Raw genomic sequence first — 116,787 nt, 5'->3', positions numbered from 1 at the left:
GCCGTCGCCTGAGCCGGGCGTGCGAACGTGGCACATAGAGAGTTAAAGGGAGCGCTGAAGTCAAGACAGTGTCATCAGCTGTGTATGAAGACAGGATTCAAAGCTATCAAGAGTTGGGAAAAATTTGAAGATTGTTACACAGTCATGATTCTCAAGGCAGTGGTGGAGCTGATTTTTTTTCTAAATTGTTACACAGACATGGTTCTTCAGACAGTAGTGGAACTCTGTATGAAGTTTGTTACACAGACATGGTTCTTCAGACATTAGTGGAACTCTGTATGAAGTTTGTTACACAGACATGGTTCCTCTTTCTGGACACACCTGTCACTCTACGATCTCTTTTACTTTAGCCTTGGCATTTCTTCTTCTTTTTTCAAAAAATTACGCTGTAATGCCTGAATGGTGAAGTTCATGATCAGACTTCAGGAAGTTGCAAAATTTATTTTCAAACCAAGCTGTGCATTGCCTCAAAAGTGATATACAATGGCTAGCTACTATAGGTTGTTAACCTTTTTAGCACATACAAATGAAGAAGTAAAATTATAACAGTTATGAGATTTCGATATGTTAGTGGATAAGGGCATTAGAAAAAAAAAGTGTCAATACCGTCAACTAGCCGTATACTTACAAAATCAGGGTAACCAAAGGTATTTCATATTAATTATCTATCTTACCATACAAAATTCTGTCATACAAGGGGAGAAAAAAAGATTTTTTTCTTTCGCCTGAAGGGAATGCTATCGAAGTTTGCACTACAAGTTTGTAGTAATATTTTGTTGTGTGGTGTAGATGAGATATAAAACTTACATCATAACTCAAACAAATTTTGAGTTATGCTGTCCACAAAATTGATTATGGACAGATGGAAAGACAGTCCATCAACTACATGTACCGTCAGCGTGGTCAAGAGTGTTTGGTTGTAACAACAATTTCCTTGAAATCTGATATTGGTCTACAAAGTAGATGACATAAAACTCTGAAATAGACAAGTGTTTTTCTTCTGTTACTTTTTGTAGGATGGAGAATTTTTGTCAGTATGCTTTGTGTGGCAAGGGAGGCTGATGATAATAACATGTTATTTTTGTAAAGGAATTGATGAGCCTAAATGCACAAGTCTTTCATCCTGCTTTATACTTGCCAACATTCTAAAATGAGTTATGCAATTGTTCAGAGTCATGAATCATGATGCTTGTATTCATGCACATTGCTATGACATTCCTAGCACTCCATTGATACATGTTGTGTAGAGATGTTGATTATCACATTAGAACGATGTCAGTATATGGCCCTACCTCAGGAACTCACTACTGTACACACACGTACATCTTGCTGGATTTGGTACACACATATTAGACTGCATTGCTTTCATGGTAGAAAATGTCAGACCCAGTCCTGGTTAATTTCTTTGATCTACTCTTCATGTGAGTTGTAGTTAGGGAGGAGTGGGACATTTGTATAATTTGCAACAAATCTTGGACATCTCACACTGATGTTTAGTCTCTAAACCATGATTGTAAATATGACTGATCTTAACCACTATCATCTTAGCCAACTTATCTACAAACTCAGTATAAACTCATTACCTCCCATTTTTACTAGAATGTTTGTGACACACCACTCCTTCCATGAATACCCACCTTGTCTCTCTAATGAACTTCATTTACCTTTAACTAGGACTATTTTCACACAATGTATATTTACATTTTGCTGGAATGAAATATTTGGATAATCTCTATGATAACCCGAAAACAGCCAGGGGTAGGGGATTAAATCAATCCCCCTCGACATTTGGCATGACCATTTCGCCACACATTGTATTTTTTTATCACGCCACTCACTGACTTTTTATTTTCAAGTCTTGACATCTTGTAAAAAGATATATATATATATTTTCAAAAAAGTAAAGGGTTGAAAAAAAAATCATTAACGAATAAAAACAAACCAAAAATTCATTTTTATACCAATTTTTTTCCAAGTTCATTATTAGGAATGCTACAAAAGAACATTTACATAAAAGTTAAGATTCAAGGAGCTTTATTTTCTGATTTACCATTTTGCTGATTGTTTGCTGATAGTTGCAAAAGAACATCAAACTTTAAAAAAAAAATCAAGCAATTGCTCAGCAGCTCCAACTATAAATTCTTATCTTGTTAAAGTCCTGTATCTTTTTATCTCACACCACATGATTAATTTCTCTCACTCTCTCTCTCTCTTCTCAACTGCATGACAGCAGCTTAGGGTAGAGATTTGTCCAGGGTGTTTGCTTAGGGTTAGGTTTCCATGTCTTAGTTTGTTTTGTACTCTGCTTTTTATGTCAAACAGTATAGTATCAATCATGTGATTTGCTGTACACAGTGTATTACACTTGGAGTTAATGCACCCTACAAGCACTGCTTTTTAGCATTCCTCCCCATTTCCAGCATTTCCATATACTTTTGATATTTTGAAAATTTCTTTTATGCACATTGTAATATAATTTAAGCATTCAACTTATGTAAAATAACTACATGTATTATACTGTTCAATCTGCTGAAAATTGAAACAAAAAAAATGAATGAATGAATAATAATCACTGCGAAAAGACAGGCTAAAATTTGAACTCAATATTCTAGACAGTGTTTGAAGTGAAGTAGCAACATCATACAGATGGCTCAAACTGAAATAAGATATGCCTTAGAATAATGTGTATAGTCAGAATTGTTAATGACTAATGTGTTTATTCAAGATTTGCTAATTACTAATGCAGTGTATGTAATCAGAATTGTTGACAAATAATGTGTATAATCAGGATTTTATTGCAAGAAATGTATTCAGATTTGCTGAACTCAGATTATGCCAAGATTGCCAGTGTAACTCAGCTCAAGAGGAATTAACTTTTATATCATTTTGTATTTGACAATAAATATTTGTTGTGATGCAATGATGCTTCAAGGATATTTATTACAACTTTTCTTGGTAACTAGTATCAGAAAGTGAAGTGTGTTGTGACATGATATTCAAAGTGATGAAATGTATCGCAGTTGCGTGTGAGTTGCACTATAGAGATCTGGACATTTTGTTTGTGCAGAGATGCAGAGTTCAAGGTTGCTAGGCATTATATTTTGCTCATTAGCGCCATCCAAATGACAAAAACGAGATAATGGGGGGGGGGGGGGGAGTATTTGGGAGCTGTGAGAAAAAGCTTGACATGCATGCCAACACGAGAAAGACCTCTGTGGACATAAACAATAAACAGTAAACAAATATCCCATGCACTGAGAAACTCTAATTGAAATTATGGATTCCTGGGAGGCAGGAGTAATGTTCTTTTCTTAGGGGCGCAGCCTCAATAAGAACCGTGCAATTTCTGTCGCAGAGGAATCCATAATTTCACGATTCGTATTGGCATGAAACAGTGAATGATATATATTTTTTTCATATCCTTTGAAAAAATTAATAAAATTGTTCGAATATATTAATGGTTTACATACAGCAGGGTCATGTTTTGGCAAAAAGGTGTATGTCTGCCATTTTACAGCGACTACAACGCCGAGAAAATCGACTTTAAAGTTTTGGCAGTTTCCTTGACCGTTGAAGCCATCTAAACTGTGCAGCGCTCAGGGATTTAATTCCAGGATTTAGTATACACTTCAAATTTCATTTCCTGATAATTTTCTTGCATCAAACTTTTAAAAATACTTCAGAATTAGCACTTTTAGAGACATACACGCTTTTGCCAAACCATGTTTACAGGGACTGCAACCCACGTTATTTTGGCAAAAAGGTGTATCTTCACACACACCGTGAGAAATCATACATTGAAGTTGGTAAAAAGGTGTATGTATAGAGATACACCTTTTTGCCAAATCAAAAGCAGGAAAACTGATAAAATGATACAAAGATAGCCCCAAATATCTCGGAAACAAAGGCTCAATGACTTACGAAAGTTGGTCACATGAGAATTTCGGCATCGAAAATCCCCCAAATGGTAAAAATCATAAACATGATATTTTTCAGACATACATACACCTTTTTGCCAAATCACGACCGAGCACAGCACAGACAATCAGTGTACTGCAGTGTATGTAATGGTACACATACACAGTGGTCTATGAGGCCGATACCATTAGCAATTTCATTCACTATCAATGACAAATAATTGATGAATTGCACATCTATGATATAATATTTGTGGTATAGTTTATGATATAACACCCAAGTAGATCCTCGTCACTGGATTGGTTGTTTGACACTGATCATTTGTCCCATTTTACTACAAGTATTACATCATTATTCGTGCAATTGTGGCTCCATTTACTGTGCAATCTCGGATCGATGCGATTTGCTCCATTGCATGCATGCCGAGAGTCTGGTGTTGTGTAATGATACACAAAGTTATCACTACCCCCTCCCATTTACCAGTTCACCTCCACCAGTCAATGACCCCTACCAATACTCTCCACCTCATCCAGTGAGTCATCGACCTTCATCATCCCTTGAGTACTTCTAGCCCCATCTAATTTACGATCAGGCTAAGCCAAACCTAAACATCCTGCCCTTCCCACATTGATTACTTAGAATTGTTGTTAAATCCAAATCCAAGAATACTACCTCCTCTGGAAAACTAGTCCCGCCTTTGTTCCTATAACAACCAAAGTTTTGCCCAATTAAAATCCCTCTTTAACACGAAGACTCCAGCCCCATTCACCCATTCATAACGTGTCACAACAGTATAACCAATAACCAATAGTGTAATACTCATGATTGAATGTATGAAGAGATTGACAAGTTGTATAACATGCAGAGAACAGGACTTGGATTCTGACGTTCTAAGAGAGAGGATCGCCTCCAAAACGCCTCTCAAATAAAGTGCACATGGAATCTTAACTGAACTGTGTCGCCACTCATTTTTACTGTGATGTGTACCTCTCAAAAATATAACGATCCCAAGTAGCGAAACATCCGCTACACAACACTGGCACACTACCTACGTAAAATGCTTGCGTTTGCAGTGTGCGTTGTGCTAGCATTTAGCGCTCAGTATGAGTGAGGACTCTCGCATCCTGCACATTCTCTCTTGTTTCTAAATCCAAAGAACATCAAATGACAAGGATCTATTTTTAGGTGTTACATAAAGCAAATAATGTTTTTCATTCATGCAATGGATGGAATATTTCCTTCAGTGAGAGATGAAATTATTGATCCATTCATAACTTGGCTGTGCCTCGTTGAATGGATCATTTCATCTTTCACCTCATGAAATATTCTGTCTATTGCATTCATTAAAATTGAATATTTTTGTATACTATACCATGAATGCTACATCATGGTACAGTGTACTTTTCTCCATCAGCATTTTATCTTTAACTTCATAGCAACTTAGCGAGTTTAGTCACATGATGATGTGTAGACGAATCAATGAACCAGGAACAGGATTTCATTAATGGACATAATACCCAATGCATTGTACATTTGATGGAAGCCAATGATTAATAATGATTAATGTGTGTGTGTGTGTGTGTGTGTGTGTGTGTGTGTGTGTGTGTGATATCAAAACAATTTGCATGTACATGCATTTTGCACTTCATTTCTTTTTCAATTTCTGTATTTTTAAAATTAAGTGAAATATGAATGAAACATGGAGATAACAGAAAATGCTGTCAGTGGAACTTTTTAATTTTCTTCCACAATCAACAGTAAAAGAAAACATGATATCTTTAGATGGAGTAACTGTACACAAGAAAAACTTTTTTAAGTACAGTCCATAAAGATTAACAAAATTAATAACTTCCATCAGCACATAATCATGATCATTCAATGTTGTTCAAGCACATACAGTTTTCATGAAGTTTTGTTACACTGTTTTCATTTACAAGTACACTGTACATAGTGTACTAATAATAAGTGTCACTGGCAAATCTGCCTGTTTCAAGAAACATTAAAGATAAAGTGGAATTCCGCAACACGTTCAGGTTTTGATCATCTAGACTGATGGTGGTTTCATTGAAACATAACCGTCAAAGGAGAAAATGATTAAATATCAAAGTTTCTTTATTTTCATAACACAATAATGACGTGAGCAAACAATAAACATTTATTGAAAAGAGATTATTTCGTCACCTAGAACTCTCTCACTGACCGGCAGATATCTTCACCAAATTCTCTTTTCTGATGGGATATCAATTCAAAGTTTGTTCTTAACGTAACATCAAATTATTGTAGTCATGTAATTATGACTTTTAGGGGAAGAGATGTTGCTGATTTATCCACCTAAACCATAATTTGCACTGTATCTCCTACTTTGCATTTGTGGTTGTCGGCAAACTATTCTCTGAAAATGTGAAACTCTTTGAATTAATTTCTTCTTTTAAGTCCAAGTTTCATGAACTGCTGTTACGATGATCATTTATCTCGTTCTCATTTTTCTGACTATAACACTTTGCTACAGCAGAAACTCCTATTTCAAAAGTAAGAACTATTTATGTTTTCCACACATAAATGTTCTGAGCATCATTGTAACTTGTAGTCTCTGCTTTTGAAGGTTGTGGGTTTTTTTTCTGTGAGACTTAAAAGGCATACTACTATTGTACCATACATCTTGCTGTTTCTATATCTCTGTCCAATCTATATCTTTCTGCTTACCACTCTTTCAAACACTCTCTCTCTCTCTACCAATAAAACATAGCCTTCCTTCTGCCTCTAGCACCACGTTAGGATGAAATCAAGTTCTGATTACTGTTTAGAGAAGACATACGACTTGGAATTATCACACTGACAGTATATTATCCCTGTCTGGCATAGGACAATCTGTTTTCATATAAAAAGATAAATCATTTCACATGGAGTCATAAAAAACACATTCAAAAGGAAATATGAACATCACCACCTGTGGCATTCTAATTCTCTTGATACAAAATTAATATCTATCACGTATAAAACGTTTCCTAACTCTCATAATTAGCATCCCTTGGGAATATAAAAGTTTCATACAATGCAAACAGTATGTTTTTAAGTCATTTATGGTTCTCCCATCGCTTAGTCTTTCTGACTGAAAAGTTGCAAAACAACTACAGTACACTCCCATTATAACAAAATCCTGGTTACAAAAATAAAAATTTAGGCTGCAACATACATTGTAATCCGCTCTATGGTTGTTTGTTTTTATTGTTTATTTGCTTGGTTATAATGAATGAAAACTGCCAGTCCCAAGGACTTCGTTTTAGTGGGAGTCCACTGTATGGTAATATGAGTTCAAATGTGTTGCAGATGAATACTCATATATATATATATACACACCTAACATAGTGCAATACACAGTGTGAACTCTGCAGCACACTGTGTGAAGACTGCAGTGAACAATGTGCAAAGACTGCAGTGAACAATGTAAAGACTGCTGCACACAGTGTTCATACTGCAGCACAGTGTGTTCAGGATATCAAAGTGATCCAATCACATAGAACAGTCCCTGAGCTCTGTGGCTCCCATTCACTACTGTATCATTTTAACCAATCAAACAGGTTTCCATGGTGACAGGAAGAGAAGAATGAGTGACATTTGAGGAGAGCTGGTAGTAATGAAACATGGTAGGAGTGAAACATATGAAATATCTGCAGACTAAACTTTGCTCATACACAGTACAAGAAACATGACAATAAAAATGGGATAAAGAAATAATTTGGCAATTCAAGTATAAAGATACTACTTACAAGATGAGCATACTACTAAGAAATACGGGATTTATATTTAAAAAAATAATAATAATAATTAGCAAAAGCACTTGTTGAAGAACGACAAAGTCTTCATTCATTTTCATTTTCAAAATGTCAAACTGAGGAATGCATGATGTGAAAAATATTACTCTGATGTACATGTATATCATTTTCAATACACAGGCATTTTCAGTCTATGTAAGCACTCAAAACATTCATGATTTTCACATTTCAATCTTTAAACAAGTTGTCTATTTGGTATGCAGGTTTTATAAAAACTGCTGTTGTACATGCGAAACAAAGTGGTATACATAAAGCATAAGGTCATTCAAACAGTTCCACATCACTTATAACTAAATAAAGAACACTGCAAAAAATCTTCAGTTGCATTAAAATGAAACATGTCTGCATCACTTGTTTGCCAACATGAAAAATAACACAAGGAAAAATTATCTACTGGTGGGTATAAAATGATGCCATATATTCAACTTGGCAGAGGAGAAGGAAAAAACAAGAAAAGAAAAGAAAAGAAACAAATGAAAGACAATAGTTTACATTACATTCATGCATAATTCATGAGCTTGAACTACCACAGACCAAAACAGGAATAGCTGAACCTTTTCAGTATTCATTTTCTACTTTAGCCAAACAAAGGCAAATGGTATCTACAGAAAATGAAACAGATAATGAGACTTTTCATATTAAATATCACAATGCTGCTAACTGAAATGTAAATGAAGTTTCTGCCATCACAGTCTTTATATATGGTTTGACAACCATCAATCTGACTAGACTATATGACAAGATGAGCTGTAGCTAAACTCTGATACTCGTAATGTATACCTTGTACAATGTCGATTTTTAGCTGCAACAAGGCAGCTGCAACTAAGGCATTATAGACATTAGTGGCATGATAATATTATAAAAAACATTGCATTAACACAATTTGACTAATTTGTTTTCTTTCTACTCCAATACATCTTAGTCATGCTTCCCTTTGCCAAGATGAAAATCTTGGGGCTGCAAAACAAAATTCAACACAATAAAAACAAAGGTAATCAAAATGCAAAATAGGCAGAGCCTGGTCTGATTATTCTGTGATTTTCAAATATGAAGGAAAATGAGAAAATCACTCTAGGACTAATGAAAGTTTGAGGGCATTTCTGTAACATTCATCATTTATCAATGGCAAAAGTTTTCTGAGAGCTTCATGAAGTCTAGATTTTCAGTGCATTATCATTACAGCTCTCCTAACCAGTTTGCCCTGTTCACATTTTCATTTGTCCCCAAATTTCTCAGCTAAAAAGAAATGCATACACAGCTACATAATGTTATGAGGGATGTGTATATTTAGAGGTACTGTGCAAATAAGTTTTAACTGACTGAGCCACCCTCCTAACAACAGAGTAACAAATATTCAAAGGATTCTTTTGAGAGCAGTGCAGCTTAGTATTGATTTACCATTGACTGAATTTACTTCACATCATACACTACAACAAGCTGCAATGTTTGGACGATGTGTTCCTGAGTTCCTTAATATAAACTTATTTTTCCCTTGATCTTAGTATCTCTTGGAGGCAAACTGCGAGGGAGTTCATACAAGATTCCACCAGTGTAACAGGCCAACATCTGTGACCTTTTACTGACAACTTTAGCAACATTGTCAGTTGTATCATTCAGAATGTTGCTTCTTGCCTCTTGTTGACCAGTTCTCTTTGGTTCCATCTTAGATCTCTGTAACAATGTATCCATCACTTTACAGCAACCCATTCATTGCCAAATCATCGCAGGCAAGTTGCCAGAAATGCACAAGCACATCCTCCATTTTCACAACAAGATGCAGGAAGCCCCGTGGTGCCTGTGGATGAGCTACACTAAAGAGTCTAGATTCCCAAACTAGCAGCATTATCCCTTCATGCCACATCATCAGTGGTCTCTTCCACTGGAGGCTTGTCACTGTAGGTAGACTCGGAAGCATCCAGCGTTGGTTACACTGAACCTATCAACACAGAGGGAAGGAAAACAAGAAAAATGTAAACAATGATAGAGGACAAAAATATTGCAGTGTAAACAGTTGCCATTCTTTGCAAGTGTACAAAACTGATCTAGCTTCCATTCTATCTTGCAATGGAGCAACTGAAGGCATCCACTACAAGCCTGGAGTATATTTCTAGCACTCTAAGGAGCATATTTAGTCTGGGTGGAATGCTTTTCCAAGGTAAAAGTTTTATTCGCTGATGTGTCCTTAAACGTAATCAGTATACAACCAGAAGCGTATCCGGGCAATTACTGTAAAACACGATATATTTGCGGCATGAAATTTTCACGAATTGGAGCCAACAGCCATTTTTTCAGCATGAAATTTTCGCGAATTGCCACTGGCATTCAATGCATATTGTGTAGATGAGAACTTTCATGTGCATTTTAATTTTGCGAATCTTGGCACTCGCGAAATTCGTGAAATTAAAATGCACATGAACATTCCTCGTTTTACAGTATCCTAAGAGGGCAATTACCCCCCGGCTAAATACTGGTTAGTGGTAAGGTAAGAGTAAAGATTACGGTTAGGGTAAGGTTTAGGGTTACGAGTTTGGGTTAGGGTTAGGATTAGGTTCAGGATTAGGATTAGGATTAGGGCCAGGGGAAGGGTCCAGGGTAATTGCCAAGGGGGTAATTGCCTCAGACCCAGACATATCATGTTACAGTTTGTACTTGATACATCTATCCATCAGCCCTCTCAATGTGACAGGCGTAGGCAGCAGGTGGCTGGAATGTCTAAAATCCACTCTCCATGCAACTCTGTTCAGTGGGTCAATGTGAGTCAGATTGCATATTTACATGTCGGATGACTGACTCTTGATTACCCTTAGATTTAAGTCTGCCCCTTAACCCAAGGGTCAGGGGTCAGAGGGTCAGGGGTCACTGGTTGAAAAGAACTTACCTATAGCCTCTCTGCTGCAGAAATGTCTCCACAGCTGGTCTGAGTTTGGCCATCCCGCCATGGCTGTGTTTACCCCTCCCTGTCACCACCTCCAGGTACCTGTTCTGGGAGGGGGAGCCATGGTCCACCCGTCTCCGACCCCATTGCTGCTCCTTCTCCATCAAGACTTCCTGGAGAACCTGTAGTGCCTCCTCTAGATGGAGATTGTGAAGGTCCAGTTTGTCCTCCCCGGTCTCTTGCCTCCTAAAGACATGATGGGGAAAAAAAAACACATGGAGTTAGGCCTCTGAGATGGGGAAACTTTTCACCCTCACAGTCAGGATATGAAGTAATCATGGCAATGAAAGCTCAATGCAAACTTAACAATGACGTAATTGGTTACTCACTGCATTTTTAATATTTTTTTTACATGAGTGAATACTGTTTCAATGTGCACAAAGCTAATCATATCCCATTCATATTTCATCTGTGTGTTGGTATAAATGTGTTCACTTTCATGGTACACTATTTATAGTTGATTAGGTATGTGACCAACTTATGGGAACAGTACGCCCTTCTGCTTCATCATTCTTTTTCACTTTCATTATTTCTGCTTTGTGCATCATCTGTTAGGTGAATACCTTTGTCAGAGAAGGTGAATATTCAAAAGTGTGATAGACTTAGAAAGATGGGGTAGGGGTAGGGTGAAGGAAGTGATGAAGTTTAAAAAGTGGTACCAGTACAACACTGTACTTGTAGCATATGCACTTAACAGTCCGGTATACTCCAAAACTTTTTGTTGTAAAGTGTTTCTTTGTCATACAGTGTTCAATGTTAAACCTTGCACACAGTTTCTCCAACAAAGATTTGTATTCGAATTCATGAAATTCTTCCGTCAAGATGTTTTTCATTGCAAGTGATTGACAAATTGCCCTACATCGACGTAAATAAGCACTTAATTAATCAGTGTTTTAGTAGCAGCCATGATTAAAAAAATCATGTGCGTACATCCTCCAGCAGGATTCGAACCTACAACCTCCTGGGGGGTGTTTCATCAACGTTTGTCAGCGCTGACAACTGTCAGTGCTGACAATTTCAGCAAAATCCTTGGTTTTGATTGGCTGAGATGCTCTGGTCACTGACTGTTACTATGGTGATTCAAGTTGTCAGCGCTGACAAACGTTGATGAAACACCCCCCTGATCTCCAGACAGGCGTCATCTCCACAAGACCACCGATCTTCCACCTGACAGCAAGTGTTGGTTCTAATTCTTATAGCATGCAGCGGATACAGCGTAATAATTCAAATTTATGAAATTCTTCCGTCGAGATGTTTTTATTGCAACTGATTGACAAATTGCCCTACATCGACGTAGGGCAATTTGTCAATCAGTTGCAAAGATTTGTTATGTTTGAGGTAGCCACTGATATGAGTCAGTCTGTGACCCTGACCTTTGTTGGACGATGAGCTCTGCGGCTCTCCTGTTGGCTTCCTTCAGCTTCATGGAGTGCAGACGACCCTGAATCAAAGAGAGGAAAGAATCATCACATGGTAGTCATTCATTCCAAGGACAAACAAAGGAACACACTAAACTCACTTCCTCCTCCACCTCTTTATCCTCTTTTTCTTCTTCCTCTTCTCCCTTCTCTCTCTCCTCTCTCTCCTCTGTCTTCTTACATCCCCACACACCTTCCTCTCTTGCAAACATGTCCAATAGCAGCATTTACACACAGGATTTTATGGTTTTTGCTTTGCAATGCAATACTCGAGTTTGCCACCATTCAAACATGCTGCGCAGAACAAATTATCGCGATGTTAAAAAAAGAAAAAAAATCAGCAGTGACCAGAATGTGACTACGAGCAAACTGTGGTGAGTTGCATTGCGGGAGTAAAACACCCAAGTCTAGCAGACACAGCTCAGGGCAAAATATCACTTTGTTTTAAAAGAAAAATAAATAAATCCAAAAAAAAAAAATTAAGTGGGATCAATTTTTGCAGAACCATGCAGATCCAACAATGAACTATTTTTGGTGTCCACAAACACAAATTACTGTTTTTGGCATTGCATTGCTAAACATCAGTCTCAAAAAGCATTAATTTGGGTGCGTGTGAAAGGCACAGGCTGCCCACGATAGATATCTAAAAAACATAGTAAGTTAGGAGATATGGTACTGTAAAAGTAGAAATCTTTGCACAACCAGAAGCTAGCACAAAAATAAAAGCACACAGATATCTTTGCTTACCCTATGTTCCAGAAGTTAATGTCTTATTAATTCCACAGAATTAAAAATACATGAAACTCTTTTAACCCAGCTGAGTGTGAAAAATTAGTCACACGAAAAATATCCACTTTTACAGTAAGACAATATAACAATAGTTATAATATATACTCATGAATTTTATTACCAAGAGGAATATATATGCATCATGTATGTGACTGTATTTATGGGGGGGGGGGGGGGGAGGAGGCGTCGAACTTCACTGGGCTAAGACCTCCTTACTTATTTTTTTTTCCATTTCAATGTATAGTATCTTCTGTGTTTTATGTACAATTTCAAACAGTTTATTATTTTACTTCATTTAAAAATTATGTTCACTTCGTCATGTACATGTACATGCATTCTATTTATCATTGTAATCTGGGGGCTTTACGCCTTTTCAAGCAATCGCTTTTTGTAGTCCCTGTTCTCCTCATCAATACTTCTTCTTTTTGTTTGCTATGTTGATCTCACAATGTATTTGTTTTATGATGATTGAGATGAATAAACGAATTGAATTGAATTGAATTGAATTGAATTGACAAACCTGGGTTGAGTAGTGAAGGGCGAGTTCTTTCTGTCCGGAGTGGTAAGCCTTAGCAGCTTTCTTAAAACACTCATCTCTCTGCCTGTAGTGAAGGGAAGCCTCAGCTCGGTAATCATCATAGTCTGGCTGCTCTCTGGACTGGAACTGACCATCAGAACTGTCATCTCCATCAACCTGGCAAACAAAAAAATGTCAGTTTTCCTCTCTTGTTAGGATATATATCAGGATGCAAAGATTTGTTGAAACAAATCTGCTAGTTTTTACAACAGTATTCCAATCATTTAAATTGCTATGTAACTCTGTTAGTTCATTTTTTTCAATTAAAAAAAAAAATGAGCATTCATAAAGTTTTTGTAAAACACAGCATATCAGGGTCTCTTTTTGTCACTTTTCATTCACAAATTTGTATATAAAGTTTTGCGAATTGGTGATGGATGAGTAAAGCACTGCTGCATTTTATGCAAAATATATATTTTTTTTTACATTGATATCAGGATTACAATTTGCATATTTCATGGCTCAGAAGAAGATATTAGAGGCATTGTCTGCCTAATCATCTCTTTACTTTAGAGTGAGATGTCAAAATGTCTAACATTCCTTTCATTTTAGATCACTTTTCAGCTCTACTAACAAACATCATAATTCAATTCTCATAAAATTGAAATCAGAAAGGAACATGACTTCATATTTTTAGCAGCTCTGACAAACTTTATACCAGACAACACATTTCTCTTCAAATAACATGGTCTTGCCACGATAACTTGCACATCTGATTTATGCTTTTTCCTGATACATCATCTTTAAACTATTTTTCAATAAATAGCATTACTCTCAGACTGAGATATGTCACAAAGCACACTCAATTTACCAAGTCTGGCAAAGAAGCACTAGAGCAGTAGCAAGAGTTAAAATCAGGAAGAAATTTCCTACACCCTCAATGACCATGTGACCTGTGTGATCCAAACCCCAATGAGTGACAAAAATATGCCCCTGTAAGCGTGCTTGTTAAATGTTGAGAGCGCATGACTAATGTTTGTTTATTGTGACATCAGAGCCGTGTGATGGAACAAAAACTTGGGGACCAATCGTGAGTTTAACACAGGAGTCAATGGAAATGGGTGATATCAGCCATGTGCTAACCATTTTTGCTCAAACAAAATTGCACGGCTGACAGCCACAGTGTGCGATGGAACTTTTAACTAATGTCTCTTGATGGGCAATGTACAAATCAGATAGCTACATTCTAATCAGGTGTTGTATAATACTTCTCACTTATCAAAGCAAAGTTCCTTGTCAAACTACAATTACACATCCACACTATGCATGTCAATGACCCCAAGAACAATTCCAAGGAAGACAATAACCTGCACTGCCAAGCAAAATACAGCGTGTTTTATACCCTAGGCCTGCCTGCTGTAAGGAACAGCAACATCATCAACAAGAACATCAACAACAAAATATAAATTAATCCGTTGAGGACAAGTCCTAAGTGTACTCGGGCCAGTGCATGGGAAATGTGCATTGTAGCAAAATCATTCCATCCTCAACGGGTAATGTTTCTTGCTCATTGGTCAAAACTGAGTAGTGATGTTACCTTCTGCCTGGCAGGAGAATTCTGTCGTCTTCTTTGCATCCGTTCCAGAGCCCCCGGACTGTAGACATTCTTGACTGGTTCTGCTGGTTCCCGATAAACTGCATTCACTTCCCATTTTGTGTGTCGTAAGTCATAGCTGCAATCAGGAGATGGGGGAAAACAAAAAGGGAAGTTTGGATATATGGTGTAGGTTTGCTACATAAGTTTGGATAGTTTGAAATCGCATCGACAAAGTAAAGTCAAATGGTGACATTCAAACAAATAGGCTTTACTGTGAAGGATTGGTTAGCTCAAAGGTCTGAAGCATGGCAATACATCATGGTGATCTCAAGTCAGCTCTTAATTTCACTCATATCTCTTACACACATTGTACATTGCAAGCAGTAGAAGTAAATTCAAAGAAAAAAAACCCCTGCGTAGTTATAGACATGGGAATTGATTATGCAGCATTTGAATGGACAATTAACTTCATTGCAGACACCTATTTTTAATATCAAAACCAGTACTCATGGGAATCATTTATATCGACTTTAATTCCCTTCAGCAGTTACAAATGAAAATCATACACTAAGTGCATTGAAGGTATAAGTCCTCACTGTTGTTTCATACCAAACAATTCCAATCAAGTTTTGCTAGTAAGATGAGTGTCTTTATAGCCAACAACTGATATACTTGTAGATCATGATATCTCCTAATTGTTTCAGCAATGAGAATGAAACAGCTATTGTATGTCATATAATTAGCAAGTCTAATTTTTTCACGAATTGGGACAACAGGTGCTTAAATTTGAGATCGTGGAGAAATGTATATGTGCACTTTGCATTCATGTAGGGATCAGATGTGATATTTTTGTGTGTTGTTAAAATTGTGAATAGCACCCGACTCACCAAATTCATGAATATAAAAACTGCATGAAAATATTTGTTTTACACAGTACTTTCATTTCTTTCTTCTACCTAGGGTTCCTTTCCTCACATCACTGATAGTTTAAAGATTTTTAATTGTTAAAACAAAGCACAAGATAGATACATAGAGATTCAGATCTGTGAAAGAAATCCTCTACATGCCCAAAGAACCCTATAGTCACTCAGAAAGAACAGTAGGAGGAAGGCATGAACATGTCTGCAAGGGTCTAGGGTAATACCCCCCTGGGCAATTACCCTGGACCCTTCCCCTGCCCCTAATCTTAATCTAAACCCTAACACAAACTCTAACCCTAAACCTAACCCTAATCCTAGCCCTAATCTTTACTCTAACCTTACCACCAACCAGTATTTAGCCAGTGGAAATTGCCCTCAGGGGGTAATTGCCCTATATGGTCGGTAGGTGTGGACCTCAATTCCTCAAAATCAACTCTTTATGCAAACATCTCAATTTTACAACAAATCAGACAATAACACATATTTTGTTTGAGATGTCAGCCAGCAATAAATCTCTAGAGGGCGAGTGTTCTGTAATGATGTTACATTGATATGCATCATGTACTTTTATTTTTTCATACAGTATGATTGACAAACACTATGATTATAGATCCAAATACTCCTTTGCCATTTCTAACAAAAACCTGTTGCACATGATAAAGTACACATAGTTTATAGATTTTTATGACCAATCTAAATTAGAATGTATCCTGAAGAAGTTGCGACATAATTGGTAGAATATAATGCACCATAGGTGTAAAGCTCTTTTGTGTGCAAATAATACTACAATATGTAAAGGTTGGTGCCATCAAATGTCACATCTCTATACTTTTCCAACAGGGTGGTCAGAATAATTTCTGATTATTAATCATGCAGCTTTGATTGCTCATCAGCACAACATCATCTACTGCTCTACTTGTCTCTTAATGTCTTGAAATAACGAGTTGATGAGAGGAGTTTATACAATCGTATTTAATCCTTTTGCATCACAACAGCTCTAACATGACTGTGGTACAATACCATGTGACACTTCAAAGGTCCTTTTTACCTTTGGGAGCAGTGATTTAAAAAATGTTCAAGATATCACTTTTGATGCATATGTGTAGTTCATTTGTGTCACTTTGAATGTTTCTATAACATAACAGATATATGGCGCCATACAAATGCTGTGGATCATCATCATCACAAACCATCTTACCATATGAAATTATTGCAACAAAGTCTAAAATATATGGTATATCACTATTTTTCTCATTAAACCATAACTGTAGACGGTTTAGTATGGAAACATTTTTATTATAACTACTGTTCACATGTGATAATACTTAACCTTGACTACACTGGTTCTATTCTTTACATTAGTTGTTTCTAGCCTTAACCCGTTGAGGACGAGACCCGAGTATACTCGGGCAGGTGTCTATGGCAAATGCGTGTTGTAGCAAAATCAGTTTGTCCTCAACAGCTTAACTCACATTTTAGAACTATTTTGAAGCATCAACGCTAGGTTTTTGTTTCATTTTTGTTTTTGTTTTTGTAAAAGATGAATTTGTGTAAATGAATTCACAACAACAATTTATGTTTGCGGAATTACCAAAGGCCAATAAACTTGCATGATATCACACCCATGTGACTGAGACCATATGGTGATAAATCCCCTAAAATATACGGTGAGTGATTGCTGCCATTATCAAAGGACTTTAACCACTCACCTATTAGCTTTAAAGATCTCTTCCAGGACACTCTTGTCGACATCAGGGTAAGCCTCGTAGAGCTGTTCTCTCTTTAGCTTGGTGGCGATACTGCTTCCCCTCTCCTGATTACCATTAGTCCAAACCTTCAGGAATACAAGACAATTTAGAGAGATCAAAATATACTCCCTTTGCATTTTGCATCATCAAGGATCAAATTTCCATACAAACAAATCTCTGCTTTTAGTAACAGTCATACACTGCCATCCACATTAACAAGTAGACATGTGCTACATGCATAATATGCAGAAACAAAATTGTACCGGTACTAAAAAAAACGGCAGTTTTATAATTTCAACAAATTCATCACTGGATTAAACCTTCTTCCATTTGATTCATAAATTTCATCATTTTCAGAGTTTACAGTTCATAATAAGCCACAATGCCTAAACAATTTTACCAAGTACTGCAAAAGTGGAAATTTTTGCACATTTTGTACAACCAGAAACTAGCTTGAAATGAAAGCACACAAATATTTTGCTTGCTGTATGAAGCACTAATTAATGCGTTGATTCCGCGGGATTAAAAACACATGAAGTTCATTTTTACCTGGCTAGCGCAAAAATCACTCGTGCAAAAATATACACTTTTACATTAAAGGGATTGTATAGTTTTGGTTGAGGCCTAACATCAGGTTTCTAACATTTTTTGGTGAGATAATGAGAAACCTCTTATGAAATATGAAGGGGCATGTAATTCCATGAAGAATTCAACATTTATCTGAAGAAAATTGGTTTTAAAATGGCTGAGATATCCAAAACAGAGCAATTCTAATAAAAGGCGGGACCCACCTTTTATTACAATCGCTTTGTTTTACTTTGTTTTGGGATGTTTCAGCTATTCCAAAACTGATTTTCATCATATAAACTTTGAATTCCTCTTAGAATGGTATGCTCTGTACTATTATATAAGTGTGTTCTTGGTATCTCACAAAAAGTTAAAAGCCCAATTCTCATTTCCACCAATATTTTTCCATCAACACTACTAACTTGAACATGTATATTAAGATACTTGGTAATTTTCTGATCCTCCCTCTTTTTTACTCTGTCTGTCACATCCACATACACATACTTCATGTACACACAGATACACAAAGAGGACTAGTACAGATCACATGTGGACAAAGCGACTCTCCACAATTGCTCTAAAGTGATAGTAGAAGCTGATGATCTTGATATGACTATCATCACAAGGTCCTACTACTCCCACACATGAAATGTTTAGACTTTACAACCAGCAGAATCTACCCAAGATTGCCTAAAAGATAATCCTTCAAGGAAATCATATCATCTGTGATTATTTCACAGGATTTAACAGTTATCGTTTTTACATTTTAATGATGAATAATGGAGCTGTGCAGTCAAAATATGTCCTGATAAAGCAGTTTGTGGTACCATTAACCAATTAAGTGGTGGCAATACATAAAGCACACAAAGTTAGTTTTACTGACTTTAAATTTTGTTAAACTTTTAAAAAGCAGAGTTCCTGAAATAAAAGAGATTACTGCTTACCAGGTGAGCACTCTACTACTACTGCTACTACTACCATTGATACTGACAAAATGACAACAATAGTAGCAATAACAATAAAATGATAAAGAACATTTCTTAATCACCCAGCAGTTTCTCTAGTATCAACTTTGCTCATGTAGAGGGCACTGCAACTGATCACACCAAATTCAGTGTTGTCACCTTATCATCAAGGGAGATATTGTGGGCTAAACAACCTTTTCATGAATGTCGGCATTGGGATCTATCTTCAAGCTCTCTAAAGCCACCTCCACTCTACCAAAGTACTGTGGAGTCTCAGCTTACCTCTTGTTTCTCAGCTCGCTCTTTCTCCTCCTCCTCTGCCATGATCTTAGCTAGCTCTGGTACCACTGTTCTCTGAACAGGTGGTGGCTGTATCCGTCCTGTCAGCTCCCCCTCTCCCATCTGACCCATACCCCTACCGGTCACTCCCCCAATCCCAGCTACCTCCTTCTTCTTCCTGGTCTTGGGTGACCAGGGGGCACCAGCCTTGCCCGTCTTGTTCTTGTGAGACTTCACCAACTTCTTCAGATTCTCCTCCTGCTGCAGTCGACGAGCGAGTTCCTCATCTGCAAAACAGTGGCAGAGGTAAGCCATCTGAGCTTCTAAGATTTGCATGCGACTCATCATGGAAGTTTGCTGAACTTTCAACTTTGACAGGACCAGTTTGTGGTTTGTCATTCAGCTCAGAACTCAAAGAACGATTGAAGCAGAAAAAAGCAAAATCTGGACTGTTGTCATCAAACAAGCCACCACACTTTAATTCTGGTTCTCCACTATCAACACACCATGAAGAGGCTGTACTCTATTCCAAACAGACAATGCATGTATGTCCAACGTTACTTTATCCACATCCTATCTCTTTGGGAAGTTGTGAAATCAAAACATTCCACTGTCAATTCATTCAAGGTTAGATCCCATTCTATACCACAGTGTGTAGATGGACACCCACAAGTTTTCATCTCTGCTGCTACTAAATTTAAAACAAACACCACCCATCTACAATGTATATTTCTTCCTAGGTTCCTTTAAAGGATGCCACTTATCATCTATTTGTGAAATTTTGCTACAGAACTTCTCTCCTTGAAGTATACACTTTAAAAAACACAAATACTACGTCGTCACTCTATACATACAAAACAGTAGTCAGTGTCAGATACTACAGAGGTAGCTTATTGCACTGACTCATCATTCTTGTGTATTATTGTGTGTAGGCTGACAGTTTTTAGACGCGTCACTCTCGTGTGGAGCCAAATGTGGAGTTTCCTGTGGGTTTCCTGGCAACTTCACAAGATTAGTACTGAGTGACCGAAATCCTCCTACACAAACAAGGCCAGACAAGTATAGAAACCATTTTGTCTCCATAACTCAAATATTGACATACAGAGTGAAGAGTATTGTTCCAGTATGAATATCACATAAACAGTGTCGTGGAAGAGACTTAACTTATCATTGTTTGCGGTCACAGTGGAAAGTAGAAGGGTGTTCTTTTTCAAGAGGAGACATTATAGGTTTGTACAATACCGGTATTATAAAATACTGTCTCCTTGTGACATGTTTGAACTACTAGTTCTTGTACCGCAAAGAAGATCTTTTTAAATTTTATGTTTTCCAAATAATTTGTTAACCCATTGAGGACGAGTCCCGAGCAAAATACTCAGGCAGGGGTCTACAGAAAATGCGTGTTGTAGCAAAATCAGTCCGTCCTCAACAGGCTAATATAGTAAGGGAAAACATTTAGACAAATCTGTCAAAGAATATCATGTTAAATACAGCTATTCAGGGAACAGCATTAGAACAAGTAGAAAGCTGATTTCATGGTCTTACAGAAAAATAAACCCTTCCTTATAAAGCAAGGGCAGCTAAACCAGCCAATTCTCAACATGAAAAAATGTGCCCCTTTTTCTGACTTTAATGATGCCCTGTTTGGATTGTGCCGATAAAGCTGAAAGTGGCACTTTGTCTATCACTGAGCCATTATCACTATTTTTTGACCTCAGCAGAGCACATTTTATTGGGAAGACCCAAAGTTTTTGAATCATTCAAGGAAGGGGCACACTTACTGCCTAAACAGGGTATTTGGCCTCTCACTTGAGTGTCAAAGGGACAGAAAAACCCAGATTATGCCAAAATATTTTGTTCCGCTTTCATAGTATATAAAAGATTTCAGGCGACAAAAAAGTGCCAGTAATAATGAAAGTGTACAACAGCTTTTCTTTGTCAAAAAGATTCATAAAATAAAAATGAATAGAAGAGTTACCTCTCTCTCTTTCCAAAGCACACACACACACACACACACACACACACACACACACACAAGACTTTCTTTATTAGTATGCTGCCCAAAAAACTTATTGATACAACCTGGCTCATTATTTCCCAAAGGGGTATGGGGAACTGAAAAGGCCACACAGTGTGTTGACAATTTAGATAATGATTAGAGAGCACAGTAGACAGGAGTAAAGTGGGATTGGTTAATGATGAACTTTCCTTCCTCAATACTGCATATAATGCCTGAGGTACAAACTTGTATTAAAGAATATATCTTTTTCTCACAGAATATTTATTGATACCAATGACTCCCCATTCATATCACTGCCTACAGATCATATTATAAACTGGGCTATAAAATTTCTGCAATCTGATTGGTCAATTGTCACGCATTGATTTTTACTGATCTACACTGAGCCATGTGTCCGGTAAAATCTGAATGCATGGCTCAAGTCTTGTATAGTGTTGTATAGGTGTACCAGATGCATGATGGGGAAAATGGTTGTGTTTCATGAATATATGGGCCCATTTTATAAAACAGATGATGCATAGGCCTATTTTGTAGATCAGTGAGAATTGGATGCTTTCGTTTGACTTTGGAACAGTCTAAAACCCACTCGTTGCGATTGTGGGTTTAAACAGTTCCAAAGTTGAACTCGCGCATCCAATTCTGACCGATCCACTCTGTCCTATGCATCATTTGTATAATGTTCATGAGACAAAATGATGCAATGTTACAGACCACAATGTTACTCACTGGGACACGACATATCATGACAGAGCAAAACATGACATTAATTAATTTCACAAAACATAATATAATGACTCGTTCCTCATAGCTGCAATGTATCGAAGTACACCATTTGTAAAAGTTTCAGCTGGTTTACTACTCACCTCTCTTGAGCATATCCTCAAGGTGTGTTTCCTGAGACTGAAAGCGTTCCTTGAGGCCCTGGGACAAGGCAGCATGCAGCTTTTTGGCTGTAGTGTAATCTATGCTCACTTTCAGGTCATCATCTGACAGTGCATCTATAAGAGCCAAACAATTTAATGTAATCTTAAAGCTAAAAGTATTGACAATCTAAATATAGGGAAAATCATTTACGTAAATATGAAGTTATACACAGCCTGTAAACTGATGGTCCAGCACTGTTAACAGTGTAAGTATTGCTGTAACATGTCATCATCATATGTCACCCTCTATATTGTGAAGATGACAACTGCTGACCTTACATTTTGCAACAGACATGTTAAAAAAAATGAAACCAGTAGGATTCAAACCCATCTGGCTACTGCTCTCTGGAGAGACACACTACTACTGTAAATGTTCATATTTTCATGTGATTCATTTTTTGTGCTGAGCAGCTTAAAAACTTATTCGCGGGTTCTTGAATTCATACTGTGCAATTGTCAATCCGTTCAAAATGTGCCGAGAAAATTGTGAAGATATTTTTGTGGGTTTTAGAATGCATGCTTGCTGGAAGTAGCACAAAACATGTACTGCAAAAATCTCTGCCTTTACCGTATCACACTATCCCTGGTTGCTGGCAGTGACACAATGAACTTGGAGCAAATACCCAGGCTCTGAACTCCAACGTTATGCTTAATAGTCCAAGGCAACTTGGTTTTCTTACACGAAAGAAAATTTTTGACAAGCCCTGCTCATCTTAGACAATTTAACCTAACAATATTGGAATTCAGAGCCTGGGTATTAACAGTTGTTCCAAGTTCATCTTGTAACTGCTAGCAACCAGAGATAGCCTGGTGGTAGTGTCACTGCCTGGAGAGTTGGAGATGACAGGTTTGAATCCAAGTGGTTTTGTTTTTCTGACATTTGTTTAATTGAAGATCATTAGTTGCGATCTTAAAAATGTTGAGGGTGACACTTGGTTAAAATATCTAACAGCATTTTTTTCCTCTGCATGAACACTCTTTCTAGCTATTTTTCATTTTTTTTCTTTCGTTCCCTCATTTTCTGTGTATATGATTCTAGAGTGTATTGATGTTAATATGTTAGAGCTACAGTCCAAAAATGGATCAGATGCCTTGTAATTTTACTGTCATTGAATTCTGTTAAAAATGTTTGTTTTTATGATGTCAAAACTTCATATGCCATATGACTTATGAAAAAGGACAGCATTTTGTTCTGATAATTAAATCAAGAAATACCAAAAATAGTCTTTCTTTCAGTGAAACTATTGTTTCCATTTGCCATACATGAAGAAATGAGGCAAACTTACCAGGTTGCATGTGGAAGCCTACAGGTCCAAACAGCTCCTGAAGCTGAAGAGCAAAAGCTGCATCCATCTGAAGAACCATTCCACCAAAATAGTCATAGACACTACGTCCACTCTCCTCCTGGGGGTCCTGGAGGGTATCTTTTCCCTTCCCATCATCCTTGGGGGTTTTCTCTGGTGATATGTACTCCTCCTTCCATGGAATGTCACTGTCACTTACTTCCCGTACCATGGACTCTATGCCTGACACTGTAGAAAACAGTCCACTGCACACATCCGAGGTGTTACTCTGACCCTCTCGGAGTTCACTAGCATTGATGCCACCAGCGCTATCAAAGTCAGGCGTGCAAAGACTATCCGAAAGATCCCTTCTGTTCTCCACAACAACAGGTAATGTGTCTCCTTGTCTTGTCACTTTCTCTATCTCATCAAAAGGTCTTACACAAGAGCTTAAATGTGCATCTGTTGTCCTTGTGAGTGACTCTGAGGTGGCCCCATTATGTACAGCATCTTTCTCACCTCTTCTTGGTGGTGTTGAGCTACTTTCTCTACTTCTGTCACTAATCACAATCTCTCCAGGAATCCCTTCATGTGTTGTTTTGGGTGCCTCATTCTTGTCATTCCCCTCTGGCAAGTCCTGGCAAGTTTGTTCATTAGATGTTCCTACTTCATCTCTTCTAGTGTTGCTGTCTTCTTTCTCATCTGTTCTTGAAACACCATCCTCACAAACAACCACTGCATTTGATGATTGTGAAACTACACTCCCTGTGCCGAGGCTAGCCTGGTTGCAGGTGTCCGCAATCTTCACTAAATATCCCACTCCCCCTATCCCACTCTTGTCACTGAGAGCTGCTAATTTATTCCGCATCATCTGAGCATCTACAGATGACTCCAGCTCAGGCATGTCATCCTCAGCGGTTTCAGAGTTACTAGCAATTTTACTACAAATGGTTTCAGTGACAAAGCTACTGGGAGTTTCACTACAAATAACTTCAGCATTGCAGGCAGTCAGAGTTTTACTATGAATGGCTTCATTGTCACAGCTAGTAGAAGTTTGACTACTTATGGTTCCAGTGTCATGGCTTGTGGAAGTTTCACTACAAATGACTTCACTGTCACATCTAGTGGAAGTTTTACTACAACTTGTTTCAGTAACACCTGTAGCAAAGTTGTTGGAAAACTCTTCAGAAGAGCTACTCTCTCCCTCATCATCCTCATTCTGCTCTTCGCTTTCCTTTGCATTTTCTGTTCTTGTGACTTCACCACTCTGTTCTTCTTTGCCCAAAGTGAGCTCTGTATGTTCTTCAGCTGAAGCAGTTAAAATCTTTGGTGCAGTAAGGTCATGCCCACTCCTATGTTGGCTGCACTCTTTGTCCCCTGAACCTTTACCTCCTCCTACACGATCATCATCACTAAATCTGTTGTTTGTTTCAATCCCAAGATTGTCTCCAGCAACTTGTTCAACTTCTTCCCTATTGCCGTCACTATTGTCCACTCTCCCATGTGCACTGCTTGGAAGAGACTCACTGTTACTCTTGTTAGACTGTTCCACTTTATCAGTTCTAGTCTCCTCAACCTCTGAGCCCTCTCCTTCATTTACCTGACCCAGCCTTTTGTCATTTTCTGAAATATCATGCTGAGCAGCGCTTTTTGTCCGATCACTAGAAATGTCTTGTGAAGTTAATGGTATGTTTGTGCAGACAGATTCACTGCCAACATCGCTGGCAGCTTCTACTACCAGACCTCCCATTGCTGGACTAATATTCGCTGACCCATATGAGTCCAGGAGTATATTTGTGGCCCACTGGACATCACCTTTACATGTGTCTAGGATGCTTTCCAAGTCACTGGGAGAGGTGTCTGGGAAGCAAACTTTCATCATGGCAACTTTATCCTCCTCGCTGGTATCTACATCCTCATTCTCTTCTGTCATGCAGCTCTTGTGGAGCTTCAGAGTGTGTGGAATAGGAGAAGAACTTGGACTAGATGGAGGAGCAGAGGCACTCCCATCATTTCCTTCAAGCAAGAATTCAGTGTCTGGTTTATCCTGTGGAGTTATTGTGACAGACTTGAAGCTATAACCTGTAGGTAAGTCAGAAACGCTTGATGAACCACTGACTATATTATGAAGAATCACAAAGTCTCTTGCGTCAGTCATTGTACCTGCAGTTTTGACGTCTTTTTCTTGGTCTAAAGATTTCTGTCTGCTTACTGGGAATGTTGGCTTGGGAATGGACTTTGAAGGGTCGTTAATGGACCAGTCAACTTTAGGAACTTCAGCAGGTGAGGTAAAGACAGCTGCAATTCGCCTGGAAGACTTCCCTCCACTGCTGGACCTCCTGAATGGCCTGCTCTGGCTGGGAGTTGTGCACCTGGCAGACTGGTGAACCTGAGAACTGGTTGCTTTGTCTGATGACTCACCACTTGGAGCTCCTAAGTCTGCAGGACAATCGTTCAATGCCTTCTGGGCACCAAACTGGTTTGTTCGTTCTTCCTGTAGACTCGCATCACAAGTTCCTATTTCAGAGGAGAATTCCTCCTCTGCTAACCTGTCTGGTGGCTGGTTAATGTCATCAAGCTTAGTGGTCTCTATTGGACTTGTATCCTGATGTACGCTGTTTGAATCAGTCTTTCGCTGTTTGTTTCTCTGATCCACCTTTCTTGCCGGTCTGGGCTTGCTATGGTCGATTTCCCATTCATTTAAGTAAAAGTCCCCATTAATTTCACCATCGCTCCAATCTGTAAGGGGCAAAGTCTTCTCCTCCACACCACCTGTCTTTCCTGACTTGATTTCTTCACTCACATTCTGCTGGGATCTTCCAGTCTGAGTCTCTGATACCCTGTCACATGACTCCTGTTCTATGTCCTCCACATTCATTGGTGGATTTGCCTCAGCTGGCTGAGAGGAGTGAGTTATATTGCTGCTTGTTTTCGTTATGGCCGTTTCCCGTCTTCGCCCTTGTGATCTTTTAGAATATTGCACAGACTTCTGAGAAGGGTGGGAAGGAAAAATCTGCCAAGGATTATCGTCAGTCCAAGCTGCTTCTCTGGCTGAAACAGTCCCAGCATCCATACTATTGGCCCTAATATCTGCCATTAGCCTGGTCATGGGATCATCAATACTCTCTGTGTTTGCTAGAAACTCCACAGCTTCCTCAAACTGACTTAATGCTTCTCTCTCATGACCTGATTTATCAGCTGGGAAACCTCTTTCCCCTTGAGAGATTTGACTGACATTTCGTTTCTCTAATTTTGGACTTTGCTCTGCATTCTTACCCCCTACTTTTGTCCCCTTACGAGGTGAAGACCTCACCCTGGCTTGTCTACCTTGCTGATGACGATCAGCTTCTGGTCCAGGGCTGCTTTGATTGTTTCTCTTCGTTCCATTTCGTTTAGGAGAGTCCCCCAATCTTTGGGCATTGTTGGGACTGTCACTCCTAGTCTCGACAGGTAGTCTAGCCACCTTCTCTGGCTGCTTGCCCATGTCATGTGTCCTGTCGCGGTTCTGTCCCCGTCTCTTTGGTGAGCCACGGTGTGGACTACCTCTGAGGTTCTCACCTCCCCGACCCCCTCTAGTCCTCTGACCATTCTTCTGGTTACCCCTGTGCCCTCTGGTATGCTCCACCTTTTTCTTCCCAGCTGTTTCCCAAGCACTCTCCTCAGAGCCATCTTCTGTCACACTCACATCTTTGTTTCCTCCAGTACTTTGATTCTCTGTACCAGCCCCCTCCCCAGTATTCTCCCTACCCTCTCTCCCATCACTGGTCTCCTCTCCCTCCCTCTCAGGCTTCTTGCCGTTCCTTTTATCTTTGTCTGTTCTCTCTGCATACAAGTCATGCACATCATCTGCCTTCTTCTTCTTGTCAGGAGCATTCATCACAGACTCCACTGTCACATCATGTTCAAAGTTTTGTAGCATCCTTGCAATGGCTCCTCTTGGCACACCATGACTATTCCTCCTGCAATGTGAGTAAAACGTTCTCACTTCATTCTCTAAAAGTAATACCCTTAAATGATCAAACTCCTGAGATGAATAGAGTAAAATTATGTAGACAGCATGGAAGAAATTTCATCAAAATCAACCTTTCATACGAAACCTAAAATATGGAATTTTAAAGTTTCATATCTTTATACCAACCAGTGGGATAGGTCACTACAACAAATGCACATTATACAAGGCACTGCTGTCACAAAGTTTCAACACATTGATTAGTTTGTAAACAGGTATTATAAGAAAGATATTAACACTATACTATGGGAACATGCTGGGTTCCTACAATGTTTATGGGGATTTCCAATCTTGTATAGAAAGGGCTCACAGACTAAACTAAAACAAGAAATGTCATTGAAGGTGATAAATGCCCCTGCTTTAATAACACTTCTGTACTGGTACACTGCCAAGAATGACAAAAAGTAACTAATGTGCTGTTACCATGGCAACATATTGTCCTCTACTCTTGAAACATTAGTCTTGCACAGCTGTACATCACATTAACTATGTGTGCCAAATTTTTTCTGAATTGCTTATAAACTGGAGAAGAACATAACTCTGCAAGGCTTTTTCCTGATTTGGGTGCCATTATGGACTGTTACCATGGAAATGCACTTTCCAATACTCTTGAAAGATGTGTCCTGCTAAATTTTTATACAATGAGGTTTTCATGTGTGCCAATGCTTTTGTAAATTGCTTGGAAACAGGAGAGGTACAATTTTTGTAGTTTGAATGGAAACTTCTGCAACACACCACCTGCCTCACCAAATGTTGACTCCAATGTATACCGTAATTTCCTTCAAACTTCCTTTGGCAGTGGTATAACAGAAGCGATGACTCAGGTTACAACAGGTAATACTATTACAAAGCGATATAGTGTAAGGCTAAAAAAAGACATGTCATGGTATATCTCTGTTACAACTTCAACATATAAAATAGTTTGCTGTTTATGTTTTATCTTTGATACCAAATCAGATACTTTACAGGGCTCAATTTATAATAATTTATACAGGACACGAAACTTGAAAGCAAGGAAATGCTGAAGAAATTATAATTTGGTTACAAATATATTTATGGCCATAGAAACTTGGTCAGATTTGTCGATAGAATATTAAAGAAAGAAATTGTCCAGGACAGACAGAAAAGAAACAAAAGTTGGAAAAAGAAAATCTGAGAAGGTAACTTACTTGGCGAGCTCTCCAACCTTGTTTCTCCATGGAGAGTCTGATTCCATGAAGACAACCTGATACTCATCCTTCAAGGCCTAAGGCAGCACAAACAAACAAAACAATTTATTTTCTTTATGACTACCGAGAGAAGGAAGGACATTGATTCCATACAACAACAACAAAAAAGACAAACAATGAATATTTCAGTTCTGATGTGAACAAAGCAAATACAAATCCAGTCAGGTCACAATCACTTGACTAAAATGTATTTCTGTATAATAACATTTTGTGATTATAACTTTCTGACAACTTATTTGTCTTGATGAGAATTTTACTTACTTGTTGTTTATAATTTCATTAATTCAATCCATAAAATGTCGTCTCACTGTATGCGATCCTTAAAGATTACTGTTCACAATACAGTTCGGTTAGTGATTAAAGATATACTTGATACCACTACATGTATTCAATTATGTTTCCCTTTGTCAGTAAATTTTTGGATAAATTCTTCCCAACATCTGATATTCTCTGACATTTCAACACAATTTCAGACAACCATTTGTGGTCAGAAAATGAAGCAAGAAATGTACGAGATCTGCTTGAAAACTTCCTGAATCTTTCAAAATAACTTGAAATCGTCTCTTTTATGGCCTGGTAATCCTCTATGGACCTAGTGATTGTGTTTCTGTATGACATTAACACAGAGCCAGCACAGCACACACACTAAGCTATCCACAGCTTCATAGGCAGTCTGTACCTTACAGATGTATGTGAGAATCCACTTTGTTTTTTTGTTTGTTTTTTTGTTTGCCTTTTGATTAGCGTCCTACAGTAAAGATTTATATTCTATAGCTTTAACAATGTATATATATACACACATCCACACACAGATCTGCACTCAAACAAAATCCACACACAAAATTGGCTTAATGCACAAACTAAAAACAAAGAGTGGAAAGAAACAAAAAAAAGAAAAGAAAGTGAAAAAGGGGGAGGAGGAATGACAGACTGTAAGGTGGAGAGAGAAGAATGAACACAAGGGTGAGGAAGTAATAATTCAAGATGTAGCTAAATAACATGCTCAGCCTGACAACTCACCATGGCAACATAGGGCTTCATCTCCCATCTCATGATGTTGGTGTTATCAATGATGATGGGTGTGGTCCCTTTTTCAAGATGCTCTTTGGCTGTACATGGAATAAGAAGAATGCAGTTTTCTGGATTATTCCATGGTAAAACAAGTGTTCTGACATTTGTTCAAACATTTTGAGATTAATTTGAGTCTACTTTCTGCAGAGTTCAATATGAGCTAAAAAACTCTACCTTTAGGTCAAACTTCCTACAAAAGGAGCATGTTTCACAAATATGCTATCTGCAAAAGTAGAATTTTTGTGTTGTGGAAGTTTTGTGCATTTCATGCGACAAAAAAACTTGTGGGAAACTAAAAGTACTCAATTTTTCTTCTTCTTTTTATAAGCAGCACTATTCAATGTTTCTCTCCAGCAGTGGGGTAAAACATGTGAAATTCATCTTACTCAGCCAAGCATAAAAAATACCAAAAAAAAAAAATTCACCTTTACAGTATATTTTTCACTTTCAGGACATTTCAAGTCATTTGGACAAGTGGTGGTTACAACATAAAAAATGTAACTTCTCATAAAGACCAGGGTGTACACCCAGTGAAATGTTCACCCATACACACACAAGGCAGTGGGTGGGATATGCCATACACTCTTGGTTCTTCCTGGGTGACTAGTAATAGTCAGCACATGATATCAACCAGGCTTCTACTGCAACACAAGAACAAGGAGAAGATATTGATACTGTCATACAACGCTCACACCTGACCTTTAAGCCATACTTTGACAACTTACCTCTCTCTCTGTTCCAATCATGTGCCTCTCCGACCTGCTGGATGTCATACTGGTACTCCCCATTTACCATGAAGTAGTCATCAGTGCTCAGAATAACACCATTCCCAGCAAGCTTCCTGACAGATGGAATTCACATCAGTTTGAAGGAAAAAACAACAACAAAGAAACACAATATCATTTCTGTTGCACAAGCTACAATTTGATTAGTATCAATCCAACCCTCAGGCTGGACACTGCTTTATTCATGCTTTTGTCTTTCTACTTGGTTGGAAATACACTGAATTGTAAATGAGCAAATTTGTTGCCAAGGGTCTCCCATGACAATTCTAACTAGTGGATCTAGGAATTTTGACAATTCAAGTCAGTCCATCAGTTAAAGATGAACTGTGGGTGTTTGAAGATCCCTGAGACATTCTTACCAGGACATGTCCAAGCTTCGTCATCTCATATCTACATGTACAGAGTAAACATCACATGTATTACTTTCTATACTACTAGAAAACCACTCAGAGAGCACAGACCTCCGCCAAGCAAGCAACTCATTTCCACCCTTTCAGTACAAGCATGCAATTTCCCAAAATAGAAGCCTTTTCCTTACGTCATTGCATGTCACCTTGCCCGAGTAGAGTACACGCTTTAGTGCGCGTATGTAAACCTTCAGTACGCACAGTTTGAACCCCAACTTTCTGTTTTTAGTGATAATAAAGATATTGAAAACTCCACTATTGAAATTATGTTTGTTTGAGTATAATCTATCTATTAGAGTCAAATTGAATATTTTGCTTGAAACCTCACCTGGCCAGGAAAGATTTGCCACTGCCAGGGCACCCTCTCATGAGGCAGAGCACTTTGCCTGGGGGCAGCCGAGGGGGTGTCTTCTGGCTTTGAGAGGGTAAGGGCAGCTGTGATCTTTTCAAGTTAGTGTGAGGAATCATCGGCCATCTTTGAGGGCTTCCCATCTCTTCCTCTACCATTGTCGATGTGAAGATGGGTTCCACAACTTGTCTGTCAATCTGGTCAAAATACGGGGGAGGAACTTCCATGTTTGGCATGGGAGTGAAACTTGGCGGTGGAGGCATTCCAACAGAGCTTGGGGGAGGGGCACTATAAGGGGGATAGCTGGGGTGAAAGCCAGGCTTCAAATGTTGACCTCCAAAGGAATCCTGAAATATTGATGTTTGCTGAATCCCCTCAGAATATGCTGGATTATCATGAACTTGTGAGAAAGTAAACTGTGACCGGCTGTATGGTGAAATTCTTGGCAATAAGCCTGTAGTGATGTTTGTCTTGGAGAATTCTAGAGTATTAAAGCCAAATGCTGGTATAAACTTTGCTGGGTGTGACACAGCTGGTCCCTGTGACATGAATGCTGACTGGGTGTTTGTTGGGAACACCACAGGATCTCTGTGAGAAGATGGAAAAGTGAAAGTCTCATCAAGAGAACGACTTTTTCTCGGTTGTGTCCTAGGTTCTGCAGGGATCCTCTCAGAAGTTTGCCATTCCATAGCTCTTTCAGGTTTATTCAAAATTGCACTGTCCTGCACAACATAGCTTTCTAATGCTATGTCCTGGGTTGGAGTATGTGAATTCTGCTCCTCATACTTATTTGTAAATGTAATGCTCCTGTCATCTGTAAACTTTACACTTTCATTCAGGCCAAAGTCTGAGCTTTCTTTAGCTGCTCTACTCCTAACATCATCCTTGATGGAGCCAACCTTTGAAGTTTCACAACTTGTGGAATCAGCCAACAAGGCTCCACCCGTGGAATCTGGCCCAGAAGAGGCTTGACGAGAAGTGACATCACTGCTGCCAGTCCAGACTTTATCAGGGTCATCGGGACAATGCTCACATTCAGTCTTCGTGCCTAGTTGAGCTGTTGAGTCTTCATGCTGGGCTTCTTTCTGATCATACCATTCAGAGGACTGATTGCCTCCGACAGACGTCCCATTGCTTTTGCTCAGAGGTGTTGGATTATCATTGCCCCTGTCATCCTCATCACCACTGGCTTGGGCCGAGTCACTTTCAGAGCTACTACAGCTGGACATGCCCCCAATCAGTCTGTCATCAGTAACACTGTACACCGGTAGTCTAGAGTGGACATGCTTCACCTTCATCTTGGCAGCCTCAACTGCCTCCTTCTCTTTCTTCTCTTCCTCTGCGACTCCTTTTTCCAGCAGCATCTCTCCGATGGCACTAAGATTTCCAAGTTGTTCTAAATCTCTCCTGTCTCCACTCCTTTGGTAAGCCTTGAAGCCTTTCAAAATCTGCTGAACTGACTCCTCAGCAAAGGTGTTCCGATCCAACTGGTCTGCCAAGATAATGGCCGTGTCCAGTCCCTTGACCTTTGACAGAGGTATGCTGAAGTCATCTAGACCAACTCCAGTACTACCAGTCCTGGTGTGGTCACCCTCACTCCTTCCTGCTACCAAGCCATCAGCTCCTGCAGGGTCTTCACATTCTTCCTCCTCATCTTCACTCTCCTCCTCACTGTCATTGTACACAACCAATGCAGTCTTTGCTCCTTCTTCAAACCTCTCCTTATCTCCAGCATCACCAGACAGGGGGAAAAGTACCTCCAATGCCAAGTCCACTGTGAAAATAAAAAACAGAAAAAGAATGTGAGAGTTTGCTTTTTTAGACGGACAAGTACAAAGAGTAGGCTACAAATGAAGTCTCTCCTAAGTGTGTCTTACAACCATGTTGAGTGAAACAGACCACAGGTGTGTCAGAATCTTCAAAACAGCATTTTGACCTACAAAGATCATGTTCAAGACAAAAGGCAAGATGTTTTTACATGTTCTTCATGTACACATGAAATCATACTATATAACATAGATTTTTATAATAAATGATTGTAGTCTTCTCTGTAGTATACAAAATTAAAAGATATGCCTGGAGAGATAAGTCCATATCAATGCAAGATGCTGCAAGTACCCATTTTCCACTTGTCCATCTAATGATACTTGATCTTTGCCTGAATGTCCAAATCTGCTCCACTGGGGCTGCTACTGATTTCCTAGAACTTTGGATGAGCTTGCTCAACTCCTGATGAAGAGCTCCCAGAAAGAATTCAAACAGTCCTTCTTATAGGACTCTCACACTGAGACAACACCTCTTTACACATACTCACCATGCAAACCCACACATTCTAACTCACTACTGCTGCAATTTCATATCCACCCTACAGTACTTATTCAAAAAGTTGAAATACATATCACCTAACTCTTTATGTGCCACGTTCGCATGCCCCGACTCAGTCGATGTCATGCCAAGTTCGCATTTTCTGCTCAAACGCACTAAGCCTGCCCAGACCGATCGACAAATTGCCAAATGCTGCAGTACACTGAAAGCGTTTCTCATTTTTCCATTCCTGTCATATGTAGTTTGCGTTTCATGTGGTGATTGACTATCAAACGGTCTTCCCTACTGGATTTGCGAATACATTCCACGTTTCTATCACAGTTTTGGGTGCATTTTTATAAGTCATGGCTCTGCAATAATATAGCTACTGGTCATTTGATTTTGAGAGAAAAACAATTTAGATTTGTCACAAGTTCCATCAAAGCAAAGCTTGGCATTGGGTCTACAACTTCGCTCATGACTTGTCCATTGTCATAACAAAAATCTATATTTAGTATAGATCTGAAAAAACAGAATATTTTCCTAAAGCCTGATTACATTGCTGTCTCAGAATAATGTGACACACAGGAGGGTTCCATCATGGCACATAAATAGTTAAAAGACATAATTCCCAAATATATGACTGTACACAGTCTCACTTTTTGCTCTTACTTTTTTTTGTTATCCCCATATTTTATGCTGAACAACCTGCTCAGTACTTTGCTTCAAATGGCCCTATCACTCCATTACCACTGACAGCACTGCTAGACGACCCATTTTCCACAGACTTGTATTGACAGAGATACCATGTGGGGAATTCCCACTATCAAATGGATGTTTTGTTTGTTGAATGCAGGGCTGATCTCATAATGTGGGCTTATGAGAAAATACTATTGCAGTGCTCCATACCATACAGACATTATATGTAAAGTAAGAAATTTTGTTTTGCGGCATGAAATTTTTGCGTAATTGCCACTGGTGTTCAATGCAATACCCAAGGTAGTGTAGACAAGAACTTTTAAATGTATGCATTTTAATTTCACAAATCTTGGCTCTCACAAATTTGCACAATTACAATGCACACAAAAATTTCTGGTTTTACAGTAAGTATTCAGCATAGCTATGTTTGGGAAAACCAACATATACACTGTAATATCGATGTTCAACTGTTTAAATTGGGGAAATCCCTTTTTAATGTCTCATGAAGAAACAACTGCTGATGAAAAATCCACACTTTCAAGTCTGTAGGTTAGTTATTGACTTTGGATACAATTTATAGACATAGTATCTTTGTTGATGTTATATGGTAACCATACTGTTGGCATTACATGCACCTCAGCGACGGCTAAACTTTTTTCTGGAAAGTAAAAAAAAAAAAAAAATGTTGGTCCTTGATAGCACTACTAATCAGACCAGAAGGTCTTACTGTCATTGCATTCAGGGTTACATGTACACTACAGTATACAATGTCAGTTGATTATATTGACAGTGAGTGTGTGTCCAGTGTACAGGTGTAGTGCTCAGGATCTCAGTGTAAACAGGAAAGTGACTCGTCATTGCAAGTCTAAATTCAGAGATACATGAACATTGTACACCATCCTCTGGTATGTACCACGTAACATGTCCAGAATTCCAACTTTTATATATTCTGCCACAAAGCATGCTGATAGTAACATGTAGGAAGATCTACTTAGACACAGACTGTTTTTTTTTTTTGTCTTTTTTAGTGTGCAAGTTTTGTTGTTACCTCTACAAAACTGCGCCTTTATATTGAGGTTGGTTTTTGTTGTTGTTGTTGTTGTTGTTTTGTCTGCAAAGTTTGGTGGGGGGTGGGGGTGGGGGTGGGGGGGGGGGAGTGATTCAACCCTCCCCTTGCAAAAGAGCAGCCAAAAAAGCCCTGTCTGGTTAGGGTCAAGGAACAACGTCTTCTCATTACATTTAGAGCAAAATAATTTGACAAAATGAGAAAGGAAAGCAAGAAAAACTAATACATTTGTACATTCACAGTTTATGTACAATGTAGTTGTTGTTACGAAAATAAAAGAAAACAATTTGGTCAAAACCATGGCCTGGAGCTCCTTTCTACATTACTGGATATGGTTGTTGAATTTAAAAGTGTCTGATTTCATTATAAAATGAAGGTTCAACACACACTGTACACACTTTCCAAATGATTGCTACATGGAAAGTGCAATTTCCATCATATATTGTACATTGTAGCACTTGACAATGATACCTTGACTATCTACGATTGTACAATTGAACTACAGATCTTATCTTTCAACACATGTACACATGTACAATGTACATGTATTATTACCAGATTTTCTGAATGATCATCAGCTACTCATTCGATGTACATTTACGTTATGCATGTACCCTACCAATTAGAAATTTTGAGGACCAAAAGTTAGTAAAAAAAAAAATTGTACAACATACACATCATTCACAACTACATTTGATGTAGTGTGATATTACATAGTATGGTTTCTCATTGTCAGTTGATTGTGTGTATGAGGGTATGATAGCATTTCAGTATCGTGTACACACTGTATAATGTATGCTTCCTTTGTGGGGATTCCCCCTATTACACTGAAGTCTCCATCACAAATATCCATGTACTAAACAGGTTTCAGGATATTGGTAATTATGAGTGAAATCAAGATTTTCCAGTGTCATCTTCCAGCTGTACATGTCTTTGGTGGTTGTAATGTACATTTGTACATGTAGCTGTGTGAGTTGAAGACATTTCATTTTTCAGACACTGAATGTGAACACCACACATGTATGTGTACTAGGCCCATGGCCAACATGAATGATGCATGCTTCTTCATGATTATAGACAAACTTTGGGCAGTGCTATGCTGTACTGTAAAAACCTGCTAAAATTAAATGGTAGTTTGAAAGCCTTGAGATAAATCAACCCAGAAGGCAAAAGAGTTTTGCTCACGCTACATTGAATGTGATTTGATTTGATTCTATATCAAATACTTTGTATACAAAGTGTAGACATCAAATTGTTATTGTACATCCATGGGGATCTAAATGGCCAACAGAATGTCATATTAAACCGTAAGGTCATTAAATTTAATGTACCTTGTGATGAAAATAATCCATCTAGAGTCTAAAGCAATCTCAGTAATGGAAAATTATTTCTCATACAATGTATACAACGTAGGTACTGTATGCTACACATGTAAGAATGGAAATTGTTGTAATCCAATGCTACAGTGTGTGTGGGAATACATTACAAACAAAAAAAGAAAGCCTCAACAAACTAACCGTAGTTTGGATGTAATTTTCAGCACATTCAAAAAATCTAGAGAAAAGGTAATTAGTACTAATAGTAGGGGTACCTTAGTTTTTGTAACCAGAAGAAAGAATAGCAGTGACAGCAGAAGTAGCAGAAAACACATCAATTGTTGTTATCCTACATGGTCGGTGTCACATTTTCAAAAGGGGGGAGGGCACTTCTGGGTTTCTTCAGCTGACAAGCAAAAGAAAAAAAAAGGTTTTCAGTGCAAAAACAAAGGCCTTAGTGCGCTCATTCTCATGTTTTTTTTCTAGCGCCACTTTCAGGAGAAAAAATAGTTGGGGGGGGGGGGGGGGGACATAGTGGTGACAGCCTATATTCCTATGTGCGGGTAAAGTGGGGGGGCCCAAGGTCCCCCCTCACCCCCTACCCCCCCCTCCCCCCTGTAGTAGCACAATGTACAATGTACTTTTGGGTAGAATGTTGTGAATTCTCCCTCCCTGAAATCTGTGCCTGATTTCATAAAAGCTGTTAGGATGGCGACTCTTGCTGAAATGGCAACTTCCAATAACAACAGCCAATTAGGATTCTCGTCGTTACCATGACAATATTAATTGCCATTCCAGCAAGAGTTGCTATCGTATCAACTTTTCATGAAATGGGGCCCCAATTTCATGTGATCAATTGTCCTTTGTACACATCTTTCAAATCTAGACTACTGACTGTACTTTTGAAATTCACGATCATACAATGTAAGACATTGTACCAGTACATGGTTATACATGTTAGTCATAGTCATACAGCTTAGTCATACAGCTTATTCATATGATTATGAAAGTGCATTCAACACAATGACAAATGAAATATGTCTTTTATATTAAAGTACTGGTATACTACACTTGAGACAAACATGTCAACAGAGATTAATCCCAATTAGTGATGCTGGCTGGAAGACAATATGGAGTCTTAACTACTGAGACAACAAACACAAATCAATTGAATGGTAAGACACCAAATACAAACTACTGTAAAAGGTTTTATTTACACATATCATGAACCTTGCAGCTTTATTATTAATATATTAAATCTACTATCAATCACACTGTCAAACAAAGGTAACTTGTAGTGTACGGTAATGCATTGATATCATCCAACAATATCAACACAATGCCATCCGAAACATTTACAGTGAGCTCAATATCACATGACGTAGGAGTCGAGGTTAGAATCTTCTCTCTTTCCAGATAGATGCAGCAGTAGGCCCGCCCGGCCCCTAACGTTACATGATTACTGAATTAGTAGACCAGGGAGGTGTGAGAGAGACTGACTCCGAATCCGATGAATGACATAACACAACGATGCGCGATACAAATTACATGGGTTACAAGGCAAATTCATCGTAACATTTACCAATACAACATTGTCCGGAAGTAGATTTCTATGTCAATATTTATACGCTTACAATATCGGCATGCCACAATATCACTGAATATTTACCATTGTAATTGTAGTCTTCCATTATCATGTGAACCACCATTGGATCCAATTTTCCTGAAAACATTTCCTGTAGGTATCGAAGACTTTGCTGGCGACCCCCTTCTTTGTCGCGACCCTTCTGCCCCTTGATCGGCCCGTCGCTGGCGTGGTTGCGATGCTTCGAATGCTTCCCGGAGGCCCCCACTACGGGCTTCCCAGATTGCTGTTTCTTCTTGCGGGGCATGTTGTCTTAACTTCTCGAATGGACAACAAGACATGAAGAGGTGGATCACAATATCACATGTCACAAGACGGCATCAGATGTTTAATAGGTGATGAAAACTGGTTTGTTGAGTGTGGTCCTTCATTTAATGCACGCAATAGGACGGCACGAGGGTCAGCTACAGTAATTTACATAACTTGTTCGCATTTTGTACGAGAGCGAGCACACACACAGACACAGCGTACGGCTGAGTAGATAAGTGTCAAATACACACTGTGTTGTGAGCTGTGCATGCACTCGTACGCATAACCCAGTATGGCCGTGACTGAAATCAGAATGGTTCCGGTTTGCTAACAAACTTCTTCTTTCGATGGTAATAATTTGTTACTGTATAGTAGTTACGTGTTGAATAAAGTTATTGGTGGTTGAAAAGTTGCTCCCAAAGTTGCTTCGTTGGGATGTAGATAAACTGATTGATCACAAAGAAAAGTACTGCAATACAATTTTACCAATTGATAACCCGGTGATTTCAAGTGCTCAGATTCAAATTATAATGCCCCAGATAATAACATACTAAAAGTAAGAGATGCAAAATATCATGTCCGGTCATCATTGAATGTGTGATTATTTTATAATAAAATGATTATCTTTCTCTCCGGTGTATAGACTATTGGACTTACTTGTGTGTGTGTGTGCGTGTGTGTGTGTGTGTGTGTGTGTGTGCGTGTGTGTATGTTTGTGATATAAACTTTGCTATGAAAACTCCAGACTGAATAAAACCAACAGTCTTACCAAATTCCCTTACTAGTAAATTAATGTTCGTGGTCCTGCAGGACCTACGTTAGGATCACAATATACAATTATGATTGAATTCTATATTATAAGATCATATATTTTGTTGCACCTAAAGATCACATTAGCATACTGTTAGTTGATGGACTTGTAATAATAAGATAACTTCACCGCTCAGATCCTCATTCATTGTTGTATGGTTCATTCTCACCCCTTTCAATAAGTATCCAACTATAATCATGATGGAATGTTTAAATCGCATGGTTGCTTTGTTTTGGGTTTGTTTGTTTCTTTGCTTGCTTGCTCATTAAATAGCTTTCATTGGTATAAAGATTATTTCCTTTAATCTTTTGATGAATTTTCTTTGCATGTATTTACAGAGAAATCTTTTTCAGATCTTTGCATCAGATTGGTGAACAGAGGCAAAACACAATATTCTAGTGTAAATAAGTCATTGAATGCTAAGCTATAGTGACCAGCACCCAACTTTTGTCCCTTTTCACATTTTCAGTCTTTTCTATTTTAGATACAATAATCTAGTTTTGAAGCAATGATATCATCGACTTGTATGATTATTGTTATTATTGATTTTATTATCATTATCAGGGGCGGATCCAGGAATTCAGTAAAGAGAGGTCGCCTTTACACATAAAGCGGGGGGCACACGCACCCCACCCCCATTTTTCTTTTTATTTCTTTTGTTTTAGCAAGGAAAAATAAAGGGGGTGCCCAGTGTGCTCCCCTTGATCCTCGATCCACTGATTATCATTATTATGACTATCATCATTATACAGATATTAGTATTATTTTGCCTGTCCTTTGCCTTGATCAAACGTATTTGTTTGTTCGTTTGTTTGTTTGTTCGTTTGTTTGTTTGTTCATTTTCCATCTGAGAAGATGGCTGGAAAGCCCTATAAATCACACCAACCTGGATTTTACGGTGCAGCATTAAACATCCCATTTTGGAGGGCTGGAAACTCATGAGGCTCAGACTAGAGGACTTATGTGAACTCTACAGGCTTTACTGAGTCCCTTTATAAAAGGACGGACTTGAGGTTACACAATGCAGAGCCGTCTATACATCATGTAAAGATATGGTTCTGAGCTATAATACATCAGCCGTATGTTACTTATGGTAATTATTTTTATACCAAAATACTTAGTAGGTAGTGTTATAGTCAGCGGCTGTGAGGGACACGACCATTAAAACTATTTGCCCTCCGTGACTGCTCAACAGTCAATGCCCCTCGTCTTAATCGATGGGGCACAGCACTGTTGAGAAATCGCCTCTCATTGGGCAATTACAGCCGATATCTGTACGAGTTGTGCTTGCAGCTATCAGGGGGGCATTTCATGAAGGAACTTGTCGGATGAAATATCTGACAAATCAATTATATATCCGACAAGTTTTGAGAAATTCTTTAGTCTGATTGGCTGATTTCTCAAATCTTGTCGGATATAATTGACTTGTCAGGGGACCGTTTCATGAAACTTTTTGTCAGTTATTTACACTGACAACTGTTAAAAGCTACGGAAATCCTTGCATCTGATTGGCTGATAGGAAATTTATCGGTGAAAACCTCCGACGAACTCCGACGTTGATGAAACACCCCCAGATATCTTATCCGACAAGTTTCTTCATGAAATGCCCCCCCCCCCCCATCAACTGCATCCTCTTTCTTCAGGGGGCATTTCATGAAGCATTTTGTCCGAAAAAGTTGTCTGACAAATTCGCTCTCAACCAATCAGATGCAAGGATTTTCAGCAGCTTGTAACAGTTTGTCAGAAAAATATCCGACCAACTTGCTTCATGAAATGCCCCCAAAAGAGCAACGATGAACAGCGCCATCTAGTGGTTGGTACAGCTCAACCTTCTTCATGGTGTATCTTAATAATCATAGATCTTTGTTTATTATTTTGGATCAAACATTTCATCCTGTGTAGTGAGTGGGTGAAAGAGGTTCACGAAATAGGTATTTTCAACTCAGAATGTTGGCATGTGTGACACTCCATGATGTACTATTTGGAAAATGACGCCGCCACTAATAATATAATGACGACATTTTCCAATGTAGCAGGCTATGTATTCTGAAAGATCGCAACTGCTGATCTGTAAATTAACAAGCATGTCGGAAAAAGGAACCAGTGGGACTCAAACCTGTCATCTATACTGCTTTCCAGGCAGCGACACTACTACCAGGCTGTCCCTGGTTGCCGGCAGTGCCAGTGGTTACAGCTCGCTATATTCCAAAGGTTCGTTATTCCGAAGGTTCGTTATTCCGAAGGTTCGTTATTCCGAAGATTTGTTATTCCGAAGGTTCGTCAATCCGAAAATGAAAAAGGGTTTGTTATTCCGAAGGTTCATTACTCCGAAAATGAAATAAGGTTCGTTATACCGAAGGTTCGTTTATTCGAAAATGAAATAAGGTTCGTTATTCCGAAGGTTCGTTAATCCGAAAACGAAATAAGGTTCGTTAATCCGAAAATGTATAGGGTTCGTAATTCCGAAGGTTCGTTAATCCGAAAATGAAATAGGCTCGTAATTCCGAAAATAAAGTAAAATTCTTGTACAGACAAAATACGGTGTTGTCATTAGCATTGTATGCGTGCGTTGATACGTGTGCGCATTACAGTGTGAGTGTGTGTGTGGATGTCAAGTGCATAGAACCCTTGGAATTATTATTATCTAAATGCCAATCTTATCCGCCCTCACCCCCACATTATCTGCGCCTTATAGCCTTATACGTTTATCACTAAGTCTATTGAATTCATCATCATAACAATTTAGAAGAGGCATGTTCACTTTGAAAAAGGGGATGCCTACATGCTCATACTCTCTTTGGACACATAAACACACACGCACACACACACATACAAACACACAATGTAAACATGCACACACAAACACATGAAATTCCACACAAACTTCTATCAGCGACGTAAAATGCCGTCGTAATTCAAGTGTAATTTCATTTATACATGTTTATAATATATTAAGGAAAGTAGAGGTATTTTCTCCTCCATAGTGGTGTCCAGAGGATGAGCTCGCCCTCTCCCCCTCCTTCCTCTGCTGTTTATTGTCAGGATACATTAATTATTTGAAATGATTACCATATTCGGCAACTCTAACATGTCTCAAGCAGAAAAAAAATAACTTCTTTAATGCGAGGACTTAAAAATAAAAGCTATCAAGCAAATAAACAATCAAATATTATCAACAAGCAGATTTCAAATGTAATATCTCATTTAATAAGCTATTCACTGTGAAGAGTGGAATGTATCGAAATATTGTCCTACCGATCACACACTGGGTAAGAAATCATTTTTGCATGAATTTAATGAGAAGTTAAATGCAGTTCTTCACTTTTTTGTGTGACATGATAACACATGGAATTCATGTCGTTATATGGTAACTGACAAAATGTATAAGCCAATATAGTATCATTTCTATATAGCTCGTAAAGTAAAGAAAACTGCGTTAGCACTCCATTATGACAGCCTTTGCCATGACACTACATAGTATTATAGTCTTATTACTTTCGCAGGATTCTGAAAAAGTTACAGAGCCATGTTTGCACTCGCTTTAAGCCCAGGATACCAACTGCCAATGGAATACGCTCTTGGTGTGTTTTAGACAGTCATCGAAAACTCGGAATCTCTTTTGAAGAGAGGATTTTAATGGAACTTATATCCTACCGATCACACACTTTGTTAGAAATGATTTTTGCGTGAATTCAATGAAAAGTTAAATGAGGTTCTTCTGTTTTAGCGTTCCAAAGGAATGCGTTTCTTTCTTTCATTGAAAAGAATGCTTCAACGTTTCTTTCCATTACCCCCCCCCCCCCCCAATTCCCCTGCCAGTTCCTCGTGGCTCTGCCGCAGGTCGTTCATTTATCTGGTTTATGAAATGCCGATACCAGTAACGACACTTTTCGCTATGAATCTAGTAATAATTACAGTTGCTGGTATGCGTTATCATCATTTTTACCACCGATCATTATTGCCATTACTACCATCAATGTTACTTTTTAGTCTTGTCCATACGTATTAATTATTCTCTGTATTAATCATATTTTTACTGTTACATGTATTATCATTAAAATGTGAGGGTGCATGAAGGTAGGCTATCGAAAAATCACACTGTCGATCCCTATACGCTCTATAGATTCAATCGCTCAGGTAAACAATGTTCAGAGTGAATTAAAATCAAGACTATTCATCTACGTCTCTTCTTCACGCAACACGACGTGCTTTACCTGTATCATCCTCCCCAGAGACAATATCGAATTTTCATTGCGAAATATCATAGCATTTTTTTTTTAATCACGACAAAAATATTTTGTCACCACAATGAGTTTATTCCATTTTCGAAATTACGAACCTCATATATTATTTTCGGATTAACGAACCTTATTTCATTTTTGGATTAATGAGCCTTATTTCATTTTCGGATTAACGAACCTTCGGATTAATGAACCTTATATCATTTTCGGATTAACGAACCTTCGGAATAACGGACCTTATTTCATTTTCGGATTAACGAACCTTCGGAATAACGAACCTTACCTCATTTTCGGATTAACGAATCTTAGGAATAACGAACCCTATTTCATTTTCGGATTATCGAGCCTTCGGAAAAGCGAAACCTATTTCATTTTGGCGGACTAACGAACCTTCGGAATAACGAAGCTTCGGAATAACGCCACTGTAACGTTCGGATTAACGAACCCCTCTCATTTTCGGATTAACGAACCTCTATATATATATAGGTATAGGGAATTTGTGTGTTTGGGATTAATGAACCTTCGGAATAACGAACAGCACCCGCCGGCGGTGACACAATGATAATAAAGATGGAGCAAAAACCCAAGCTCCGAAATTCCGACATGGTTATGTTAAGTATAGTCCACGGCGGACAAGGCATATTAAGATAAAGCAAGATATTATAAAAGATCGGATCTTTGATATCATTCAGAGGGGTGAAGGTTCAGATGTGAGTTTCTTCAATTCGTCTCCCTCTTATTTATATACAAATGAAATTTGTTAAGATCGCAACGGCTGATCTGTAATGTGCGGAAAAAGGACCAGTGGGACTCGAACCTGATGTAGATGACAGGTTCGGGTCCCACTACAGTTCGACTGGTTCGACTGGTTCGAGTCCCACTCGAGTCCCAAAGCTTGATGTGACGTATTATTGTGGACATGTCTCCAAGGCTTAATTCATATCAAACTTCACAATTTTAACTTTCTTGTGAAATGAGCGTAACTCCCTCTCATTATGAAATGCAAATATGGCACGAAGGAATGCATTTAGCAAGCGCATATTTTGAAGTTGAACCATAAAAATTAATATGTAAATCAAGAAACTTTAAAATAGGCCTACTGAAAATTTGTGTAGTTAATGAGTCGAGAATACTGTCTTGTCCACATGCAAGTTCCACCCTGAGTTCTTGTAGCCCTCTACGGTTCATTATCTTATTCAACGAGTCTATATTTATAATATAGCTTCCTTATTTCTTGTCCGACTTTCTTGTAAATTTGCAATGAATTAACTATTATTATAAATGTCAAGCATTTTGAATAAGATCGAGAATGGTTTCCCTTAGCAGTGAAAATGATTAATGGCACGAACCCGTTCAGCATGTCATTATAACGGCCATCACCTTACTAATTGGGAGTGGGTATAATATTATAATACATGCATTTATTATACTGTAATAGAAGATCCCTTTTGTTGTGTGATATGGTATGTAAGTGGAAATTCGTTTTGTCGTATACAGTGTATTTTTGCGTTGTGCATGCATGTAGGCCTATAGGCCCTTGTGTATAGATGTCTAGGGGAGACCGGGTCTAGTTGTTACACGGGCAAGTTGTTACACTGTCATTTTTTCTCTATTATGATCAAAAGAGGGCGTTACAAGTAATATCAAATCAAAACGTATAGCCAACGATCTCTGCATGCGAAATCTGGCGTTGCCTGGACGTCACATGTAGAAGATAGGTCCAAAAAACATTTTTTTACCTCTCCGAGTAAAATTTTGAAAAATTCGATTTTTCTTTATTACACCAAATCCATTCTTCTCCAGTAAGTGATGAGTATGTGGTTGAAAGAAGCGTGTTTTGGCTGTCTTTTGGTGAAAGTAGCAACACGTGATGTTTGATTGTTTATTGGCCACACGTGTGAAAAGTTTTTGAAGACGCACTGGGTCAAGTTGTTACAACAACTTGACCCGTGTGGAGAATCGAGTGGTGTAACAACTTACCCCAATGCACTTTCAATTGAATTTATGGTTATATATATACACACACACACACACACACACAAACACACACACACACACACACACACACACACACACACCCACACACACCCAACACACTCATACACCCAAGCATAGGCTAACATGCACACCCAGACAGGTTAATATTAAGAATTACCTAACACGTCAGATCTGCATTACCCTATTTGAGTTTACTTTCTACGGTGTAACAAAGTACCCCATGTGCTGTAACAACTTACCCCAACATCGGGGAAAGTTGTTACAAAATTTTGTGTTTATTGATTACGTAATATCTTGTTTATATTATCTGGACTTCCAAAGTTTATACTGTTTTTAATTAAAGGAGGAAATAAGGTATCCTCAAAGCAAAAATGAAGCCGATTCCTCTATTCGTTTTTTGTACAGACCTAAAAATGTGAAAATTGTAACAACTAGACCCGGTCTCCCCTATATTAAACACATCACAAGTCATAATGTGCACATTTAACTTTCTGCAGCATCCCGGTATAATTATGACTTCATGTGGGTTTTTTTTCTCGTGATCGGATCTCATGCTTCCTGTATATATTCATGATTTTTCTCTGTTACTTTGCGGGGCAATTATTAGTCTGTGGACATGCTGTCGATCATTATGCTCTTTTTTTTTTGCAGTGTAAAATAAAAGGCAAAAGTAAAACTGAAAATGAATTTATTTGAATTGAAGTTAATTTTATCAGACGGAGTATGGGCTCAGAGAACGATATACCGGTATAAAGTTAAATCAACATGAAAGTACTAACGTTTATATCAGTGCAACAGTGTGATTATTGGCCATCACGCATTAATAGAAGTTATGAAGCCATTTTCTTGAGAAATTTCACACTTTACTAATTCCAGCAATTATATAACTTTCTAGCATTCTGACTTCTGAAAGGGAGGGGTTGCCGCAGTCATGATAAACAAATGAGTCTATATGCGCATTTCATTTTGCCAAAACCCACATCTAATTTACTGGTGCTATATAAACTGTTTTGTGTAAATTCAAAGTCGGCAATTTACCGGAATCTAATCTTATGTTGAATTCACAACTGAAGATGCTGGAATTGTGTTTCCTTTTATATGGGCCTATAGAATCCGGACTATTTAAAAGTTAGTCTTAAAGAAAAAAAAATATGAAATTGAGTATGCATCAGCAGTGAAAGTTCAGTGATTGAACTTGAAAAGAAACTTGGGGGTATTACGAAATGTTGAAGTTCGCTAATTTCCATAAAGCGATTTCTTGAACAGTCAATATGAATTATGCAACTAAGTGAGTTATGAGGCGCCGTTTCCTCCCGGCGCTTGTCATCAAATACTCTAAGTATACTGTTATAATTTGTACACGAAATCTTGATAGGCCTATGATTTTCCGGTCTTCTGCGTGCAAGCGCAATTAGGCCCCTATAGCCTCAAATCCTAATATTATATCTGACTGATTTAATGTATCACTTAATGATAGACCGAGTTTTCGTACATAAATGTGGTTTTTTTTTTACATAAAAGATGATAAAAATTATCATCAACTCACTCAATTGCATATACAATCGTGTAATTCTCTCATAAACTGTTCGAGAACTGTTTTGGTAAATATCACGACACTTTGAAAAAAAAAACAAAAAAAAACTTCCCTGCTTTACAAGGGCCTTCTAGTAATTTATTCTGTACGGCCCTGGTCAAATTTCACCACTGTGCTCACAAAATGTATATATTATGATAGGAACCTACCGTTCTTTTACTAGAAAACTGGCACTTTAAATACGATGAGTCTTGGTCTTTGTGAATTATGAGAGAGAGAAAAAAACCCGATGAAATTGATTGTGTAAATACATGTAGTTGTTTTTAGTATGAAATCGCAGCTCTGAGATGCCGTGTGCGATTTTTAGAGACAGTGGACTGGGAACAGCGCCGCCTGAGTCTGTCCTGCAGTTGAGGCATAAAACCATGTACCACCCACCAAACTGCAAATCGCGGACTTCACAAAACCGCATTCAGCTCAAAGACATAGCTGGAATAGCTCACAGATGATGTCACCAAGACTACATTATCGAACTGTACATGACAAACTCTGCGCGTGTGTACGTCGGATAAAGACAACTTTTTTTTCCATGATACAGATTTTCCAACCCTTGCGTATTGAGTTTATGCGTGTGTGATGAGTGTGTGCGTGTGTGCATTGTGTGTGTCTTATCCTTTTTTTTTTATTTAAAAAAAAGTGTGTGTAATTCTCTCGTCCCTTTGTATGGAGCTACAGCTAGCTAACAGAGCTAACGGAAGGTGGGACATTTTGGAACACAATCATTAATGGTCCATCTCTGTTTTTGTCCATTTCTTTCTCAGTTTCTGAAGGGCTCCTCAGCAGAACCGCCACCTACGAATGGGGGGGGGGGAGCGGATATCGAATGACTATCACTTTAAACCAGCAAAAGTAAAAACTGAGTAGAGAACTTAGAACAGGTTTTAATTTTCTGCATGAACTGTACTAAAAGAAGCCAACTGTCCATGCTTTCACAATCAGTGTCAACGACATGCCAGTAAAGGGTCTCCTCACTCAAATGTTTAATACGCTATAATGGTGCCACCCATTCGGCAGGTGGTTCGTGCGAAGTACGGTACATACAGGAATGGCGGTGCCAAATGCCTTCGTTACACAGTGGTGGTAGCGTAGCATCAGTACGCGCGCTGCGTGCTTTAGCGTGCGTGCGTGTGTACCCCGTTGCGTGAAGAATGCACTCGGCTCAGCCGTAATGCCATACACAGGCAGCTGCCAGGCACGCTAGCTAGCGACACAGAAGCAGTAGTGCAGTGTATGGAGACGTACCGACGGGCGGCGTGATATGATGGATAGGAAAAAAGAAAAATAACAAGGAAACTGTAAACATGGCGGCTGTTGCATAGACTCGGACTCGTGCAAGTAGTTGAAAGTGTTCGTAGGTAGTGAGTTGATTTTATGGATATTTGAAAGTAATTCTACGGAAACATGCCGAGAGTACAAGAAGGGGAATTGTCCCTGCCACCAGGATGGGAAGAAGCGAGCGATGTTGATGGCAAAGTGTATTTTATTGACCACAACACGCGGACAACAACATGGATAGATCCTCGCGACAGGTACGTTTATACCAGCTGCGATCTTACCCGCAAGGTGGCCGTTCGCGGCTCAACGGAGCGGGAAGATCGCCGCTGCTTGCGACGCTCGCTAGCGAGTTCGTTTGAGTGGCTAGCTAAACGTTAGATGGGTTATGGAGCTTCACCCTTCAGTTAAATCATAGATTCTAGTAAATCTATATCTATTTCGCTTGTTGTTGCTAGTCCAGTTGTAGTTAAGTAGATTCTAGTTTATGTGGGCATCGGAGATCAACAAGTCAAAGTGATGATATATGTGTGCCCGTCGGAATTATGTTTCTAATTTACAATGTGGTTTGCAGAATGCAGAATGCAGGTTTGCTTGTCTGGCATAAAATTACAGAGGTGGTACTCTGAGGTCGTAATTAGTGTAAGTCTCTAATTAACTTCGTAATTAAGTCGAGAAGTTAATAGGCCCTTAATCATGGGCGAAATTGGTATTCTGAGGACGTAATTAAGGTATGATTAAGTCCCCTATAAATAATTATATTTATTTTTAGGTTCCCATGGTTCCTCCCATCTAGAGTCTAGGTGTTGTAGATCTAATTGTTTATATTCCATCCAATCAGATGCGTTGTTAGAAGCCAAAATGATGATTACACGTGCAAATATGCCCTCAATGCGCGCTCCTCCATCTCCACACACCCCCTGTAATTACTACCCAAGAGCTCCATGCGTACACTCCGGTCTTTTGATTACATATAGTCTACTATACAAGTACCTTCACCTACGCACGCGAAGAGCTCACAATTGCCTCACACGAAAATAAAATGACAAAATTCCTCGAAGAGCGCCTATATTTCTTTTTTTCTCTGAATTCTACGGATACTACTGTACATGTGTGACACCAAGATTCAACCGCTCCTCGGTTACCGAAGACGGTAAGCATCGTTGTGGCCGAGAAAACACGCTGTAATGCATGATATCGGAGTACAGGGTAGTTAATGACACTCTTTAGTATCATTAAGTTTTCCATTAACTTTCATACTTAATTACATGTTCAGAATACCGATTTGTATTTAACTCTGTTTAAGTCCTCTTAGAAGTGTGCGCGCATTGATACGCGCAAGCGCGTAATACTTTTCCGCCAAAACGCTTGTTGTCATGGCAGTTAATAAACTCCCCTACTTAGTTAAGCGCTCAGATATCAGAATATCAATTCGGTAATTAAGTGCTAATTTACATGTACACCTTAATTAATTAAGCCCTCAGAATATGGCCTCTGTCTGTTTACCTTTGGGAGCAGTGATTTTAAAAATGTTCAAGATATCACATTTGATGCATACAATGTACATGTACATATGCGTAGGTCTGTTGTACATACATTTGTACCACAGAACAGCCTACTAGGCCTACAGTGTAATTAGGCTATAAAGTGTAAACTTCATGCAATAAAGTAAATAAAGGAGATATCACCATTTTTCTCAATAAATCGTAAGTTCTGTAGACGGTTTAGTCTGGAAGCATTTTTATTATAACTATTATTCACATTTCGTACATTTATCAATACTTAGCATCGATTTTATTGATTCAAATATTTGCAGTGGTTGTTTCTATCCCTAACTCATATTTATTAACTTTTTTTTTACACTTTATGCATTGAATGTTTTGAGGCTGCTCATGGCTCCAATTCACGAAAATTTCATGCCGCGAAAATATCGCGTTTTACACTATACAGTTTAAATATACATTTGTACATCACTGTAGTAAAAGCAACATTTCTACAATGTGCTCACCAGCTGCTTGAAATCTAAAGACTTGAGTGGGATTTTTATGGAAATGGACACAGCTACCAGCTTGTCAATATGCTATACGTCCATATGCTAGTAACACATACAATTGTAGTGATAACAAAAGGTACATACATCAGCGCACGCACTGCATGCACTTCTACACTCTTTAGTGATACTGTAAAAGTGGAAATTTTTGCGGTGTTGAAATTTTCGCGCATTTCGCGCAACCAGAAGCTAGCGCAAAAATAAAAGTACGCGAATATTTTTGTGTGCCATATGTTCCAGTAGTAGATGTCTTGATTCTGTGGAATTAAAAACACGCGAAACTCTTCTAACCCGGCCAAGCGTGAAAAATTAGTCGCGCAAAAATATCCACTTTACAGTAACAGAGTGTGGATAAATTGGTTTCCAAGCTAGAGCATCCCTCCTGCAAATTTGAAACACGCTAACGTGCATGGTGATAACCAAAGGATAGAAGTGCACGCACTGTATGCGCTTCTATGCATTTTGGTGATAACTGATCACTGGTGAATCTGTTTCTCTGCTATACATGTAGTATCCCGTACAGTAACCCTATTTAGTAGACTTTCACTTTCAGTGTAAATGTGTAGTCCATACAAGTAGAAACATCTGCATTTGACTCCCAAATCAATGTTCAATGCACTGAAAGGATCTAAGGGATCAAATGAAAGCGACTATTAATAAACAAAGGCAAGAATGAACGAATCCCACATGCTGCAAATTTTTAATTGCTTTAGAAGTGTACATTGTAGGATCTGAACTGTCGAAAAAATGACAATGCACAATGATATACCCAATGGACTAACTACTGTAGAATGTGATGCAAATGACTGCCATATGTACACATGTGGTTAGGTTTTGAATCAGTATGTACCGGTAGTCTTCAATTTGAGTATTGTAGGATCATCCTTTTTGGCAGAATGAAATGCTTTCCATCTCCTGATTACTTAGGAAAAACTTGTAGTTGTGTAAAGTACCAAAATTAAGGCTCTATGTTGATAGGAGGGGAAAAAGCAATTAAAGAATATTGCCAAATCTTTATGTCAGTGTTACAAGTACAATTGTATATTTCATAAAAATGACCATAACCCGTTGAGGACAGACTGATTCTGCCAAAACATGCATTTCCCATAGACACCTGCCTGAGTATACTCAGGACTAGTCCTCAACGGGTTAAGTAGAAGTTACAGTATTGTACAATTTTTGTACACGTAATGTACACTGTACATGTACATTGTACATCATGCAAAAATGATAAAGATATTAGACACGAATGCCTGAAGTCAAGAGGTGATTATTGATTTATTAAAGAATGTTTACATTCAAAGGAAAGAGGAAGAATGTACACGATACTTGTGTATTCCCTCATATCATGCCTTCAATATCATGCACAGTGTTACATGTACAGCAATATGTGTACTGATGTACAAATGTGCACAGTACACAGTGTACACTGTATGTCTTCCATGCTTTAATCATAAATATGATCTTTAGGAAGTTGTTGCACTGTTTTCTTTTATTTTTCCTTTAATATAAGAACTGTTGTGCTCCAAATAGTGCATAGACTTAAGTTAAAGTCTGTACTGCAATATCAAGAGTTTTCATAGAAATTACATAATTCAGGCATTAAATAGGAATGATGGAAGGAGTAATTAACATGGAGGGACATCGAGGGCGATTGTCAATATTTTGCAGGAACTTTATCTACTTTGTTCGTTGCCTCGTATTATCAGGACAGGTAAAGTGTGACATGTCTGTGACGGACTTTGGAAGGAACCTGTGTCATGCTTTGCATTCCAAAGATAATTTACAATGGCTGATTGTTTGTTCTGTGCTGACAAAGAGGCGGGTCTAGGAGCCTACAAGGCAATTTGAAGTCTTTGGCTTACATACAAACAGGCTTAAATTTAGAGATGTGTCACCTGTCTTGTGGCATACAGCGTACATGTACAGTATATCACTATATGTATGGACACACACAACACTTTATGCAGTTACCCTGGTGTTCACATTAGTCGTGTTCAATATAAAAAATCTTTTACAGAATTTACACAACATAGTAAAGGAGTATACAGACTGTGTATGCACAGTGATTCATGTGCAGCTGTAGTAGTCAAAGGCAATTTAAAAGTTTATTAAAGTAGAAATAGTAATGAACATACAATTGTAAAATACATGAAGTCTTGAATAGTCCATGTGTGAATTTCATTAATTGTTTTCAGGAAAGGGTAGGCCTATAGTTTGCCATCACAACTTCAACAAGAAGCATTCTCTCTTTGAGTATTACAATCCATGAAATCTGTCTTGCCTACAGTTGTACATGTTATATGTATATTACTTCCCTCTCAATTTGGTGTATTGGTGTGATCGGTACAAAGGAACAAGCAAAATCTATGACACAATAAATGAGGAAATGAGTGAAAAAGACGTACAGTGTGCAGTGCCATGTCTTTGGACTCTGTACAAATCTTTTTGCTAAATATGGGTTTTAACTGCAGCAAATGTGTTTTAATGACAAAATATAAACCAAGACAAAAAAGAAAAAGAGAGGCAAGAATCTTATTTGATGATGTTAGCTTCGAGTCATTTGACAGTCTCTTGTAGAGGTGTCATTCAGTACAGGTCGTACTCATGACAGCTACAAATGTAGGAGGCGTACTATCTGCTGTGGTTCTGAGTGAGTGCGGTGTAAAGCCAAGTATTCCAAGGCAGGTTGAGGTTTTCAATGCAAATAGACAGACATTCCTGGAGTTGGGGCCCTGTCTTTTGGGAAAAAGACTTCACGGGTCTTTCTGTTTTTTCTGCTACTCTTAGGAGAGGGGGAAAAAATGGCCCTTGTATAGAGTGCAGCCAGTGGAGCAAAGAATTGATACAATTGCCACAATGTTCGGCCTTTCAGCAAAGCTATTACTCTTTTTGTAGTAAAAAGACCTAATTTGGGAAGTTTCCTGCTATGGTTATTGTACAATAAGTACAAACTGTAAGTTTGAATGACAGCAGTTCAATAAGCAACTAGTGTGTGGTACAGTTTGAATAGGAGTGTACTATAATTGAGCGATGACTGAGTGAGTGTCAGAAATTCACTTTTTTATATGCATAAATGTTATCAAAAGTGGACTCTAACCTTGCAGTATTGTGTTCTTCACAATAAATTCACAAAGTATTACTGCTTCTTCAGCTGAAGAGAAAGAAATATTAATCATTTGTGTGTGTGTGTGTGTGTGTGTGTATGTGTGTGTTTTAATGAAGAAATCAGTGAATAGGCCTAGGCATAATACTGAAAGTGAAAATTTGGCTTGAAATTGTGCATCATGAGTAGAGTGGTAGTGTTTGTTCATTGTCAGTCATCATTTGAAAGAGAAATAAATCTCACTTCTGCCATGATGAAAGTCATTGTACCCTTATCTGTTTTACAGTACATATAACATGTTGTAGGTTCCTACAGGTGTACGTGTAGCATTATGATATTCAAACGAAGCATTCACAATTCTTCTTTGTAGCAAATTTTTACAAATTTTATACCAAGAAGAATTACAGTTTGCTTTGTTACCAAAGTTTAAGAAATGTATTGTACCAACTCAAAATGTTACAAAAACAATCATAAAGCAATAATGGCAGTATGAAATAAAACTTCACCTACAATGTACATGTACATGTATGTATAGACATCATACAGTAGCAACCAAGTTCAGTGCAATCTGGTGATCAATACTACTGACAATAAAATACACTATTGTAAAATTATTAGTGGAAAAGTGAGCAAAGAAAATGGGATTCCATCGGGATTCGAACCCGAGACCTCCGGATTGCTAGACCGGTGCTCTACCGACTGAGCTATAGAAAGCCCTAGTGCAGTGTTCGTCCCAGAAACCCTTAATTCTCAATGCTCGGGTGGTCAGAAGCTATAGCAGTGTGTTGGTGTGTGACACACACGCACACACTTGAACCTGGCATAAACCCGAAGGATAATTCAACTTGGGGATAAATGCGAGGGATCACCGAAGTGATGCAGCTTTTTGAGTTTGTAACAAATCTGTAAAATTACTGAGGTCCGTGTTCTACTAGGGCCTACTAACAATGTACTCAAGGAGGTTCAAGAGAATGGAGTCACAACCGTCTTATTTCCTTTGCTAGATGTTCGATGCCACCGCTCAAAAATATTTGAAGCATGTGCCAAATAGGATCTGCCACACAGATACAAGTGTAGGAAGACAATTGACTCATGTCTCATTGCATACACCCTTGTACACGACACATGTAATCACCAGCCACTTTCTAAGGAAGATATGTGATGGTAATTAATTTTCGCTATCCCTTCTTATAAAAGATAGGTGGTACAGACATGAGGATGTGCAAATAGAAATTGCGCAAAAAATGCTGAAATAAAGATGAAAATTACTTGACTGGGCATACCCAGGCACTAATCCGATCTATCTATCAATAAAGAATAATACTTGAAGATTATTCCATGTTTTATCTGTGGAAATCAAGTGGAAAAGTGGTAAAATAGGCTTTCCAGGATGGTACAATTTTACACATTTCACATGATACAGCTCGGATTTACACTTTTGCACAAATTTCTGCACGGGATTGACTTATGTTTTACATGTTTACATATTTTATCATTAAGTAGAATTTCATTTCATTCAATAAATAGATTTACATAAGCAAATTATAGCCAATATTATGTTAACATTCAAAATGAATCTTCAGATTGCTCAGCAAGACGGCGGCGTCGACCATCGATCATCAAAGGCACAAATGCACCTATGAAATTCTTATCAATAGAAATCTGACAACTGTTTGAATAATTTCAGCCAATTGGAACTCCAACTCTTAAACCTCTTTACGTTTGGTGTACATTATACATTGTACTTGTACTCTTACAGATGTAAGAAAATTGCAGTACCAAAGCATGTGGAAGGGGGGGGGGGGCCCAAATGCAAATTGCAATACCAAGTTTATCACAAGTGATTATGTATGATGTCATGGGGCCCAAACCAACAAGAGACTGTTTCTCCATTTCCATACCAATCAATGTTTAATGTTACACTTGCACATTGCAATGTAAGAAGTGTGAAAAGTTCCATGTTTGATGTGATAAGTTACAGCTGCATGAATGTTGACAGGTCTTGCATTCTTGACATGTTACCTGTCAGGACAATGTAGTTTTGCCTTTTTTTGGGCAAGGAATGTGGAAAGTACAGAATTCTTAGTTGATATCTGAAGAACTGAAACTTGGGACGAAATTTCAAATTGAGAGCCGTATTCAGTTTTCAAGGAAGAGATTAGACATGAAATCTGTGCTGAAATCAGAAACATTCTCTCATTCAATGAACAATATCAATATCAAAGTGAGTTTGGAGTCTGACAAAAAAATATCCTGGTTCCCACTGAGATTCAGCTCGGACAAAACATTCCTATAATATGAAGGTTGTCATTTTTCTCGAATAATTTTGAAGTTCCATTTTATCATTTGTTCTATATCTTTGAGTTTCTACAGTAATGTGTTTGTGAGATCTTACAAGTTTTTTGTCTTCTCCGTCGAAGGAACAGAAGTTGATACGTGTTTATTCCTAGTTCATTTCATCCATACACTGAGATTCTATTGTGACAAAACACACTAGATACAGTTTGTACTTGTACATATACTTGTAGTATGGGATGTAGATCAATTCTGTAATCCATTTCTGTTCATGGCTGTTTAGCAAGTCAGTGGTTAAAACAGCTATCAAAGCATAGGTTGAGTGGGGCCTACCGTATTAACCGAAAACATTCACTGCACGAAACTTTGGCAAATTGCCACTGGCATTCAATGCATTGCATAGACAAAACTTTTTGCATGTATTTTACATTTCTCGCATTATAAAAGCGCACTTGACTTGTCTCTTTCAAAAGGGAGGGGATAATATTACCATTAACAAAATTTAGTGACAAGTCAAGGGAATGTGTATTTTTTTTTTCTTGAGAAATAAAATTTTGTGGAATTCTTTTGTGGAAAACCAGTTTTATGATAATAAAGTGTACAGTATACAACCATGCATGTGTTTCCTATACTACCGTTTTGTAAACTGTGTAAATCAGCTGAGTTCGGCACATACATTGTACAGTAAGACACATGTAGGCATCATTTTGTACTTTAAAAAGAAATAAATGCCTTACAGACCATGACTTTATGACCCTATTTACACCAAGGCCTGGGCCAGACCTCCAATTGGTCTGGGTTTAATTTGTGGGGCTTGGCCATGCAATTTGTGCATTTACTGAACATCAACACCAAGAAATTGGGCCTTTTTAGAATTTGTCATGGTGTACTACATTAAACAAACTCATGGCATGCTTTCAACTGATCTTCAAAGTGATGAAAAGTTGAAAATATATAAAAGTATAAAGTTAAAAAAACGTAAATTTTACATGTATACTAGCAAAAAGATGCTCATATTTTGAACTATTTTTAGTGTATACAACATAAGGGGCATTCACTGCAGTGAAAATGACAGCAAAGTCTTGTAAAGATGGCAGGTATAAACTGGGTTTGAAACAATGGGATTAGAAATTTAGAGATTTTTTGCTCCAGTGTTGAGACACTTGCCATGATGCAAACTATCCTGCTACATGTATTTCTGAAATAGTAGAGCTCTATAACTCTGAAATACATTGTAATTACAGTCTTGTACAAGATTTCTTGGACTTGGATTGTGATGTAACTAGCGAGATTTTTACAGTATGTCCACACCACCGAAAGATAGTGATGCAAATATTGAGATTTGGATCCTGCTATAAATCTGTATCAGTGTGATTGCCATTACTTTTATTTTTCACTTCCAACTACAAGTAACATCAAAGTAGGCAGGTTTCTGACTGATTCTAGGAACCACAAACAAATTGGGTTTTGTCAAAGTTGAAATGATAAGCTAATGAGGGCTGGCCCGTGTCCCTTTAAATGATGATCAAGAGATGGGGGCTTGATGGCCATTGATTATCTAGTTTATTGATTCTCAGCACCTTTTATGTATGACAAGCTGACACTCATGGGGTGCTTCATGGGTCAAGTGACTTACGGAGCCAAAATAGTCCAGTTAAGAAGCGTGAATGTCGAGCATCGATCAGAATTCTTGCTATTGTTGCTTGCTATTGATCACTTTCGTGTGCGTTGTCTCCACTCTACAAGGAGATGGCCATGTCATGACATGCAGTTGTTTCTTTATCCCTGTGTCCATTGAGGTAGCTAGCTCCTGGAGGCTACTCATGACATGTCTCTTTAATGTTCCCCATGAGATGGATGTAACCAGGTTAATACATTCTTGGACTGACTCATAATCAATGGTGAGTGTTGTTTGGTGCTTCAGGCATCATGCAGTATACACTGTATGCATCGCTAGATTGTATCCAGTGTTTACACTACATCTGTGATCTGACATATTCCAATCAAGTGCTCCATACACTTACTGAATTTTGCTGACCAGTGACCTATCGGCATCATTGCATATTGGGTTCACATTTAGGTGTGAATACATGTTTGTACATGTACACACTCACACATCCATATCACAATGATTATGTATTGTAATAATTTCATATGTTGAGCACAGATAATGGCTGTGTTTAAGATGCATTAAATCCAGCCTAAAAGATAGAGGTTCGTGTGCTTGGTTTATTAGAGAAACATATATTTTAGTGACCCTACGTACAATCTCGCAGTGGGCCTCTGATCATCTCAAAAAAGGGCCTTGCATCTACACAACTACTTAGACCAGCAACAGTGTGACTAGGATGTTTGTAGTTTAGGATGTCTTGTGGAATCCATCTCAAGGTTACTTGAGGAGGGAAAACACAGAGAGTAGAGACAAATAGTGTCAATGAAAGACAAATCCTCTATCCTTTAGAAAAGTGCATTCCGGAAAGATTTTCCAAATAGTAAAAATAGATAGGAGGCCCTCGAGTGGTATCATTTCTTACGAGTGTTTAGGCTGAAAATAGAATGACTCTTTAAAAAAAAAAAAAGCAACTCAAAAGACTTTTTTTAAATACACTTTGTTTGTTATGACATGCTTTTGTGTTGTGTTTCTCTCTCTCTTTCTCATTGCTCTAAAGCAGTCTAAGTGTTCTTCTTCATAGTTTCTTTCACCTACCGATATTTGCTATCCTTCAATCAAGCCTAGCAGTGGCTATTGTGATGAGATGCCAAATGTGTGTGGAATGTGTGATCACCTTGCCATACCAGACAGGGGGTTATTGTCGAGTTAGTTAATGGTGAGGCTAATTGTCAGCACCAATACAGGTGACATGATGTGTATTACATGATCTCGTAAAGCTTGCGGGATATTCCAGTGGTGTAGCCCAAAGGAAAGTTTTCTCATACAATGTAGTGTGCAAAATTTGTACAAAGATTACAGTGTGTGGAATTGAAGAGTGTGGAATATTTCATCATATTGAATATTAAAGAAACTTAGATAGATTCACATGCGTTGATGTTAGTGATTGGTAAAAAATAATAGCAACGGCAAAACGACAACAACACGCCAAAACAATAGGACATTGTACATGTGCCCAAAGATTGAGTAAACTGTTAGCTGGGTGTTTCGCGGAGTGAAGCAATTTACTGGTCAGGTACACTATGTAAAATGTGTGTTTGAGTTTGTTTTATTTGTAGTTTAAGAACACCATAGGGGACATGCGCAATGAGTGAAAGTTGTCATCTGTCCTGTTTTCACGCATTTTATAATTGTGTCATTTGGTCAGTGAGCTGCTGCATGACCAACGTAAAGACTGGTTGCGTCATGGGATGCGAATGCTGACTTCTCCACAAGGCTCATTGCAAGTCAAGTTTTAGTCCTGCCACAGAAATCAAAGAAACAAGCTTTACAGCTTCACCATCTCAATTTACAGCTGGGCTGAAACTCGGGGTTTCCCATCCTTGGAATGGGTATAAGGATTTTAACGTTTCTGGATCTATCAGACTTGTGGGTTTCTTTTCTTGTTTTCTGAAAATTGTATTGCAATATTTTCAGTACATTTAGATTTTAAAGCTGGGCATTGAATGGATGTATGTACACTGTAGCTTTGTGCTTTGCTTGAAAATGCAAGTTCTCATTCAAATCGCTTCTCCAATGTCCAATAATATCAATAGTTTGCATTTACTGTGATTTATATGTTGCTGTACATCTAACTCTACTTTGATAGATCCTTTTAAAAAGCATTGCTTTTCCTTCTCCATCTCATTCTCTTTCAGGATAACGAAGCCAATGAGCTTTGCAGACTGTGTCGGCAATGGTAAGTGAATTTCCATAAACTTGTTATGAAGAACTCTTAAGCATCATTTATAGTACCAGTACAAAGTATATTTACAACTGTACGTTACCAGTATCTATATTGTATTTCAATCAATTTTAGAATATTTCTCACAAATTACAATGTACAAAGTACATGTAAAATAGGTTTATTGTATTATGATACCATATTCATTGAATTATTGGATGTACATTTTGTAATTAGTGCTTAGATTATTACAGGTTGTATTTTCCTCATACTTTGTGATTTTGAGTTGTAATAAACAATTTAGATTTGGTTCAAAGGCAATATAAAGAAAAGATGTACACTATAAAAGGGAGCTTTATGTGTGATAGATATGCCTCATACTGGATGAGATACTGATCCAACTCAACACTCACTTTGTACGGGCCTTATACAGAACTGTACTACAATTGTACCAAGCATCCAGTGTGAACACTGTTTATTGTATGTGTAGTATCACATGCATCAAGTATTTTTGTTACATTTGCTGTCGATGCTGATTATCAACTCTGTGCATTTTGTATTTCAGAGCTACCATTTGGCTGGGAGGAGAGCGTTGACCCGTCATTGGGGGTCTACTACATCAACCACATTGATCGTAAGTCATTCTTTGCTCTCATTGTCTTTTTCTCTCCCTTTCCCGTTTATATAATGGAATGAATAACATGGAACATGTTATGTTCATGGGCAGGGAAGAATGAGTGGATGCGTGAAGTTGAAAAGAATGAGAATATTATTGAGAAACAGATCTTGAGTCTTTGAATCACCTTTGAGAGACAAAAACCTCTCTCGTCATAAATGGAAATTACAGTGTACATGTATCTGAGTGAAGGACTATGTCTTAAATCCTTTTCTTTTCCTCTTATTTCCTGACCTAGATTGTATTAGTTTGTGTCTGTGTGATTGTATATAAGTTGGTTGCTGTGTGTGAATGTTTGTTAGTTTGTGCGAATACATCCATATATGCAAGACACAGCACAAGACAGACCTCCGTTTTGCATACATGTAGCTGCCTCCCATTTGTGGTACGTAGAGAACACAGGGCCAAGAAATGCAGGAATACAAGTGCCATACAAAGTATTGCTGAATTTTAAGGACTACCATAGATTTTAGGCAAGTCAGCATGTGCATTCCTGTGAAAAACAAAATGGTGGATTTGTTTAAAAACAAGAAGAATGAGCATTATTTTAAATGTCTTGATGATACAGTCATATCATGACTTGAGAAGAAAGAAGAGGACAGAATCAACGGCAAAATGTATCTAAAGGAAATTAAAAAATGGGAGTGAAGGCTGATAATGCATTAGGACAGGAAATATCAGTATCATTATCTTTTAATCAGGAGCCTTGGCACAATTCATTGCTTTTACCTACTTCTTGATATCTTGCCTGAATTGAATTCTGGTATTTGTAGTCTGGATTTCCGCAAACTCCATCTTATTTCTTTCTTGTTTTGTTTTTCTTTTACATTTGATGTCATTCACTATGAAGAGTGTGTTTGACCATTCTGTATTGTGCATTTTTCTGTGTTAGAGATAAGGGCTGAGACAAAGGAAAGGAATGTAGGAATGTTCAGATGGAAATCTTATTCTTTTTGCAATTTGTACAGTTAAAGATTTTTTTAGGTACAGTATTGTATAAGTGAATGGGACTAAACACACTCATGTCATATCAATATCTAGGCATAAAAATAGGTTTCCTTGGCAACTGTCTTTCTCTCTTTGAGATAGTCTTGTCAAAAGATAGATCCAGACCACAGTGATTTTATCTCAGCAGCTTCCTTCTTAGAAAATGACAATAGAATGCTATCTCCATCTTACACACAGTTTGGAATGAGACCTACAAGTGTGTCATGAATGGGTTGATAGAATGAGCTGATTAGTCTCTTCAAAACGAAACGATGTCCTAGACAAGGAATCAAATACCAGAGAGTGCCCCTAGAAGCGTGAAAGAATGTAGGCTTTGTTCCAGGAGACCTTGAGTGTCTTTTGTCTTTCCTACATACACTGGGGAGGAATAGGCTTGTTGTGTATGACAAAAGAATCAACCAAGAACACATCCTTTTGTTACACATAATCCACTGATCATCCCCTGTGACTAGAGGAGGCATATCATGTCAATCTCCTTACAGCTTAGCCTTGTTTCAAGCCTGACCATCTCATCATCCGAAACAGAATTACATTGTAAAATGTGAATTTCCTTATTAAAGACTGTCTTTTATCAAATCTTCAATAGGCACCTAGGTCTATCATCAATCCAATGGAACCTGTCTATAATGGTGGAAGAAAGTTGTGCATAGTGCAGAAGTACTGTAGACTTTTTACAGTGTACTGAAAATGTTGGTGATGATAACACAATTTTTATCCTTTTCTTTGACTTTTTAATGGTGGGGAGGGGAGGTATATTTCCATAGAGCCAAATACTTCTTGATCTTCTCCTTCAGTATAGAAGGAGAAATTGGAGAAACTTGGACTGTCCATTCAAACCAGATTTTCTGGTTCACAACACATACACAAGTGTGCATGTGGCCTAGACACAAAAAGAAGAACTCTTGATAGTTGTATCACAGGTTATTCTGATTACCCGTACAAAGTAATCACTTTACAGATGTGCGATTTCATTCTAAACTGTATCAGGTTTTATCACATATTTTTTAAATGGGGACAATTTTGAGAATTTTCTGTGTGGTTCAGCATTTCTTCGTGACTGCATGTGTGGATTTATGAATTGACTTTGCTGCATAAATGAAACCCACATTAAAAAGAGAGGTATTTAAGAGAGTCTTTGAACTTGAGATACAATGGAACAGTACCAATGCTCAAACCAAACATTAATTTTTTTTTTTTTTTTTTGGGGGGGGGGGGGGAGGGGGACTACTATGCAGCGAGACATTAAAACACTGGAATGGCAAATTATTGTATGGTTTATCAGAATATTGTGTTGATATATTGGTTTTGTGGTTGTTGTTTGCTGCGATTGATTTTATCCTGAAAGATTTCTCTAATGAAAGAGGAAAATTATAGACTGCTTTTAAATGTACATGGTGTTATAGAATGTGTGTGTGTGTTTTTTTTTAATGAGATACGGTGTATTCAATGATATTTTCATAAGGTATTTACAGTATGAATGATGGTAAAATAAATGGAACAAACAGAGTAGTAAGGTACTCCAGTAATCCCCCATCACTGAGAGCTGGGCTGAGAGAATGATGACATGACATAGTGTAGACGTTGTACAGTAGAGACAAATTACATTGTACATCTAAAGTACTGGTAAGACATGTCTGATTGGTCAAGTGGGTCATACAACTCGTATTCAGACGATAGAAAAACCTCTCAAGTACTCATTTTTATGAATTGTGACGAACTTTGTTCGAGTTGTGGACCTTTCAGATGCTCAAAGTGATAATTGAGCTCTTTCAGGCAAAAAAAGAAAAGAAAAAAGTCTTGCCATTAATTTTTCTTTACCTACAATACATTGTTGATACGCAGAAAAAAACTATTCAAAGAGTTTGTACGGTTAATCAATATCAGAAAGACATTTACTACAATGTACATGTTTGTGTGCATACCAATGTGTAGAGAAGAGTGAATTGTGTGTTTCTACATAGTAGTCTCACTCCAAAGTAAGTGCATGTAGCATCAGTGATTGCTTTAGACTTTGAAAAGATCTTGATCCCGAATGAATACCAATGTTACAAATGTACCTCCATGATTGTACATGTACACAGGTGTACATGTCATGTAAGAAAAATAGTGACAATATGAACATAACTTGCATCCTTTAACATGGATGTACCCATCTGTCTATACAATGTACTAGAGTCTGCCGTGTAGACTAGTGTATTAAACTCCTGTTGATGACATGGCTGAGGTAAGGTCCTTATCAGTGGATTAGTGTTTTTTCTCTCTACTTGTGACATTGTTGGCATAGCTGTGGTTGATAATGCAAGTCCTGTACTGAGCCATGCATGACTTCAACCACTGCCTCCACGTACATGCAGTCACCATTCTTTCATAAATTCCAATAATTTCCATTCTTTTGTTTTTTTTCTCTATTGCTTGCTTTGGTTTAATGGCAGATTCTTGTATCTTTCTCATAAATTAGGGGACAAAGCAAAAGTGATTACATGTAGGCCCTATAAGAATGAACTACATGTAATTTGCTTTCTTTCTGTTACAATTTGTAATACAAGCTGGTATTTCATATACCATGTACATATGTACATACAATGTGTACAATCAAACAGTAAACTTTCAAATCGATAGATTTCCATGTAAAGGAGAATGGAATTGGGAAAAGGACCAGTATGTACCTGATAATGTAATGGATTGTATCAAGTTGGACTGTCAAGTTGTACATATTTTGGTACAGTCCTGACATGTCCCTGACACTTTGTAGATCACATACAGGTAGTGAAGGGCAAGACTGATGGGGTGTGTCACAAGGACATACACACCTACACATACCAGGTATCAAACCAACTTATAGGCCTGCCATAACCACACATTGTCCTTGACTTTGTGACTTTGAGAATGTGTTATTTAAAGGAAAAACATAGTTCTCATGCCTGCAGAACTGTCAACTATTGCTGTAAAATGCACGCTTACACATAGGCCTATATTTAAAAATAAAAAGTATGAAAGAATGTCATAATAAAATTTCAGTTGGGTAACAACAGAAATGTGAAATATTGACCCAAAAGGTTTTCATGAAGTACTGCGGTCTCAGACTCAGAGCATACCTAACTGCGGTTGCTATGTAGGCCCCTATATTGTTTATTTTATTGATTATTGATAATAGATAAATCAGGCCACAGCAGTAACCACTGATCTTCCACACTAAGAGTGATCTACAGAACTTTTGTATATTTTTACAAGATTGATCATCATGTCACACTACCCACTACTGAATGGGAAGGGCTCGTCAGGAAAATTTTTTTTTTACATATAGGTCCTAATACGATCAAAATTAATTCTACACTTTTGATCTCAAAATACTTCAAACGAACTCATTATCCTGGCAAATTGCGTCAGCCAGACTAGATTCTTGGTAGACCCTTTAAATATAGGCCTATTGTGGATCTAAGCAAATTCCAGATGGTAAAAGATGAATTTGAGCCCTTCTGAGAACTATGTTTTGGCTTGAATTAAAATAATTCTCTGTCAGATCATGTGTTGTACATTGAGTTGATGTACACTTCATAGCTTGTACATTTGTTTCTCCACTGAACTCTTAACATTTGTTTGAATTAAATGATACTTACATTGTACTACAATGTATGTAGTTCTCTGTTTTGTTCTGTGTTGTAATGAACCAGTGAAATCAGCAGTCAAGCATGTAATTGGGAAGATTTAGCTAACTTGTCTGAATTGCTACAGTAAATCACACAGGTTCACAGTTCACCTACTTTTTATGCCTCCGCCACGAAGTGGTGCCGGGGGCATTATGTTTTCGGGTTGTCCGTCCGTCCGTCCTTCCGTCCGTCCGTAATGAATTTTGTGGACAAGGTAACTATCAAAACCTTTTGACGTATTCTAATGAAACTTGGCATGTATGTGTATTAGGGGGTGAAGTTATGCATATCAACTTTTGGGTGCACATGCTCAAGGTCAAAGGTCAAAAGTTCAAGGTCAAATACATAAAATTTCACTATTTCCATCATATCTATGCAATGCCTGAAGATATTTTCTTGAAACTTAGTGTATACATGTATTACCCAATTAAGATGCTCTGGTGAAAGTTTGGGCCATGAGGTCAAAGGTCAAAGGTCAAAAGGTCAAGTAAAAATATTAAAACTTTACCTTTTTTCTCTGTACCTTGGAAATTGTTCAAGGTCTCTTCATGGAACATAGTCCTATACATGTACTGACTGGCAGTGATTATCTAGAGAATTTAGGGTTCATGGGGTCAAAGGTCAGGGGTCAAAGGTCAAGGGCAACACTTCAAAATTTTACTATTTCCCTCATGTTTATGCAATGCCAGCAGGATCATTATTTTTATTTTATACTAGGTGTATGCATGTTTAACCTAATAGAGATTCTCTGGAAAGTTTTTTTTTCTTTTGTTTTTACCTCAAAGGTCAAAAGGTCAAAGATCAAGTGAAAGTGCTGAACTAAGTTTTTGCTCCATATCTCGGAAGTGGCTCAAGTTATCTTGAAACGTACTACATATTTATGCATCTTCTGCCTGACAGTGATTATCTTATGCATCTTAGGGTCAAAGGCCAGATGAAAATGGTAACAATTTACTATTTGATACAAAAATTGCTTTTTTTCTCCATACCTTGAAAATTACTCAATGCATAAACGTGTGAATGGGTCTAAGTCAAGTTAAAGTCCATAAATCCCAAATACATGCTCTCCTATTCATCCAATTTAACCTAGGTCAAGGAAGGTGAACATTCAACACATTTTGACAAACTTGTCATTTTAACATTTTGCCAATTTTGTGAAAATGTAATCACACATTGTCCACATGTACTATTTAGACCTATTAGGAGAATCATGCATTATGGCGGAGGCATACAGTCGCCATAGCGACATTTCTAGTTACTTTTATTTCAATATATGAAGTTAGACTTGGTGATTGCATTTGTCAAGCTTTGGGGTTTATTGGTCAGTACAGTACATACGTAGAACATGAATAAAGTACAATGTAGTTGATCATGTAAAGCTTTAATGATGTATAATTGTGAATTATGAGCTAATGTGAACTGCAGTAATTTTATTTCTTCCCCAAGAGGAATAGGATTCCAGTTGTGGGGCTATCATTGTATTGTCTCTAAATTCTGACAAGTTTACAGTTTATGTTATAAATATTCAGCAGTTGGTTTTGAGTCTTGTCATTAAGGGATTTCATTAGGATTTCTCTTGAGGAATCCACGGAGTTACATAAACATTCTACAATGCAGCTCTGCCGTTTACTGCCATAATAACCTCTATGAATACATTGGCAAGATATCTCAGCCATCTTTTCTTCACTAAAAGATCAATTTGCATTGAGTTTTTTTTTTTTAGTTTGTTATGGTTTTCCACAACAGTTGATCATCTTTTCTCACAGGCAATTGAGTTTGCGTCTGTTGAAATGGATCATTCTGGTTGGATTCATTATAATGTGCATGTTGTGGCAGTTGTTGTTTACTGTATGGTGTCAGTGATCTGATGATAATGGGTCTCCTTGAACTCAATTCCTAGACTGCCATTTGGACATACCATTGTACACAATGAATACAGAGAGGTCAGCTACATTGTATGATGTTGTCTTCACTTTCCATGTAATGGTAGTCCACATTACAGACTGTAGGGCCTACATGTAGGCCTACGTGATCATACCTTGACTGCTTAAATTCTTTTCCATGTTTCAACCCTGAATTGTGTGTTATGTCAAGGTGTGATGATGTTATGGCATTGTTGCAAGTGTTTGTTATGAAATAGCTAGTCCATGAAGGCGCCACTACTATTATTTGTTTATGACAATGTGATGCATTTTATTGAAATTTCCAAATATTGAGACCTTCCGTCGCCATGACATAGAATTGTAGCAGTCAAAGATAAAGAGACATTGTTTCTGGCTGGTTGGGTAGTTCAGTGCAGAGGTTCTGCTTCGGAGAATGCAATGTAGGCCAACGCAATTCCATTCTTGCCTGGCAGCTCATGCCTGTTTACTGGCTGACTTTACTCTCAGCAATGTGCCTGGCATGTAGCCATTTGTGTGGTGAGTCTAGCACTATTGTCCCCACTTCCTAGCTGCCTATTGTTCCCCGACATTCCATTCTGTTTGGCCAGCTCTGTGGGCTGGACTGGGTCTTCTCTTCTCAGAATGCTGTGTGGTAACAACTTAAAGAGAAAATTGCTCAATTATATTCCTCATTCAATCTTGGCAGTGACTCATATTAAATGCTGTAATTCATAGTCCTGATGTACTTTGATCTCTGTAAAGAGTTAATGAGCATGAACTCTACTAGGACTGCACCAGAAATACATCAAACTGAAAAATGATATGAATTGATTTTATGTTACTTTTCAAGTAAAATAACAAATTTATACAGGAAAAGTCTTTTTTTTTTCAGTGACTCTATCACATCCTGGTTGAGAGCATTGGAACCACATGGCTGCCCAGACTTTGCTCCTTCATCAAATTATTCTCTTCTCTGATGATACCTTGTAGGCCCCACATTTTATCCTTGTATTGCATTAATCCAGGGGGACTTCCTACACTGTACATAGGGTTGTCTGTACAGCAGTCCACCTGCTAGTGTCTGTGGGGTGATTTGCCCTTTAAAGCTAGCTGTCTTGTAATCAACAAAGAATGCTATTCAGAGCCCTGCTTAGGAAGTCTTAGCCAATCCAGTCTGCAGGATGCTATACAGTCCATGGTCAAGGGTTGTTAGGATGAGCTATTGTCTGACCACAATGAACTTTGGCTCAGAAAACAAGGTGTGTTCTGAGCCTCATCATGGACAGTCTTATAGAACTTGATGGTCTGACAGTATTGTGAAAAAGCTACAGTCCCACATCAGCCACCTGTGGCAGGGCCTACATCTTGCAGCTGTGCATTACATTTGTGATCTTTCACAAAAATTTGGAAAAGCAAAAGTGTGTGCTCTAACATGCATCTCTTTTTTTCCCCAGCTGATTAGCTCTTGTCGTTATATTAAGCTTTGTCGGTTAACCTGTATAGAAGACAAGCATTTCCCATAGACATCTGCTTGAGTATACTAAAAAATAGTCTTCAATAGGTAAAAACACAGAATATGATTCTGCTTCCAGGGAGAATAACTAGCATTTTCAGTTTCATCAAGTGAAGTAAATTTGGTGGTAGAGATCAGTCTGATAACTCAAGAAATAAGAGACTGCATTTTATTTGATAGTGAAGAGGACAAACACAAACTGTGCCATAGAAGTAGGCCTACTTGTTTGTGTGGTAATATCTTCCATTAGAAGGTTAGGAAGGGTGAGATGGGATCAGACTCAGAGTAAGACATGTGAGAGTAACTTTCTAAATATTAGTCCTTTGACTTCTTTCTTGTTGGCATGGTGACCCTTCTAGTGACTCTTCTAGGGATCTCTGACAAAGGTCAGTGCAAGAAACATAGTCAAGGAAAACATTCTTCAAAAATATCTCTAGCTTGAATTTCTTCACCTTCTGCATAGTATTTCTGAAACAGAAACAGTAATTTGATCTTGCCCAGAGAGAAATCTTGTGGGGCATGTACCTGAGATACTGTACACGATGTTGTACAAAATCCACTAGAACTAAAATTTTGTGGTTTGTTACCAGTTTGTGAGAAGAATGATAGGTCTTTGGCAGAATGAAGTGAGAGACAAGTGGTGTACAAGCCATGTGACAGCAGTGTGTGTGTGTGTGTGTGTGTGTGTGTGTGTGTGTGTGTGTGTGTGTGTGTGTGTGTGTGTGTGTGTGTGTGTGTGTGTGTGTGTGTGTGTGTGTGTGTGTGTGTATGAGTTACAGATGGGAGGAATGTCAAACTTTGACATGTGATCACTTGTAGGTCTCACCAAGGGTGCAGGGATTGAAGTTTTTTCCCCAATTCTAAACTGCACTGTTCTCCTACATGTGGGTCATATTTCATACTTGGTCTGGTATTACATTTTTTTTTTCAAGAAGAATTTCTGGACAAGAGAAAAGTTGTTAACCACATAGTCACAAAAATATGCAATATGATTTAGATTTTACATTCAGAAACGAAATATGAATGCTGTAAGTTACATGCCCACTGTACAACTGTACATTTTACATTGTAAATGTACTTTTTAAACTTGGAGCTACAAATGAGATGAAGCTCCATGGTTTAACAGGGAGCTCTTCATTTTCAACTTGTGATGTTGTTTTGTGTCAGTCCATAGTGTATAGTGTAAAACCTTCAAGCAACACATGTAAAGTGTGTTATTAAATCTGTCTCCCTCACAGAATCCAATCAGTTGGAAAACCCAATGATCGAATGGCGCAAGGAACAGGAGTTTATGCTCAAGGCCTACCTCCAGCAAACTACCAATGCCGATGTTCCTCAGTCTGCCCCTGATGCCACCCAGCCCAGCCCCCTGCCCAGCCCCCTGCCCAGCCCCCTGCAAGCCCCTCAGCAGCACCCTTCCACGTCTTCTCTGACTGACATACAGGAGTATGGTATACACCTCAGTAAGGAAGAGGTAAGATTTGTGACTAGTGTCTGACAGTGAGCCTTAGTTAGTGTTTGGTCATGGATGCACTTCACATCCATCAATCAGAATGAAAAGATTTTAAAAAGGATTAGTATTAGTAAGAAAGATGTCATGAATATTACTTTGTTGTTAGCCGACTGCATCTGACTGAGTAATTTTCAACAAATATCATTAGAGGCACACCTTTTTGATTGCCGGGAAGTCAAAACTTTTCCCCCAGTAAGGTTAATCAATGCAGCATTTTTTGAAGGCTCCCTTCATAGGGCATTACTGAAGGCTAGGTCATGTAATGACATAAAGAAAGTTTTACTGAAGTTACACTTGTCTCTTTCATATAATGTTCCTTCTGTTGAGATTCTAAAACACAGATTTGGAATCAGTGATTTGATGCAATCTTCATATCGTTACAGATTGGACAGTCTAGTGAGGCACTGAGTGGTTGGCAGTCACACTCAAGCTGTGAGTATCTTTTGTATTGAGTTTTGTTGTCAATCTTTGTAAGCCATTTTCTCTGTTTCTCCTTTCCCTTCTCATTCATTTTCTCTCTTTCTCCTTTCCCTTCCGTCATCCATTTTCTCTGTTCTGTATTTTTGTTGTTGCAGTCCCGGTACTTTTGTGATCTTTTCTCCCGTTCTACTTAATGTTAGCAGAGTTTAATGGTCCAATTCCAAATTGTTGTCCTCATTCTAATTGTGTAGTTTAGGGCATTAAGTTGATTTCTAGGCAAACAATGCTCTAACTTTGAAAGCCAGCAGTCAGCCAGAAGTTTGTTAAAAGAAACTTTTGACAGTTATCTGTGCCATGTTCCTTTCTTCTCTCAACTTGTCTGTAGTAGACCTGTGACATAGTGATTGATTGTAGGGTGGAATAATGTAGAAATAGGTGCTTATTGCACGCCCCAGAAATCACGGGGATTTCATCTTACCCCGTGTATGAGAGTGTATACCACTGCATTGGATTTACAGAGTGTGTAGATGGTCCCAGCTGTTCTCTCGTACGTGATAAAGATCAAGAGTGCTTGTTTTTGATCTCCCTTTTGTATACATCATATTCATAATGAGAAGATCTTGGTATGAAGATATTTGTATGATGACTCTATTTCACGTAAAAGCTGATGAGAATAGTTTTTTGATGGTATGCAGAATCCTCCCTCCACTGGCTACCACCTGCCATTTGGTATCAAAAGAACAAATGAATCAATACAATAAAGTTCTATGTATAGCAGCTTTCCGCCCTCACACTGTATACTTGATCTTATCGTCACAGGTTTTAATCATCCAAGTTCTGCTTGAAGTAATGTACGATTGACAGTGCTAGGGTTTAATTATAGCTGTGTATCAGAGGGGAAAATGAATTGACAGAAACTATGTGCTTACAGTTTGTAAATAGCCTTGATGGCTTTAACATTCTTCAATGCTTGATTGGAGTGAAGGGTGTGTGTTTTCATTTCAAAAGTCCTCATTGACTTTTTATGGCATTTGGAATGTGATCTGACTGACAAGATAAGCTAAAGTTACATAAATGCAAAATATGGCATATCTTGAACTCAATACAGATAGTTTACACAGTCAATATTTTGCTGAATATAATAAGGCTACAAATTTGAATGTTATGCAGTGTTTCACTTGCGAATGCTACATGTGCATTTTGTATTAGATGTAACCAATAAAACCTCTTCAGGGGATTACAATGTAGACCCAAGTGCATGTTTGGTATTGAATTTTATAGAATTGTGAAACAGAGTGAAAGTAATATTGATCACTGTGATAGTCATTTAATATTGTATTTAATTCACCAAGTGCCCAGCTGGTCTATTCATCCATGCTGAATAAAAGAGCTTTGACTACTAGATACAATATACATCTAATGCGCCCTGATAATCTTTACCTGTACTCATTTCAGCTAGATCCGTTTACTGTAAAACCACAAATTTTCTCATGCGTTTTAATTTCGCAAATTTTGGGAGAGGCAACATTCACAAAACTAAAATGCATGCAAGACTTCTTGTCTACATTATATGCATTGAATGTCCATTGCAATATGCAAAAATTTCATGTCGCGGAAAAGGCCATCAGCTCCAGTCCACGTGCCTTGAAATATTTCTGGTTTTACAGTATTTTACCCTGAATCCCCTCTGTCTGTTCCTTGCAGTGAATTCCACAAGTTCTAATGGGAGTACCAAGTATGACCCAGACCAGCTGAAGGCACAGGTGGCCCAAGCTAAAGCCAGGGTGGCCCAGATCAGGAATGAGCTCCTTCAAGTCCAGGCCCAGATTGTGGGCCAGGACCCAGGCTTCTTTCCTCTCATGCAGTAAGTTTGAAGATATCTAGATTTAATCATTGTCTGTCTGTAGCAGATGAATGTCACATTCATGCAGATTATGCATAAGGATCTGCTAGTTTGCCTGGCTGGTGACGACAATTGAATACACTGGGTGTCTACATGCCAACATACAGTTTGTATCTATCTATGAACACATCACAGATACAGAATCGTATAAAGAGCAGTAACATTCTTGGTGTTTGCCCTAAAGTTTGACACATTCCAGTGTGTATTATCCTCTGTCTTCTTTGTCATTCATAAAACTACATTACTTGAGAACATACCTTTACACTTTGGCTCATTGTTAGAGTGAGTAGTCATTCAGAGAACATGGTGGTAATTGTTTTGATATCGTGGTTAATTTTGATATGAGCTGTGTTCATACCATTCAAGTCTTACAGAGCTATTCATTTATGGCATGTTAGGATGAGGTCAGATAAATGTGATATTCATATTTTCAAAGTGGTGCCACTGATGATATCATGATAATTGAGTGATGATTATGATGATGATGATGATGATTATGAATGATACATATGGTAATACTTATAGATATATTCACCCAGGCATGTTTTTATACAAACATACATTCATTTGACATTATGTGTATCACTAGACTAATTTTCAGTGGCATTAGTCATACTCTATACCATGTAAAAATGTTGAAAGGTGCCGTACGAGTGGGCTGAAATAGTGCATGTAATATAAACTGACCTGGGGAAGAAGGCATAGTGGGACACCAAGCCTCAAACTAGCTTCACAGGTCTCACCTGATCAAACATTTGTTGAAATCTGAGGCTCTACCAATATTAGCTAGGAGCATGTAGGCAGACTGCTTCAGGGGACAGAAACCTATCTCTCCTCTCCCAGGAGACTTTTGCTACAGAACACTTCCAGGAGAAATAATACCATTCTGGCTGAATGTAGGATTGCTTCCCCCCCGCCATTTTGTCTTTTGTCAGCATTCTTCTTAAAGTTAGAAATGTCTAAATTGATTAAACAAATTCAGAAAGAGGTTTCACAGAACACTGGCTAATAGCAAGACTGAATTTGATATTTTAGAGATGCTTCTATTGTAGAGGTTTAGATGAATAATTTTTAGTCAGAATTAAAAAAAAGAAAAATGCCGTAAACTGCTTGCCAGAGGTACAATTGATTTGAAAAGAGATTCTGTAGAATTTTGTGATTCTGCCTCAGAATAAATTGTGGCTCTGAAGGGAGAAAAAAATGCTTCCTTGTTTTTCTGTTTTATTTATTTTTTGTTAAACAAATCAGTTATAACTTTTTTTCTGTGAATGGTACAGTGGTGAATTTCCAATCTTTCTTAATTGACCAGGCAAACAAACAATGGAAGAGTTTAACTTTTCATACAATATGTACCAATATGCTAATAATCTGTGTCACAGGTGATACAGTCATAAAGCTCAGTCAAACTTCATTCATATAGTATAATGTGTCTTTATTTAAGTATAGCTTGACCTTTTCAAAGTGTCTTTATGCCTGTACATGTATGTGTGTAAGAGTGTGTGTTTGTGTGTGTATGTGTTCAAGTCTTGTCTGCCTGTGTGATTATGAATTATAGGAATGCTGTTGTCAGATCAGCTATTATCGTTGTAAAATTATACCAGAGGTTTTTATCACTGTGTATGGTAAAATACAGTATAAAGAGGTAATATTTGTGATTGTTTGTATGGAAGCTTAACCCATTGAGGACGAGTCCTGAGTATACTCGGGAAAGTGTCTATGGGAAATGCGTGTTCCGTCCTCAATGGGTTAAAATATGTGCAGCATGTTTTGTGTCCTGACTTTCTGTGAAAGAAAACCCACAAAAGTCAGTCTAAGATATAAGTATATAATGAACAGTTCAGCTTTAGATTTTTGCATTGTGCAAATTTTAACATTTCAAACAGACATTCAGCATTTGCTTCAGAGTGGTATTTGTTATCAAGAAATGTAGATCCTTTTTCAAGAAAGTGGATCATGGCCTTTTGCCAAAATGGAAAATTTAATCTACACTTTGTAAATGTGTTAACACTGTATTCCTGAATACCATTCGTCTGATCTATTTCCAGTATCGTATCCACATTATTTGCTTTTCATTTTCTGTTTGACAATCTAATCCTATCTAGCTAAATGTATTGATTGAGTTTGAATGATGTCATCACGACTTGCAATGCTCCTATTCTATCTATGGCATTGTTCTACCGCTAGAACTGAAACCAGAGGCCTCAGACATTAGGACAAACATGAGGCATTACAGCTGAAATCCTTACCAAGGAGTTCCTTTCTTGTAGTGACCTCTGTCTATTTTTGTGTCTATTCTTTTTGATATTCAGAGTGGAGCATGGCATGTCCAGTGGTTGGTCATCTAGCAGGACCCAGACTGACCCTCAGATCATCAAGTCATCTATCAGTGACCAAGGCCTGCTTCATGTAAGCTGCTCACCTCTCTCCAATTCAACCAAGGTTTTCTTCATTGTGTCCATTGTCCATTTTCCTGACACTCAATTTGTATGAAACGTTATACTGCATAGATAACAGTTTTTTGAATGGTTCATTATTTATTATTCTTATTCATGCCAAGTTGAATAAGTTTTTTTTATATTCTCTTCGAAATTTTCTTGTTATTCATATTATCTGATCAGTGACATTTGATTGTAATATCTTTGCCACAAAGAGAGATAGTGTATAGGATGTCCTTCAGAAAAGGCAAATTGAAAATCATCATTTTATTACCTCAACTTTCTATGCAATCCATGGACAAATACTCTTGATCTCTTTCAAACAAGCTGCCACTGTTCACTGTTTGAGGGATTTTGAAGTTCAAGGAACACTTGTTCCACTGACTTATGAAAGAGGAATAAAATGAAATTGAAGTATATTCTCTGAAATGTGTAAATGAGAAAATTTATGTCATTCCCACAATGCAGTCTGTTTCACGTCTTGGTCATCGGATGTCATCAACCTCCTCTCTACCAACGTCATCATCACAACCACTTTTGACCAGTGCCTCTCAGCTGGACCTCTCTCAATACAAACAGTCTTTGAATGCACAGCTGAGGAGGAGCAGTCAGGATCCCCATCGAAGGTACAGGACCTCAGATCTTAATATCTTGGTCTTACGTACAGACCCCGGCACTTCTTTATGTCATTCTATCTGCCCCCTATCAGAGGTATATGTTCTCTTACCTTATCTAGGTCTCACTGACAGACTGCAGCAACAAACCTTCATGTCATTCTCATCTATCTGCCCTCATCCAATCATCCGAGAGAAAAGATCTTGTCACAGAGTTGATTGTTATCTGTTTTAGGGATACATGGGGAAGAAGAAAAACTGGGTTTTCTAGTACTTTTGCACCAAATTTTACCTTATATAACTTCCATCTTGCAATCTTAACCTGTTGAGGATGGGCTGATTTTGCTACAACACGCATTTCCCATAGACACTTACCCGAGTACACTTGGGACTCGTCCTCAACTGGTTAATGTCTTTTGTGATGTGCTTATCTTTTTTCTTTTTTTAAATCAAGATACTAGTTCAATGTGACAAATGGAGCATTTATATTGTGTGGGAGGTGACAACATGAGATATCCTAATCTTGTCCACTTCGGAGGACTCACCATTTTCTGTACTTCCTTTCTTTCCAGTGTGTCCATGGGAACCTTGTCATCTAGCTCTAGTCGAGGATCGTTAGGTCCGTCAAGTCGGGGTTCGTTGGCTTCAAGCAAAGGCTCCCTGAACAGCGCCCTCAGTAATTCAGAGCTGAACCAGTCACCTGATGTCATGAGTGACCTGATACAGCGAAAGGTAAGGAAGGCAAAGATATGAAAAGAATGCTTGTAAAGATACATTTGATTTATTGGAATGATTGAAATAATGGGGAAGGAGATCCCCAAAATGGAAGCAATTTTTTTATTTTGTACAGCAAAATATGGCAGTGCACTTTTCCCAAGTCAATCCCATTCATACCATTCTTTTAATATCGAGCAAAGTCATTTTAGTCATGATGTGATGAGTCATGATTTGAATCTACCATGGGTGTGTGCACTTTTGATAAATCCCTTTCACACTAAAGAGCAAAGTTAACATTTATTTCCACCTGATATAAAGAAGTTCATCTTGTATCATTTCTTTGCTGTATTGCTCTTATACCTCTGACTCATAGTAAAGAGTACTTCTTGTTTTATTTCTTTTTTTCCCGCGTAGGTTGATGCTCTCCTACAGGGTGGAATTGAAGGACTAGACTACCAAACTCAAGTGGTTTCCCACCACACAAACTTGTCCCATGCCCACCACTACCACTTCCAGCAGCAACAGCAGCAACAATCTCATCAACATCATATACAGTATCATCAGCAACACCACCAACAACAGACCGTGAAACCAGGGGAAACCCCTTTGTCTGCTCCGTCTCTCTCTCCTCGCTCTTCCCTCTCATCCATCTCCCCTCCTGCATCACCGGGCGGGGCAGCCCACAAATCCCCCGGTAGTGAGGGACCCCACCCTGGTAGTACCCCACAGTATGAGGGGCGGCCCCCTACCTACCATCATCACCTGACTCACAGGAGACCAGAGGGTAATGGTCAAGACATGGATGGGGAGCAGCTAGCCGCTTACCTCGCTCAAATGCAGCTGACTTCCCAGGAACTACCTCTGGGAGGGGTCACTGGAGGTCAAGGTTTGCCAGGTCACGGCTCCAGAGGGAGCTATAGTATGGTGAGAGCTGGACTGGATTTGAAGTATGCCACCTCTGAGAGCAACAGTCAAGAAGGTTTTCTCAATTCGCAGCTGAGTCCCATTAGTGAAGGTAAGATAACACCACATTCTCCATGGGTGGATGTTTGCAATATCAGCCTCAATCAGGAGTGTGTCCTCCACCAACTGTCTTATAACTGGTTTATTGAAGTATTGGTTTTAATTGAAAAACACAATAGATTATTCATGATCTTCCCATCGTCCTTTAGAGAAATTTACACACGATGACAAAATACCAAGTGCTCTAGATGAATTAATTCCCTTTTGTGTAGTGCCTCAAAGTAAGGCCATAAAGCAAGGTCATAAAGTGAGGTCATAAGTGAGGTCATAAAGTGCATCTGTAGTATGGTGATGTTACCTTTTGGCACCCAACAGGTGTAGATCTCCTGCCTGGCCATGCTATGGGGGCCCCAAGGAGTGTGACAGCAGCGGTGTCAGATGAATCCATGGCAGGAGACAGTGGGGTCTATGAGGCTTCGGCAAAGAGGTTAGAATCTTTTCTTCCAGTACTTATTGTTTGATACTTCCAATCTTTTCTTCCAGTACTTGCTGTTTGATACTTCCCTTTTTTAAATATTTGTCTGTAACTGAAGGGGGGGAATTGGTTCCATAACATTTGCTCCTACAACAATTGCTCCCATGAAATATCTGCGTGCTATTAAAGCCAAACATAAATTCTATCCACAAACGTGACCCTAACCCTAATCGCAATCCTCACATCAAACTAAACCTAAAACCCTATCACAACTGTAACCCTAACCCTAAGTGCGTGGAGAAAATAAGACCGGAGCTATTATTGCAGGAGCAAATGTCGTGTCAACCGAAATTTAGAGGACTAAAAGGAAATTGGGAATATTTTCTTTTTGTCTTTTCCTTATACTATATTATTGTAATTATTGATATCATTATGCTCAATATTGTTTGTATTTGCATTATAATTAGTGTTATCATCATCATAATCAAAAGCATTCACAGTATTAGAAGTATTATTAGTAGTAACTGCATCATTAAAGGACAAGTTCACCTTCATAAACATAAGGATTGAGAGAATGTAGCAATATTAATAGAACACATCATTGAAAGTTTGAGGAAAATCAGTCAATCCGTTCAAAAGTTCTGAATTTTTGAAGTTTTTGTGCCGTACCCGCTGGATGAGAAGACTACTGCAGTGTATGAATAACTTAGATGTCACATGCGTACAACAATATAACGAAAATATAAAGAGAATTTCACAAAATTCCATCTTTTGAAAAAAGTACACATTCCCCTGACTCGTTACCGATAAATGTTATGGGTAATATTATTCCCCCTGCCTTTAGAAAGAGGCAAGTCAATTGCTCTTTTATTATGCGAAAAAAGTGAAAATATGTTGAATTTTCTTTTATATTTTCTTTATACTGTTGTACGCATATGACTCACAAGCTGTAGTAGTCTCCTCATCCAGCGGTTCCAACACAAAAATTTAAAAAATTCATAACTTTTGCATCGATTGTCCAATTTTCCTCAAACTTTCACTGATGTGTTCTGCTAATATTGTTGCATTTTCTCAATCCTTATGTTTATGAAGGTGAACTTGTCCTTTAATAATGATAGTGATAATAACAGTACTATAATAATGATGATGATATTAACATATAGCAAAACATTAGAAAACCTTGCTCAGAACAATGGAATGCATTGCTAAAATGCTATGGGTATTTCAAAGAGTGTCATTGTGAATTTAGTTGAAAGCAAGTGAGTTGAAAAGTGAATTGATGATAGATGTAAACCTTGTGGTAACTAAACTGTGTGGTTCATCCTGTGATTACAGACCTGGTGAGATAGCTGAGGAAGGTTATGACCCCATGACCTATGACATGACCCAGCTGCACATGGGCTGCCATTATGACCCCCAGGACGGTCTTGTGGTCATCACTCTGGACAACCTGAAGCATTTCAAAGAGCTGCTACCATCTCAAGACACTCAATTGTAAGTGTATTACATCCCATATCATACCTTCTTGTGTTCATGTGTGACCTACAGGTGACTCCCCTTATAATGAAGTCCCTTGGACCAGCAGTTTTCTTTTGTTATATCAAAATTTTGTGATAACTGAAGGGAATTTTGCACTATAGACTGTAGTGATGATAATTCTGGAACCTCAGTTTTTACTTTGTTGTAACTACCATATTCATTTGATGGGGAGTGCCCTGTACTTGTCTTCGCTCTGAAAGCCTGGTCTTATCAAGTGGCATTCTTTCCTTTTATAGAAAGGAAAGTTTTGGTCAGTGAACTTGTAAGAAAGCTCACCCAGTGCACATACTGGTATTATAGTTGGTTCTGTTTCAGCATCTTTTGGCCTGAAAATAAAAGATCATGTTTATTTTATTTGTTGCTAAAAGGCCACATTGCAATGGGTGTTCCAATATGTGTCATGTTCAGATATGCAGCCTCATTCACATCCTATTTAAAGTGACTTTTTCCACAGTGAGGAAAAAAAAGAGGAAGTAATGTCTGATACACATTTTGTTATGCATTATTAATATTCCTGCAACAGTTAATGATTGGTTTGATTTCTTCCAATCTAGTTTCATCAAAGGGAACATACAGTCGTATCCACCCCACCTGTCCTTTCAAACACCGCCCCTTCAGCAAACAGGGTCCAGCATAGTGTCCCTAGGACACCGATTTACCATCCCAACCAAGGACACAGATCTTCACTCCATGACTCTACAGATTTATGTTTGCTACCGTACCCCAGATGGCCAGGAAGATTGTCTAGTGAGTTTGATTTGATCACTCTACCCACTCTCTTATTCCTGTTCAGCCATCTCCAAAAGCCCCCTTCTACCATATCTGCCAGACACTTTTCTACCAACTCACAATGACTGCATTGATATACTACCAGTACTGTGAAGAAATATTTGCATTCATGAAACTTTTGTAAATTTTGCAAGAAGCCAAGATTTGCAAAGCAAAGTGCACATAAAATGTTTGATTATCACAATGCATTAAATGCCAGTGGCAATTTGTGAAAGTTTCATTGGCTCCAATTTAGGAAAGTTTCATAGCATGAATGTTTCTGGTTTGAGTGTAAACAGTTGTGGTTCTGTAAGCTATAGAGAGATCCAACCTATCAACCTACAACAAATACCAAATTGTGCTTACTATGTGGAAGGAAATTAAGAAAGTAACAGTAATATCACAGTTGTATGTTGACCAAAATCTATTTTTCATTTGTCTGTGTCTCTGTACAGGCTGGCACACACATAGGTCTCCTGGATGCCTGCCTCTCACACCCAGCTAGCTCTCGGTGGTACACCCTACTAAACTGCACCCAACCAGCCTACCCCCAACATGACATCGATACCAGCAGTGAGGGGACAGCCACCTGTACCAGTACCTTGGAGAGATCTAGTCAGGTGAGGACCAAGGCTGCAACCAGTGGGCAGGATTGGTTTCCCTTCTCTCTTTTCTTTTAGTTATAAAATGTTTCTTGATGGAAATTAGTCAGGTTCATATGCTGTAGCAGAATCAATAATTTTGTTGTATTGTGCAATTTAATTGTATAATTCGTTAAGGGTGTATACTTTCTTTGTGTTATTTGTCAAATCTGCATGTACTGTATATTCTTCATGTTATGCAAATGTCTTTATATGTATGCCTTTTAATCATCTGTGACTGTGCATCATAAAACCAACAAAAAGTTGCATGCCCTCATTTTATGTGGGCACTCAAACAAGGTGAAATGGGTCAGCCTAGTCAATTTTGAGATTTCCATGTTTTCTGAAAGAGTGATACTTCTACATTTCTACACTTCTACATCATAAAATGAATTGGAAAGTGTGTTTTCAGCAGTTTTTCTAGAACATTTTTTTTGTAGAATAGTGTAATTAAGTATGTCTTGGAGACCCCTTTTCTGTCCTTAAAATTCCTTTACACACCCTTCACTTAAATTACTAATCACTTTTGAAAGGATGATGCTACTGCTTTGAAAGTTGGTATTAGCCATGGGCAGAAGGTGTCTATAGAGCCTACTTAGCTTCAGCTTAATCTGATAATCCCTTCGTTGTTGGTGCAATGGCGTTTTACATCCTGTTTTTGTCCCATTCATTGCACAGCTAGCACGGTGTGGTAAGATTAAGGACTTGAATACACCTTAAACTTCAGAGCCTCTTTTCTCAGTTCACACTTTTCCAGAGTGTGTGCTTTCTTTCAAATATTTAGATAGGTTAGGAGAGTCCATTTGAATGGAGTTATACATCATTTTAAAGCTTAAAGAGTGCTCTTTCAGAATCTACCCTCCACTGAATATCCATGTTTGGTGACTTTTTGTTGGTTTTGTGATGCAGGGTGACTGGGTCACATATATTATGTAGCTCAACTTTAGTTGTTATTCTAGAAAGTGGATTTAAATATAATTGTTATTATGATTTATTTATTTTATTTAGTTATCTATTTATTTTTTTTATTTTTTATTTTGTATTTTTTTGGGGGGGAGATATATCAAAGATGTTGTCTAGTCTGAAAAAAGATGGGCGTATGATTATCTACATATTATACTTTGTTATTTATTTGATTTTGTAATAATTATTTTGTCATCTTGATGTGTGTTTCTTTTTATCCAGACTCCAAGTAATATAACAGATATATTTGACGCAGCTCTCCCGTATCAAGAAAGGCAAGCAAGTTTTAAAAAATTCCAACAGTGGTATTTCATCATAATTTATTCAGTTTCAATATTTGAGAAGTGGCAGATAGTTCTTTATACCTATTTCTTAAAAACATGTGTGATCGGAAAGAACAACAAAAAACAAAAGTAGTTCTTCAAATACATTTTTCTTCTAATGCAAAAAGATGCTTCCTGAATCTAAAAGTGAATTATTGATAATTTTGGATATAATCTTTTATAGCATGATTAATGTACCGGTACATATTGTATAACTCTGGGTGAAATAGCCCTCTTGAAGAGTGATTTGAATATCAGATTAGAAAATCTTTGGAATGTTTTATTTTCTAATGATGCAGACTTGGTAGTTATTGGAAGATGATCGCCATAATTTCTTTCACTTCTACAGTGTGCACTAGAGATGACATTGTCATGAAATGAAGAAATGAATAGATAGAATAAAAGTCTACTGTGATAAAATCAGTTTAAATATCACATACTGGTCTGTCCCATCTCCACAGGTTACGTGCCTCCTCCCTAGACAGCTCCCTCCTGTCGGCCTACCGTCACCCACCTCCAGCCCATGGGCTCCCCACCACAAACCTGTACCAACAGCCATCCACCACTCACCACCGTCTACTCCAGACATCAACACTCTCCGGCAGTCAAGGCTTATTTTCATCCTCCTCCTCCTCCTCCTCCTCTGCCATTCACTTGCCTACCACTGGCCCAGAGACTGGTGGTGACCCCAGTCTTACTGCTGATCCAATCCAGCTAATGACCAATGGCTACTTAGACTCAGTGAACGGAGAAAGGAACGAGCACCACTCTAGAATGAACTCTGGTTCAGGGATCACAAGGTCAAAGACGTTTACTGGAGGCACCACAGAAGGGCTTTCCAAGGTAGCGATGCCAAAGGTATGTCAGTCTTTTTCCTTGCCATCTCACTGACTGAGCTCCTAATATTTATGTTAAACTTGATTTACTGAAATCATCAGGCTAGACAGGGTGTTCAAGCAATTGCTGTTTGACAAAATAGTGACAATGATAGGATATTCATTATACAAACTTGGCAGTTTTACAAAATTATTTATAGGAAGATACTACTTTCCAGGCATGATAATCTGTAGATTTAAATCTGATTAACAATATATTTTTGTTCTCTTCATAATTCTCTGCACATTTGTTATTTCCATGTATTATAATCACTTCAAAATTGTTATATCCTGTCTTTGTAAAAAGTCAGTATCCTCCCTGATTTCCTAAAAATGATGAGTTTTGAAATTGAGATGTACATAGTTTAATCCTAGTTTCCTAGAAGTGGAGATGAGCTAAGTTTAATCCTAGTTTCCTAGAAGTGGAGATGAGCTAAGTTTAATCCTAGTTTCCTAGAAGTGGAGATGAGCTAGTAGATGACATACTTCCCTTTTGCCTTCATTCCAGCTGAACCGTAGTGAGAGTGACAGCGCCATGGCGATGCCTAGAATGGCTCCTTTCAAGAGGAATTCTCTGGAACGTAAAAGCATGAGATGGAAAAAGGTTTGTTGTAGTGATTTCTGTTTGATGGTAATCATTCATTAGTGTCCTTACCTCATTCCTACTACCAGTGCCATTGGAATTTGAGATGCTCTTTGCAGAATGTTGTATCAAAACAGAGAAATAATACAGTCAATGAAAATGGATGACTTTGATTTTTGTTCAGTGATTTCATTTAGAATTGGTGAAAGATGTTATTGACCTTATTCATCCAAAGGAGGTGTTGTGCCCCCCAAGGTGGCACCAATGTCTCCTCTTCTAAAGGAGTAGTTCTAAATGACTGAAGTGCTGTGACAGTTTCTTCATGTTATTATGGTAGATATGTGATGTGTGATCAAACACTCCTTGATGTTACAAACCCATGCCATTTACAGCATTTCCTACATGTTTACAGCAAATTTATGCTGACTGGGTTTGGTTTGAATAAAGTCTGTCTTTAAACCCCAGATCATTTTTTACCAATTCTCAATCCGAAGCTTGTGATCCCCAAAATGTTGAGGAGGAATAGATGTAAGAGCGGGATATATAATGAAAGTAGCAGTGTTGAGTGAGCACTTTTCCAAAGAAAAAAATTGAGTTTGTTTCTATAAAAGTTGTGGAGATTGAGTCTTTTAAATCATGCTGGTCTTAATCCTGCCATAGATGCAGAGCCAGGGCAGCCAGAGATCTTCCAAGAGGGCATTGACCAAAACCAGTCGCATGGAGTATGAGTCCCTGAAGACACAGGAGGCTCAGCTGATGGATGACTTGATGAGATACCGAGAGATCAAGAGACAGATGGAGGAAGTCCAGTCTAAAGGTCAGTCTAAAGGTCAGCCAAGGTCAAATGTCATGTATGGAGCTCTAGGCAAACAGTTGACAACCCATTCTATACATTTCAGACAACAGCAAAGTCATACTATAGATCAGGAACCCTTAAAATGAAGAATGCAGATTATATTCTTGCATTGTGATGTACAGGTTTCATAGATATCTCTCAGTGCTCTTTTGTCATAGTTCAAATATGTGTTTCCTCATGCTGGATTAATTGATTGAAAATCCTTTTTCTTCCCTCATCCCCTCGCAGTAGGTAACAGCAGTCCCCACACCCACAACAAGCCAGACAGTGACATCTTGAAGAAGCTGCTGGAGAGTGCTGAGCAGGAGGCACTGAGGAAACGACAGCAGAGGGAGGTAGAACAGAGATTGGAAGAGCCTGGTTATCCCACTCCCTCTCTAGTCAGACCTAGTATGGAGAATACAGTGATCTCAGCTCAGCTCCACCAGGGGTGAGTGTCATGGCCATTCTACCTTAAGGAATCATTATCTACATCATGACTGGGGTTGTAGGGAACATGCAGGATGATCCCTGTTTAGAGATAGGGTTAGGGTTAGGTCTGAAATGCTGAAAAGGAGGGTGTCAAATGCTATGGAGGAGAGTTTGAAATGTTGTGGAGTAGATTTTGAAATGCTGTAGAGGTGAGTTTTTGGTCCTTGGCTTTCATCTTGAGACTCACAAACTTGCCAACCATAATGTTTCAAGCCTTGAGGTTAGAACATTCTGTATACTAATGTTTCAAGCCTTGAGGTTAGAACATTCTGTATACTAATGTTTCAAGCCCTGAGGTTAGAACATTCTGTATACTAATGTTTCAAGCCCTGAGGTTAGAACATTCTGTATACTAATGTTTCAAGCCCTGAGGTTAGAACATTCTGTATACTCCAACCCCCAATTCATTTTCTGTCATATACAGGTTAGTCTAAATACTTTGAGAGTAATGTGTACTTTGTGTGTAATGTACTGAACTTTTCAAACTTTCCCATTTTCTCATCATGACTGACAAGCCCAAAACTACAAATGTTCTATGCACAAGGCATTTTTAGTGTGTGCATGTTTGCATACCTAAATTTACACACCCAATTTAATTTTATTGTGCATTGCAGTAAACACATTCTAGTAAATGTTACAAGTGATCAGACACTAGCAATGTGTAGAATACATATTGACATTTGTTATATCCATTGTTATGAAAATATGATTGTGTTATGTTTGTTGTCTTTAGCCATTTGATCACTTAAGGAGAAATTAAAGAGAATTTCAGTACTCAGAGAGTATAGCAACTGTGTTATAGATGATGATGTCATGTTAAGTGCTGTGAGACAACTTATAGTTTGTATGAGCGCCATACAAATGTAATTATTGTGTCGTATTGCATTGGTGTGTTAGGAATAGATACATGTCACTTTGCATCTATAGTGATGATGGGACAATGATTACATATTTTGAAGAGAAGAGAAAATTTGTCATGAGCTCCTGTATCTGTGCATTGACAGGATTAGTGTGCAGAAAAAAAAAATGCAATGCAATGTGATCAACACAATAATTTGTCTTTACTTTGACAACTTTTAGACATGGCATGATAGGCTTCTATTGTTTTGTATACTTTCTATGGTGAGAGTTATTGTAGCTGAAGAAAGTATGATTTATATAGTGAGAACTCTTTTTCATTTTGTGTCTATTAACTCTTATTGTAGGAGCAGTGTGATGACCTCTGAACTGTGAAGGGACAAGCAATGGTCAATCTGAAATAAATCCAGAAGGGGAATTCCCCAGGAGAGATAGTTTGGATGGGATGACCCAGTGGATGCTGATGGTCATCTTGGCATCAGGGTCTATCCAGGTCAGGACTCCTGCTTTAGTGGGACACGCCGGGCAGTGAGATGCACTAGGTGGTGAGACATGCTGCATGATACGACACCCTGGGCTGTAAGACACACTGATCAGTGAGACGTACTCAGCAGTAAGACACACTGCTTGGTATGACATGCCAAGTGGTAAGACACGCTAGGTGGTAAGACACGCTGGGTGGTAAGACACGCTGAGCGATGAGACACGCTAAGACACACTGCATGGTAAGATGCACTAGGCGGTGAGACACGCTGGGCCGAGGGATAATGTCTCCTGTGGCATCATCTACCAACTGGAAGACTTGAAGAGGAAGTGGTATCCAGGCTCTTGTGTCTCACTCTACAATCCACTGATGTATGAGGCTAAAGCGCCCTCATCACTCTATGACGCCGTCTTCATTGGAATGCAATAATGAATGCAATCTAGACATTGATTGCTGCAGACTGAGTGGATTCACATTCAGATTCAATGTGAAGGGTAAGTTGTCTATGTCAGTTGAGTGAGAGACAAAGAAAATGTATTCACCTGCCAGTTTCTGTCATTGTTTCACTCATGTGACAATAAACCATGTCATGAGAAGGCACTGTTATGAGTTCAGTGAGCTGCAAACTTCTCATAGACCAGACTAATACAAGGAACCGTTCCTCAGTCCTTCTAACCTGAGAGTAGGGTGTCAGTACCCTGCTTTGGGGTCCTGTTGCTACAAATATGATGTAATTGTTCTTATACGTTCTTTCTTCAATGATTCCACATATCATTATTCCAAATGCAAGTCATTGAACCCTGCTTGTTTCCACATTGTCATGAAATGAGTCGTCTTTCCATATCTTTCCTTTTAACTGAAGGGTTAGCAGTGAAGACATTATATGTTGCATAGTCATACAAGTCATGCTTTCTGTGTATGTTAATGAACAACAACAACAAAAAAGTATAGATCGTATAGCAGGTAATAAATCCAATACATTGAGTGTGTGTTCTGAGAGAGAGAGTGTATTCAAATGTGTGACTGACAGTGACTGTAGGAATCGGTCATTTTGGCAGTTAAGTTGTGTGTTGTACACACTTTGATAGCATCAGGGCATCTTGAATTGCTCTGAGATAAATGATGTTCCTTTGAGATCTAACAAAAATCTGTGAATGTGTGGTGCAGGTTACACAGATAAAGAGACCAAAGTAGCTACATATCACTAGCATTGACTGATTATAACTCAGATGACATCATGTCTCAATACAGAGTGATGCTTTTTTTTCTCTTCTACTTATCAAAGTACTACTGATATGATGTCAAAGTACATTCACTACAGTATTCTCAGAAAACAGCACATAATTGATTGTACCTTGGGTGCACAGTATTCTTCAGTATTCTTCACTGGTAAAAATTCAGCGTAGTGATCCTAGTATAGTGGATTGTCACTATGTGGAAAGATTTTGCTACTGTGTTGGCTGTATTCACTTGAATTGAATGTTTTCAGTCACCTCATGCACAATATTCACATTGTTATGTCACAAGGCTTAATTTTGCAATGCAGTTACTCCTAAATTATGCTACAAGTTAGTCATAGGGAGGATTTGTGGATGTTTTCTGATGCTGAGAAATGTTTCTAGTGCAACCATGGTTAAGATGGCAGACCTAGAGGCTGTGAGAGGACTGTGGTCTATGACAATAATCATTCACAGTCCTGTGGGTCACATGGTATAGTAGAGTCCCTCTTGGTCAGGATTCTGCCAGACATGTGCCAGCCAAAACCTTTATGTGGAACCCTGCCCTCGGAAAATATCATCCTCTAAGAGTACTGGCAGTGTTACTTAGCTGTGGATTGCATCACTTTGAAGATTATTGCAAATTAACATTGAAATGCATGTTTCTGGCTGTGTGGTAAATCCTTATAATTGAGTCTCTCATGTAAGTTGAGTGACAATGGAATCATGATTTGACTTGCTGCTGCTGCAGGATTTCACTTGACTCTTTCATGTAAGCTGCATCCTAGTCACATGATCAGTCAAATGCTGCATAGATGCCTCTTGGTCATGTGATGTGTCACATGATATTAGAGTGATATGTTGGTTTTTCTTTTTGTGAAAATAATGAATCAAGTGGTAGAATGTTCAGCACCCTTGCACATTCCCTTTGTTGTGCTGCTTCTTATTCCATCTTTCAGATAAACTTACATTTATAGGTTGAATGAAGTTGAAAACTTTTGATTGCATGCATGGCCCTATGCCTAAGCCCTTTCTGTCTGTGATTGATGTTGATGCTTAGAAATGTAAGACTTTCAACAAGCAACATAGTGTTTGTAAACAAAACTTTTCTGATTTTGTTTCATATGACCTTTTTTGTATATGTTTGAAATCAAAGGCTAGTATGTCTTGGCTTGTTACATATGTACAAGTACAGAGTTTTGTATGTATTTTTATATCATTTTCGTATGTGTGAACATTTGTTATGTAAGTGTATCGGTCTGAGTAAAACAAGAAATTCCAGATGGTTGAAAACCTTCTTAAACTCGCTAAACACATTCCTGTATCACAAGAATTTAATTTCTTTCTGAGATAGTGATTCTCTCTAAACTAATATTAAACAAATATCTTTAGGTTGATCATAGTAACAATTTCCATAAGTAGATGTCAGTTACTAAGGTTACACATTATCTTCTGATCTGCAATTTAGATAACATCTTCTTAGGAGAGTAAGAATAGGGCACTAAGAAAATGACATCTTATCTTGCAACTTTGTTCCTGATGGTAAGACTGGGAGAAAATTGCCACTTTAGGTAGCACCTTCTTTCAGTAACCATCATCCCAACTGTGCTGAGAGTCTATAGCATGTGGTTTAGACAAAGGTTGGCACGAATGATGTGGCATGTTTGAATGAGAATGGCTCATTCCAGGCAAACATTCCCCTATGATAACTTTGCAGTACTGTAGATAATAATATCTTAAAGTGGCTGCCATCCTGAATGATATGGAGCATATAGTAAAGTTAAGGAATAAGATCCTTAGGTAGGGATTGTTTGAAACCTCACCAAATATAGCTTTAATACATAGTCCAGCAGATAACTGCAGTCAGGAGTGTGACAGAAGAGTGATAAATCATGACACAAATTGAAGAATTACTTAATAGTTCACTTTGTTCAAAGTATGCTTGTCTTCTTGAGAGGTATTTTGAAAGTGATTCATTGGTAGGAGTGATAAAGGGTAAGAGAGAGAAAGAGAAAGAGAGAGGAATATTGACATTGTAGAGGTGTGTTGTGATGTGAAAGTGTAGAGAGAAGAAAGGAAAAGGAACATTGTGTATATGTTGGTTTAACACTGTCTCTATGTAAAGTCTATGTCATATACATTGTCTTTATCTGTCTCTCTCTTTTTTTTATGGGGAAAAAAAAATCTTGGCTGGACCAAATGGTGCATATCTAGACCTGTGTGAGTGTTTGTGACGGTGGGGATTTTTCGCAAGTTGGGAGAAAATTTTTCCAAAGCTTATCATATGATGTAAATTTGTATATAACAAACGTTTCCACACTGTTTTTAACAGTTGTACATTGTATAAAGAAAAATAAATATGCTGAATAAAGTGATATGATATGAAAAAACATTTTGAGAGCAAACCAGAATGTCTTTTTTTTTTTTCTCTCTCTCAGCAAGCTGTTGTATAAATGAAAGTATTGGAGTGTGTGTGAGTGAGGATTTGGTGTATGGTGAGATATCCAACTTGATCATGGTAAAGGATAATCTACAGAAATGAATGTGTTCTAGTTGCAACTCTCAAAACTGGTATAATACAAAATGTAGGTTGTCCCACCAAATTTCGTTGGAGTTGCATTCAAAGTCGTGAATACAAGTTGAGCAACTCTCGTATGATTCATTTTCATTCATTGAGGATGCCATTTTGTTTTATACCATCCTTTATGAATATTATTTGATGCAATTTAGAGAGAAATTCATTCAAATTAATGACGAGAAGTTGTCATTCAATTTCACACCAACTAAATACGGTAGACGTTCATCAGGGCAATGTTGTGCTAATTTAAATTCAAATGCGTTTGATGTGTATTTTCATTTTTAAAATGCTTTTTATATGTTCATGTGAGAAAATCATGAAATTGTTCGCTTGCAAAATCAGATGGAATGAACTTCCCAAGTTTTGAATGATCTGGATGATCTTGTACGAGTTCTCTGAAAATTGAATGATTGCATCATTGAAGTGTGTGTGTAGTGTTTTTGTTTTGTACTAGACAAGAGTGGTGATGCTTCAAAGTAATATCTATTCCGTGTTCAAGATGACAAACACAAGTTCCATGCATTTTTATGAGACAGTGATATGAATCCTAGTAAAACCAGGAGGGGTGATACAGCTAAAGTCCACAACTCTTCCGTATCTTTATGTATGAGAATACATAAAGTCATTGCAGCTGATTGACAAATTGCCTTTCACAAATAAAAAAATGATTAGGGAGGTGATTGGCTCAGTCGGTAGTGCGTCTGCCTCCAGATCCAAAGGACCCCGGTTTGATTCCGGGGTCTCACAGAGCAATTTTGTGTGTAAGCATTCTGTCCCCTCTAGTTACAAGCAAATCACTCTGTCCCTTGGATAGGACATTAAATGGAGGTCCCGTGTGTGAACTAGCCACGGCTCACTCACGTAAAAGATCCCTCTTCATTCATTCATCACAAAGAGTAGGGCGCTAACCCTGTGAAGTGGTCCACCTACCCACCCACAAAACAGGCGAATGATGCCGACCCCTCGTGGTTCACCCCAGGTGACTAGCAATATGTCATCAAACGGTATCAACCAGGTATATTGTGCCATACGATTGAATGAATGAATGAATGATTGAATGAATGAATGAATGAATGAAACACTGATTATTCAGTGAGTAAGTACATGTACAGCCGCAAAACAAAACAAAAAATCGCCAGACATGGGATTTTTTAGTTAAGGGCAGTTTCTGTAGTATAGCCATGATAAAAATGATGGGTATACTGGGTACATACTCGGGTTGCTGAACCAAAGACTGGCCTGATTGCAGGTGTCATATCTACCAGCGACTAGCCGATAGCCAGTGATGGTTATGATCCCTTTATCTAATTATTCTTTTACTGATTATCTAATTAGCTCACATGAGCCGAAGGCTCAAGTGAGCTCTTGCGATGGCTCTTCGTCCGGCGTCCGTCGTGCGTAAACTTTTTACATTTTCATCTTCTTCTTGAGAACCCCTTGACCGATTTTCACCAAACTTGGCAGGTAGCATCCCTAGGGGGATAGGATCTCAATTTGTTCAAGTGGGCACCATACCCCACCTGGGGGGCCCCCAGAGGGGCCCAAACCCCCAAAATTAAGGAATCTTAAAAAATCTTCTTCTCAAGAACCAAAAGTGATAGAGCTAAGTTAATACTACGAATGAATACATTGATGACTGTAGTTTCAAGTTTGTTCATGGCAGAATCAGGGGTGCCCCCCTTGGGACCCAAGGGAGGGGTCCTAATGGGGCCCAAAGTGTACATTTTCATATTATTCTTGAAAATGCCATTATGAATTTTCACCAAAGTTGGCAGGTAGCATCCCTAGGGGGAAAGAATCTCATTCCCATCAAATGGGCACCAAGCCCCACCTGGGGGGCCCCAGGGGGCCTAAATTTGGACCGAAATTGTAAATGTTCATCTTTTTCTTGAAAAGCCTATCACAAATTTTCACCAAACTTGACAGGTAGCATCCCTAGGGGGATAGAATCTCAATTCCATCAAATGGGCACCATGCGGGGCCCCAGGGGTCCCTCCCCCTCCTGTAAGGAATCTTTACAGATTTTCTCTGGAACCAGAAGTGATTGAGCTAAGTTGATACAATGAGTCAGTATATTGATGACTGTTGTTTCAAGTTTGTTCATGGGAAAATCAGGGGTGCCCTACCCCCCCCCCCCCCACCTCCTTGGGACCCAAGGAAGCGGGATGGGATGGGGGGGGGGGGTCCAAATGCGGGCCTAAATTTTCATCTTCTTGCTGAAAACAACAATGGATTTTCACCAAACTTGGCAAGTAGCATTCCCATGGGGATAAGATTTCAAAGTGTTTGAATGGGCACCATGCTTTCCTTGGGGGGCCCCAGGGAGTCCAAACCTCCTAAATTAATGAATATTCAATAATATTTTTTCTAGTTCTAATCAAAAGTGATAGGGCTTTAAGTCTTTTTCCCCCAAGCTGCATAATCCAACATTCTATAAAGTACAGTCTACTTGGTAGTATTTTTTACCAGTGTGATGGAATATGTAACTGGACACCATGCCCCCACTCTCAAAGCTACCCCCACCACAAGTTTCCAATGTTCTCAGGTAGGAGTCTGCAAGAATGCATGGAAGGTGAACTTGCGATACTCAGGTGAGCGCGTGACCCCCGGGTCTCTTGTTTTATTATTCTTTTACTGATTTGCTAAATCAGTTGCAATAAAAAAAACTTGACGTAATAATCATTGATTTGAATATAAAGTCAGTCGTATCACATCTAAACAAGTGTAATCACTGGACCAGATCTCGTCATTTCAAGTCACTTCAAATTTAGAAGCACTTCCTGCAGAGGACATGATTTCTTCTCTTTTGAGTTCATTATAAGTAAGGATAATTGGTAAAGATTTGTGTGCTGTTCAGTGAAAAAGATGAGTGCAAAAGAAAGAGGAGAAGAGAGGACGGGGGAGATTAGGAGGAGGGGATAAGGAGGGGAAGAGGAGGAAGAGGAGGAGGGGAGAAGGAGGAGGAGGAGGAGGAGGAGGAGGAGGAGGAGGAGGAGGAGGAGGAGGAGGAGGAGAATGTCTTTATCTCTTGCCCTTTGCCCTCGGGTGTGTTTCCCGTGACGCTGTAGAAAACCCTACTCTCAAGTTTTCTTGTGATGTGCTCTCCCTCCCGTCACACATGATTACCTCGACTTTCACGATGACCCTGTATCCTCTCAGTAACCGCCACAATTATTCATTAGGGAGCTTTAGATTTGTGACGCGGAAATTTAAGACGACTACTGCGTTGGCCGTTCTCCTATCTCCCTGCGTCGTGTTGCAAAGTAGTTTTAGATTCCTCGAGGTCGCAACCTATAAAAAGTAAATTGGCGCCCCCATTTGATCAGTGCATCAATAACTCTTTGCGTCGTGAATTGAGCGGACGCAAAAATAGCCTCGAACACGTAGTGTGAAACTCAGACGACGCAAAATGTAAATACGTAGATCGATTTGATAATCCATTTTGCGCATGCGTAGAACAATTTTTTTTTTTATTCCTCTGAACGTCCGCGACGCGAAAATCTAAAGCTCCCGTGAGGCGCGACGTCAGTGTATTAAAATAAAAGCAACAAAGTACTTGTAGATTATCTCTGCAGATTACATCCTTCATTGCTTCAGGAGATTTTTTTTTTCCCGAAACCGCAAACTTACAGGGACTACGTTTATTGTTCTCCCATCATACCCCTGGATACTTCTGTGGTCTTCCTGTTACTAAGGCAACTTATTTTCTGAGACATCCGCCCAGTGATGCTGAAAGGTGCCCGGAGTCATATGGTTTCCGTGTAGAGGGCACTGACCAATATATTATCCTCCGGGATTATAAATCACACGCTTTGAACTAGCAAAAGTCTATTTCCTTCAAGACACTCGTGCCCTAACACATCTGTGATTGTTTGAAAAAAAAATTATCTTTTTTTTTTTTTTTAACTTCATCAGGGAGTTCTGATTAGATATTTGTTTTAAAAAAGAAGACAATTATAGGCCCTGTGTTATCCTAAAGGAGCGGACTAGTGTCAACTTTAAACAGAACCACGTCACCCTCCTCACTGTGCGATACATATATCTGATGGTGTGTTTGTGTGTGCGTGTGTGTGTGTGTGTGTGTGTGTGTGTGTGTGTGTGTGTGTGTGTGTTTTGTTTGTTTGTTTGTTTGTTTGTTTTCCCGGGAATCTCTTTCTTGTCTACTTCCACGCATAGTGTTTACAACAGACTTTATTCATCTTTCCCTCTGGGTTTCCATTTGAATAATCTCATTCGCGATTAGTGGCTCACGCGTAATACGGTCTGCAATCGAAATGACGAAAAAAAAATAAAATGAATAATTGATTTTGATATTAAGGATGCATGCTTTTATAAACCTATAAAGCCGTAAGAAATATTAATACCTCGATGATGGCCCAAGTCTGTTCTCTTTTGTTGTGTGAAAAAGTTCGGATAGTGAGAAGAGGAAGAATTGTGACTGTAATCGATCACAGTTAACGTACATGTGAAATTAGTCTGGGAATCATATGGGAGAATGTTTGATGATGCAGATTTAAGAAGCTGTACTTGGAAAGAGATTCTGTTCGGGAGGAAGGAATGCAGTATGGGAAAACCCCAATTGTTAAATCATATGTAATTTTGTTTAAATATTTGATTTTCAAAGCAGAAAACATAGAAAGCCGCCTTCATGTAATGAAATGAAAAATAATATTTTAGGGGATAGCTTTGAGGAAAGGAAATTAGCATCAATGAGGGGAACTTTAACCATTCATTTCAGTAAATAGGAAAATTAGCGAATGTAAAAACAGAATGGAAGGATCCGGAACCAGATCTCCACGGGGAAGGGGGATGGGATGGGATGGGTATAGTGGGGTTGGAACGGCATGGGGTTATTAGTTTCTAACCGCGGGTGGGAGGTTGGGAGGGGGGGGGGGGGAGATTGATAAAAAGGGAATGTAGATTCCATTTTTGTGTTTGTATCTAGGACGTGTCATTTTTTTTTTTTGGTACTCTCTTACTGAAAGTACAGCTTGATTTGATTTCAACGATCATAAGTGTGCAGTGCACATTTTTAGGTGCTTTGTATATTCTTTATGAATGCTTTGTTTACTGAAAGTACAGCTTGGTTTGATTTCATTAGAATTGTGCTGTGCTGAATTGTGTCAATTTCTGAATACATGTAATTTGATTGTCATGAATTTGTATCAATATGGAATTAATAAAAGGTTATGGAAAAAAGTACATAAAGTAAGATCGATTTTCTCTTAATTCATCGTTAACATTACGTTTATCTCATTTTATGTTTGTATACAAATCATTATTTGATTTTCAATAAAAATTATGTGAAGTCATTAGACATACGCAGAGATGTAGACTATCACAAATCCCAAAAATCGCAATGAGTAAGGATAAACAATGAATAAATAAAACAAAACAAAATAAAACAGTCATCGAATTAAGCGCGATAAAACATGATAACCTTTTTGTTTCGATTTATGAACATGCATCTCGGTCTACCTGCCAAAATCAGGTGGACAAATTGGTGCAAGCGAAAATAAAGGGTGCCACCTATCACCAATTATGTTATAGGTTGTTCTACTCTACCTGAGGGTGAGCACGCAAGCAGGAGACACTATGGATTTGGTTGCTTGGTTCATTCAACGAGGCGTTTAGTCATAGTGATTCGTTGTGCAGGCTATCTTTAGAAACATGAGTGGCTGTCGCGATAAACCGGTGTCAATTTGTGGATTATTTCTTATCATAGAAAGCTAAAAATAGCTATCGACTATCGATACCGTTGGCAATACACTGGTTAAAGTGAAATTAGTTAATGTGAACTTGCTTTGCTGAACTGGAATGATCCTTCGTACGCTGTCGTTTTCATCCTCACTAAAATCTACTTCTGGTCAGAGAAGATGTTTTAAACGTGCAATAATCAGGAGGATGTTTTTATATTTTACCAGTAGACACTCTATAGATATGAGATAGACAGCATATGATACCTTTTCTGTTTGTTAGTTAGTTTGTTTGTATGTTTTTTCGTTTGTTTGCGTATTCATCTGCGTGAAATTGTATTTATTTGCTTGTGTGTGTTCATCGGAGCCCGGTTGGAGGGTTAACAAACAGGTTGACACTTTGATCCTTATTTCTGGTTATAGCTGCGATTGTAGTTACAAACAAATTTCGATTATGTCATATGTGTTCGTAAAACAACGACAACAACGACTACCACACTAAATAATCATGATCGTATCTTAGAATTCTTCTTCCGGTTTCACCTCTCTTCCTTCACGGAGTTATCATCACCTGTTGTATTGCTTAATGTATAGACGAAGACTATGCAACAGCCCAAAGTCTCGACATTAGTATGCATGTCCTATGTATACCTCCAAGCCGAACCCAAACATTTGTTCTTCAAGGGTTTGTTCCACGTGCCTTGCTGTCTAACAGAAATAGCAGAAATAAAGTGGTATAAGATCCAACCTGACATGGTACATGTTACTTTCCCTGATAGCCGATGTCAAAATTGTCAGCCCAGGATTGCCAGGTAATCATGAACACTCCTGAGTCTAGAGGGACAGAGGGTTGAAGATCCGAGGATGGAGAAATAGTCGTAAAACAAACAAACAAACAAACAAACAAACAAACAAACAAACAAAAAGAATACAGACTGACAAACAAACAACAAAATAAACAAACAAATTACGATGATAGGTGCGCATCTGTTTCGCAAGCCCCCTCAGTTTTGTCAGTGTTTTAATTTACACATATCAGTCAGCGAATATCTACTGTCATAAACCAATTCCATGGACGTGTCTTCTATGTTCTACACATATTTTAACTTCAGTGTATTAATTCATCGTGTATTAACTTTCTCAAATCACTGCATGAAATATTAAATGACGTATACTAGACCGAGTCGTCAGTCTTAGGCTACATGAGTCCGCTTCACAATACGTTGTCATTACACTCGCCATCTTTTACTCAGAAATTAAAACAGATCACTTCACACTCGAACTCTAGAAGTGTGGTCACATAAATTACCTCTTAGATGTCAATGGTTCGTCCAGGGAGGGGAAGAGACCCACCTCCCTGGTTCGTCCCAATAACCCCATCAAAAACCCACTCTAAACGTTACAAGGAAGTCTAACCCTCATTAGCAGAGGATGTTATTAACGAAGGAAGTTTGTTTCCCTGATAATGAGCACATTTCCACATTAAATTAAAGCTGGAATTTGAAAAAATAAATAGGATGTCAGTAACACCTATTCAAAAGGCGTGAAGTTTGCTGGGGCTTAATGCCTACAGTGTAGCAATTTACTTCCTGAATTCGGTATGACAGGTACCAAAGAAACAATGGTACGCTGTATAAGTTCTTTTTTTTTCTCTCTCTCTCTCCCCCCCTCTCTCTCTCTCTCTCTGCTGGAAGCACTGTCTCTATTCACAGGCAGGATAGTTCCATCACGTTAACAACGATATAATAATTACATACCCTGAAGGTACGTGCTGTGAAATTATTTTCTATCAACTTAGCAAGGTGAAAGTGAACTATAATCTTGAATGCCTAGTAGGAGCCTAGTACTAGTATGTCAGATCCAGGAACCCTGCAGGTGTAGAATTCGATGAACCTTTTTTTTTTGTTTTTTTTTAATATACTTAATAACATCTGTTAGTAGGCTCGATATTTCCTTGTTAAACATGCCTCACTGTGGTATCCTGTGGAATGAAATCAGGCGAAAATTGATCTGTCTGCGGAATCTAGAACGAGTTAGAATTTTAGCATTGCATCCATGCCAGCTACGGGCACTGGACAATGTGTATGTATGTATGTATGTATGTATATGTATGTATGTATGTATGTATGTATGTATGTAGGATGTATGTGTGTGTGTGTACGTGTGTGTGTGTGTGTGCGTATGTATGTGTGTGTGCGTTTGTATGTGTGTATACATGTATATGTATGTAGAATATTCAGATGTATGTATGTATGTATATTTGTCCTATTCTATCTAGGCCTATATGTTTGTATGTATGTATGAGTAATGTGTTTGTAGTTATGTATGTCTCTCTCTTTTTATTCTCTCTATCTGACTTATGGCATGCTGCGGGATCAAAAAAGTAAGTGTATACACGACTGATACCGCCTTTCCTTGAATCAACCTTTTTCACGGGGTGTCATGATTCCCATGGAGGACCATAAATTATGACAAATCTTTAAATCTTGAAATAGAGGTATTTCATATGTGTATATGATAATATATATACATACATATATATATATATATATATATATATATATATATATATATATATATATAATGTGAAGCGGGCTTAGCCTCGTACGTGGTGGGTACTGCATCATTGGTATATGTGAGACTGAAGGAAAACTTGCAGTATAGACGTTGCAGTGGTGTTCAGTCTTGCCTTTATTCCCCGAGCTTATATATACATATATATATATATATATATATATATATATATATATATATATATATATATATAAATATATATATATATATATATATATATAGTGAAAGAAATTAGACCTGAGGCGGACGTTGCTCTCTTGTTCTCCCTTTTAATCGAGCTTTCGGCCTGTCATCCCGCAGGCCTTCATCAGGATCTATACCAACAGAACACACATTACAATGAAATGGCATAATGTACCATTGTGTAATAAGTGCAATGTCATATGGCGCAATGTCGTATAATATAATAACAATACCAATCTTCTGAAGTATAACCTTTACACAAATCAATCATTTACGTCAACACAAAACTACAATCTAACATCATCTCATCAACAGAAACATTTTATGTATCATACAAAAAAAAAATGAAAACATAAATTCAATTCCTGTATCAAACTTCTGAAATATAATAATCATACTTTGCCTTCATTTTAAGCATAATGATTACAAATGTACTCTCTAAAAAAAATCGAGTGAAAATATTCATTCTTAAAGGAGTGAATACAAAAAAGAGTGAATTTAGATCGAAATTGGAGTGAATTTCGAGTGAAAATGTTCATTTTCACTCATTTTGGAGTGACCTCACTCTAAAACGAGTGAAAATGAACATTTTCACTCACATTTCACTCCAATTTCACTCTAAATTCACTCTTTTTTGTATTCACTCCTTCAAGAGTGAACATTTTCTCTCGATTTTTTTTAGAGAGTAAGACATGTGTATATATATACACACACACACACACAGAGTCACACAGACACAGACACACGCACACACACACACACACATAAATATATATATATGATATACCACCGTATACATGTATTCATATATGTCTATATGCATTGCACACATATGCATACATACACACACATACATATAAATATATACATAACTACAGTTAATATCACACTATCTAAATCAACATATTATGATATATTCAAATATTACCAAAATATACAATAACTTAAACATCTTCTAAAAATATATATCAACTTTTGAATCAGATGTATTTACAACAATAGAATTGTGTGAATTTACCTGCGTATTGAGGTGTGTATAATTATTGATATATATATGTGTGTGTGTGTGTGTGTGTGTGTGTGTGTGTGTGTGTGTGTGTGTGTGTTTTGGAAACAGACATGCCTTGCACAAGGAAAACTGGGCTGGCTTTAAATAATGGGACGGTGTGACCGCATGTTAGTTTTCCATCACCATTCCGTCTTCACATGACAGAAAAATACGATCAACTTTGCAAACAAGTAATGCAAACATAATGAAGCACGCGGTGCATATCTTTATCCAGTATAGAAAGAGCTAATATCACGAGGAGGCCAATAGGGCAATAAAATGAAAAAAAAAAAAGAATCAGCACTCAGCGGGCCCAATCATCCCTTTTTAACGTTATCGTAAAAATACATCTATTGTAAGCCGACTGCTATGACGTCAGAGCAAAGACAAATCGTGTTCAGTTTCGATTTCAGCTGTTACGTACTAAAACTTCACTTTACTCACAGCTTAATTCTGTAGACGTAAAGTGTCAGTGAATGCAGTCAATTAGTATTTCTTTGTATATTTCTTGGTTTGCCCGACGATTTTGCTTGAATATTTCTACTGGTTTTAATACAAGAGTACCTATATTGCAGTTTGTTATGTGCATACGTAAGAGACAACATACAAACAGAAATGTGTTTTTGCTTAATGCTGGGAAAGTATCATGATATATATAAGTTAACATGATAGATATAAACTGAGGGGAATTCATGTGAGGAAGTTGCACAATGTTTGGATTGGTAGAGAGGAAGCAAAATATTGAAAGAACTTCGGAGGTCATACTGGAACGAGAAGAACTCGAGTCAAAGCAGATGGGTCGTATAATATAACTGTGTATAGAAACACTCTAGACACATAAGCGTAGCGAACAATGTGCTTTCTGAGAATGCGTCTGTTTGCGACAAAGGAAGTTCCTAAATCAAATTGAAATGTGAGGTTTCACTCTGATTCTAGAAGGCATCTAGTATCTGTAACGTTTCCACGGAGTGACACGCCAGGATATCCTTGTTTATTGATTGTGTGCGACTACACAAAAATAAAACATTACATATGAAATGATCTCGGCATATTAAAAAAAAATGTTAAAAATAGTTTTAAAACCTGGATGCGACCATAGCGTCACTCTGTTGAGAATGAGAAGGGTGTTAAGTTTTTTCGAACACTATGGGTTTAGTGGCAACTTAACGCCCTTATCATTCTCAACCGACGAGGTAGCATGGTTGGCGATCTAGCTTAACGCCTTTTAGTGGTTTAGCAGTAGATCATTTTGAAGCTAGCCAAATGGTGGGAATTGAACAATAAAACCGTGAATTAGGATTTCTTGACTTCTTTTTGTTGACGATACTCTTGCTTATACGACAGGCTGTTTTTCAGATCAATCAGTGTTTTCAGATCAATCATTTATTCATGTTTTTTTTTTTTAATTTGAAGACATTTATACAGGATAAAAACGATCAGCTAACAGCTGTTTTACATTAAGGTCCTGTACGGATATTGCAGTTTCCTGCCCAGGGGATTACTGTGAGAAAGACAACAATAAAATAACCAAAGAAAAAACATTTTCCAAGCAGATTAAAATTGAAAGGACTGCTCGATTAAGGAGAAAACCCTATATATATATATATATATATATATATATATATATATATATATATATATATACATATATATACATATATATATATATATATATATATATATATATATATATAGAGAGAGAGAGAGAGAGAGAGAGAGAGAGAGAGGGAGAGAGGGAGTGCGAGAAGGGGTCCCGACCGTGTACAGCACCAGTGTAGCTCCTTCATTATTTATGCAGTGCGAGGAGAGCATTCTTCTTCACACACACACACACACACACACATATATATATATATATATATATATATTTGATTGATTGATTGATTTTATTTCTGCCTTTTTCCAAATCACACATAACAAAAGAATACACATATTTGGAAATCAACGTTACACGACATTTAAGCAAGCATATGCTGTCTTACAAATTGATTCAAGGTACATATACACATACACACTATGAACATGACAGTATTCGATGTATAAAACATGTAGCATATCACTCACAGAAAAGAAAAGTTCGGAGGAGAATCATCAAATCAACACTTGTAGATTACGTAAATGATGATTAATTATTCATTCAGAGCATATCACCACGTCGTTTCATTAAACGAATTTTAGAGAAAAGAATATAACAGAGGGGATTTAAATAGATTGATATTAGAAATTAAACATTTTGGTTATCATAATAAGAGAAAAGCAGGAGACCGCGATCATAAGCAGCAGCTTGACATGGATCGAGGCCTCGGGGTAAAATTCAAGGCTTAAGATCGATTTACATATCTGTATAACCCGTTTATATATATATATATATATATATATATATATATATATATATATCCTATATATATATATATATATATATATATATATATATATATATATATATATAAACGGGTTACATATAATAATCAAAAGGGCCTACAATGTGCCGTTTCTATTTGAAGATTTTGAAGAAATACCAATAGAAACAAACAATATTCATTCCTCTTTTAACCGTGCACCAAACAGACAGAGGAAAATACGAATGATTCCTTTTTCCATTCACTTCAAAATTAGGATCAATTAGTCAACCACATTTGAAAAAAAAAATACAACACCGAAAATAATATCTCATGAGAATCATAACTCAAATTATATTCTATTTTCTTTACATTAGCATAGATCGAGTAACTGACAAAAGGTACCTTGCCTTACTTTAGATTGCACCAAGAATTGTGAAGTACATTTTGAGCAGGATAGTTCACAAGCCATTTGATGCACAAAAACAAAACAAAACAAAACAAAACAAAACAAAACAAAACAAAACAAAACAAAGCAAAACAAAACAAAACAAAACAAAACAAAACAAAACAACTACTTTACCTTTGCACAAGGAACAAATACGAAGAATCATAAATTTACAGTGGTCATGAAGATATATGTCCGTTCTCGTATACATGAGGCAAGTAATGCTGCTGGTAACAAATACTTTTATATGCTACAGATTCACCTATTTAGCAATCATAAGTTTATACTATCATAGAACTTTGCATAGCAGGAGTCTTAGTTGCTGAATCATTGACCAAAAATGAGTGACTTTATTATCGTTATTTAAACAATCTGATTGAAGATGAGTGGGAATACGCGAGAGGCAGTGGTGTTGCAGTTAAAGGTCTATCTCCCTTTTGCAACATCACGAAACTTTGCATGGTTGGAAAATGACATCTCCGAACATCGTGTATGAAATCTTACGGTAATACACCTCAGAGTGTTTAAAAAAGAAATGAAAAACTAACCCCTATCACTCGAAAATACGCTCCCCTTTTTAGTGAAAATAACGGTTTTATGGAATTTTTGTTGTCTGAATGAATTCACTGGTAGTTTTCTTATTCCCCCTCCATCATATAGAAGTTATCAGTTTTCTCATTTTGAGGAAAGGTCTGAATTATCTACCTCTACATCAATATACAAGCTTTGAAAGAAATCTAATTTTCAGGGTGATGGTATTAAAGGACACATAAACTTTAAAGGAAGACGCTGACACTGTCGTTTCGTGCTGATGCACCGCTGTTTGTCTGTATATTATAGTACGGAATTCTGAAACTGAAACTCACTAATGGAGAAGGATATACTCGCATCTGATGAAGACGAAGTTGATCTCTCGGGAACATAAGCTGCCCTTGTTGGATGTTTACACCAAAAGGCAACTATTCCTGATTTTGGTAGATTATGAATCTCCTCGTAGGTATATGCAGACAAAAACATTCCGTCGTTTCAGGTGCTATTAAAAGATCAAAGAAATAGAATCTCACAGACACAATACCTCTATAGTTAAAAGTGAGCGATATATTTAGGCCTAATTGATTAATGATTACACGGGTATTTAATACTAAAGCTGTCTGAGAACTATTTTGTACTATACTAACTAACTATATTATGATCTCTATAGGTATTCATATATGCGCCTTATTTTCTTTGTACATGTAACTGATACGATGTTGGTTCTGAACATCGCTGAGGCAATAATTACTTGATGATTTCAATTTGATTATGATATATATATGAAGAAAGTTATGATTATAATATTAATGAAAGTTTTGGGAGACGAGAACGATAACAGGAATGATCGCCGAAATTACAATCACTTTTTGGTCATTATCAAACACTAGTGCCAACGGTATTAAGGCTGTAACCCTGTAACTACTTTCCCTCACATCCGTTTTAACCCAAGTCTTGCAATATTGATTTTCTGTTTGCTTGTTTTGTCAACTGGTCATTCTCGCTTTTTGTAAGTTGACATTCATCAGCTCCACGGCTTGTTCAGCTATACCCGCTCCTTGAAGGTCTATTTGTACCCACCCCCCCCCCCCCCTCCATCACCTTAGCACACTCTCCTTCACCCCTTTATTCTGGTTTCTTTCACCCTTCCTGGTCTGACAGGTTGTGTCAGGCACGCCTCTCTGTCCTCGTTGCGTTCCATCTTCTTGACGTGTTATGACCTCATACTGTCGTTCACATACTCCCCTAGCTCCCCCGAGAATCCCCGACTTGGCTCCCCGACACTTCCCCCATCAGTCCCTGTCTCCATCGTGTCCCCCTCTCGTCATTTTCACTTTTGAAGCCCTCAACTTTATTCTTTTCCTACCTTTAGACTCACCCCTCATAACCACCCATAACTTTGCCCTCTTTCTTATTCGTCTGTGGCGTTCTCGAACTCATATAGCTGCAGTTCCTAACGCCTAAGGTGTGATGAATCGGTTTCTTTGAGTTCACCAAACAATTATCAGTAAAGAAGGCATTTCCTGAGCTGCTAATCCCCAGCGAGCCTTGCGCCACGTCCCGGGCTTCCCGGAGCGTCTGCTGCCAGAATTCCTGCAGCGGACAAAAGTATCCGATTTCTTCTCTTTCGTGAGTCTGTGAGTCCTTTGGACATAACAATATTCATCAAGTACAAAACGTTTTGCCCTACACAGTGATCATTATAATACAGAATACAATAGTAACATACTTAATGGAATACCGTAGAAGTGTATAGTGCTACATTTCAAAACGAGAAGTAATTGTCAGAAGCACACGAACTCTTCAATATATAGGCTTTGTGTTGCTTAAATTTCAATATACAGCGCATTTAAACTGGGTGAGACAACATCTACAATTTACACTTACCTTGCACGCAAAATTTGCCAGGTTAATACAGAGAATAATTGGTATCAAGATGATCTATTACAATGTGTAATAAATACGTTTACTATATGGTCCAGTTTGATACAGTCTTTCTTTGGAAAAGTTCTGCTGAAAGAATTATTTGTGAAATGATTGTCCTAAATTGAAAGTCAAATTTTGACAATATTTGGAATTTTTAAAAGCCACATCCATGTTCCTGCTCTCATGTTGTTGTAACTTGTGTGTGTGTGTGTGTGTGTGTGTGTGTGTGTGTGTTTGTTTTTTTTTCTACAGATACTACATCACCTGTATGCCGAGGTAAGCCTTAGCTAACAGACTAAGAAAATGTTCGCTATTTCTTCCCACCTTTCTCCTATTAGAAAACGGAAGTACTACTTCCTTTAGCACTAATGAATGGTTGAACGTTAACAAAGAATCGTTCGACGAGTATTAATTGGCGGTTAAACAAACGCTGCATTCTATTAGCACGTCCTATCCCTATATAGGTCCTATATTCACCGGACTACCACCTGTCTTCCGGCAGCTTACCTGATATTTTGTTTGTTTGTTTGTTTGTTTGTTTTTTTGCTGGACGGAATGTCATAATTTTCATAGACCCTGAAATGATTCCTGTCGTTTTGAGGTTTTAGTTCTTCAGATAATGTCAAAGCATGCTGTAATAGATGGGAAGATTTCAATGACTGCAGCTAAACAAAGTGATCCTTCGCACTGTATTCCAAGCTTCTTCAGACATGAAATCAAACCAACCAGCCGCCCCCTGCAAGATCAACAAAGTGATTTAAAATCTGTAAGATGACGCCTCCGTGGGCTCAAACAAAAAGAGAAATTTCAAATCATTTTTTTTTGACAACGTAGATATACAGTGCAAGACAGTGCATGAAAATATCTCGCATATTCACGTTTTCCCTTATCATTCGCCATGAATGCCATATAAAAAGAAGTATACCGAAGTGAGAATCAATAATTCGTGGCAGCGACATTGAGTCCCATCGATATTTTCCAAAATCATGCTTGTAAGTTATTGTACTATAGGATCGATTCCTAGAGTTAGGACGTCTGACTTTGCTGGTTGAAAGTAGATGGTACACGACAAGTTGCGAACCAACTGATGGTACTCTGAAGTATTATTATCATTTTTTTTTTTGTGATAGTGACAAAATATCACACTATATCCTAGCTTTGCTTCACAGGTGACGTATACGATATGACTTTGATTTCAACGATTCAATATCCATCATATCTGAGAACAATAGGCCTTTGTTTACAATGAAGTTGATTGAACCATAAACTTCACTGCAACGCAGCTGTGACGTATATACGGATGATAAGAAAGGGTGAATAGGGACATCCATAAAAGATACAGGTATTCCATTCATTCGCGAATTATGCTTCGCATTGGCAAATATAATCACGATGACGGGTCTAAAATAGTTCGAACGTTATTTTTCTGTTCAGACCGTGATGGATGACAGGTACAACCTTTCTCAGTTTGGGACTTGCTCGTAGAAGCTTTGTCATTGATCTCAAATGCATTTCATTCTTATAGCTTACGCTTGGATATCAAAGGCTTGTTTCGGAATCTAATTTGAACACGTCTCAAATTTCTCTTTTTTTGAAGACCAAACTATAGAGCTTGTGGTGACGTATCGGTACATACATCCTACATAATCATTACATACATACACATATGCATATGTATGCATACATACAATGATGCATGATGATGATGATGATGATGATAATAATAATAATAATAATAATAATCATAATCATAATAATAATGCTGCTGCTGATGATGATGATAATAACAATGATAATAATGATGATAATAATAATAATATTAATGATAATGATGTTAATAATAATAATAGTAATAATAATAATAATGATAATAAAAATAATGATAAGAAGAAGAAGAAGAAGAAGAAGAAGTAGAAGACGAAGGAGGAGGAGAAGAAGAAGAATGTTCAAGTTCAAGTTCAACTTTATTTTCATTTCCCATTAAATAAATAGGAGAAATTATATTCAATGCATAAACAAAACAAATTTGTAGTAATTTCGATAAATGCATGGACCACAGCGGAGTATAAGAAACAACTTTTGTCTCTCCTTGGATGGGAACACACGCTAGCAAGATACCCTACTATTTAAACCCTGACTCAGGTTTTGGTGTATCCAGCTCTCAGTCACTGATCATTAATCAGTGTAAATACCACGAGAAACAAACCTTGCCCAGCTCTGTGTTGACATTGTTTCTTTATGACGTCAGAGAAGTCACATGTCGACCCCAAAGCATCACGAGAACTCATTACAGTGATTAAAAACAAACGACCTTGACTGTGAGAATGCAGAAATCGTCCTGAATTAAAGGAGCACTAAACTTTGGATTCATCTCTTCTACGACACGGCAGAAAATCTTTGATGCATCATTTTCTCTTCACAGTTGAGCAAAAATTTTTTGAGAAACTCTGTTGAAATTTTTGAAGAATTGAGCACTCATTGCATGTAAATGTCTAACAGAAATAATGAGAATGCATGTATATGTTATTGTTATTTGCTCTAACAGATTATCAAAGAGTTTTGACATGTCGGATAACAGATTTGTCATCTACATATATTTTGCAGTCTTGTCCTTTGCTTTGGTTTTAGTATACGTGTGTCCTGAAATTATCATTTACAAGACCGTGATATCGCTGGATCTTCAAATTGACAAGTAACGCGCTTTACTTGTTTGGAGAACCTTCTATAAATCAATGTTTGTCTTGCCATGTCCTGTCAGTATACTTATGTGTTTCCAATACATTTCTTTTTATAATCATATTGGTTCGTTTGTTTTTATCTATAAGTCAAACAGAACACCAACTCAAACAAGCAAACAAACGAACAAACAATCTGATAATTCAATTCGATCATCACAAAGAAAGCCGTCTAATTGGATATACAAATTCATCACTTTATTCTCCAGATCTTTCGCAAGTTAGAAAGAACTTATGGATATCAAACAATGCCTAACATCTCTGGGATATCCCTCACTATGTCCCTCAACTTTTGCACTAATTCTCTTATACATCAGAGAAACATAGACTGATTTTGATCCTCAACCCAAAACTTTAAAGAAATCCTAAGCGTTAAATTTTGAATATCAATGCCTAACAACCCACGAGGCAAAAAAGACAAGAGCTACCACATTGTAATCGAATGTGTGTACGAATGTATTGTCCTTGTCATATTTTCCCGGTACACGTGGTTCAATGAACAGTGTCCGGGCACTATAGCATTGGTATTCTATATTTTTTTCCCGACCTGTGTATCTCAAAATAACTACATGTATATTGTTATAGAATAGCATATCATTCACTCATTATTTATCTAGCGATCCACGTCCGACAAGCTTTGCTTTTTAGTGGATCACTATTTTCCATGATCGAATTTATTTTCCGCTCGCCCACGTAGTATTTGTACAGTGTTCCTCTTTATTATTGTACATATATGTTGTTCTATAATTTGTCTCGTATATTACATGAATCTTTTGCAAGCGTTTGAACAATATCATTTAATGACATGTATACATTGTACTATGTTTTTGATTTTCGTTGATTGGAAATAAACTATGACTATGATTGATTGATTGTAATAACAAATATCTTCTTAACATAGACACTGAAGTAATGCAAATGGAACCAGAGTCAAAGATTGTATTGACGAGAAACAGAGAAGAAAAGGTAATCAGAGACGTGCATGTTTAGCACACATCGTCACAACTTGAAAAGAGAAGAAGAAGAAGAAGAAGAAGAAGAAGAAGAAGAAGAAGAAGAAGCTGACACCGAACTATGAGGAAAACTTTCTTGTATGCAGTAAGTACAAACTATTATGTTTCACTGCATCAAATTTCAAGTCCTCACGTCCAAAGATTCGAGATCATAATCAATCCGGTCAGTCAACATGGTGACAGAAATGGGATCATTAAGGATCTCTTCTCCACGCTTCTGTCTGGGATAGATCGTGAAAGTATTGTGCCTTGCACTCCACTAAGGAAAGCTAACCGGATTCGGATTCTTTTTTCGTTCTTGAAGTTATTGTGAACTGTATTTCACAAATGTCTGAATATGGCATTTTACCGTTAGTGATATAAACCGGATTTCGATTCTTTTCTCGTTCTTGAAGTTATTGTGAACTGTACTCCACAAATGCCTGAATATGGCATTTTACTGTTAATGATGCAAACCGGATGTAGAAGAATTTTCTCGTTCTGAGGCGGATTCCTTTAAATGTGTCATCTAACTTATTATCTCTTATATACTGGAAGTCGATAGACAATCAGAAAATAAATATGGAGTGAACAAATATATCGTACAATATTTCAGCCGCACTTGAGGCTTTCGCATACTTATGACGTGGCAAATAAAGGTGTTTGCGAACAGAGTTGTCCCCCCCCCCCTCCCCGCTCGCCTTTCCTTGTATTTCTTTCCTCGCTCGTACGTCTGGTATCTCTCATTTTTCGACGGAGTTGATTCACTATGGACCTAAGCCCCCTAACTTAATTAGGATTATCTGCATTTACATTTCCATAAATGGATACTAGTACTTAAGATGAAACATGTTTTAAGCTGTCGTGAATACATGTTGTTAAAAGGAATTTCAAAACGCGTAAATCATTCGCCTTCGGTGAAGTAGTTTGTCTGGATGAACTCTTATTGTAACCGTCAAAGAGGAAACTTCAAACGCTGTTCCTGAGTTATTGTATATAAAATCAAATTAATTTTGTGTTTTTGCAGCCAATGTCATCTATTCTACCAAGAGAAGAAGGCAATATAGAATTCTTCTACATCTTCGAGGGGAAATAGAACTATTCATACAAGCAAGAGTTTAGCGAGTTCTCGACTGCACCCAGCCAATAGGGGCACAGATTTCGCACCAAGTTGTGTGCCAGAGTGTGCTTCAAACAGCGCATGCGTCAGTTTTCTTTGTTTAGCCGTAAGCTGTCTGAGGGTGGGCGGGGCGTCGAAGCCGTGTTTTGACAAAGACGCTACACGCACAATTACTTCACGGATGATATCGAATATGTTCAAATGTGTGAAGGCAGTGTTGGGTCCACATTGGCCGAGACACGCACGTGGGTTTACAGCTCGCTAGACTTGGAAGCACAGCTGTGCAGTGTCCACGGACAGAGCGTGATCAATATTTGCAAAAAAGTAAACAAAGAATTTTAACGGTATAAAAGCACCAGCTGGTCACGGATGCAGCCTTATTAGTATCACTTCCTCGGCCGAAGGTAGACCGGGGAGCAGAAATAGCTTGTCTGTTCATTCAACGAGAAGGTAGCTAGTACATCTCATAGTCACGTTAGGCAATTAGGATCAAGTAATTTCAGTGTAGTAGATATCAAGTGATTGAAGTCAGAATGGAATCGTCAGGGAACCAGGAGATTCTATACATGTGCCTTCTTGCCAGTGTGGTGGCAAACATGGCTGTCTTCTGCTACTTCTTCATCTTCACTCTTGCGGATCTATTCGTCAAAACTTGTCACAGTCCCACGTCTAGACTACATCTGGCCCACAAGCACTGCACAGAGTTCATGCGCAATTTGTAAGTATTGGAGTGCCGTCTCATTTTCCTCATAAAGTTTTTTTTTTCTCTTTATTACCTAAAATATTACGTGATACTAATGATTTTGCCTCTTGTTCACTTTGAAACATGCATTGCTTCTTCCAAGTTTAGGATCAGTATGGTTGGTGTTTGAAGAAAATGTTGCCTCGTATTTCCATCCGTGAATAAGCGCACAAGATGTGATGCAGTATAGTAACATACAATATCCTAGTAATACACAGTCAGAGTTAATACCACGACTGGATGATTAGAAGGAATGTGTACTGTTACTGGTTACGCGCTTCTTGTCACATATGTTAAATCGTTGTCAAAGATTTGGTTTTGTCAGACACTGCCTAACTCTCCCTTTTAGATACTTGCATCATATTCTATCTCCCCCTGCCCCCTCTTCTTTCTTGCCCCTCTCCCTCTCTTCTATCTCTTCCTTTGTCTCCGCTGTTGCTAAGTTTCTCACTCAGTTTTTCCGTGTCTCCAATAGTTTTCATCCCCAAAGAGTGCAATACGTAAAGATAAGCATCCAAAGACCTGAAGTCATGAATGATCGTTATGTGTCATTACAATTCTGGTGTCTTTAAAAGAACGTCTCCCTAGTGACGAAGGCGTATAGATTGATTATAAACCTTCGGTGTAGAAAAGTAATCTGAACTTTCCCCGTCAAGAGATGTTATCCTATCCCAGCCAGCCTCTCCCGTGTGCCACTGTAATATCTCGCTTCTACACACTGTGATTCACCATAATCACGAGCTATAAATATTTCCGATCGCTCGTCCAAAATTATCCCTCTTTTTTTTCCCCGCAAAACGTCGTGCGAGTAATCTTCGTCGCCGAATAATCAAGGGCGGGCGAACTGTTGTGTCATGCAGCGTTAAAGCGCTGGGTTACCAAACGATTTATCCGAACTGTGATTTTCATTCATGATTCACCATCGCCAAGTGTTATAATAACTGTGAGAACATCTGTCATAGTACAATAAGCGATTGTCCTTCGTCTCAATTTTGTGTCATGTATTTTTCTTTAAATCCAAGAAGCGTCTTGGTTAAGCTCGTGGCGGCGATGGATTATGAGTGCTATACTTCTTTCTATGAGCGGCTCTAACAGATTATATGAAAACATAAAAGGAAACTTGTGTGAAACGATATAATTTTAAACAGATTTTACTTCTTATCACGGAGGAATGAGTCAGTGAGATTTTTTTTTTCTAAATTCAGTTCATGTTTCTTTGTAATCAGGTTTGAGAGTAGGCCTACATGTATTAACTTTAAACAATTTTTCCTTCTCAGGTTCAATTCAAAAGGAGCGTTAACACCTCTAATAAATAATGTTCGATTCCATTTTGAGTAGTTGTGACAGTTTTAAGAACGAAAAGAAGAGAAAATGTGCTTTCTGTGAGAATGTAAATTGAGGAGATACTCCTTTTTCTTATCAAGACAATATCTTTGAGTAGATTTCCCAATACATCATTGGCATAAGTTCATTTTTATGAAGAACTATTGAACTGGAGATTGTCTGCTGCGGTCCCTATTTATAGATATCTTATCTCGTGTTTCCCGATGTAGAGGGATTGGATTCGATCTATTGATTAGTCACGTGACACGTTCCATCCTCTGCCCCACGTACCACCTGTTTAGTGTGACGTTAATCCAGTGATGCTGGGTAATACGTGGCCAAGGTTTATTCTCTCAGTTGAGAAACAGTTATCCAAACCATGTGGATGGTGATCTCACTTCGTAACGTGGGTGCAAAGAAATATGAATTTTATTCGTTTGCACGTGAGCACTCTTATCAAAGTACATAATCTAGACGGCATCTGTTTAGGTTAGGCTCATGAAGATAATGTTTATCATGTCGTCTTCCCGTATTCCTAATCTCAGCGAACAAGTGTGATTAATTTTGATGAAAAATACGAATCAATTCGTATCTTAATTTTAATCAATTGATCCACCTAGAAGCTACGCTGCAGATACGATAATATCGCTTGAACATGCAACATTTTTAAAATCATTTCTTTAGTGGCAATCTATTCATCCTTCACACCTCTTTGAGCCAAAGTCAAGTGATCCAGTACGTAGGCTGATATATGAGCATTAATATTGATAAGAATTTGCAAAGTTTATGAGACAAATTTCTAAACCAACTCTGTTTACTGGTTTCCAGGGAAGATCACCATTCAGTAGCAGCCTACGTTGGTACACAAGGCCAAAAATATCAGTAGCCCACGCGTCTTTTTACAAGTGTCTGCCACCTAGCCCACGTAAAGGTATAGTCTTCATTATCAGACGCTTCTCGAAATCTCGTGCAAGTGGATTGAACTATTTATATTCTCCTTCTCGGATTCATACTGAATAACTCTAGTCCTGCGTAATTGTCGAGCATATTTGCAATGGCATATATGTTACCAGAAGGTAATGATTGATTAGTTCCTTATGGCCATCTCGTGACTTGGTGGTAACTGCAACTTTTAATAAAGTTCATATAAACACATTTGATATCATAAAAACTTGACTGTGTGATGAATGAATTCATCTTGCGTCACGTTTGCCAAACGAGCCAGAGTAAAGCGGTGAACAGGAAGGAGTGATGATGTAAATGCAATCAGACCAGGTCTCTTGCCAGCTGTGGCAATTATGAATCCTAATCCAGGCCATACTCATAACTTTGTGGTTTGCGTACATGACGTGATATTTTCCAATTTGTCAGGAAGTTAATTTTCTTCTCTTCCTCCTCCTCTGTGAGAGATGAATTCATTAATCAAAGTGGCTTTCTTTCACTTTCCTCACACTCAGTGTCACGCTCCAATAAAATTCCGCTCACCCGCGCTCATGCAATTTTACGCCATGATCATACCATTTTAAATCTTAGTGTATGGGACTATCATAAGAATCTAGAAGCATTTCTGACTTCATGACCATGGAGACTGTACGTACAACTACAAGTGAAAATGTTGAACTTATAGTGATATGACGTGAATCCATTTACATTTATTTCACGACATAGCGAGTTATTTCCACTCTCTCTTTCGCTCTCTTTTTATTGTCTGTATGTCGTATTAACTATCCCTAATAGCCCTTTCTTCAAGCACTTATAGCAGCTGCATGTAAGAAATGAACATGATAGTCATGGCATTGACCCTCTACAAAATATCGCTCGCTATCCTGTTCCTCTCAGGGTTTCGGTTTTAAGACGACATTATCATAATTTTCGTCATTGCTCAACAGTTAATGACACTCAGAAGATCAGAATAATGCATTTCAAATTTCATTTCTATGCGCTAACAGGTAACGAGAGTAGATTAGTATTTTAGATTCTATTGTAGTCACCAACTGAGGTTATTTCAAGGTTGCAAAAAGACAGCGAAATTGTGGCTAAGGTAAAGCCAAAGTTTACCGACAAATTTTGCCAATGTTTAGTAGTGAGGCTTTTATCAAGTCGTTACAATGAACTAAACAAAAATGCGTCGAAATGTAGTTTCCTTGTGAACTGCATTACAGCCACAAAGAATACTACGTATGTTACCATTTACATTCTGCATTCTTGGACCAATTCTAGGCAGGTCCATTAAACTCAATAAGCATTTCCGAATGGAATTTATGTCTATTTGTAACCCGCAAGAATGAATCATCTTACATGTCAACGAAATACTTCGCATGGTTGAACTGAGTCAAAAGTCGCGGAAGTAATGATAATCAACAATGAATTACTTAACGGCCCCGTCCACGACTTCCGCCGCCTATCTTAAAGCGTGACACACTTACCACTCTACCCACCTGAATCTGCCTTGGACTTTGGCCTCCATAGCGATCAGATGATCGAAGCATTGTGACTTCAACACCTGCCGTCCTCGAGTTCGACGTAATCATTTCCATGGCAACTGTACGGCTCTTTTCAGCGTTGTATATAACATCAAAGAAAAACAGTTATACTATTCGATTGAATCAATGAAATATGCTGCTATGGTAGCGTTAAGCAAGTATTGAGAAATGTTGATAACCGATTCTCTGCATTTATGATATTTCTATGACAACCGTAGGAGGAGTCATGCCATATAACAAATACTGTACTGAGAAACAACAGGATGTTTTGACATGGTCGTTGCATTCTCTCAAGAAATATTTGTGAGATATCCACTATGTTGAACATTGATTATTTCTCATTGCCGTCATGGCACATCATGTGACTATACACACAAACATTAGATTAATGAGGGAAAACAAAATAACATAAGAAGACAGTTCTTCCCAACTTGGCACTATCCACATTATCAATTACTAATGGTATCTACCAAACAAGGCCATAACAAGTGTTTTGAGGCTAATGGGACTTCTTCAACAACTGACTCACGTGTTGTCAACTCAGTGAACAACCGCAAAGCCAAACAAGTAACGTGTAAAACAATAAGGTGGTCTCATCCGTCAGTCACACGGTAATTCTTCCTCTGCCATAAAACTATAAGGTGAGTCTATGCCAACATTGTTGATAAGACCAAAGTCAAGGTTGTAGTATGGACGAATTCATTCTACGCCTTGTCTGACCTCACTGGTATCCCTACGTCTTCTCGCGATAACCAGATATGATCAAGACACTTTAGTGGTGCGCCATCGATGTCGCACAAAAATGACACATATTTACGTGCATAACAAAGATACTGAAAAAGTATAAATTCATCTTAAAGAAACTCAATTGTTTTTCTCATCCCTATTTGACTATTTCTTAAGTATATCTGGCATAAATCACTTTTCACCACGCTATTGAGATTCTGCCAATGCTTGTGATGATTATTATATGCGTTCAATAACTATAACACGAGAGTTTGTATTGAAGCTCAGTGAAACAACAAATTTATCCCATGGGTGCTGAGCAAAGAATATGCCAACGTCTAACACGTCTGCTACACATCCGCTATACAGAATTTTGAGAAGATGACGTCATAATATTTATAGGAGCTGCTGCAAAAAGGTTCTAGAGAAGAGGTTGGAGAAGAAAAGATCACAATCTATCCGACATCCACTGCAAAACGGTCCTTGTAGCTACTACGTTTGAGTCATTGTTCATCGCCTTTTTATCGTAACACCTTGTATCAGGTGGGTTTATTTTTCACAACTATACTTGTTATTCTTATGTCGAATGACATTTGATTTTCTTTGAGAAAAAGAAAACAAAACCGTAAACATGTTTTCTATCTCCCACTAGCTCACAGTCCTTTTTTTATTACCTCTTTCCCCTAAAGAAGCGTAAAATGTTTGTAAAAATACTCTTCTGTATCCTCGTAATACCATTTTTCGGGGGGGGGGGGGGAGTTTATACCTGACGAAGTAACGATCGATTTGGGCTTTGTCCGCTGTGTGTGCTGCTGACAAAGAAGACAAAACTCGTAAGCAAACAAGCACAAGTCTTTATCTCGTTTTCAACGCCCGGTCATTTCCGATGTACTGGTTGAATTCTTCCGTCACATGAGAGAAGCAGCGACCAATGAACGCTATTTGTTGGCTTCATGCAAACGTTAATCCTTATTACCTATACATTTCCTCTTCTCTGTACAGAGTTAGAGTTCACCTTAATGAAAATACCGTATCACTTAAGGGAATAGACCTGACTGGAAAAGCATGCTGTACTGAAAACATTATCCGTTCTGAACTCTTGTCAAAAATGACAGTTAATTAATGTAACTCACTAAGAAGTAGCATTGTCTAACTCTAAATAGAACATTATATAATAAACTATTAAAAAATATGATTTGGGTAAAATCATCAATCAAACGTTTTCAATCTTAAAAAAAGTAGTTGTAGTTTTCTCACAACGCAACGTCGGATGCAGTGGCGGATCCAGGTTTGGGGGGGGGGGGGGGGGGGGGAGGGGGGGGGGGGGGCACCCGGGCGCGCGCCCCCTCCCTTTAATTTTGTAAAGCACCCCCCCCCCCCCCTTCCTTTACGGAATTCCTGAATCCGCCCTTTGGATGGTTTTTGTTGTTCTGTGATCTAAAAATTATTATTATTAGCATTATTTGAATAAAGTAAATGTGGTGACCCATAGGGCATCCTGTATATACAGACTGGCGACGCACATTAGATTGAAGTATATGCCTACACCCTACAATGAAGATATTCCTTAGATGATAAACCTTATACTGGTAATAATTATTCATGTTATTTGAAGGAACTTCTCTCTGACGTTTCATCAGTATGTATTCTCGTTTTCTTCAAAAGCAAAACGCGACAATCGCATGACTTCATATTGATTTCTCAACGCCTTTGGAACCTTTAGATAAAGACAAGCAAATTCGTCGAAAATGCCGATGGTAGTTCATGGGGGCACGGGGGGAATGGATAACAAATCACATGGCTACAGCTTAAATACAACCTTTGAATATTGTTTTTCCCGACAGTTGCAAGAGAAATGAAATTGGAATAGGGTTCACGTGAGGTTTATATGACTTTTATGAAGATCATAAGGGGTAAGATATCAGGCCATAATTGGTTCTGTGCGATATACCACCTG

The 116,787-nt window shown here is 38.1% G+C and overlaps 3 protein-coding genes across 3 annotated transcripts in view; 2 read left to right on the top strand and 1 right to left on the bottom strand.

The window, feature by feature from the left end:
* Positions 1-9,513: 9,513 nt before the first annotated feature.
* LOC139710600 (uncharacterized) lies at positions 9,514-38,896 on the bottom strand. Its single transcript, XM_071622524.1, has 14 exons — positions 38,617-38,896; positions 31,542-33,336; positions 30,747-30,862; positions 29,971-30,059; positions 28,891-28,967; positions 23,716-27,671; positions 22,370-22,504; positions 19,490-19,773; positions 17,637-17,761; positions 15,008-15,143; positions 13,414-13,587; positions 12,060-12,127; positions 10,630-10,872; positions 9,514-9,687 (listed from the first exon to the last, which is right to left on the bottom strand). Exons 1-14 carry the CDS (start codon positions 38,837-38,839, stop codon positions 9,642-9,644), a joined length of 7,467 nt encoding a protein of 2,488 aa, XP_071478625.1. The 5' UTR covers positions 38,840-38,896; the 3' UTR covers positions 9,514-9,641.
* A 9,863-nt stretch (positions 38,897-48,759) lies between these two features.
* Positions 48,760-86,075, top strand: LOC139710591 (protein KIBRA-like). Its single transcript, XM_071622516.1, is given in 22 exon segments — positions 48,760-49,014; positions 60,016-60,056; positions 60,607-60,675; positions 70,007-70,242; positions 70,665-70,713; positions 72,406-72,565; positions 74,914-75,010; positions 75,508-75,665; positions 76,226-76,385; positions 76,785-77,385; positions 77,709-77,820; positions 79,144-79,302; positions 79,902-80,094; positions 80,571-80,735; positions 81,942-81,994; positions 82,504-82,588; positions 82,590-82,704; positions 82,707-82,900; positions 83,426-83,521; positions 84,161-84,317; positions 84,588-84,786; positions 86,033-86,075. Coding segments are annotated over 22 exon segments (3,255 nt in total). The 5' UTR covers positions 48,760-48,886; the 3' UTR covers positions 86,061-86,075.
* Positions 86,076-109,921: 23,846 nt separating this feature from the next.
* Positions 109,922-116,787, top strand: part of LOC139710594 (uncharacterized) — an 11,286-nt gene continuing 4,420 nt past the window's right edge. The window contains exon 1 of the mRNA XM_071622517.1: positions 109,922-110,274. Within this exon, the coding sequence (XP_071478618.1) occupies positions 110,090-110,274 (185 nt within the window). The 5' untranslated portion in view covers positions 109,922-110,089. The remainder of the gene's footprint in view (positions 110,275-116,787) is intronic.

The sequence above is a fragment of the Diadema antillarum genome, unplaced genomic scaffold (assembly GCF_040938485.1).
Source record: "Diadema antillarum isolate AM-2024a unplaced genomic scaffold, OU_Dant_1.0 seq00001547_RagTag, whole genome shotgun sequence".
Taxonomy (NCBI): Eukaryota; Metazoa; Echinodermata; class Echinoidea; order Diadematoida; family Diadematidae; genus Diadema; species Diadema antillarum.
This window is presented reverse-complemented; position numbering and strand designations above follow the sequence as displayed.

Excerpts from the sequence above, each read along its gene's own strand:
- LOC139710600 (XM_071622524.1), bottom strand. The coding sequence starts at position 38,839 with ATGCCCCGCAAGAAGAAACAGCAATCTGGGAAGCCCGTAGTGGGGGCC. Across the intron at positions 15,144-17,636 it reads GAGATCTTTAAAGCTAATAG|CTATGACTTACGACACACAA; the intron begins GTGAGTGGTTAA and ends TCCTGATTGCAG. Across the intron at positions 10,873-12,059 it reads GAGCTCATCGTCCAACAAAG|GAGGCAAGAGACCGGGGAGG; the intron begins GTCAGGGTCACA and ends TCATGTCTTTAG.